The sequence below is a fragment of the Coregonus lavaretus genome (genome assembly GCF_964263955.1).
Source record: "Coregonus lavaretus genome assembly, chromosome: 13".
NCBI classification, from domain to species: Eukaryota; Metazoa; Chordata; class Actinopteri; order Salmoniformes; family Salmonidae; genus Coregonus; species Coregonus lavaretus.
Window position 1 is genome coordinate 4,198,927 of NC_140000.1, and position 111,550 is coordinate 4,310,476.

The following is a 111,550-nucleotide window of genomic DNA, read 5'->3' on the forward strand; positions in this document are numbered from 1 at the left end:
ACCGATTGAGCATCTTTTCGCTTGGTTGGACAGGCCTCCGGCCATCGTGAAAATCTATCTACAACCACCAACATGTATCTTTTCCCATCAACTGGTTTTATCATATCAACAAAGTCGATAACCAACTCACGCATAGGACCTCTCGGTGTAGGAATGTAACCAGGAAGAACAGTCACACCCCTGCAAACATTATTTTTCAGACAGATTGTGCACCTGCCTATGACATAGCCAACCTGTTCAAGCAAATATGGTGCCCAAAAACCATACTCCTTTGTGATCTTTCTCCTAACCTCCCCCCTTGCAACATGAGCTAACTCATGTGCTTCCTGAATCATCAGACCTAATAGGTCTAGAGGCGCTACTATCAACCCCTCATGGTTTCTCCAAAGACCAGTAGCATCTTTGACAGCCCCTCGGTCTAGCCATAGTTGTTTGTCGATCATAGAAGCAGCTTCCTGCATAAAAATCACATCCTTAAGCGTAATTTTTTCTTCCAAATCCACTCCATGAGTGACCAGAAAAACTTTTCCCAATTTGTCCGCTCCTGTGACGGCTTTTGCAGCTTCATCAGCAGCTTTGTTCCCTTGTGTGACTTTTGACACATCTGTTTTATGAGCTGCACACTTAGCTATCGCTATCTCTTTAGGCTGCATCATAGCATGCAACAGTTTCATTATTTGCGCATGATGTTGTATCGGAGAACCATCCGTTTTCTTAAACCCTCGACCTTTCCATACTGCCCCAAACAAATGACATACACTATGTGCATATGCTGAATCAGTGTATATCGTCACTCGCTTTCCTTCTGCTAACAAACATGCTTCTGTTAGCCCCACAAGTTCAGTAAGTTGTGCAGACGCAGGCTGTGGTATTACTTCAGCTTTTTCAACAACAAATCCAGTTCCTTGGGCTTTAACTACTGCATAGCCAGCACACAATTTATCTCCCACACGATAACAAGACCCATCAGTCCAATACTCCAGGTCTGCCTCACGTAATGGAAAGGCTTTCAAATCTGATCTAAGCCTCGAGTATTTCTCTGCTTCTTGGACACAATCATGTGACTCACCATCCTCTGAAGTTGGCAAATTCTCGGCTGGATTCACCGTATCACACCTCACTAGGGTGACATATTCCTGCTCTAAGAGCCTATGATAGTCTCTGAGCCTAGGCATAGTCAATGTATATTTCCCATAGTTCAGAAGATTTCTGAGACTTTGATGGGTAAGAATTGTTACTGGGTAACCCATCGTAACAGATGATGCTTTGTCATACATTGAATATACTCCCACCATTGCTCTGTAGCACAGTGGTAGCCCTAGTTCTACTTCTGAATAGGCAGTAGAGTAGTAGGAAATAGGCTGAGGATTCATCCCTGTGCCTGTCGGCTGACAAAGAAGTGCACATGCATATCTACCTCCAGTAGAAGTAGACACATATAGCAAAAAGTTCTTAGAGTAGTCTGGTAGTGTAAGTGCAGGTGCCTCCTGCAACCTCTGTTTGATCGTTTCAAATGCCACATGGCCTTCCTGTGTCCAGGAAAGATTGCTATGGAGTTGACCACTTCCAGTATCCTTAACCATAGCTCTCAAAGGTCCCATCAAACTAGTATAGCTCTCCACCCAAGTTGAGGAATAACCAGCAATACCAAGAAATGTCATCATCTCTCTGACAGTTCTAGGCTTCGGAGCCTTACGAATAGTTTCCAATTGACTGTCCGAAATGTTTCTATGTCCATGCGTTATTTTCTGACCCAAATAAACAACCTTCTCCTGGCAATATTGCAACTTTTTCTGTGAAACCTTATGCCCCTTTTCTGCCAATACCTGTAGCAATTTAATTGAGTCTCTATGACATGTTTCCTTATTCTGTGAGCAAATAATTATATAATCTACGTACTGAATGACAGTGCTTTGCAATATCTGATCTATCCCTACCAAATCATCCTTCAGTACTTTATTGAAAATATGAGGACTATGCTTGTACCCCTGTGGCAAACGACTGTACTCATAGAATTGTCCCTTATATGTGAACCCAAATAAACCCTGACTTTCTACACTAAGTGGAACACAAAAAAATGCACCACATAAGTCTAACACCGTAAAATGTGTCGCATCAGGAGGAATTTGGGCTAACAAGGTATGCGGGTCTGGCACTTCTGCTGGAAAGTCAGTCACTACCTCATTCACTGCTCTCAAATCATGAACCACACGATAAGTTTCATCTGGTTTTTTCACAGGCAACAAAGGCGTGTTACTCTGAGGGTTTTTTGTTGTCCTTAAAACACCTGCTTTCGAAAGTCCTTCAATTTGTGGTTCAATCGCTTGGATTGCTTCATCTTTCAATGGATACTGATTCTTCCAAGGAGGTCTGGCTCCTGGTCGAAGTTCAACTTTCACCGGTTGGGCTGATTTCACAAGTCCAACATCGGTACTGTGTTGAGACCACAAACATTCTGGAACTTGTTGCAACATCTCCTCTTTCATAGGGTCTGAATTCATCTTCACACTGCAAATAGATTCATGTGTCATCCATACAGCTTGTGGCTCTCCTTGTCCTTCAGCCGAAATCATTATTTTGAGAAATCGCTGATCTGCCAAATTCTCTTTCATCGGTACGAAAACAGCTTTCTCTGCTTCTGTCATCATTTCTCCTATTTGCTTCTGCTCATAGCCTTCAGAAACCAACAAGGTCACATGTGGCACACTCTTCTCAATCTCAAATTCTTTATCCAGATAATCGTCTGTGTTTATCTTCATAGCTGCTCCTTGTGGTCCTAAAATTATGCAACATGAGCTGAGTTGAACTTTCTTTGGTTGATGACTCAACCATTCCCCTGAGTTTGATTGGGCAGCATTCTTGAAATACTTGAGCGTACAATGAACTGTATATTCCGGAAGCCTCGCATCTGGCATATTTGCCACAATAAATTTCTCCCATATCTTAGCCTGCTTCAAAAAATCTTCACTGAGATTTCCAATCCAGAATACTGAAGACGAATCCATCTCTGTCATCATCGACAATTGGTAAACCTTTTCCTTTGGCACTTCTACCGGACAGCCGTCTGGTGTACATTTTATTGTATAGTTCAACTTACACAATGCATCTCTTCCCAACAATGCAATAGGTGTATGTTCTGATACCAGTATGGGTGTTGTAATTTTCTGATTTTTATAGCAGAGCTCAATTGGTTCCGTAAGAGGAATCAGCTGTTTTCCTCCCTCAAATCCGATTGTTCTAATTAGTTGATTGGACATAGGGAGATGTGTAGCATCTTCAGGCCGAACGCAGGTAAAAGCAGCTCCGCTATCCGCCATCACTTCCAATAGTCGGTTGTTTATTTTCACCTCAATTGTTGGATCTTTTTCCGGTCCTGATGCTACCAGCTGACACCCCCCTTTCGGATCTTCTGGGCACCCCTAGAATCCTTGCTCCGGGCCCCTATAGGGGTTCACCGGTCCTCCAGATGATCTTGACTGGCCCCTGTATCTTCCTCTGAAATTCCCTCTGATGTTCCCTCCTGGCCCATTGCACTCACGGGCAAAGTGACCAACCTGTCCACAATTATAACACACTTCTGAAGATTGCTGGAAGTATGGCTTAAATCTTCCTCCTCTTCCTCTTTCTAAGCCTTCTCGTCCTCTTCCTCTCCAATTCTGTGTCTGTCCAGAGACTGGCTGTGGATATGAACAACTGGTACCGCTATTGGTGGCTGGTACAATTGCGGTTGGAACTGGTCCGGTTGAAGCTGTGGCAGTGATTGTTGATTTGGTGCACACTGATTCTGCATAACCAAAGCTTGTTTCTTCTCCTTCTTATTCTCCACCAGTTGTATTTGATTGAGTTTTCTGAGAGTTTCTTGGTCCTGTTCTTTCTGGTTGTGTTCCTTTTTCCTGTACAGATCCACTTGATGGGCTATATGATCTGTATAGACGCCTTTTGTCATGCTTCCAAGTCCAACCACCTCTGCCAGTTTGCTCCTTACTGGTGAGGGCAGTCCCATCTGCAGTTTAGCTCTCAAAATTGACTGCTCAATTTGACTCACATCTGGATCATTTCCGGTAATATTTCTCCACACTTGATGAACTCTTGACACATAGGCTCTCAGATTTTCTTGTTGTCCTAGTGGGTCAATCAGAATGTTGTCAGGATGCACATTTGTTGGAAACGTATCTTTCAGTGCTCTCCACAGCCGATTTCTACTTGCAGCCAACAATTCAGGGTCATTCACTGCAGTCCCCACATATCGATTAAGTCCAGCTCTCTGAAAAATGTATTCCATTTCTGGAATCCCAAGGAGATTAGCCAAAAGTCTCTTAATGTCTCCTATGGCAGACTGTGTTCCCACCGTAATTTCTTCCAATTTTGAAATCCAAGGATATGCTCCATCTTGAAGAGTAGGCAGCTTCTCAAGTATATCTGACATATCGGTATTCTGCAAAGGCTTATATACTAGGTTCTGTCCTCGAATTATCACTGGCATCATCTTCTTACTTGTGCCCTCTTTCCTTGGCCTCAATGTATACTTCTTCTCCAATTCTTGGGATCCTTTTCTCAGCAGTTTTTTCTTCTGTATCTTCAGCTTCTTGAGTTGTTCTTCCAGTTCTCTTACTTCTTCTAAATTATTCACCTTATCCAGGCATGATACACATCGGTCTATATCTCTTTCTATTTCATCTGTGCTAGTCATTGTAGGATAAAATCCTCTTGAATATGAAGCACCTTTAATCGCCAAATCTTTATCACTGTCTTCATCTTCACTTTCATCAGAACTCGAATATCTTGTATTCTTCTTCTTCAAACATCCATCACCCCTTCTTTCCGCTCTGGCCAACCTCCGTCTGATCACAGGGTCATATCCACCCATGATCTCTTCTGAATCACTCTGATCATCATCATCATCATCTTCAAGTTCCATCCTCCTGAACCTCACTCCACCCTTAGTTTCCAGACATCTCGTTTTCTTCTTACTTTTGGAGTTTGGATTCCTCTTTATGGTCGTTTCTGCTTGTCCTCTCTCTATTATTCGTTCATCTTCATCTCTGATGCAATAATCACCCTCCTGAATGATCACTGGAAGCTGAGGATAGACGTCCTTAAACTCTACTTCTTTCTCATAAGGTGGGGGTCTTTTAGCTGAATCCGTGTGTGAGAAAGGTGTATTGACTTCTGCCATTAGTTTTTCTGTCACCTTCACCTCTTTTACCATTTTCTCTATACCTCTGTTTCTTTTATCGTTGGTATCTTTCATCAGTTTTTGTCCTTCATTTTCAAACAGCTTAAGAACACCCAGCTCTCTTTGTCTCTTTTCTTTACGTTGTTCCTTTTTTTTCCCCTTCTTTTGATCTGCCTTATAAATTGACACAAGGACTTTTATTATGTTGATGACGTCAGGGTTAAGAGTCCCTTCCACTGGCCATGGTTGTTCAATGTCAGGCCAACGTTTATTCCATTTTCCAGATAACCTTGCAATACCATTAACTAGAGGATTACTATTTTGTACTACATCAACAGGAGTAATTACTTTCATAGTTTTGATGTCCCTTTTCCCCATTGTAACAACTATTTTATATTCCTTTATTGTGAATTATTTTATTATTTTAGACTATGTAGCTTATTGTTCCCTCCCCTTTTTTATATTATTATTTTATTTTATCATTTTTTAAATCTATTTTTTTATTTCTATTAATCAAACATTTAATTAATTAATTAATCAATCAATCAATATATATATAATGTATTTATTTTTATTTTTTATCTATTTATTTTACCAATTTATTGATTAGTGGCAATCTTACCACATCTGATCAGGAAAAGGAAAGGAAAGTAGTCAACTTCAGAGCAACCCAAAAAAGAAAGACCTGTAATCCAGCAACACTACAGCACTCACAAACCAATTGCTTAATAAGCATCCAATTACCTTAATTTTACAGAACAATGTCAGTGCTCGATTTCCAACACAACTCTAATCAAACCAACTCATGCACAAAAAACTCAAATTACATCAATTGATCAGTCTGTTGCCAAGTCCCTGTCAAATTGTCACAACATGAAATATGCTAGGCACACAAAATATCCTGTATGGGAAGGTAAGTTTTGTAAACAGAACAGTACTGGCCTTAATTTGACTGGATCCGTTGCAGCCCACACTGTCGCATGATGTACTTGTCAGCACCTCCTCTCTCTCTCTCTGTCTCCTCCTTCTCGTCTCTCATATGACAAAAGAACAAAGGAACAGACAAGAATTTAGTATTTTATGCACTCACTGGGTTATTTCAACCATGCAATACTCCTCTGTTCACATTCGCGCTAAGAAATAAGCAAACAGCTTAACTCAGGAATATTATAGATAGCTCAATAACATTTTATTTTATTTATTTTTAATCCGTCAACATATCTCTAATTTATCAATTCAATAGGTCTCAATCAAATAGTTTAATCGTTAAGCAACAGCCGATTTAACAAACAGAATACTTTATTAGTGTGTAAGTCTCCCCCTTCTTCTCTGTCTGCTCTGAGTCTGCGTCTCCCAGCAGCTCAGTACAGGCAGGGGAGTGGCATATTTGCTCTACGTAACTCTAAACTCATAACATCCCACGCATGCGTAGTTCATTCACCAGTGCGGTCTCAGAGTGAGAAGAGCTCCCAAGCAGCTCTCTCCAAGCTAAACAACAGAAAGTAGACAGACCAGCTGTCCCTCCGTTATTTCTCCCAACAGACAAACAGTAACACTTAACAGAACTCACAAACCAACACAAAACATAGAACACAAATCCTACTTTGAAGTTTCTTAACTTCACTTATCCTAATCTGCAGATGTATAGTTATTTTCTTATCCATTACAAAACATCTCTATACACTCTTAAAAACTCCTCCCTGTAGGCTCATGATTTTCTAATAGTTAGTAAACGTTCTCTTTTTATAGAGACTCATAAGATTTTTAACCTTAACGTCCTTCCAGGGGGCTCATATATAGTTAACAATTATTAACGTTTTCACCAACGGAGACTCATAAGATTTTTTAACCTTAACTTACATATTTCCTTACAAAAAACTAAAACCCCTGTTCTCAACCAAAACATATATATGTATATATCTCTAACATAAATCTTATCCTAACATGAGTCGACACACAGTTTAAACACAACAGAGACGTCTTTATTTTATTATTTCCCCCCCCCCCCCACACACACACACACACACACAGTTTAAGAGGCTTATATCCGTTCCTACGGACCTCTAAAGCAGCATGCTACCACCATCGCACCATTTTTTAATTGTTCCTACATGTATGCTACCTCGAGTTTGCAGATATTCAAATGAGAGGTTACATCGAACATATACCTCGTCAACTATAAGTTGAGCGGTAACTTGCAACCGAATGTATCTACCACAATCTCCAGTCCCCGGAACATACCTAAAAACAACCTAGTGAGTTTTCAGGATTTTCGGGCCATCCTAATGATCGCCTCGTTTGAGGGCTTGCCATAGATCCGCAACGTCCTAATTTGTATACATTTTCCTTGGCCTTATTCCTTCATTCTATTATTTTTCAATTTTCCTCAAGCAAAATATCCCTGTGTCCAGTATTATTAATACCTATAGACACTCCCCCCTGTTTGCGTTGCTTCCAACGCAAACACATTTAGAAATTTAGAACGGACTCTTATCCCACAGCAAATAACAGCAAAATGCACACATAAGTCTTTCAAACGGTACATCTCCCCAGCGCACACACCCACATAAGCAAACGAACCGACCAGCGCACAAAATTGTGAGAAATCTCACCTTATGTGCCAGCGTCTTGAGCGGGAGTCACTTCGTAGCTCATGAATGGAACGCTGGAGTGACGCAACACGTCCCAAAGTTCCTCGTCGCCATTCTGTAGTAACTAAATAATTATGCTAATTATGCTGTGAGAACAAGGAATCCACTGACACTGTACTTTGATTATAAAGGTTTATTATATCAAAAGATTTCAGCGTCAATTTACAGACTTCTGCAGGCATCTGGAGAACAACCGACCCAATCTAATATGTTGTTACTACCCGTCCTTTGTTTCAACCATGGTATTTATATCCTATGCCCTATGTAACATAATATGGGTGTTTTCCCATAAACCAATCCCAGGAGGCCACCTAACAGACTTCCTCTAACACACCATTTGCAACATCAACAAAGTCATAAACTGTTTAGACACTACAATAGGATATTCTTTACAGTCATGGAATTTATATACAATTGAGGTCGAAAGTTTACATACACATAGGTTGGAGTCATTAAAATTCGTTTTTCAACCACTCCACAAATGTCTTGTTAACAAACTATAGTTTCGGCAAGTCGGGTAGGACATCTACTTTGTGCATGACACAAGTAATTTTTCCAACAATTGTTTACAGACAGATTATTTCACTGTATCACAATTCCAGTGGGTCAGAAGTTTACATACACTACATTGACTGTGCCTTTAAACAGCTTGGAAAATTCCAGAAAATTATGTCATGGCTTTATAAGCTTCTGATAGGCTAATTGACATCATTTGAGTCAATTGGAGGTGTACCTGTGGATGTATTTCAAGGCCTACCTTCAAACGCAGTGCCTCTTTGCTTGACATCAAAAGAAATCAGCCAAGTCATCAGACATTTTTTGTAGACCTCAACAAGTCTGGTTCATCCTTGGGAGCAATTTCCAAAGCCTGAAGGTACCATATTCGTCTGTACAAACAATAGTATGCAAGTATAAACACCATGGGACCACGCAGCTGTCATACCGCTCAGGAAGGAGACGCGTTCTGTCTCCTAGAAATGAACGTACTTTGGTGTGAAAAGTGCAAATCAATCCCAGAACAACAGCAAAGGACCTTGTGAAGATGCTGGAGGAAACAGGTACAAAAGTATCTATATCCACAGTAAAACGAGTCCTATATCGACATAACCTGAAAGGCCGCTCAGCAAGGAAGAATCCACTGCTCCAAAACCACCATAAAAAAGCCACTGCACATGGGGACAAAGATCGTACTTTTTGGAGAAATGTCCTCTGGTCTGATGAAACAAAAATAGAACATTTTGGCCATAATGACCATGTTTGGAGGAAAAAGGAGGTGCCTTGCAAGCCGAAGAACACCATCCTAACCGTGAAGCACGGGGGTGGCAGCATCATGCTGTGGGGGTGCTTTGCTGCAGGAGGGACTGGTGCACTTCACAAAATAGATGGCATCATGAGGAAGGAAAATTATGTGGATATATTGAAGCAACATCTTAAGACATCAGTCAGGAAGTTAAAGCTTGGGTCTTCCAAATGGACAATGACCCCAAGCATACTTCCAAATTTGTGGCAAAATGTCTTAAGAACAACAAAGTCAAGGTATTGGAGTGGCCATCACAAAGCCCTGACCTAAATCCTATAGAAAATGTGTGGGCAGAACTGAAAAAGCCTGTGCGAGCAAGGAGGCCTACAAACCTGACTCAGTTACACCAGCTCTGTCAGGAGGAATGGGCCAAAATTCACCCAACTTATTGAAACGTTCGACCCAAGTTAAACAATTTCAAGGCAATGCTACCAAATACTAATTGAGTGTATGTAAACTTCTGACCCACTGGGAATGTGATGAAATAAATAAAAGCTGAAATAAATCATGCTCTCTACTATTATTCTGACATTTCACATTCTTAAAATGAAGTGGTGATCCTAACTGACCTAAAACAGGGAATATTTTACTAGGATTAAATGTAAGGAATTGTGAAAAACTGAGTTTGAATGTATTTGGCTAAGGTGTATGTAAACTTCCGACTTCAACTGTAACATCCATTCGGTGGGAAATGCCATAATTTTCTGCATGGTTTATCTCAGTTCATTAATTTATCACAAAGCACTTATACACTTTCTTGATATATTTTTTAGCAAAATAAACTTCATACAGTCTTGTGTTTGAAGTAGGCTAGGCTATAAAATAGAGGATTTAAAATAGAACTAAATGGAAAGGGAACAGCAGAAAAATGCCAGGGCATGATTACTGCTATTTACAGAAGTTGGGAAAGAAAGAAAAGATGAGTGACATTTCCTGAACAGTAACACATGACATACTGTCAAAAGGACATTGAGACAATAAAGAAAATCACAAGACGGAGAGATGTGTCTGTACCTAAAACTGTGTCTCTGCATGCTTTTACAGGCAATACTTGGACTCCAGTCCTCTGGTAAATATGATTCCTTTAACATGACTGATTTTTTAAAACATATTTTGCATCAAATATTTATTGATTCCCTATTGATTTTGTTATGAGAAGTGTTGTAACACTTGCTTTTACTCTATTCAAAAGACCATAGGCCTACAAGAATGTTTGCTTCAATTAGAGACAGTGTGCATTTACCATGTGGCACATCCTACATCAATTCCTGCTCCTCTGTTACCTGGAGTATGGAGGAAAATGGGTTTCCTATCCAATTAGTACTATCAGGCAAGGTGGACGTGAAGGGTCCAAAGCCAGGAAGAGCCAGTCGACTGAAAGTGGGACATGACTGCTCTCTACAAATTCAACCTCTTGAAATAGATGATGGAAGAGTTTACACCTGTGAAGATGGGGCCACCAGTTCAAGGGTTTCTCTTCACCTTCTCAACAGTATGTTACCATTTATGATCAACCTAAATTGTCAGTTTTTATACACACTATTTCTGAGTGAGTGTTGTCACCATAGTTTTTATTTTTATTTTTTTAGTTACTCTGGCAACAGACACCAATATAGCACCAGAGATGGATATCAAGCTCCAATGTCACCTGAATATATTCTCAGGCCTTGTCCCACAATGCAACCATAGTGAAATACAGCTGAATTGGCTGAATGAAGCCAATACAGTGCTACAGGGAGAGAGATTTCAAACCGAACGTTCATCTGCTTGCCTCTCTAAACTGATCATCCGAGGTGTCAAGAAGACAGACCATCACAGGAAGTGGCGGTGTCAACTGATTGAAGGAAAGGTTGTGAAGACGTCCCTCAGCTATACCATAGAAATTGCAGGTACTTTTGTAACTATGTATTATTACAGCATATTTGCGTTAACACAGTAGTATATTGCAATCAAATTCCTCTCTCTCTCTCTCTCTCTCTCTCTCTCTCTCTCTCTCTCTCTCTCTCTCTCTCTCTCTCTCTCTCTCTCTCTCTCTCTCTCTCTCTCTCCCTCTCTCTCTCTCTCTCTCTTCTCTCTCTCTCTCTCTCTCTCTCTCTCTCTCTCTCTCTCTCTCTCTCTCTCTCTCTCTCTCTCAGGAGGTATAGAGGAAGTGTTTGTTGCAGTGGGTGAGTCAGTATCACTTCCCTGTGTCACCCACTCTTCTCTCGAGGTGGGCAGCAGATTCCAGTGGACTCTGGGTCAAAGATCACTGTCCAGTCTGTCTCAGTCAGGTGATGTCTCAGCTGGAACTCAGGGTCACCTCCCTGCATCTCTCATCAGCCAAGACGGGTCTTTGGTCATCAGCAATGTGAAAACACTGCATTCTGGGCTCTACAACTGCTCGCAACAGAACAGAATCCTACTACACACTCTGGATGGTGAGTGTCAATGGGTTGTATCACTGAGACATAAATAAGTGTCTTACACTATGAATAAACTTAGTAAATGAGGGTAACGGCACAATGTACACCACTGCTTTGTCCTCAGTATCTGCAGAGTATGCTACCCCAGGCGGAAACAATCTCACCCTGACCTGCTCACTCACCTGTGTGGAAGATGGTAGAGACTTCCATTTGACCTGGACTCACAGTGGCCAGGATGGGTTGCAGAGTGGTCCTATAGGACACAACAACACCCTCATGTCCAAACTCTTCCTTCCTGACCGCCAGGGCACAGAGAAGATAGCCTGCACCGTGCTCAGAGAGGGGGTTGAAATGGCTGTGAAGGAGTGGACCATCCAGAGAGGTAAGACTTTTGAAAGTAGTTTGGTACAATGCATAGCCATGATCTGTGTTGAGGCTGTATTCTTTCATTACTGTGATGTTGTGATAAGATATTGAGTTGTAATACAGTCTCTGTGACTTGGTACGTCTTTGCAAATAGGTCATGTACTACCTGGGGTGATATGGTCAGTCCCCCTTTTGCTGCTGTTGCTCTGTGCTGTTGGAATAAGGGGCGTGTATTGGAAGAGGCAGGGCAAGGGAAGTGCCGCCGGTAAGTATGTGTTCATGTGTGTTAGATTGTGTGTGTTACAAAAAAACTGCAATTTTGATGTTGCATCCTTGATAAAAGCCTACAGTAATGACCAGCAGTAAAAAGGAAAGACATACCATCCTAATTACATTTATGTGAAATAAAGCTGACATTTGTCCCCCTTTGCCTACAGAAGGAGAAGTACAGCAGACACCTGTTGGAATGGTAAGCATTCAATAAACACAACTATGTAATTCACTAACAAGTGAAGCCCAGTTGAGTACACCCATAACTTGACATCTAATTTGTCTAAATGTCTTGTCTTTTAACCCTTTTATCATGTTGGTGAACTAAATTCAACTGGTTTTACACATTCCATATTTTTTTATTCGCAGACTCATATCTATGAAGATATTCAAGATTTACCTCAAGCAATACAACTTTCAGGAGTAACGAACGACAGTTTTTATGATCTTCTGCAAGCTGTGAACTGAGTGTATTGTCATGTCCTCTATTTTTAGGCCATTAGTTGAGTTTTAAATCAAATTTTTGTACTTTTTACTATGTTTTTGTTTACATTGTTTTGTGGTTTGGATTTCCCTTGATATTTTGTCACATTAAGTTTCACCAGTACATCAAGCCTATGCAGGTTTTTTTGGGGGGGGGTTCCTTCTATTACACTGCTCAAAAAAATAAAGGGAACACTTAAACAACACAATGCAACTCCAAGTCAATCACACTACTGTGAAATCAAACTGTCCACTTAGGAAGCAACACTGATTGACAATACATTTCACATACTGTTGTGCAAATGGAATAGACAACAGGTGGAAATTATAGGCAATTAGCAAGACACCCCCAATAAAGATGTGGTTCTGCAGGTGGTGACCACAGACCACTTCTCAGTTCCTATGCTTCCTGGCTGATGTTTTGGTCACTTTTGAATGCTGGCGGTGCTTTCACTCTAGTGGTAGCATGAGACGGAGTCTACAACCCACACAAGTGGCTCAGGTAGTGCAGCTCATCCAGGATGGCACATCAATGCGAGCTGTGGCAAGAAGGTTTGCTGTGTCTGTCAGCGTAGTGTCCAGAGCATGGAGGCGCTAACAGGAGACGGGCCAGTACATCAGGAGACGTGGAGGAGGCCGTAGGAGGGCAACAACCCAGCAGCAGGACCGCTACCTCCGCCTTTGTGCAAGGAGGAGCAGGCGGAGCACTGCCAGAGCCCTGCAAAATGACCTCCAGCAGGCCACAAATGTGCATGTGTCTGCTCAAATGGTCAGAAACAGACTCCATGAGGGTGGTATGAGGGCCCGACATCCACAGGTGGGGGTTGTGCTTACAGCCCAACACCGTGCAGGACGTTTGGCATTTGCAGAGAACACCAAGATTGGCAAATTCGCCACTGGCACCCTGTGCTCTTCACAGATGAAAGCAGGTTCACACTGAGCACATGTGACAGATGTGACAGAGTCTGGAGACGCCGTGGAGAACGTTCTGCTGCCTGCAACATCCTCCAGCATGACCGGTTTGGCGGTAGGTCAGTCATGGTGTGGGGTGGCATTTCTTTGGGGGGCCGCACAGCCCTCCATGTGCTCGCCAGAGGTAGCCTGACTGCCATTAGGTTCCGAGATGAGATCCTCAGACCCCTTGTGAGACCATATGCTGGTGCGGTTGGCCCTGGGTTCCTCCTAATGCAAGACAATGCTAGACCTCATGTGGCTGGAGTGTGTCAGCAGTTCCTGCAAGAGGAAGGCATTGATGCTATGGACTGGCCCGCCCGTTCCCCAGACCTGAATCCAATTGAGCACATCTGGGACATCATGTCTCGCTCCATCCATCAACACCCCGTTGCACCACAGACTGTCCAGGAGTTGGCGGATGCTTTAGTCCAGGTCTGGGAGGAGATCCCTCAGGAGACCATCCGCCACCTCATCAGGAGCATGCCCAGGCGTTGTAGGGAGGTCATACAGGCATGTGGAGGCCACACACACTACTGAGCCTCATTTTGACTTGTTTTAAGGACATTACATCAAAAGTTGGATCAGCCTGTAGTGTGGTTTTCCACTTTAATTTTGAGGGTGACTCCAAATCCAGACCTCCATGGGTTGATACATTTTATTTCCATTGATAATTTTTGTGTGATTTTGTTGTCAGCACATTCAACTATGTAAAGAAAAAAGTATTTAATAAGATTATTTCATTCATTCAGATCTAGGATGTGTTGTTTAAGTGTTCCCTTAATTTTTTTGAGCAGTGTATATTTCTAAATATAATAAATGTAAACTGAAATATGAAGTGTTTTTATTGTGCAAATAAATTCATAAAAAGAAAATAACCTCTGTAGAATATCACCAGTTACCACATTAATCATTTCAACATACTGATATTTTATTTTTTATAATAAAAACGACTTAAGTTGTTTACAGGAACACATTCAGTATGCCTCCTCAGTGTGGGGGTTGATGACTAAGTCACCCCACCTCCTGTACTACAAATCACTCTGCTGACTTTCACATCCCACATGGGTCCTTTCACATCCCACTTTCACATCCCACAGACTCTCCGCACTGCTAAAGCTAACTCTCTCTCCTCTGCTCTTGTCCTTCTAGACCTGTCTGCTGCCTTTGATACTGTGAACTATCAGATCCTCCTCTCCACCCTCTCCGAGCTGGGCATCTCCGGCGCGGCTCACTCCTGGATTGCGTCCTACCTGACCGGTCGCTCCTACCAAGTGGCGTGGCGAGAAGCTGTCTCCGCACCACGTGCTCTCACCACTGGTGTCCCCCAGGGCTCAGTTCTAGGCCCTCTCCTTTTCTCCCTATACACCAAGTCACTTGGCTCTGTCATATCCTCACATGGCCTTTCCTATCATTGCTACGCTGACGATACACAACTAATCTTCTCCTTTCCCCCTTCTGATAACCAGGTGGCGAATCGCATCTCTGGCAGACATATCAGTATGGATGACGGATCACCACCTCAAGCTGAACCCTGGCAAGACGGAGCTGCTCTTCCTCCCGGGGAAGGACTGCCCGTTCCATGATCTCGCCATCACGGTTGACAACTCCGCTGTGTCCTCCTCCCAGAGTGCGAAGAGCCTAGGCGTGACCCTGGACAACACCCTGTCGTTCTCCGCCAACATCAAGGCGGTGACCCGCTCCTGCAGGTTCATGCTCTACAACATTCGGAGAGTACGACCCTGCCTTACACAGGAAGCGGCACAGGTCCTAATCCAGGCACTTGTCATCTCCCGTCTGGACTACTGCAACTCGCTGTTGGCTGGCCTCCCTGCCTGTGCCATTAAACCCCTACAACTCATCCAGAATGCCGCAGCCCGTCTGGTGTTCAACCTTCCCAAGTTCTCTCACGTCACCCCCCTCCTCCGCACACTCCACTGGCTTCCAGTTGAAGCTCGCATCCGCTACAAGACCATGGTGCTTGCCTATGGAGCAGTGAGGGGAACGGCACCTCTGTACCTTCAGGCTCTGATCAGTCCCTACACCCAAACGAGGGCATTGCATTCATCCACCTCTGGCCTGCTGGCTCCCCTTCCTCTGCGGAAGCATAGCTCCCGCTCAGCCCAGTCAAAACTGTTCGCTGCTCTGGCACCCCAATGGTGGAACAAGCTCCCTCACGACGCCAGGACAGCGGAGTCACTCACCACCTTCCGGAGACATTTGAAACCCCACCTCTTTAAGGAATACCTGGGATAGGATAAAGTGTTCCTTCTAACCCCCCCCCCCCCCCCCAAATTGTAAAGTGGTTATCCCACTGGCTATAGGGTGAACGCACCAATTTGCGAGTCGCTCTGGCTAAGAGCGTCTGCTAAATGACGTTAATGTGCCCTTGAGCAAGGCACTTAACCCTAATTGCTCCTGTAAGTCGCTCTGGATAAGAGCGTCTGCTAAATGACTAAAATGTAATGTAAATGTAAATGTAAATGTCCTTCCTCTGTTATGCATTAAGAAACCTGGTAACTTCTCTTCAGCACTGTACAACTGGGTAGATGTATGGGACTGTGACAAGAGACAAACTAGATGAGAATGAATAATATAATATGCCATTTAGCAGAACAGATGTGTATTTATTTAATACAGGATGGCAGTGTGTGAGCATTAGCAATACAAGTAAAACGGCAGAACAGCATGTCTCTGTCTGGAACAGCTCCCAACCACACATCCTGTGGTGTACAAAAGCATCAACACAAGTTGTACCACCATGGAGGTCACAAATGAAGGAATATGTCCAATCAAATCAAGCTAAATGCAAGAATACAAACATCCTGTGGTGTACAAAAGCATCAACACAAGTTGTGCCACCATGGAGGTCACAAATGAAGGAATATGTCCAATCAAATCAAGCTAAATGCAAGAATACAAACATCCTGTGGTGTACAAAAGCATCAACACAAGTTGTGCCACCATGGAGGTCACAAATGAAGGAATATGTCCAATCAAATCAAGCTAAATGCAAGAATACAAACATCCTGTGGTGTACAAAAGCATCAACACAAGTTGTGCCACCATGGAGGTCACAAATAAAGGAGTATGTTCAATCAAATCAAGCTAAATACAATAATACAATTGGTCACCTCATCCATTTGACAATTTCACAACTAAGATTGATATTGTGTAATACTATGTAGGCTATACCAGGGGTTGAAAGATAAGAAGCGTGAATACCATAAAAAAAAGCATTTATAGGTGTTTTGAGTATGGTTAAGTAAGACATGGTGTGTTGAAAGATGATGATTATTTTCACTGGCATTGAACTGAAAGAAAGACAAATAAATAAATACATTTGAATGAAATGTTAATTGATTACAGAACTGAAGTTATTAGAAACAACAATTTAACCTGGACTCACAGACACAGTGACCAGAGGCTAGATTCAAACCAGATCGTGGAAGATCCGTGTTTTAGCGCGCTTGATGTTTAAAGGTAATTTCCGATTAAGCGGACATATCCAGTTTACCGTGAGTGCCATCTCCGCTAACCAGGTAACATTACCTTTAAATGTCAATCGCGCTATAACGTGGATCTACTGCGGTCCGGAATGAATCTAGGCCCAGGTTAAAAACTAAAATATATATACAGTACCAGTCAAAAGTTTGGACACACCTACTCATTCAAGGGTTTTTCTTTATTTTTACTATTTTCTACATTGTAGAATAATAGTGAAGACATCAAAACTATAAAATAACACATATGGAATCATGTAGTAACCAAAAAAGTGTTAAACAAATCAAAATATATTTTGTATTTGAGATCCTTTGCCTTGATGACAGCTTTGCACACTCTTGGCATTCTCTCAACCAGCTTCACCTGGAATGCTTTTCCAACAGTCTTGAAGGAGTTCCCACATATGCTGAGCACTTGTTGGCTGCTTTTCCTTCACTCTGCGGTGAAGGACCAATGGTGTAAAGTACTTAAGTAAAAATACTTTAAAGTACTACTTAAGTAGTTTTTTGGGGAATCTGTACTTTACTATTTAGATTTTTGCCAACTTTTACTTCACTACATTCCTAAAGAAAATATTGTACTTTTTACTGCATACACTTTCCTTGACACCCAAAAGTACTCACTACATTTTGACAGGAAAATGGTCCAGTTCACACACTTATCAAGAGAACATCCCTGGTCATCCCTACTGCCTCTGATCTGGCCGACTCACTAAACACAAATACTTCATTTGTAAATTGTTGTAGTGTGCCCCTGGCTATCCGTCAAAAAATATATAATTTATAATTCAAAACATGTAGCCTTTACCAGGTCAATTGCTTAATATAAGGAATTTGAAATGGTTTAAACTTTTACTTTTACTACTTAAGTACATTTGAGCAATTCCATTTACTTTTGATACTTAAATATATTTAAAAACAAATACTTTTAGACCTTTACTCAAGTAGTATTTTACTGGGTGACTTTCACTTTTACTTGAGTCATTTTCTATTAAGGTATCTTTACTTTTACTCAAGTATGACAATTGAGTAATTTTTCCACTACAGAGGTGGACGAGGAGCACTCTGAGCATACTCAGGATGGGACATAATCAACGGGCTTACCTGAGTCTTGTACATCTTCATAAGTATGCCAGTGATCTTCATCTGAGAAAGAGAGAGAGGCAGATCCACAATACAATAATACTGTGTATTGGAATGTGTATTTCAAAACATGTAGCCTTACTTTACCAGGTCAATATTAACCAGAGTAGTGTCCACACATACCTGAGTGTCTGCCTTACTTTACCAGGTCAATATTAACCAGAGTAGTGTCCATACATACCGGAGTGTCTGCGGCGTCTGAGGTAAATGATCACTCCCAGTGTAAGAGCCATTATGAAGATCACACACATGGATGAAGCCACTATAGTTCGAACTGCAGCTGTCACAACTCTTTCTGGACTCTGACTGGCTGTAACTGCTGAGCAGAGCATCAGTATCATATGATGACAGTCATTCATGGTCTCATTTGATTGAACTGAGAGTAAAGCCCCTGCCGTGTGTCTCTAGTCCTCTGAACTCAGTGGTGATAAATATGTCCACAAATATTTTCAGTATAATTATTATTTTAAATAAATAAAATACACAAATAAGATAAAAACATTGTACACATACCACGGTTTGCTGGTTCAGTTGTGGTGGAAATCTCCTCTTCCTGTTCTGTTTCAATGGTAGAACATGATAATTATAGAACATCAAATTGCTAATGCAATGGTTGACAAATATAGATACAGTGCATTCGGAAAGTATTCAGACCAATTGTCTTTTTCAACATTTTGTTATGTAACAGCCTTATTCTAAAATTGATTAAAATTGTTTTTTTCCTCATCAATCTACACACAATATCCCATAATGACAAAGCAAAAACAGGTTAGAAATACTTGCAAATGTATTAAACATACAAAACTGAACTATCACATTTACAGTATTCAGACCATTTACTCAGTACTTTGTTGAAGCACCCTTGGCAGCGATTATAGCCTCGAGTCTTCTTGGGTATGACGCTACAAGCTTGACACACCTGTATTTGGGGAGTTTCTCCCATTCTTCTCTGCAGATCCTCTCAAGCTCTGTCAGGTTGGATGGGGAGCGTCGCTGCACAGCTATTTTCAGGTCTCTACAGAGAAGTTCGATTGGGTTCAAGTCCGGGCTCTGGCTGGGCCACTCAAGGACATTCAGAGACTTGTCCCGAAGCCATTCCTGCGTTGTCTTGGCTGTGTGCCCTGGGTCATTGTCCTGTTGGAAGGTGAACCTTCGCCCCAGTCTGAAGTCCTGAGCGCTCTGGAGCAGGTTTTCATCAAGATTAACTCTCTATACTTTGCTCCGTTCATCTTTCCCTCGATCCTGCCTAGTCTCCCAGTCCCTGCCACTGAAAAACATCCCCACAGCGTGATGCTGCCTCCACCATGCTTCACCGTAGGGATGGTGGCAGGTTTCCTCCAGACGTGACGCTTGGCATTCAGGCAAAAGAGTTCCATCTTGGTTTCATCAGACCAGAGAATCTTGTTTCTCATGGTCTGAGAGTCTTTAGGTGCCTATTGGCAAACTCCAAGCGGGCTGTCATGTGCCTTTTACTGAGGACTGGCTTCCGTCTGGCCACTCTTCCATAAAGGCCTGATTGGTGGAGTGCTGCAGAGATGGTTGTCCTTCTGGAAGGTTCTCCCATCTCCACAGAGGAATTCTGGAGCTCTGTCAGAGTGACCATCGGGTTCTTGGTCACCTCCCTGACCAAGGCCATTCTCCCCCGATTGCTCAGTTTGGCCGGACGGCCAGCTCTAGGAAGAGTCTTGGTGGTTCCAAACTTCTTCCATTTAAGAATGATGGAGGCCACTGTGTTCTCGGGGACCTTCAATGCTGCAGACAAAATATATTTTATATTTGAGACTCTTCAAAGTAGCCACCCTTTGCCTTGACGACAGCTTTCACACTCTTGGCATTCTCTCAACCAGCTTCATGGGGTAGTCACCTGGAATGCATTTGAATTAACAGGTGTGCCTTGTTGAAAGTTAATTTGTGGAATTTATTTCCTTCTTAATGCGTTTGAGCCAATCAGTTGTGTTGTGACAAGGTAGGGGTGGTATACAGAAGATAGCCGTATTTGGTAAAAGATCAAGTCCATATTATGGCAAGAACAGCTCAAATAAGCAAAGAGAAACGACAGTCCATCATTACTTTAAGACATGAAGGTCAGTCAATCAGGAAAATGTCAAAACCTTTAAAGTTTCTTTAAGTGCAGTCTCAAAAACCATCAAGCGCTGTGATGAAACTGGCTCTCATGATGACCGCCACAGGAAAGGAAGACCCAGAGTTACCTCTGCTGCATAGGATAAGTTCATTAGAGTTACCAGCCTCAGAAGTTGCAGCCCAAATAAATGCTTCACAGAGTTCAAATAACAGACACATCTCAACATCAACTGTTCAGAGGAGACTGCTTGAATCAGGCCTTCATGGTCAAATTGCTGCAAAGAAACCACTACTAAAGGACACCAATAATAAGAAGAGACTTGCTTGAGCGAAGAAACACGAGCAATGGACATTAGACTGGTGGAAATCTGCCCTTTGGTCTGATGAGTCCAAATTGGAGATTTTTGGTTCCAACTGCCGTGTCTTTGTGAGACGCAGAGTAGGTGATCGGATGATTTCCGCATGTGTATTTCCCACCGTGAAGCATGGAGGAGGATGTGTGATGGTTTGAGGGTGCTTTGCTGGTGACACTGTCAGTGATTTATTTAGAATTCAAGGCACACTTAACCAGCGTGGCTACCACAGCATTCTGCAGCGATACGCCATCCCATCTGGTTTGTGCTTAGTGGGACTATCATTTGTTTTTCAACAGGACAATGACCCAACACACCTCCAGGCTGTGTAAGGGCTATTTTACCAAGAAGGAGAGTGATGGAGTGCTGCATCAGATGACCTGGCCTCCACAATACCCTGACCTCAACCCATTTGAGATGGTTTGGGATGAGTCGGACCACAGAGTGAAGGAAAAGCAGCCAACAAGTGCTCAGCATATGTGGGAACTCCTTCAAGACTGTTGGAAAAGCATTCCAGGTGAAGCTGGTTGAGAGAATGCCAATTTGTTTAACAATTTTTATGTTACTACATGATTCCATATGTGTTATTTGATAGTTCTGATGTCTTCACTATTATTCTACAATGTAGAAAATATTAAAAATAAAGGAAAACCCTTGAATGAGTAGGTGTGTCCAAACTTCAGACTGGTACTATATGTAAATAAGGTATTTCTGTTTTATATTTTTTATAAATTTGCAAAAATTTCTAAAAACCTGTTTTCGCTTTGTCATTATGGGGTATTGTGTGTAGATTGATGAGGGGAAAAAACAATTTGATCATTTTTAGAATAAGGCTGTAACGTAACAAAATGTGGAAAAAGTCAAGGGGTCTGAATACCTTCCGAATGCACTGTATATTCTGAATAAGAATGTACTAGCAAATACTCACCTTTAACCTGTAGCTTGACCTCAAAGCAGCGTTCATTTTGTCCCATATGCAACTTACATCTGTACCATTGGCTGTCACTGTACTCCACCAGGGAGAGAGCCAAAGATGCATCTCCTGAACTGAGATTTCCTCCAAAGCTCACCCTATTTCCTAGGGATGTTTGGTGGGTGATATATGTAGGGTATTGAAGTATTTGGGTCTCAGTGTCTCCCTTGATCTCTCCCCAGGACACCGATGATATTTGGGGCATTCCTGTTGTCATGTTCAACATGCAAGGCAGGGTAGCTATTCTGTTGGGTGCTGCCATAACTGAATGTAGGATTTTGCATTCTTTGGAAAAGAGAAGAGAGGCTTACTCAAACAAGTTTGACTCTTTTTCTATTTGACACTTACATAGAGAGAAAGGGAATATATAATTTTACCTTTCACTTTTAGAGTGATGTTTTTCACCATGACACAACTCCATCCCTGCCAGACCTTGCAGCTGTAAAGCCCTTCGTCAGATTTCCTGACATCTCTTAGAGACAGGGACAGGTTTCCAGCCACCACAACATCCACTCCCGACTCGAAGGCCACACGTTCTGACTTATGGGCCACAGATGGATCATCAGGCCACACCAAGATGTCCTCAGGTTTAGGTGAAAGTTTTGTCCATTTTACTCTGGTTGCTAAATCTAGGCGGGTTGATGTGAAACAGGGGAGGACAGCTACCTCTTTCTGAGTAGCTGTGATGAACTGTGTCGTCTCTACATGAGAACAAGACTCAGCTCCTGGGAAATTAGGAGAAAAAAATAGATCAAATTAGCATTATTAAATTTTTGAAATTTTTAGAGCAGTATGCTCTAAAAATCACTATCAGACAATTAAATAAAGTGTAATTTCAGCAAGAACAACTACTCACCAGCAAACTGTGTTATGATTTTCAACAGAAGTATTGATAACCCGTGTGACTGAAACAGTGCCATTATCCATGTGAGTGTGAAGTCTCTTAGTCTCTCATCTCAGACCCCGATCTCAGTTCTCCATGGCCTAGTTTCTATATTCTTCATGAATACACATTTGCTGGGAAACATTTATTGACTTCCCACATAAAAAGCATGTTGTTTTGAAGATTATATGCTTAACAGTGCCATCTAGTGTCAAGGCCAGAGAACAAGTTATTTGCTTAAGATTAATTCACTTTAATTTCCACATTTATCCAATTAGTTATACAATACTTAGCATAACAGTACTGTAACATAACATTTCATTAGAATCATTCCTTCCTTGTGCCTGAGCCATAAGTTACAAATGTATACATGAAAATTGATTAAACATTTTGCTCAAAGTAGATGAAAGCACTTTAATAAAACATTTTTTTTTATATGTAGACAATGATGTAGTGTGCAGTGTTTATGTGGTAGCCTAGTCTAGTGTATTTTAAATGCAAACCCCCTAGTTCCTTTTCCCCTCCATACACTCTCTCACTGCTGTGAGTGGATGTGAGAGGGGAACTTAGCAAATGACCACACTCTAACTTTAACTCCCCAAACTTCCTCTTCTGTCACAATGTACAGATACATACTTGACACTTTCAGTCTTCATAACACAACGCTCAGCAACCCCTGGTCCATTTCACTACTCTCTTCTCCACCAAATAACAGCAGATTGACATGGACAAACATTTGCAAGGTAAGTCTGTCTCTCTGTTATCTCTGTCTGTCTGTCTGTCCTTCTGTCAGTCTGTCCGTCCGTCCGTCTTTCTGTCTGTCGATATGCACTCCACAGATTTTATAAACAATTTATTGAAGAAATAATGTGTTCTAGTTAAATCAATCAATTAAATCGAATCTGTTAGCTTTTGATAAATCCTGTGAATGTGTGTGTGTGTGTGTGTGGGGGGGGGGATCCAGTAGATCACCAATAAGGAAGTGAGTAATAACATTTCTGAGTTTATCTCATATCATTTCAGGAGGGAAAGCATTTGGATTCCTCAAGTCTCTACAGGATGAGAAACTGAACTCCATCAATGAGGTCTGTTCTTTATCTGTTATTATGGCAATATTATCTAGCTATAGTATTATTAGCAACTATCAGATCTCAACATCTGTCTTGTGATATTCTATTCTGAAGGTTTTTCTCACAGATCCTAAATATGCAGAGGAGGAGGACCTCAGCTCAAAACTGGAAATGTTTAAAAGTGAGATTTTCAAGTATTTTAATTTCACATTGATCAGACAGTTATCAGTTACCTTGATGAATGAATCAACAATGAAATAATATGTTTCATGTGTTCTGTATTGTTTTACAGACAAATACATGGAATTTGATCTCAATGACCAAGGAGACATCGGTAAAAACAATTGTTTTACAACAATCCTGATGAATAACAAGATTAGGCTAATCAAGAGGACAACATTGAGCCATCCATGTGAACCATCTTTGTCATGGCCTCTCTCTCTCTCTCTATCTATCTCTGTGTCACAGACATGATGGGGCTAAAGCGCATGTTAGAGAAGCTGGGGGTGGCCAAGACTCACTTGGAGCTGAAAAAGATGATGGCAGATGTTGTTGGCGGCACTGCACGAGACACGTTCTGTTACACAGACTTTCTCAATATGATGCTAGGGAAGAGGAATTCCATACTCCGACTGTAAGTTAGAAGAAAAATGAAACGACATTAATGACGGCATTACATTAGACCTTCTGAATACGATTCTGAACTTTTGTAATCCACCGTATTTCCTTTAAGGCTATATGTCTCGTTGCTACAGTGGGGGAAAAAAGTATTTAGTCAGCCACCAATTGTGCAAGTTCTCCCACTTAAAAAGATGAGAGAGGCCTGTAATTTTCATCATAGGTACACGTCAACTATGACAGACAAAATGAGGAAAAAAATTCCAGAAAATCACATTGAAGGATTTTTAATGAATTTATTTGCTAATTATGGTGGGAAATAAGTATTTGGTCAATAACAAAAGTTTCTCAATACTTTGTTATATACCCTTTGTTGGCAATGACACAGGTCAAACGTTTTCTGTAAGTCTTCACAAGGTTTTCACACACTGTTGCTGGTATTTTGGCCCATTCCTCCATGCAGATCTCCTCTAGAGCAGTGATGTTTTGGGGCTGTCGCTGGGCAACACGGACTTTCAACTCCCTCCAAAGATTTTCTATGGGGTTGAGATCTGGAGACTGGCTAGGCCACTCCAGGACCTTGAAATGCTTCTTACGAAGCCACTCCTTCGTTGCCCAGGCGGTGTGTTTGGGATCATTGTCATGCTGAAAGACCCAGCCACGTTTCATCTTCAATGCCTTTGCTGATGGAAGGAGGTTTTCACTCAAAATCTCACGATACATGGCCCCATTCATTCTTTCCTTTACACGGATCAGTCGTCCTGGTCCCTTTGCAGAAAAACAGCTCCAAAGCATGATGTTTCCACCCCCATGCTTCACAGTAGGTATGGTGTTCTTTGGATGCAACTCAGCATTCTCCGTCCTCCAAACACGACGAGTTGAGTTTTTACCAAAAAGTTCTATTTTGGTTTCATCTGACCATATGACATTCTCCCAATCCTCTTCTGGATCATCCAAATGCACTCTAGCAAACTTCAGACGGGCCTGGACATGTACTGGCTTAAGCAGGGGGACACGTCTGGCACTGCAGGATTTGAGTCCCTGGCGGCGTAGTGTGTTACTGATGGTAGGCTTTGTTACTTTGGTCCCAGCTCTCTGCAGGTCATTCACTTGGTCCCCCCGTGTGGTTCTGGGATTTTTGCTCACCGTTCTTGTGATCATTTTGACCCCACGGGGTGAGATCTTGCGTGGAGCCCCAGATCGAGGGAGATTATCAGTGGTCTTGTATGTCTTCCATTTCCTAATAATTGCTCCCACAGTTGATTTCTTCAAACCAAGCTGCTTACCTATTGCAGATTCAGTCTTCCCAGCCTGGTGCAGGTCTACAATTTTGTTTCTGGTGTCCTTTGACAGCTCTTTGGTCTTGGCCATAGTGGAGTTTGGAGTGTGACTGTTTGAGGTTGTGGACAGGTGTCTTTTATACTGATAACAAGTTCAAACAGGTGCCATTAATACAGGTAACGAGTGGAGGACAGAGGAGCCTCTTAAAGAAGAAGTTACAGGTCTGTGAGAGCCAGAAATCTTGCTTGTTTGTAGGTGACCAAATACTTATTTTCCACCATAATTTGCAAATAAATTCATAAAAAATCCTACAATGTGATTTTCTGGAAAAAAAATTCTCAATTTGTCTGTCATAGTTGACGTGTACCTATGATGAAAATTACAGGCCTCTCATCTTTTTAAGTGGGAGAACATGCACAATTGGTGGCTGACTAAATACTTTTTTTCCCCACTGTACATGACGTGTGTAATAATATGTGTTTGTTTATTTTTCTCTGCCGAAGGATCTTGATGTTTGAGGAGAAGGGGAAAGACCAGGAGGCCAAAGAGAGTGGACCACCGCAACGCAAGACTTTTTCAGATCTGCCCTGAATGCAATTGCCTTATGGGATCCAATAAAAACTGAATGTAAAATGAAGTGGTTTATACAAGTTTCATTGTAAAGAATAAAGAAAGGTTTGATTGATCCATAGGCTAGTCCATTTGTTGGTGGAAAATGTGTGTGCAGCTGCAGCACCTCATATCAAGCTCTTGATTGAATATGCTTAACAGTCTATCAATTGTCAGCATTTCTGATAAAATGACTGAATCAAATAACAGCTTTGGGTGTTTAAGTTTAATGCACCATTTTATGCATTATTATTATTATTTATGTTGAGTTACCGTGGTGATTTGTATTAGCTGTAAAGACCATGAATCTCCATCCTCCATCCTCAAAATGCCAACAGTGGCCAGTCACAGGCAGTGCTTAATTTGTAAATCGGGAGGTGCCGGAACAAAAAGTGAGCGCGATAGCAGGGTGACCTGAGGTACCAAAAAAATCACCTTTATAATAAAGCATTGCATGCATATCATCGCATTTGCGTAGTGGTCTAGACTAAAGCAGTAGAGTAGAGGCGCTTGCAGAATTTCTTTTGTAGCCTAGGGTCCGGGAAAAAAATTGGGTCATTTATAAACGCATTTCATGCAATTCTATGTCATTTTACATGACTGGAGACTTTAGCAGAATATTTTTTAATACCGCATAAATGATTGAAATGTCAAGCTACTTCGACACTGACAAACGGAGAATGTGAAATTATTAAAAACGAGGAGACACACATTGTACAATATGAGGAGGAAATTATAGTCCTAAAAAACTTAGCATTTTCAATGACTCACCAAATGATGTGCAGCTCACTCACCCGCGATGGCCGATGCGCACGTGCAAAATCCTATTTCTCTCGTTTTAGTTTGTAAAAAACAATGCTGTTCGCTCAATAGGCCTATTTGGAAGTTGGTAAAATATTTTCGTAGCCTACAGACAGATAAGTATTTTTGTTTCAGCAGGAGCCACTTGCTTTCCAACCTGTGCTATCCCACGATTGTATTTGAAATATTGCAAAAGGCTTGTTTTGGCTGAATCCTGTTCACTGATAGGCAATTCCTTGTGATTGGGCTACACACAATCCACAGCTAGGCTATATATAAAAAAAGAAAAGCTATTGATCCTCTGTGGCTAAATTATAGGCCTACTCCTGGTGTAATATTCTGAATTATTAAATTGATTTCTGAACAGACGGCAGTAATTCTATAATTTTGGCAAATTTATTTCAATTTATCAGGGGTGCTCCAGGACCATTCCCGTGGCTATATAAGGAAATAAATGATGAAGTACAACTCTGGAGAGATGGTAGTGGCTTTGCTGGCATGCAACCCCAAAAAAATTGGGGGGAGTTTGCCCCACCAACATTTACATGCTAACATCCTACTGGTCACAGGGCTTTTTCGATACTGCAGCTGTCAGGTTACTGCCGACTGACTGATCTACAAATCACCTTGCAACATAAATAACAACTCATTATTATTTGTAGATCAGTCAGTTAGTCACAATTTACCAATGATACGTCACGGTTTTTATGCTCTTGAACACGGCCACAAATTTGATGTTTTGAGACTCGATTTGGTAGAAAATAAAATAACTTGACATGGAATCGGAGCCTCAAGACTCAACTTTGACATGAGACTAATGAAAGACTTGATTTAAAATTATCTGTTTTTGACACTCATTTTGTCAGCACATCTGCGTGGACAGAGATCGGTATATAATGACGAGATGCTCATGTCTCCTCCCTAACAATGGGAGTCGTTGTCCCAAAGGCGGGAAGGCAGGCGACAAGTGTAGGTCCAAAAGAAGCCTATAGAAACGCATTGGGCTTATTTTAGACAGATTTTGGCGAGAGAGAAACCTCTCGCTTCTTCTCTTCCTCTCTGGGGTGGATTCATCTCCTCGAAGAAGGCCATTCAAAAAGTTGATGTGGAAGTCTTCATACTTTCCCAGCGCATTGGCTTCTGGAGCGGACTCGAACTTATACTCGGCCGTTTGACTGGAACAGCAAACTGTTAATCAACACAGGTCGGAGAAGCCGGAAATTACACCGGATGTAGTATTCTTGTTTACAACAGTTAGCTAAGGTGCTAGCTAGTTAGCAAAGTAGCTACCGGTAGATATATCTAGCTAACACAGAAGAGGGTGAGTAAACGTGTGCTGACACAAAACATTTGGTTTTACCCAGGACTAAATTAATTGTTTAGTTTCAAATCAGTATGGATTTCAGGCGTGTGGGAAAGTAGCGTTAGCTAGCTAACGTTATTAAACAAACGACGTAGCTAGCTAGCAAACACGGGGTTAACTAGCTAGCGTTATCTATGTAGCTAACGATAGCTAGCTAGATTTCTTTATGCATCATTTGACTAATAAAGACTAAGGTTAACAGCAGGATGATTAGATTAGCTAGCTAGCATCTCTGGGGCAGAAATAAAGCCTGCAGTGTACACATACTTCAGGTCCCTGGACAAGAATGGGATACACCACTAACTAACTTTATTATACTATAATATGCCATTTAGCAGACGCTTTTATCCAAAGCGACTTACAGTCATACGTGCATACATTTTTGTGTATGGGTGGTCCCGGGGATCGAACCCACTACCTTGGCGTTACAAGCGCCGTGCTCTACCAGCTGAGCTACAGAGGAAATGCATGTAATTTTTGCATGCCTTTGCACCATCACCCCCCACTTGTTCAGAGGATGAGCAGCTCGGAGGAGGTGTCCTGGATCTCCTGGTTCTGTGGCCTGAGGGGAAATGAGTTCTTTTGTGAGGTGAGTAGCTAGCTAGTTATGTCAGAACATCACAGAACGAGAAGGACAGACGGGGGAAAGACAATTGCTGTGACTTGTTTGTTTGAAATACAGAATGAACTGTTACAGCTACCAGCCAAATATACCCTAAACACAGATGGAGCATTCCATGTAAAAGAGGACCCAACATTAGTCATTAAAGTCATGGGGTGGTTTTGTTTTGGTCCCATAGTGTGTAACTGTGACAAACGTATTATCTCGTGGTGGTAGCTTCAGATATTCCAAAACAGTGTATGCATAAGCTACATTGCTTAATTCTACCTTTAACTCTTCTGCTTGCCTTAATTGCCAATCCTGAAGTAATCCCTTTAACCTGTTATGCAATTGACCAACAATAGCCTATTCATATAAAGAGTAGTAGACTGTGTTTGGCAGCTGAAAGCTACTAACCATGTTGATCCATTCCACTGTATCAGGTTGATGAGGACTACATTCAGGACAAGTTTAACCTGACAGGGCTCAATGAACAGGTGCCTCACTACCGCCAGGCCCTTGACATGATCCTGGACCTGGAACCAGGTGAGCTCATCACTACACTGTCTGACATGACTTCACATTGACACTTCCTATAGGCAAATTTATCAGATCTGTTTGTATTTATAAGTGCCTTTCAAAAGACCCAAGGACACAGTGTACATTTTAAAACCACCAGAACAAGCTTGACACATTTGAGATTTCCTATTGGCTAAATGTATCAGTTCCATTTGTAACTGTGTAAGTCGCTCTGGATAAGAGCGTCTGCTAAATGACTAAAATGTAAATGTAAATGTAACTGCTTTTCCAAAAGTACCAAGTACACTGTTTTACTGTGCATCGTAAAATCAACATAATAGGCATGGAACGTTATGCAGGAAACAGACCAGGAAATGTTCACCAAGCTGTGACCACATACTAGCATACTTTGACTCAGTGCATCTATAGGCTGACGTCTACCTGAAAGCCTCACTTCTTATGTGTGTATAAAGAAAGGAAAGGCCTGCACACGCTATAATGCTCCTCCCAGTGTTGTATTCATGCACCATGTCACTATAGACTTCTGTGTACCTTGTGTGTTGATCTGAAAGCCTCACTGCCATGTCTATCTCATTCAGATGAAGAGCTGGAGGACAACCCCAACCAGAGTGACCTGATAGAGCAGGCAGCAGAGATGCTCTACGGGCTGATCCATGCACGCTACATCCTCACCAACAGAGGCATCGCTCAGATGGTAGTAAACCCTAGATCTGTATATATTGCTCTGGAGTCTGGATAATCTCTACATCAGGGGTCTCCAACAGGTCGAATCGTGAGGTACCAGTAGCTACCAGCCCACCTATGAGTAGCACACCAATCAATTCTGAAAGTACATGCTTTTTTTCCTGTGTTCCATCGCAAACTGTCATAAACATAAAGCTCCCAGCCACATTTACATTATCCCACCCCTGTTTAGCCACTATTGGCTTAAAAAGCCAAACGCAACACATTATCTGCCAATTAATTTCCAGCAATATTGCCCCTGTCTGTTTAGGGCGCTCATTTGTCTGAGTCCGTATGTAGCCAGTTAGCGATGCTAATGATAACCGGCGTCTTTTGGGTAGACTGAAAAATATTCTCAATAAATGCAAACTGCAAAATAGGCTTACTGACAGAACTATACAGTGGGGAAAAAAAGTATTTAGTCAGCCACCAATTGTGCAAGTTCTCCCACTTAAAAAGATGATAGAGGCCTGTAATTTTCATCATAGGTACACGTCAACTATGACAGACAAAATGAGGAAAAAAAAATCCAGAAAATCACATTGTAGGATTTTTAATGAATTTATTTGCAAATTATGGTGGAAAATAAGTATTTGGTCACCTACAAACAAGCAAGATTTCTGGCTCTCACAGACCTGTAACTTCTTCTTTAAGAGGCTCCTCTGTCCTCCACTCGTTACCTGTATTAATGGCACCTGTTTGAACTTGTTATCAGTATAAAAGACACCTGTCCACAACCTCAAACAGTCACACTCCAAACTCCACTATGGCCAAGACCAAAGAGCTGTCAAAGGACACCAGAAACAAAATTGTAGACCTGCACCAGGCTGGGAAGACTGAATCTGCAAAAGGTAAGCAGCTTGGTTTGAAGAGATCAACTGTGGGAGCAATTATTAGGAAATGGAAGACATACAAGACCACTGATAATCTCCCTCGATCTGGGGCTCCACGCAAGATCTCACCCCGTGGGGTCAAAATGATCACAAGAACGGTGAGCAAAAATCCCAGAACCACACGGGGGGACCTAGTGAATGACCTGCAGAGAGCTGGGACCAAAGTAACAAAGCCTACCATCAGTAACACACTACGCCGCCAGGGACTCAAATCCTGCAGTGCCAGACGTGTCCCCCTGCTTAAGCCAGTACATGTCCAGGCCCGTCTGAAATTTGCTAGAGTGCATTTGGATGATCCAGAAGAGGATTGGGAGAATGTCATATGGTCAGATGAAACCAAAATAGAACTTTTTGGTAAACTCAAATTGTCGTGTTTGGAGGACAAAGAATGCTGAGTTGCATCCAAAGAACACCATACCTACTGTGAAGCATGGGGGTGGAAACATCATGCTTTGGGGCTGTTTTCCTGCAAAGGGACCAGGACGACTGATCCGTGTAAAGGAAAGAATGAATGGGGCCATGTATCGTGAGATTTTGAGTGAAAACCTCCTTCCATCAGCAAGGGCATTGAAGATGAAACGTGGCTGGGTCTTTCAGCATGACAATGATCCCAAACACACCGCCCGGGCAACGAAGGAGTGGCTTCGTAAGAAGCATTTCAAGGTCCTGGAGTGGCCTAGCCAGTCTCCAGATCTCAACCCCATAGAAAATCTTTGGAGGGAGTTGAAAGTCCGTGTTGCCCAGCGACAGCCCCAAAACATCACTGCTCTAGAGGAGATCTGCATGGAGGAATGGGCCAAAATACCAGCAACAGTGTGTGAAGACTTACAGAAAACGTTTGACCTGTGCCATTGCCAACAAAGGGTATATAACAAAGTATTGAGAAACTTTTGTTATTGACCAAATACTTATTTTCCACCATAATTTGCAAATAAATTCATAAAAAATCCTACAATGTGATTTTCTGGATTTATTTTCCTCATTTTGTCTGTCATAGTTGACGTGTACCTATGATGAAAATTAAATTTTAAGTGGGAGAACTTGCACAATTGGTGGCTGACTAAATACTTTTTTCCCCCACTATCATCATTATTTGTATCAATGGGGTGCCGATTGTTTTGCAAACTCTGTCATGACATGTGCTGCAGCAGTAGGTAACAGCAGCAACATAGCTAGACTGACACATTCCTCTCTTGCTAGATGGGCCCTGTGTAGCTCAGTTGGTAGAGCATGGCGCTAACTGTAAGTCGCTCTGGATAAGAGCGTCTGCTAAATGACTCAAATCTCAAATGTAATGTGCAATTAAAGGGAATTACACGCAAATTAAAATGTTATTATTTTTTCCCCCTCAGACCTACATTTTTTTATTCTTGTGTGATTTAAGCATTGACATGGACTCAGAACATCAATTTTCCATTTTCTCTATGAATAATTGTAATATTGAGAAAATAAATAAAAAAAGGTCTTAAAAAATCCCGAACCAGGAAGAATGTAACGGTGAAAAGAGAATTCAGGAAAATGTGAAATATATTTTTATGGGGCCCCTTTAGTTGTATATTAACCATTATTTTACCAGGTATATTGATAAAATAGCTTTCAAATATATATATATTTTTTAAGTAGCTCTCATGCTAGAAAAGGTTGGAGACCCCTGTTCTCAATTCTACCTGTCAGTCTATGTAGTTAGTTTGGCTTTCTTGGACTAGATGTGTGTGACCATGTTTCACACTGAAAAATGTTTTGGTTTGCAGCTGGATAAGTACCAACAGGGGGACTTTGGCTATTGCCCAAGGGTGTACTGTGAGAATCAACCAATGCTTCCTATTGGTGAGTTTGACTTTAATAATGTGTTCATACTCCAGTTCACTCACAGAACATACCGCCTCTCTTTTCATGGAATTGAACCATTTCTCACCAGTCACCTTTGAATTACACTACCAGTCAAACGTTTGGACACACCTACTCATTCAAGGGTTTTTCTTTATTTTTACAATTTTTTACATTGTAGAATAATAGTGAAGACATGAAATAACACACATGGAATCATGTAGTAACCAAAAAAGTGTTTAACAAATCAAAATATATTTTATATTTGAAATTCTTCAAATAGCCACCCTTTGCCTTGATGACAGCTTTGCACACTATTTCATAGTTTTGATGTCTTTGCTATGATTCTACAATGTAGAAAATAGTAAAAATAAAGAAAAACCCTTGAATGAGTAGGTGTGTCCAAACTTTTTACAGGTACTGTATATCACAGTGTTTTGTCAGCACAGGTCTGAGGGAATCTTCAATAAGATTACTCTTGCTAGCACAGTAAATATATTTGATCAATATTTTAAATTGCCAGCTGACACCAGGATAGATTTCTCTGCCCTCAGCTGTGTTGCATAGACGTTGATCCTCTCCTCTCCCATAGGTCTGTCAGACATCCCAGGTGAGGCGATGGTGAAGCTGTATTGTCCAAAGTGCATGGATGTGTACACCCCCAAGTCCTCCCGGCACCACCACACAGACGGGGCCTACTTCGGGACGGGCTTCCCCCACATGCTCTTTATGGTGCACCCAGAGTACCGGCCAAAAAGACCTGCCAACCAGTTTGTGCCAAGGTTTATTTGGATAATTATCTTTGCAAATTCATCAAGATGCTTTGTTTGCCCCATTTTAAATACATATGATTTGATAGTGTTATTACATAACTCATGTTCAGCTGGGAACTGTACCAACAACTATTTGCTTGATTGAACTGATTTGAAGATTGATATGAGACATGTTAGCATAATGGCAGCCTTCTACTATCCACACAGTTATTGTGTTCTAATATTTAGTTTTTTTTTCTCAGGCTGTATGGCTTCAAGATCCACCCCATGGCCTATCAACTCCAACTCCAGGCTGCCTCCAGCTTCAAGAGTCCTGTGAAGGCTATTCGCTAGAACTTAGACACCCGGGCCGGGAAAGAGACATTTTATGTAGATTTTTACTCGGTTGGAATGAAAGCAGTGGATGATGTAGATCAATAAAGGCTTGTTAAAAACACATTGTGACAGATACAACACATACATGTATATCAGGGATGGGCAACTCCAGTCATCGGGGGCCGAAGTGGTGTCACACATCCCTGATGTAGATAGATTTATGTCGACGTCCGGACACCAGACCAATCTGTCTGTTACACAGGATGCTGTTTTGTGATTGGCTCCCTCTGTACTTTAGCCTATCATAACCCTACTGATTACAATCTTGCAACGCTTCCCCTCTCCTTGAAAGGACCCAATCTTTCAAACCTTTTTTCATCCAAGCTTTGATTATTTGAATCAGCTGTGTAGTGCTAGGGCAAAAACCAAAATGTGCATCCAGGGGGGGCCCCAGGACGAATTTGAGAAACCCTGCTCTAAGGCAGCCCAATTCTGATCTTTTGCCCAATTATTTTCAAAAGAGCTGATCTGATTGGTCAAAATATCAGAATTGGGCTCCCTGTGTAAACGCAGCCTAATACCCATTTTCACACTATCGTGCCGACCTGAACCGTATTGGGCTGGCTCGGATACATTCCCTTCATGGTTTCCTTTCCCATTACCTAGGATGGACAAGTAACCTGACCAACCCAGTACAACTTGGCAGTGTGAAAAGGGTGATATACAACAATCTTCAAGTCTTAATGATTATTCAAGTCCAGATGATTGGCTGAGAATCCAAATAACGACCAGTTTGATATGTATTATAGATTCATTAGAGAGTGAATGCTGCACAAATCGAATTTAAGATATTAGATGGAGTTTATTAGATGCACAAGATACATTCTTCTCAGGGTGAAGGCCAACATAGGTTTGCTTTGTGCTTACATAAAATACCAGTGCTGGAACTCTCACTGTTCCAAAGTGAATATGGCCGGGCCACTAAGCCATCATTAGTTGTAAACATGTCCATGACAGATGATGAAAGAGCAGAGTTGTCTCTTGTCTGGACACTAAATGACACGCATGGTTTCTGTTGCATTGGTCTGTTACAATATTAAGTGGTATTGAACACACAGGTGGATGTCTATTTCATGTTGATAACCTCCAGCTACACCGAGTTTACATTATGGTACTACATTTTACATTTAGATTATACTGTTTTTTTCTTTCAATCTAGAATTCCAGTGGTAATGCTATTATTGATTTACTGAATTCTGTATGCAAGCATCTGGAATTAAGAACTTTAAATAAAATCTTATTTCTTACAATTCTATTAGTCACCTTTTATTTAAAAATGTTCTTATTGTGACCTGGAAATCATCATGCTCAGAGACACTACACACCACTTGATAATTCATTCAGATTTTATTGAAGTTTATAAAAAAAAAATTAAGACAGGGATATAATGTGTCACAGAAAAGCAACATGTTTAAAAATCTAAAAACGAAGGGTTTCGCTGTGCTGAGATTCTAGTTTATGCCCTCTGAAGGGGGTCCTTCTAGCTAATAGTTTGTTCCACCTTCACAAACTTCTTCAGAGGGGAAGAAAGGTCTGCTACCAATTGTCGTTCTCTAAAAGGGTTCTCATACATCTTTATTTGATCTACAAAAGGACAGGGTACAGCAAGTGAGAGGAATCTACTCTAAACAAGTGGTAAAAAAGCTTTACAAACTTGGATGATTATGAATGTGATTGTTTGAACAACATATTGTGACTAATGTGTCTAAAAGCCTGCAAACAGGCTCGTGTTTTAAAAAACATCCCAGTACAAAGAATCACGTTAAACAAACAGTCCCTACTTTACAAAGAAATGATGGTAGAACATGTACAAAAAGACAAAATGTGCCCCCTATATGAAAGCAAAGCCACATACACTGGGACAGCTGCCTTTTGATAGTGATAAATCTTCTACATGTACTACAGTGTTTAAGAGCTGAGTATCATTTGGCCCCATCTGCAGTGCTAGAATGTACATTAAGACTGAACATTCTTCACACAATCATACAGAGGGCTTTCGTCTTGCTGTATTGATAAAGACATAACAAAACCTGAGAAACAGACCAAAGCATTGTTTAGATGTTTCATCAAATCAACAACAGCTTTGAAAATCAATAACGTTTCTATCGAAAATCATTTTAAGGGGACAAAACACGGCAGGACTTTCCATTAAACTCACATCAGACCGCATGGGATAGTTCTAGATACTCATTGGTGGGTTAAAAGAGGAAGCAAAAACACAAGGCAGAATACGTCCTGGGAAACATGGGAACTCCCAAATTCAAGGTGTAGAAAAGAAGACAGTGTTGATATGAGAAGCTACCACTGAGTAGGATATGAACTTCAATAACTTAAAAACCTCATTTTGTACAAATACTATAAAAGCTGTAATGCTATAAAATAGAGTAAACATTTCAAAATAGATAGTTGTCATCACGTCAAAGTTTATAACAAGAGGGTCATCGTGGCATGACCTAGTAGTATTACACGTTAACTTGGCTGGTTAAGAAAGATATATTTTACCTGAGCAGAGAACAAATCCAAACAGCAGTCCAAACAGGCATGGTTGTTTGAGTTGCAATATCTTTGTTCAATACTTTTAAGTGAGGTATGTAATTTCAATTTGAATATTCAATTAAAAAAATATTCCTCAATTATAAACGTAAACAAACTCAAAGGAGTTCTCCCTTTCAAAAAAATCACTATAGTTTCTGTCCAGCATCTAAAATCTGATTGAAGAAGTCTGATAATGTTATTACTTAAAAAGCTCAGTTGAAAAGATTTATATAAAAATGAGCATGTTAAAGGGAGACTCAGTGAAATGACTTTGCCACGAGCAGCACCGCAGATATTGAGATGAGCGAGATGCACGACTTTGCTCTCACACAGTATCTGCGCATGTGCATGGGTTCGCTTCACACTGTTCACAGCGTGGTAGCCAGGGCACCAAAACAGTGGAGAAGTTGAGCCTCGCGCTTCAATGCTCTTAGTTGTTTTGCGGAAATTTACCCACTATGCTGTTTACTTTCTGCATCTACGTCATATCTCTGAATCTACCTTTAAACTGAATTATACAGTAGTTGTCAAAGCAATAAAAACAACAGAAAAATATGTTGTAAATAAACATTTAAAAGCAAATTACCTAAATGATCTTAGAACTAAAAAGGTATGTTTATCTTTCCTACTACAATAAAAAAGGAGTAATTTGGCGAAATATGAGATTTGAGTGGAATAGACCAAAATGAAGCCACCATGCAGTCAGAACAGCACTGTGGAAAGAGAGGACACGATAGGCTGTCTCCCTGGCCTGTTCATATCCCACTAGGCAGGGAGACACAGGATGCATCCCAAATGGCACCATATTCCCTTTATAGTGCACTATTTTTGACCAGGGCTCTGGTCAAAAGTAGTGCACTATATACAGAATAAGGGGTGCCATTTGGGATGTAACCACAGTGGTTCTAGAGGGGACCAGTCTGGACACAATGTCAGTATGGGTTGAGGAGGTGGGAGTGGCTCTGGGATAATGAGGTTAGTCATTTGGTCCCCTGTACTAGAAGTCTCTGGTGTCTTGAGCATCAGATCCAGAGGGCTGCTCTCTGACTGTGTGTTGGGCTGAATCACATTGCTGTTGCTCCGCCGTCGCTTCCCTACAGGAGACAAAGCTTCAGTTAACCTCCACCTAGATTGTTGTACACCTTATGACAAAGGTGTGTCACAGAGAACCATTGTGCTTGATCAGGCCTTGGCATGTGTAGAAGGAGCCTTCATACTACACTGTACTGTACTGTACCTGGTCAGCCTCTGAGTCGGCAGTGATGACGATCCTCTTCTCCACTCTGGTCTCTGACGCTCCTCCTTTCACCACCTGGGAGAAGAGAAATAGTCAGAGGCCATGACACAGATGAGGGGTGTGTGTGTGTGTGTGTGTGTGTGTGTGTGCGCATGTGCATGCGTGTGTGGTCTATGGTGTGCCCTTACCTTGGAGATGTGAGTGGTGGTGGTAGTGATGGAGGTGCCACTGGTTTCCCTGCTGGTCTCTGAGGTAATGGTCTGAATGCTGCTCAGTGCTGTGGCCTCTTTCTCCCCGTCTGACCCGTCAACTGACACCTGAGAAAGGAAACAAACAGGAAATGAATGGCTCCATGGCAACAACTCAGTCATGGGTAGTGTTAAAGACGGTGCACTGTACTGAACGTTTCAGAAAGAAATGCCATGAATAGATCCCTGAACACTGCCCTGATTATACCCTGTGGTAGTTGAAGTTCAACCACAGCTCAGAGTTCCCCAGCTGTACCATCATCTTTATTATCATGGGGTCGCTACCTCTGCAGACTCGTAGGTGATAGTCTTTGTCTGGGTCTGAATGATAGGGACATCCTTAGTGGAGACGTCGGTAGGAAGGGAGTTGGACACGTCTGTGATGGTGACCGTCTGGGTCTGCACCAGAGGGGGCTGGGGAGGAAGAACACACTCCGGTCAGTTTTACTGAACGTTGCACATGGACATGTCATGAAAGGAGCAGACATGGTTTCTTTCCTCTATACATGTCAAACAGGCATATAGCCTTTATATCATATCATTATATCTGAACCTTACATGATGTTATGTGTCCAGTGTTTATAGAAATCATTGGTTGTGCCCAATTGAACATGGCACAGCTGTAATTTTCCAATGTTTCATCAACCACTCCCCATTAAAAACACTTAAACCACACCACTCTCTTTTCATTCACAACTGATTGGGTCCCTCATTCCTACTCCCCATTCCAGTTTCACCAAGATTTCCACCACCAGGAGGCCAGAGAGAGAAAGACAATTCATATTGTGTGTGTGTCAGAGAGGAATAGAGACTTGATCATTGTCTCTTCCCATCAGCCCCCAACACCAGAGAAAACACTCCCTTACCCCATCACTGTGCACCACCTCTGCAACCGGCTCTAGCAGAACTCAACCATCCTGACCAACACCAGTATGACTACAGTATAGATTTCAGTGTTTAGAGTTTGGATTTGTCTGGATAGTTGTAGCCATGCTGCAGAAGGGTGAGTGTACACTGTACCCAGACAGAGCAGAGGACAGGCAGAGGAGTCTATCAACAGGAGCTGGTCAAGGCAGAGGAAGGGCTACCTGGAAACAGCGTATGACATGGGGAACACCGCTCACGAAATAGGAGGTGTGGAAGGCTCCAGTTATCCTCCCAGACTGCTCCCCCCTCGACCCTGGGTCTGACGGCTCCTCCTCCTCCTCCTCCTCCTCCTCCTCCTCCAGCACTGTACGCTGGAGTTGATAGGAGTGGGGCAGCTGTGCCCTCTCCACCTCAACGATGGGTACGTGGCTGGTGGTGATCCCAGAGCTAACACGCTCCTCCTCATCCCCCTGATCACATGGCCCCACCACCCCAGGTGCATCATGGAATTTGGAGTCAACCCCATAAGGCCCAGTTTCTGTGCTCCTAGCAGGGCTGGGCCCCCCCGATGGCCTTACAGTGCTGCTGGACTCCTGCTGTAGCGCTGCCTTAGTGTCGAACTCTTCCCTTATAGGAGGAGTAATGCACACACTCTAAAAGAAAGACAAGGCACACATATATCCACTGTGTGAACAACAGTAGGGAATGAAACAATGTTTCTCAGGATCAAACATGTTTAGCAAGAATTTATTGAATTTTTTTGGGTCAAAATTGATTGTCAAAAGGGTATGCAGCAGGACAAAATCTCTTGCAGTTGACAAGAGTGTTTTACCAAACACCAGTGAACGAAACATAGGTCATGTATACCATAACATTTGAACAAGCTGCCCCAAAGTCACCTCGTCAGTATTAGATAGATGTGCATACAAAAAAACAACATAGTGAATTGTGATGAGGTATACTCAAATATACCATTTAGATGTCCACCAGTGCTGGCTAAATGTGTTTCTATAAAAGACTTCATACATCAAATACCACAACACGCTACTAACTCATCTTACTATGACATATGACAACATTGACATCTGTCTGGGTGTGTAGAAAACCAGGTTCTATTAGTGGTACCTGCACATATCAAAACTGTTCCTACTGTAAAAAGCCACCGTCAACTGTCATTGTCAGACGCACCTCGTCTAGTCCAGATAATCAGATATAGAAAAACAGAAGTGGGTTCATCGTCAAGTCTTTCAACTTTTTAGGAAGGAACAACAGTCAGTAGGAACAGTTGTCAGGAAGAGTTGGGGGGGAAACTGAGCAAGACACACAGGAAGTAAGTTGTGATTCCAGAGTCACGCGACAGGAAGCAGCTTCTGAAGTAGAAGAAGAGGAGGATGATGATGTAGCAGCAGAGGTTCCCTCTGGGCTGACTCGGGACGCCCCCAGGATGCCACCTCAGCTGCGCTTAGAGTAGAAGTCTTGCAGGGGGCCACGGGGAAGGCGGATGGCGAACTGAGGGGAGAAGGGTGAGGGTGGAGAGGGGCAGGGGGTAGGGGGGGGAGAGAGAGATGAGAGAGGTAGGGGATGTTGAAATGTCTGTGATGTAGGGTAATGGACAGGAAGGCTATGCAAAGCTGTGTCATGGTAAACTAGGAAGAATTGAGAACGCATTTGTCTGAGTCGGACTAGGTGGTTATGGGTAACCTGTGGGCCTTCAGACTCTTCAGTTGTGGGCTTGGGGACAGGAGTATCACGGAAGAACAAAGCAAAATGAGAAAAAAAGGAAGTGTGGGAAAGCGGAGTTAGGGAAAGAGGGGCAGTATTTGGGAGAAGGAGTCAGGATGGAGGATATCAAGCAGAAAACAGCACTGAGGGGAAGAAGAGCAGAGGATGAGCACACAGGTCAAGTCTTCTACTCCAGGGTCATGATCTTCAAGTTGAAAACGTGCAAGGAGGAGGTGAGAGTGGTCGTCACAGGGTCATGCAGTTTCTCTGTCCAATCTGGTCTGGGCGTCATGCACTGAGGGGAGCGTCAGACCGACGGACAGCCAATGAGGAGGTAAAGACAGAGCTGGGCTCAGAAACCTGACCAATAGGCTCAGCCAGTGCATACCACATGCCCAAACCATAAGTGACTTCCTCACAACAAACAGCTGAACATTCAAACGGACTGGGCCACAAGGTGAACAGACAGACTGATCTGTTCCAATCAGTCTTGACAAGGTGTTCTCTTCAGTTGGCCCATGCAAACAGAAGACTTTCCATTTTAGTAGGGTAGTAATGACAGAGAAAGCCTTTCATAGACTAGATGGGTCCGGTTGAAAGGGAAAAGGCCTTGCTCATACAGAAACATTTTTGTCAAGACATGCAATAAGTGTTTGCATCGCAACAACACAAACCAAGACAAACAAAAGGGACAACCATGGGATGGTGTTGTGGTACTCCACCCCAACACATCCAACTTAGAGAACACAACAGAGAGCCGTACAGAGGGAAACGTGTGGTGAGGTACTTCAATTCAGTCAATTCAGGAATATATTCACACATTTCCAAATCCTCACTGATGACGATCAGCAGTTTTCTATCCATTTCAATTTCTCCTCATCTCCCAAATTGACTTGCATTGAAACGGAACTGACCCCAACATTGACTGCTAACATCCATTCCTTCTCTGTGGAATGGGAGAGCTGGGAAGCTGACGTGAACTATAGGGAACTGAGAGGAGGGGTGTGTGGTACGACAGTGTCTGGTCTGAGACGGTACTCACCCCGTCGGCACCGGGCAGGGGCTGTCCGTTGATGCCCAGGCTGCGGAAGGGGGAGTGAGTGGACAGGCGCTTGTCCCATTCGGTGGGCCCCTGGGACTCTGGGACAGACGCCATGAAGTTCCTCTTCAGCTCACTGATACTGCTATGGTGCCTGATCAGATCCTCCTGGGGCTTATCAAAGTCCTGGAGGGGGGAGGGAGAGGTGGAGGGAGGAGAGGGGGAGAGAGAAGGGGGGGGGGGGGGGGGGGAGAGAGAGAGGTAGAGCGAGAGAGAGAGAGAGAGAGTGGAAAATGACAACAAACGTTTGGTTTGGAAGACAGGTGTGGAGAAGAGGAGTGACAGAGTAGATGTGTAGAAGGTGGGGAGAGAAAACAGGTGTGTCAGAAACAAGGGCACTTTAATGTCACTCATATGAACATGTTTAGACAATAAACAATGTCAACCAAGCAGCAGGTTACTTTGCTGTTCTATTTGACTCAAAGCTACAGCGTCAAAGCAGGCCAGAGCTCAGTTCATCAGATCGATTCAAAATATAATTGATTCTCTGAGCTCTCATTGAGAGCTTCTTATTAAATCCTTGGTAAATCAACCTGTTCAATTCGAGTGAGCAGCACTACAGAGAATCTGATCAGGTTACAAATCATAGAGATCAAGAGCGACAGCAGCATGGCAACCTGTTTCGGTGGCTGGCTGATTCTTACGGCGATGAGAGCGGTGGAGCGTACTCTTACAAGTCATTTATTCGGAACTGCATAAATATATGACTGGGAGACATCATAAACTGGATTCAGACAGGGCCACAAATAGCGGACACAGGCTTTGAGCTGGTGAGTGGGAAGATATGTGATGGTGGAGCGGTGGAGAGGGAAGGTTGGTGGTCGTCTGCCCTATATCAAGTATGGAGATGAAGCACTTTTCTACTGTATACCGAGGATAGAGACAAAGCTGAAACAACATGACAGGGATGTATTGGTAATGCTTCTACTAACACTCAAATGGCCTAGCTAGAAGACGGAACAACATCTCAGCTGCATAACGTGGCCGATCAGTAACAGTATCTACAAATACCACAAATGAAACACTCCTGGCTCCCTTTCATGGAACGTGTATGAACGTGTATGGTGTGATGTCTGGGGAGAAGAGACCACAATCCCAATCATATACTTTGCGAGAAGAAATCAGGAGATAGCTCATACTCAACAACATTCCCCTGAAACAAGTATCTAGTTGTGTTAAGAATTAATATCGCGACACACAAAGCAAATGAGAGATTACTCAGTCAAAATCATCTAATAGCAAAACCAAAGATGCCTATGTAAAACAAAGTATGTGAATCAGTAATGCCAAATGCAAAGCATGCTGTTGTATTATAGCAGCCAGTAGCCAAAGAGCAGGAAAACACAGCGTATAGAGACAGATCTCCAGAAGACGGGTATACAAACCTCCAACATTAAAAGGCTATGTCTGATATAAATTGAGTCACCCTCAGTTCTCTTAGCTCTTTTCTGTGAAAGATGAAAGAACAAAAAAAAAGAGAAAGGTGTGGGTTTCACAGGTTCCACGTGGACATGCATTGTTGCTGGGGGGGGGGGGGGTTCTAAAGGAGTGGGGGTGGTGAGGGTGAGGGGTCTGCATGCAGAGTGGCCTGGAGCCTCTGGGGGCCACAAGGGCCCTGGAATCCCAAGTGTGCAAAGCAGGGGACCCAAGCCAGGGCTATTAGAGTGGGTGTCTTGAAGGGTTGGGGGGGTAAAGGTGAAGGGTCAGGCAGTAATATAGTACTCGAAAGAAACACTAGTTATCATGAAAACCTAGTCTAATGTCATGCATGTACATGCAGCAGCCAATGAGGAATCTTCTTTCAACATTCATTCTTCAAAGACCCTAACTTTTCTTCCTGTCTGTACAAACCAAAAGCATATGTAATGTATCTCATATACGTAATCTCAGTCTCTGCACATGACCAATACTATTGTCATATCCAATGTCTGACTTGAACATGAGGTCAACTCATATGACCTTGTAGTTTGTGAGCAGTATTCAAATGAAACCAGGCTAATAAAATGAGGAGAGGGTGAAGTTAGTCTTATGGATGGGAGACTTGGCAGTAGTGTAAGTAAGAATGGGAGTGGAGCCACTACAATACTAATATAATGCACAAGCAGGAGTCGGGACAAGGCCAAAGGTCTGACCTTCCTTATTCGCACCGGCTCCTCAGTGTCCGTCTGCTCAGACTGGTTACCCCAGGAAGGGAGGAGGAGAGAAGGCATAATGACGTTAGAATCCTCCACTAGGAGCATCCTCTCTGTCCATAGTTTAGCCATCTGAGGAACTAGTGATCTGAGGTGTGTCTATATCAGTGTATGTTACACTATCATTACTGTGACCAATGGAGGACAAAAATGATGCACAGCTATTCTATTTTCTAAGTATAGACAAATCATCATATTATACTTCTCTTATAAATAATACTATGAGACTGAATTTAGCAATATCACTGCTGAGACCAGTCTATCTGTAACTGCTATGACCAGTGTATCTGTGTGTGAGGGGAGAATGATGATGATCCCTGTAGGGCAGGGGATTGTGGGGGTTGTAGTTCTTAGTTGCAGTACCTTGACCTCGGCTGAGCCCTCGTCCACCGCCTCCACAGTGACCTCCAGCTTCCTGTCCTCCTGGTGGGCTGGCAGCCTGATGGGGGTGGAGGTCTGGGGCTGCTGGAGGTCCAGGGGGGCCATGGGGATCCCCGCCTCCATCAGGGCTGCCTGGGAAAAGACTGGGGCGCTGACCGGACGGGCGGCCTTGTGGGTGCCCACCACTGGAGGGAGAGAGACAGGATAGAGGGAGTGTTAGTATTTAGATATTGGGTTGTATAGAGGGCAGGAGTGAGACGATCTGCGTGCACTGAGACCATCAAACCCAGTGTAGCGAGAGGTAAACACACTGACAGAGCGCAGAAGAACATTGTGAACACAAACACACACAACAAACTCATACTCAACTCCACACACACTGAGGCCAGCGCACACACAGCCTTCGGGCCCATACTGTACCTTCATGGGCCAGCTCATTCTATTCTAGAATGAGACTAGCAAGGGGAAAAGCTTGGATGAGTTGTAAGAAGCAACTGTCCACAATATAGAATGGGCAGCAAAGCATGGACAGTACTTCTCAACCATAACCAACGACGTAAATGGCAGAAGTTGTCCTGACTCATTGTGTTAATAACCAACGATGCAAATGGCAGAAGTTGTCCTGACTCATTGAGTTAATAACCAACGATGCAAATGGAAGAAGTTGTCCTGACTCATTGAGTTAATAACCAACGATGCAAATGGAAGAAGTTGTCCTGACTCATTGTGTTAATAACCAACGATGCAAATGGAAGAAGTTGTCCTGACTCATTGAGTTAATAACCAATGATGCAAATGGCAGAAGTTGTCCTAACTCATTGAGTTAATAACCAACCATGCAAATGGCAGAAGTTGTCCTGACTCATTGAGTAAATAAGCTCATGCCTCACTGTGGTATAGTATTCCTAAAGCCGTTAAAGGGAAAACTAAATATGTATTTCTTCAAAAAGCAAAGCATAACCAAAGACCCATTGGTTCGTCAGTGTCTTTTTTAGGGGAAAATCCCATGACAATGCACAACCACGTTGTAAAAGCGTTGGACGAATGTTAGTCAGCAAACATTTCTGGTAAATTGAAGTTGGAGAGCGGGTGTGAGATCAACATATTGTTTTAGGGCAGCACGCAGAAACTGAAGATGCAAAAACTAAAGACGCAAAGTACCTGTACCCGATTCTTTATCCAGCAACACAAACCAATCATCATCCTCATCTCTCTGGGGTTGTGCTGGTCTCTCCTCCAGAATCCTCCTCTCAAACAGTGATCTCTTCTCCTCAGCAACCACCACTCTGGGTTTGGGCTGAGCGGCTGGACCTTTGACCACAGACGTTATGTCTGGATAGACCTGGAGACGCTCTCGAAGAGCAACTGATACAAACACACAAACAGGGCTCTTATCGAAGACACAGCTTACATGCAACGTTAAAGTATCGGTACAAGACCATTTTGCTTAAGCAATTCTCAACAAAAGAAATCCAAATAGAATTGCAGGACAAAATTAACTGATGTTTTTTGGTAGTTTCAGTCTTTTGGTAGTCTCAGTCTTTTGGTAGTTTCAGTCTTTTGGTAGTCTCAGTCTTTTGGTAGTCTCAATCCTTTAAAAAAAAAACGAATTTCTTTGGGGGTAGATCAGCTTTAATATTGCAGATAGATTGTAACTTCCATCAATGTAATTGTCTGCATCACTTCCAATCCCCATATGTTTTTTGTTCCCGTATATATATATACATACACACACATACAGTATATATACAGTATATATACATACACATACATATACATACAGTTGAAGTCGAAAGTTTACATACACTTAGGTTGGAGTCATTAAAACTTGTTTTTCAACCACTTAACAAACTATAGTTTCGGCAAGTCGGTTAGGACATCTACAGTGAGGGAAAAAAGTATTTGATCCCCTGCTGATTTTGTACGTTTGCCCACTGACAAAGACATGATCAGTCTATAATTTCAATGGTAGGTTTATTTGAACAGTGAGAGACAGAATAACAACAAATAAATCCAGAAAAACGCATGTCAAAAATGTTATACATTGATTTGCATTTTAATGAGGGAAATAAGTATTTGACCCCTCTGCAAAACATGACTTAGTACTTGGTGGCAAAACCCTTGTTGGCTATCACAGAGGTCAGACGTTTCTTGTAGTTAGCCACCAGGTTTGCACACATCTCAGGAGGGATTTTGTCCCACTCCTCTTTGCAGATCTTCTCCAAGTCATTAAGGTTTCGAGACTGACGTTTGGCAACTCGAACCTTCAGCTCCCTCCACATATTTTCTATGGGATTAAGGTCTGGAGACTGGCTAGGCCACTCCAGGACCTTAATGTGCTTCTTCTTGAGCCACTCCTTTGTTGCCTTGGCCGTGTGTTTTGGGTCATTGTCATGCTGGAATACCCATCCACGACCCATTTTCAATGCCCTGGCTGAGGGAAGGAGGTTCTCACCCAAGATTTGACGGTACACGGCCACGTCCATCGTCCCTTTGATGCGGTGAAGTTGTCCTGTCCCCTTAGCAGAAAAACACCCCCAAAGCATAATGTTTCCACTTCCATGTTTGACGGTGGGGATGGTGTTCTTGGGGTCATAGGCAGCATTCCTCCTCCTCCAAACACGGCGAGTTGAGTTGATGCCAAAGAGCTCGATTTTGGTCTCATCTGACCACAACACTTTCACCCAGTTCTCCTCTGAATCATTCAGATGTTCATTGGCAAACTTCAGACAGCCCTGTATATGTGCTTTCTTGAGCAGGGAGACCTTGCGGGCGCTGCAGGATTTCAGTCCTTCACGGTGAAGTGTGTTACCAATTGTTTTCTTGGTGACTATGGTCCCAGCTGCCTTGAGATCATTGACAAGATCCTCCCGTGTAGTTCTGGGCTGATTCCTCACCATTCTCATGATCATTGCAACTCCACGAGGTGAGATCTTGCATGGAGCCCCAGGCCGAGGGAGATTGACAGTTCTTTTGTGTTTCTTCCATTTGCGAATAATCGTACCAACTGTTGTCACCTTCTCACCAAGCTGCTTGGCGATGGTCTTGTAGTCCATTCCAGCCTTGTGTAGGTCTACAATCTTGTCCCTGACATCCTTGGAGAGCTCTTTGGTCTTGGCCATGGTGGAGAGTTTGGAATCTGATTGATTAATTGGTTCTGTGGACAGGTGTCTTTTTATACAGGTAACAAACTGAGATTAGGAGCACTCCCTTTAAGAGTGTGCTCCTAATCTCAGCTCGTTACCTGTATAAAAGACACCTGGGAGCCAGAAATCTTTCTGATTGATAGGGGGTCAAATACTTATTTCCCTCATTAAAATGCAAATCAATTTATAACATTTTTGACATGCGTTTTTCTGGATTTTTTTGTTGTTATTCTGTCTCTCACTGTTCAAATAAACCTACCATTAAAATTATAGACTGATAATTTCTTTGTCAGTGGGCAAACATACAAAATCAACAGGGGATCAAATACTTTTTTCCCTCACTGTACTTTGTGCATGACACAAGTAATTTTTCCAACAATTGTTTACAGACAGATTATTTCACGTATAATTCACTGTATCACAATTCCAGTGGGTCAGAAGTTTACATACACTAAGTTGACTGTGCCTTTAAACAGCTTGGAAAATTCCAGAAAATGATGTCATGGCTTTAGAAGCTTCTAATAGGCTAATTGACATCATTTGAGTCAATTGGATGTGTACCTGTGGATGTATTTCAAGGCCTACCTTAAAACTCAGTGCCTCTTTGCTTGACATCATGGGAAAATGATAGAATAATTATTAATGACTAATTATTACACCCTGAAACTGTGTGAAATGTGTTAAAATGTGTGAGTGTAGGACCAGTAAAGACTATGACATTGAGCTACTATTTAGCAATGTGAGTAAGAGTTAGACCAGACAACAAAGGACAAGGAGAACTGTCTACAGACAACTGAGAAACCAAGATAAAGAGGCCTCACAATTTAGGGAGGAGAGAAACCGTTAGGCTTTTTAAGGAGTAAGAAATATGGTGCATGATATTGTGAGGACGGTGATAACTAAGGAATGCATGTGTGTGTGTGTGTGTGTGTGTATGTATGTGTGTGTGTGTATGCATGTGTGTGTGTGTGTATGTGTGTGTGTGTGAACTGATGGTCAGGAGAGCAGTTGTAAAGTGGAAAACTACAGCCCGCCTAAAGAGGGGAGGGATTTTTGTATGACGTGTGAGTATAAAAGATGGACTCTGAAATTGTGAAGGCAGAATTCTCAATGAATAAATCTCTGACTATGCAGACCGGGACTCTGTCCGTTTCTTAAATCCAAAAGACTTACAACCTTTTGGGAGACGCACAGAGAAATAATTCACATAACAGCTTGGTCCTTCTGAGCTGGAATCCAATACCTGCCTCTGTCATTCCAGGTAACTCTGAAAACCGTCGACGGGCGAATGATACATTCGTAAATAGAAAGTCCTGCCCTTTGACATTAAGGGTTAAGACAGGCCAGAGGACACCTGATTAATGACAGAGACGGTGACGGAATCCAAACCTACATTGAATCTCGGCTGCAAGGATAAGGTCAGTAGTCTTTATTCATTAATTGGGGCAGTCTGGGATTGCTCAGGGTGGGTCCGTAACGATTCACGGTAATAGGCCATTACCAAAAGAAACTACCCTGTATTCAGAGAACCTGTAGTAGATTATAGAACAGTAATGTTCAACAAATAATCCGGGATAAAGAAATACAGGGAGGGGTGTACACCAGAAGGAATTAAAATAGCAAGTGTGAGAAATAGAATATTAGTAAAAGTCTGTACAAAGCCAATTTAGGGTTTCCATTAAGGAACGTCAATCACTACATTGGATATGAATACTATGGAGATAAATTTAGTGGAAACCCTAAATTGGCTTTGTACAATATTATATTAATTATGTCTCACCCATGACGTATGTCTACGTTTGGGTGAGCAAGTTAATATATAATTATTATTCCAATTATTATTTTATTAAGTCTCTAGCCTCTCATTCAACACAAATCCCCATCATCAAATATACTCCAACACTACATTTTGGAGTTAGGCAGTATTTACGTCATAAAAGGGAGCTACCAAATTAAGTGGGGCCTGGCTATTTTTGGTTGTTGTTTTTCAATTAGGTTTTTCAAATAAAAAACAACACACCTAGTATGATGTTTATAAAGCCTTGTTATTTTGATTTTAGGGGGTTTTCAACAGGTCAAAGGTGATAAGTCTTAAAGGAGCACACACAGTGAATTTTATGGAGTTTTTCAGTTTTGACTGAGTTTTGGGTATACATGATTTCTTATGAGAATAAATGTCATGAGGACTTAATGAACACTTGGGATAAGTAACATTTATGAAATATTTAGGATGATGGTAATGTTTAGTATACTATGGGATGGAACAGTTTGTTTGAATGATTTCAATGGCCTCTGAACTCTGTTTTGACTTTCTGGTGTTAATTGATCATCCACACTGGTAAATTCTAAAGGCATGAGAGGAGGACTTTAAGATAGTTTATTTTACCAAGTTGAGGGTAATTTATAGTACTGTGAAAAGTGTGAAGAAATTTATAATTTGGTAATAATATATATGATTCGAACCATAAAATAACAGAAGAGAGAGAGAGAGCTTTCCCTGAATGAGGGATACCTGTTGCTAGTATATTGTACTAATCTTGGATTACTTTTACGGGATAGAAGTAAGTTGAGGTATTATCAACTGTTGTCAGCAGGGTTAAAACACTTCTCTGTTCCTAGTCAGCTGTCAAAAGAGGACGTTTCGATAGATAGAGATCTACTTATAGAGAGCTACAGTAGGGCCCCAATTAAGGAAGTTCACAGATGAGTGAAGCAAGGCGCAGTAAATAAGGAAGGAATATGGGTCAAAGACAGCTTACCAATTCTCCCGAAATTACTGTTTAGATATGCTGCAATATTGACACACGGGCAGAGCCATGTGTCAAAGGGAGGGATGGATGGTAGAGCAGATTAGACAACACTTAGTTGCATATGGGATTACTAATTATTTAAAAATAAAAATAAATTAAAAAATACGTTTGTTCAAGATGTGTTATCTGTGCTCAAAATAATCACCAGGGCAGACAAAGGGCACCTCAGGGTGAGTATCCTCCGGCTAAGTACCCCTTCCAGCAATTAGAAATTGATTTTATAGAGTTATCACGGAGTAAAGGGAAGAAATTTAGAGTAACCCCAGATAAAGATGGGTTATCCCCCTTTGAGAAAGTGTTTGGAATACCTTACAGAATGCCACAGTTGGCAGGACCAGAACAGGCAGACATAGAACTAGAGAATACACTAGCAGAACACATGTGAAAATTGTTCGTTAACCTTATGTCTAAGAATTTGTGTCCTACAGGAGAATTAAAGGAGAAGGTGATTCATAGTATATAACCTGGAGACTGGGTGTGGATCCAATCGTTGAGGAAAAAGGATTGAAAGCAGTCACGCTGGGAGGGACCATACCAAGTCCTATTCGTAACTGCCTTCGCTATAAGAATAGCTGAGAGAGCCACTTGGGTCCACATTACCCACTGCAAAAAGGTAGGCCCACATACCAACACCGTTGAACACACGGAGATAAAGAGATGAACTGAACCACTAGGGTTCGGGGGTAAACTCTGTTAACGAAGAAACCCTGCCCTGACCTTTCATCACTGTGGGGGGTTTATAGAGGTGTGGGTATGGGGAAGTACCAGGCAGGTGGGTCAGGGACAGGATTGGGATGGCGGTTTTGGGGATTTTGGGGGACTCTGAGCTGCATCATCATGTTAATAATATTATGGATTAATCCAGGTCAACCTAAACAGGGAAATGATGCACTGATTCGATCTCGTAGAAATACTGAAACCAAGAAAGACTATTGGGGGAATTATTATTTTAATAGTTAAAGTCAGTTTAGGACAAGATGGGGGATTCAAGATACCATTCAACTTCTCCCATGAAGAGATAGGAGGTTTTGGGGGCTTTGGTAAGAAGGGGGCGTGTACAAGAAAGTTAGGTCCTAGAAGGTATGGTAAATACATTTGCACTGGGGAACGTTCATGTCCTTGGGCAAGGGTGTTTAAACATACCTGGGGAACATACTATGAGAATAGAATGGACGCAGTACACCGATGGGGAATTAAACAAACCCATGATAAATGTAAAACGGAACTGGTGATATTGGTAAAGTCAATTATGCAAGATGACATAGCAAGGAACTATTGGGTCTGTGTTGATGATATCGGGGCAAATACATGTGTGAGGCTCATTTTTCAGGAGAGAAATGAATCTTCCACCCCCGAGACAGAACAGCAGGTAGATCTAATGTTATCACCAGAGGTACCAAAAACTAGTCTAATACCCATTGGAAGGCCCTCAGAAGGAATCCTAAATAGCACTAAACCACCAAGGGTAGAATATTTCCTCTTGCAGGAAATGAACCAAGGAGAAGTAGAAGGAATTTCAAATGAGAACTTCTGGGTAAGGTGGATGAACTACACAGCTAGGGTGTTGGGTCAAACTAATTGTTATGCCTGTTCAACAGGTAGGCCAACCCTTCTAACTGCACCTATGCCTCAGACCATGTTCTCTTGTGTGATAGATTTGAGATCAAACCAAACCTCACCTAATTGTTCTGATATTCAAATAACCACTCTTAAAAAGGATAATACTAAGGCACCCCAATTCACCATGAACCCCAGAGATTATCAATGTTATAGACACCAAAGTAATGCCAATCACAGATCAAATTGGAGAAGGGTTTACAACAACGTTTTTCTGGTGGGTTACAATTGATAAAAACATCTACAAAGGTTTGTTAATTAGATAAGGGATGCAGTGAAGAGAATCTCAGGCCAACTATCTGCCACCTCACTCATGACCTGCAGAATAGTTTGGTTCTCGAAATGCTTTTAGCAGAGAAGGGCGGATTTGCAAGATGGTGGGAGGTCATTGTTGTATGTTTATCCCCAACAATACAGCCCCAGATGGTACAGTAACTAGAGCACTGGCAGGTCTCACTGCATTAAGTAAAGAATGGGCTGAGAACTGGGGGGTGAATACATCAATGACTGGTTGGTTTGATAACATGTTTGGTAAATGGAAAACTATTGTTGTAACTATTCTGGGTGCAGCTATAGCTTCTATGGGTATACTTGTTCTTTGTGGATGTTGTCTTATTCCCTGTGTCCGAGGGTTGGTGAGCAAGGCGTTGGAGAATTGCAGTATCACAGCAGATGGTGAGATATGGCCCAATCCCGGACTCCGACCAACCGAATGAAGAATATGACCCACCAGGCTTGGTGGAAGATGACGACTATTCAGATAGTTGAGATTGGATGAAACTTTTCTTAGTTCTAATGTGTGAAGGTTGCGGTGAAAATCTAACGAAGAACTGTGACTGGATGTTTACCTAGAACTACAAGTTTAAAAGTTATTGTAATGATATTTTGTGTATTAAAGTATTGTTTTAAGTATGATGTACTAGTTAACCGATGTTGCAGGATGTGATGAAGCAAATGTTCTTCACTATAGGCTTAGACTGTTGTTTCCAGATAGTGAAAATGGGTCGTGGATGGGTATTCCAGCATGACAATGACCCAAAACATACAGCCAAGGCAACAAAGGAGTGGCTCAAGAAGAAGCACATTAAGGTCCTGGAGTGTCCTAGCCAATCTCCAGACCTTAATCCCATAGAAAATCTGTGGAGGGAGCTGAAGGTTCGAGTTGCCAAACATCAGCCTCGAAACCTTAATGACTTGGAGAAGATCTGCAAAGAGGAGTGGAAAAAAGTCCCTCCTGAGATGTGTGCAAACCTGGTGGCCAACTACAAGAAACGTCTGACCTCTGTGATTGCCAACAAGGGTTTTGCCACCAAGTACTAAGTCATGTTTTGCAGAGGGGTCAAATACTTATTTCCCTCATTAAAATGCAAATCAATATATAACATTTTTGACATGCGTTTTTCTGGATTTTACATTTGTTGTTGTTATTCTGTCTCTCACTGTTCAAATAAACCTACCATTAAAATTATAGACTGATCATGTCTTTGTCAGTGGGCAAACGTACAAAATCAGCAGGATTTTACATTTTGTTGTTGTTATTCTGTCTCTCACTGTTCAAATAAACCTACCATTAAAATTATAGACTGATCATGTCTTTGTCAGTGGGCAAACGTACAAAATCAGCAGGGGATCAAATACTTTTTTCCCCTCACTGTAAACTTCCGACTTCAACTGTACATATCCTTTAAAAAAATATATTTCCCTTTATTACTTTCCAACCCCACCACCCCTTCCCTAACAACGCTTAGGCCTCTACTTCCAGCTTATACATACTATATACATTTTATGGACACAGTCAATTTTACAATAATTCTATTTTGTTTGTTTTTCCTCCTGAACTTCCTCTACCCTCAACCTCTCCGATCATTTTCATGATGTCCATCTGGTTTGCTTCTATATGCCATATCTTTCTAACTGTGCTCTTTCACAAAAGCTCTCAAACTATAACCTATATACTTATTATGGACACAGTATGCTTTACATTAGTTATCTTGTTGTTATTAGTTATTGTTAGTTGTTATTAGTCCCATCCTTCAGCACCATTCAACACCTCCCATCTATCTCTTAACACCATCCATATTTGATTTCTATTTGCCATATATATTTCAACTGTACTGTGATGTTTCACAAAAGTTCTGAACCCTTCTATTCTCATTGTTTCTACAGATTGTAAATTGAAAATAAACCTTTTTGCTAAAAGTATTATTATATTATTGATCGATTGACTATGACTTTTCAGATCACCCAGTAGTGCTATCTGCAGGGTTAGCTCCAGGTAAATATTGAAATCCTTCAGCCATTCCTGGACCTGTGACAAAAAACAAGCTACAAATGGACAGTACCAAAACAAATGATCTAATGATTCTGTCTCTTTGCAGCAAAATCTGCAGAGCTGGAAAGATTGTATCCCCCATATAAATAACATTCTATTGGTAGGAAGATTTTTGTATAATAATTGAAATTGAACAATTCTAAGTTTTGAATCTGGCGTCGTTTTGCGTATCAGTTCATAAACACTATGCCATGGAATCAGTAAGTCAAAAATCTCTTCCCAACTATTTTGCAATCTATCTCAGTCTTTTGGTAGTTTCAGTCTTTTGGTAGTTTCAGTCTTTTAGTAGTCTCAGTCTTTAGATAGTCTCAGTCTGCAGCTAAAATGAGCATGAACAGCAGGGGGGATAGGGGATTGAAGAGATGGGGGGGTACCTGATTCTTTAGGGGCAGCATCCAGCAGGACAAACCAATCATCGTCCACCTCTCTCTGTGTCTGTGTCTGAGGCAGTCTCTGCTGCAGGGTCCTCTCCTCTCTCCACCTCTCCTCCACTATCGTCACCCTTTTCTGGGTTCTCGGCTCTGTGCTCGTCACCATCACGTCAACCACAGGGGCAGGTCTAGTTACCACAGCAACTGATACAGACAGACACAGAGCACCCAGGAGACTTGACTATGATACTCGTACCATTCACAAATTATAACGCAGAATCTGATTGTGCCAAAGCTGCACATATCTGATTAGAGACCCTTTACCACACATAATTATAAAAAAGTATAAGGGAATATGTCACATCAAACTTGATGGGGAATGTGAAGCAAAACAGAGCTTAGGATGATGCGGTCAGGGTCAGGGGGTACCTGTTGGCATCTTCACAGGCTCTTGACGAGAGGCTTCAAGGAGCATGAACCAATCATCACCCTCCCCTCTCTCTTGGGGAGGCAGTGTTTGCACCAGTGCAACCTCCTGTTTACGTCTGTCCTCCACCACTCTATGGGGTTTCCTAGTTTCGTCCACCACAATCACTGTTCTCCGGGGTACCTGCTCTATAACCTCTCTGTCTATGGGGAAGGCTGAAATAAAACAAGAATAACAGGCTTGTCAATGTCAAGTAATACACAATCTGGGTTCAGCGTTTTACCAAAGAAAAAGCCAAAAGGGGCAGATGGTGGTCAAGCAGCAATACCCGTGGGTGTGGTCAGTATCTCGGAGGGAGCGGGGTCCCAAAGCACAAACCAATCATCATCCACTTCTCTAGGTGTTACCACAGGCCCCTCCTCCATCTTAACAGTCTCTTCCACCATCCTCACGGTCTTCTGTGGTTTCTGTTCCACTGTCTCCTCCACCACGGTAACAGCTGTGGTGCTCACATCAGGGTAAATCACCACCACTGGTGCAGCTGATAGAGACATGAGTAACCCTCAGAAACACAACAAAACAGTCCACAAGGTAGCAAGCCTTTTACTAGAACATGTAAATATGATAGTGTATTCCTTGCCAAAAGCTTTTGTGGATAGTCAACAGGCTCACACAGCAATTGAGAGCCTTTGGAAGCAAGGGATGGGTTGGTATTTGGAGTGGCCAACAGCAAGCTTAGAATGGTCAAAGTACCTGCTACTTTAGGGGCAACATCCAGCAGCAAAAACCAATCATCATCCAGCTCTATCTGCGGTTGTGTTGCTTTACCCTCCAGGGCAACTCCTTCAGGAAATGATCTGACTGCTTCCACCACAGACACTCTTGGTTCAGGCTCAATGGTCGGCTCTTTGGTTGGCACAACCTCTGGGTCTACCCTATCGCTAACAGCCAGAGAAACTGAAGCAAAAAGGTACACAGAGAGCTTGATATTATTACCACTATTACTATTAGATGGTCCCGTTGATAACTGACCAGGATATACTGAAAATCATATTCCTAATTCACACAAGAGCAAAAGTGTCGGTTTGGTTAGTCTGCTTGTTGGCAGTACTGTATGTCTAAGGTACCTGGTGGAACCCCAGCAGGTTCTTCACGGACGGCATCCAACAGAATAGACCAGTCATCTCCCTCCTCTCTCTCTGCTGCTGGTGGTGGTCTCTGCTCTGAGATGATCATCTCTGACTGGAGTGTCTCCTCTTGCTGTCCCCACCTCTCTCCAACAATAGTCACTGTCTTCTTGATTCTCTTTTCTACGGTTGTCACTTCTACCACGGAGGTGGTCTGGCTTAAATCTGGATATACCGGAGTACGCTCACGAAGAGCAACTGATACAGACAGGGGAAAGTCCTTTAGTTTAGGGACTTTAGCATGTTCTCCAAAGTTACAAAAGCCATAGTTTATTCTCAGTCAAAGCTGGGAAATGTACACAGCTGCAAATGTACAAAGACTGTGGCGATGAAGAAGGAACGGTACCTGGTGGTACAATGATCGGCTCCTCATGGACATCATCAAACAGTGTAAACCAATCATCATCTCTCTCTGGTTGTCGCTGCCACTCCTCTACTTCCTGTTTATGTTGTGGCCTCGTCTCCTCCACCAGAACCACCACTGGCTTCTGCTCTTCAGCCTTTACCTCAACCACAGGGCTGGCCACATCTGGAGAAACCAGTGTTGGCTCTGCTGGAGCGACTGATACAAACACACACACAGTACATACCCTTCAGATTCAGCTAGATGTGTGGGCTAACAAAAAGCCATGTCATCAAAGACCATATTCCCGGACAAACATTCCAAAGTTCCATATGGGAAAAGCGTAACGGTTACTCTGCAAGTTTGGCGAGGTGGGTTAGGTATATTTTGATGGGATCAGGGGCTGACGAGCAAAGCCTTGAATTGTATTGGGTACCTGGTGGTATATAGGATGTTTCTCTGGGAATGACATCCAGTAGCACACACCAGTCATCGTCTATCTCTCTTGATGGCTGTGGTGGAAGTATAAATTCTTCTTGACGTCTCTCCTCTTGCTTCTCTTCCACTACAGTCATCCTTCTCTCCTCTCTCTGCTCTACTGTCGTCACTTCAACCACAGAGACGCTGGAGACGCTTTTTTCAGTATATACCGGAATACACTCTTCCACAGAAGCTGATACAAACACACATTCCTCAGATACAGAAGATAATTGAAAGTACTACACAAAGCAATGTAGCTGAAGCCATTCTCTTGGTGGATAGTCAAATGTCTTGTTAGTTATTCTTATCTTAAAGTATTTTGCAGCTTATGAAGCACAGGGTCGGGGGAGATGTTGTTAATATTGTGGTGGGACTGGGAAGCAGTGCATGAAATTACGGAAATACCTGACGGAATCACAGATGGTTCTCTGGGAACAACATCCAGCAGAACAAACCAGTCATCTTCCACCTCTCTCTGTGACTGTGATGGTTTCTGCTCCAGATGTCTCTCCTCTTGCTGTAACTCCATCTCCTCCACTACAGTCACCGTGGTCTCCTCTCTCTGCTCTACTGTCATCACTTTAACCATGGAAGAGATGGTTTCCTCTACGTACACCTGAACTTGCACTTCCAAAGAAGCTAATACATAAAATACATAAAGAACCTTGAGAGAATTGAAGTGCAAAGCCTAGTTGGATGACTATTCAGTCACTGAAGCACAGTTGTTTCAAGCCCTAAAATACTCATCATTGAGGCACAAGTTTTTCATACCTGAAACTGGTGTGGTTGGTATCCCTGAAGGAACACGATCAGCCAGGTCCAAGAGCATAAACCAATCATCTTCCTGTATTTGCCACGGTCTCTGTCCTTCCACCAATCCCCTTTCAGGCTGTTGCTGTGTGGCCTCCACCTCAATGCATTCCCTCTCTGGTGCTCTATGCTCGACCGTGTCTACTAACACCACAGAGAATCTTGTGGAGGCCACAGGCACCGGAGCTGAGTCGACTGGCATGACTGACAAAGTAGAGACAGCTGTTCTCTCAGCCACACAAATCCATACTGCACCAAATGTTTCTCTTTCTATTTAAATGGCAATTGTTGTAAAACACACAAGCTGGTTAGTTTTGCGGAGGGAATGTTAGAGATGGAATTGTCGGCCATTGTGTGGGTGGTGGTAAAGCAAGCGTTTCCATGACGGTTTCCATGGTGATGGGGAGAAGCAAAGCCAAATTGGTTGATGGGACGTACCTGGAGGCTTATAAAGGGTCTGGTGTGGGAGGCTGTCCAGCAGAACAACCCAATCATCCTTGTCTTCTGGCTGGGATGGCTGCATATTCACTTCCACTACCTCCTCGTCTTCTTCTTGGGGCTTCTCAGTTTGTCTGATTCTCTGTTGAACCCTCTCCACCACCTCTCTGAATTTCACCAACACTTCCCCCTCTGTATAGAAACCATCTCCCAGCTTTTCCTCTGACAAAATGTCCTCTGATGACTTTTCCTCCAGTGTCTTTTGTGTTCTCGTCATTTCTTCCACTATCCTCACCATTTTCTTGCTTTTCTCAACTCTCCTTTCCTCAAGCCCCTCTGGCAACCCTTTCTCCAAAACCTGTCGCATCCTCTCCTCTAAACCTTCCACCTCTTTCAGTTCTTGGAGCCTCTCCTTTCGTGTGTCCTTCTGCTGCAAATGATCTTCCTCCCCAAATAGTGCATAGAATTTCACCATAAGTTGCCCCTCTTTATAAAAATGACCACCAATCTGGTCCTCTGATGTCTTCTCGTGTGCTCTCAGCTCATCTTGAAGACGATCATCCTGTGTCTTTCCTTCTGTTATTCTCACTGTTTTCTTGGTTTTCTTCACAGTCTGCTCTCCTCTCATTTCTTCAACTCCCTTTGGCAACCTTTCCTCCAACATCTGCCGCATCCTATCCTCTAGACCTCCTTCCACCTTTTTCAATCCCTCGTCTGAAACCTTCACCTGTTCCACTCTCTCCTCCTGTTTCTCCTCCCTGACCTTCTCCTGTTCTTGGAGCCACTCCTCGTATGCGATCTTCTGCTGAATCGTAACTATCGGTAACCCTAACTTCTCCGCCGCGAATAGTTCATTGAATTTCACCATAAGTTGTCCCTCTTTATAAAAATGCCCCCCTATCTGGTCCTCTGACAACTTCTCAGACGCTTTCTGCTCTAGTTCATTTGGAAGACTGTCATCCTGTGTCACTATAGTCACCTTCTTCTTCCTCTTCCTCCTCTCTCCTCTCCTTTCATCAAGCCCCTCTGGCAACCCTTCCTTCAAAGCTTGTCGTTTCCTCTCCTCTAAACCTCCTTTACCCTCTTTCAATCCCTCGTCTGAAACCTCCACCTGTTCCACTGTCTCCTCCGCCATCTCTCCTTCTTGTTGCCTCATCTCTTTCACTATAGTCACACTATTCTGGGTCCTCCGCCCTACTCTCCGAACCACAGAGGAGGTGCTCATGACATTTGACCACCCTTCCTCCGATTCCTCTGCCTGTTCCATACTCTCCTCTTTTAGTCCCTCATCTTCCCCTGACTCATCTGGCAGCAACCCTTTGAGAAACACCTCCTTTATCTGCTCCTCCAACTCATCTACTTCCTCCACATTCTCTTCTGCTGCCTCTACCTCCCCCTCCTCCTGTTCTACCCCTCCCTCCTCCTCCTCCTGTTGCTGCCTGGCCTCCACCTCCTCCTGTATCCTCTCCTCCAGCTCTTCCACCTCCTGCAGCCGTTCTTCCAGAACCTTCACCTCCCTCAGTCTCTCCTCCAACACCTCCACCTCCCTCAGCTTCTCCACCAGGAACACTCCTCCCTGGAGCCTCTTGATCACCTCCTCCCTCCTCTCCTGCCTAGTCTCCTTCTTCTCCAGGGAGACTGGGGGAGAGACTGAGGAGGGGCAGATTGGGGTTATCAGTATGGGAAGAACAGGAGTGTAGCCTATTCAGTGAGGTGAAACGTTCAGAATGTTGCAGACAGAAATGACGATTCCCTGTTCTACCAGACAGACAATCGTGTCTGTTCTGCAAAACTCTATATTTCTGTGCTAATGTACAACAGGTAGTGAATGTATGTAGTATGAGAACTCACATGGAGGTGTGTCTGCAAATTCAAAGCTGTGGTCCAGTTGCATGAACCAGTCATCCCTTTGTTCCTGCCTTGGTTGTAGCAGCCTCTGTAGAATGTCGGCCTTGGCTACCTTTACCACCTTGGCAGAGCGGTATTTGACTGAGGACATCACAGAAACATTTAGAACTGAGCGGATCCCTTACACATAGGAAGATAACGTAGCATGTGAGCACACTGCAAACAGAGCATCATCGGCAAATCATACTTACCACAGTGTCACAGCTCTACACCAATGAGGGCCAAGCACCAGTGATAGGATAGCAACATTAAATATAAGCCAATACATGACAGAGAAACATCTTGAAAGATGTAATCATGGCCGGTGGCAAGCTTAGCAGATTCACCTTCCATCACATTCAACTTCTAAAGCACACCTCAACGGAGGATTCATTGTCAAAGCGAGGATGCACAGTGACATCAGCTATACCACAGCTACACCAGGTACAGAATGAGGTTAACAACAGATACCTGGCGGTTTCATCATGGGGTAGGGGACATAGGGAAGGGAAGGTCGTCTGCCCAGCAGGACAAACCAATCCTCCTCTTTAACTTCCTCCTGTCTCCCCTGCTGCTGTTCCTCAGACACCCATCCCTGCCATTTCTGACTGACCGTCTGGCCTGTCTCAGTCTCCTGCCATGTCTGTGTGACTGTCTGGACGGACTTGTCATCATCCCAGCTCTGAGTGGAAGTCTCCACAGAGAAAGTCTCCCCCCCTCTGTCTGTTGATAGAACATGAGGTGATGGTGTTACTGTATGAGTTAATTGTGAGGTTAAAATGGAGGAGAGAGTAAGGAAAAGCTCCCCTCCACAGGTCAGTAGCTGAAGGTCAACATTTCAGGGGCTTTCAGAGCAACGCTCACTGATTTAGTAAGCACATGGAATTCAATGTATCTGGCAGGCAGATAGCAAATTAAGTTAGTATGAGACTACCACGCAATTCTGAGATCTGCAGAGCTAGCCGTTTAGTTCCAAGAACAGGAACGGCAGTCTCCTGGACACAATGATGTCCATCATCAAGCACGGACCAAAGAACTGAAGGCTGTCTTTAACAAGCAACACAACAAAGACCAAAGAACTGAAGGATCTCTTTAGCAAGCAACACAACATGAACCAAAGAACTGAAGGATCTCTTTAACAAGCAACACAAGGGGGCCAAAGAACTGAAGGCTCTCTTTAACAAGCAACACAACGGGGCCAAAGAACTGAAGGCTCTCTTTAACAAGCAACACAACGGGGCCAAAGAACTGAAGGCTCTCTTTAACAAGCAACACAACACGGGCAAAAGACTCAAGATCTCTGAAGCTGCTGTTAGTCAGTCATAAGCTGTTAGAGGTGAATGGAGCATCAATGTAACTGTAGCTGTGATTGATTGACAGGTCATTCTGAGCTGCCCTTGGTGAGTCACCAACGTTGACCCAAGCTGGCCTGAGATCAGCGTAAGGGTTGGAGCAAATGAGATGACGAGAGGACTGACAGAAGCGCAGGGTTAGATCAAGCTCTTTCAAAACTAAAGCATGTAGTTCTCTAGCAAGGCCAAACTGAGGTTGCTCATTGTAAGCTGAGTCAAAACTCCAATGATGATCCACACGGTTCCTGATAGGCTACCTGGTGAAAAGAAGGGCTGGGGTTGGTCAGACCCCAGAGTGAGGAACCTATCGTCATCCTCGGTCTTGTTTGGGCTAGCAGAGAGCTGCGAGCCTTGGAGATCATCATCTCCAGCTACAAGAGTGAGACAAGTTAGTGAGGGACTGATCCTGAAGTTGTGTGCACTGGCACGAACACACATTCCCACACACACAAAAACGACATACTGTAATAAACGCATACGCACCACACACAAACGCGCGCGTACCTTCGTCGATTGTGCGGGACAGCCTCTTGCTGGCGGACCGTGTGAAGCGTGGGGCGGGCCGGTCGATCATGGAACTGGCCTGGCGGGTCTGGGCCTGGGTACGGCCGCTGTACCTGAACTTTGACCCCAGTGCCAGGAACCTGGAGCGGGACGACGGGGGCTCCACGGAAGACACCCTGGGGGAGAAGAATCACACAGTCACTCACAGTTTCTAGACACGCTACTATGTGCTTGTTATAATGATTTGGTTTCATAGGTCATGATAATAGCTTGCCCAGTGATGTGATAAATCAATAAATCACATCACTGGGCCAGCCAAACTCCAGCTTTAATAAAAGCTTAGTAATGTCTGTCCAATGTCACACTGCCAGGTGATTTAGACCAATCACATGTTACCTTAACCATCTTAATCCAGAGCTTCTCCTGTATGACTGACTTGTCCCGTACAGTGCTGTGAAAAAGTTATTGCCCCCTTTCTAATATTCTCTACTTTTGCATATTTTTGATACTGAATGTTATCAGATCTTCAACCAAAACCTAATATTAGATCAAGGGAACCTGAGTGAACAAATAACACAACAATTACATGCTTATTTCATTTATTTCATAAACAAAATTATGCAACACCCAATGTCCCTTTGTGAAAAAGTAATTGCCCCCTTATACTCAATAACTGGTTGTGCCACCTTTAGCTGCAATGATGCCAACCAAACGCTTCCTGTAGTTGTTGTTCAGTCTCTCATGTCGCTGTGGAGGAATTCTGTCCCACTCTTCCATGCGGAACTGCTTTAACTCAGCGACATTTGTCGTCCAGGTCCTGAGGCAGCAAAGCATCCCCAAACCATCACACTACAACCACAAATGTCACTGAGTTAAAGCAGTTCTGCATGCAAGAGTGGACAAAATTCCTCCACAGCGATGTGAGAGACTGATCAACAACTACAAGAAGCATTTGGTTGCAGTCATTGCAGCTAAAGGTGGCACAACCAGTTATTGAGCGTAAGGGGGCAATTACTTTTTCACACAGGGGAATTGGGTGTTGCATATTTTGTTAATGAAATAAATAAAATAAGTATACTTCTTTTCCTTTTTCAGCTTCCCTTGATCTAATATTAGGTTTTGGTTGAAGGACTGATAACATTCAGTATCAAAAATATAGAAAATCAGAAAGGGGGCAAATACTTTGTCACGGCACTGTAGCTGGAGGTAGACTACCATCATGGCTAATAGAGTTACTCTCAGAAAGGTTATGCTGCAGGGGACAATTAGCCAATTAGAAGGCATGAGGGATTGGTAACCTGAGAATGCCCCCCTGTTGCCGGGCAGTAGTGGGGGCAGATCACAGAATTAAATAGAACTATTTTATTGTACCTCTATGGGGCAGATGATCCAGGAAGTAGAGTAGGTAGAAGTTGCCAGCCCGTAACCACTGATATGGGATCAGATATTGTTTTAACGTCCTAATGGTTAAGGTCAGGATTGGGTTTGTAGGATAATCTGATCCTAGATCTGTGGTTAAGGGTAACTTGTTAGTTGGAAGCAGGGTGTAGTGGTGTAGTGGAGGGTTAACGCACGTTGGCTCAGCTGAACATTTTAGAGGCCCCCATGTTGGCGGTGTAGAGAAACTTTTGTATTTGTGAGCCAATTTCCTTCAAATTCTACAAATTTCTCCATGGCACTAAGAGACAAAGCTAACTTCCTGCAATTCTACACATTTTGCCATGGAGCTAAAAAGGTTGCAGTTTTAAAGCAAATTTCCTGCGATACTACATATTCTGCAATGGAACAGAGAGAATATTTTGCCATTTAAAAGCAAATTTCCTGCAATCCTATGCATTTTGCAATGGCTAATGCTGTGTTCTTTTGCTCAAACATAACAAAATCTCTACTGTTAAATGAATTGTTTTTGGATTTTTCAATTCTCCCTGACTGTCTAGTTTTTGTTTAGCTGATTGTTAGTTCTTAAAGATAATATTATTAGCCCATTACAGTCTAAGCCCAGTCTAAGCCGGGGGAATGGGGGGGTCTACTAAGCTATATGGAATTGTTTTAAAGAAGGTCATACCAAGGATCATTTTTGCTATTTGATTTTGAATTTTAAGACCCCTTGAAGTATATATATTTTTTATTAATTAATTATTTGATGAAAATGTGTATTTGGCCTTTCTGCTATTATCCCATACAAACGCATTGAATAACAGATTCACTACATGGAACAACAGATAGTCCCCCCAAAAAAAAAAAAAATGAAAAGGAAGTTTGTTCTGAAAGATCAGGATTTGTATTTTTATTTTTATTTTTTTATATACACATGTATTTAACCCCTTATTTTTGGCCCTAAACAGTCTCAATATATAGTTCCATTCATTTTTTCAACTGAAAGTATAGGGAAATTATTTTATTCACCGCGAACGGCGATCACGGTTTACCCACCACCTATTTGTTCACCACAGCATCACTGAGGGTGAGTGGCTTTCTCACCTGAAGAAGGTATGGTGTTCCACTGAGGCCTTCCACAGCCTCTTGGAGGCCTTGTAGTTGGGCAGCTTGAAGCCAATTGTGCTCTCGTACTGTTCTTGCTCAGAGGGACGGATCTTGATGAAGAAGCTGCTTCGTTTGTAGGAGATCTTGAGGACTTTGGGCCAGGGGAAACGATTGATCCTCAGCTTGTCCTTGTATACCATGAGACCACCAGAACACACCCCTAGCGTGATGTCCACACCCTCAAGATCCTGTGAGCATGCAGAAAAAGTACATTCAGTAAAGATTATCAATATTTTCTATATATCCTCATCATAGACGCTATAGGCATCTTTCCATCATTGTGACTCCTGCACTTGCAGCAGCATGCCACTAGGAGGCAGCCTCTGCTACACTTTGAGCAGCACAGATTAATCTCTTGTTTGATTATGACAGCTTGACAGCAATTTTGAAATAAAAAATCTATTCCCAAATCATGCACTTTGATTTGATAGTTTACTACTTTTTCTGACCGCTCTTAAAAAATATATATTAAAAAGTTCCTTCTATAGATAGAACTGTTCCAGTCCTAGATTGACAGTTTATTACAGAACATTGTAAAGTGTACCTTGGCTTGGTGCAGATCCACTCCATACATAGACAGCTTCTTGGCATTCTCCAGAAACAACATATCTGCCTGGGCTGGACTCATGGACCTGGAGACAAACAGAGAGATGGGTACATGTAAACAGGTCCCGTGTAGCTCAGTTGGTAGAGCATGGTGCTTGCAACACCAGGGTTGTGTGTTCGATTCCCACAGGGGACCAGTACAAAAAAATTTATGCACTCACTACTGTAAGTCGCTCTGGATAAAAGCTTCTCCTAAATGACTCAAATGTAAACATGTAAGGGTGCAAGTTAGCAACTACGTGAGAACAAGTGGAAGTTATCACACCATAGCAGTTTATCAGCTACATGATAACATGTTTATGGTGTGTATATGGTCTGGTCCTTCCTGGTCTTTTCTACATTACTCCAGTATATAGTCTGGTCCTTCCTGGTCTTTTCTACATTACTCCAGTATATAGTCTGGTCCTTCCTGGTCTTTTCTACATTACTCCAGTATATAGTCTGGTCCTTCCTGGTCTTTTCTACATTACTCCAGTATATAGTCTGGTCCTTCCTGGTCTTTTCTACATTACTCCAGTATATGGTCTGGTCCTTCCTGGTCTTTTCTACATTACTCCAGTATATAGTCTGGCCCTCCCTGGTCTTTTCTACATTACTCCAGCATATAGTCTGGTCCTTCCTGGTCTTTTCTACATTACTCCAGTATATAGTCTGGTCCTTCCTGGTCTTTTCTACATTACTCCAGTATATAGTCTGGTCCTTCCTGGTCTTTTCTACATTACTCCAGTATATAGTCTGGTCCTTCCTGGTCTTTTCTACATTACTCCAGTATATAGTCTGGTCCTTCCTGGTCTTTTCTACATTACTCCAGTATATAGTCTGGTCCTCCCTGGTCTTTTCCACATTACTCCAGTATATAGTCTGGTCCTCCCTGGTCTTTTCCACATTACTCCAGCATATAGTCTGGTCCTCCCTGGTCTTTTCTACATTACTCCAGCATATAGTCTGGTCCTTCCTGGTCTTTTCTACATTACTCCAGTATATAGTCTGGTCCTTCCTGGTCTTTTCTACAGTACTCCAGTATATAGTCCGGTCCTCCCTGGTCTTTTCCACATTACTCCAGTATATAGTCTGGTCCTCCCTGGTCTTTTCCACATTACTCCAGTATATAGTCATGTCAAAAATGTTATACATTGATTTGCATTTTAATGAGGGAAATAAGTATTTGACCCCTCTGCAAAACATGACTTAGTACTTGGTGGCAAAACACTTGTTGGCAATCACAGAGGTCAGACGTTTCTTGTAGTTGGCCACCAGGTTTGCACACATCTCAGGAGGGATTTTGTTCCACTCCTCTTTGCAGATCTTCTCCAAGTCATTAAGGTTTCGAGGCTGACGTTTGGCAACTCGAACCTTCAGCTCCCTCCACAGATTTTCTATGGGATTAAGGTCTGGAGACTGGCTAGGCCACTCCAGGACCTTAATGTGCTTCTTCTTGAGCCACTCCTTTGTTGCCTTGGCCGTGTGTTTTGGGTCATGCTGGAATACCCATCCACGACCCATTTTCAATGCCCTGGCTGAGGGAAGGAGGTTCTCACCCAAGATTTGACGGTACATGGCCCCGTCCATCGTCCCTTTGATGCGGTGAAGTTGTCCTGTCCCCTTAGCAGAAAAACACCCCCAGAGCATAATGTTTCCACCTCCATGTTTGACGGTGGGGATGGTGTTCTTGGGGTCATAGGCAGCATTCCTCCTCCTCCAAACACGGCGAGTTGAGTTGATGCCAAAGAGCTCGATTTTGGTCTCATCTGACCACAACACTTTCACCCAGTTCTCCTCTGAATCATTCAGATGTTCATTAGCAAACTTCAGACGGGCCTGTATATGTGCTTTCTTGAGCAGGGGGACCTTGCAGGCGCTGCAGGATTTCAGTCCTTCACGGCGTAGTGTGTTACCAATTGTTTTCTTGGTGACTATGGTCCCAGCTGCCTTGAGATCATTGACAAGATCCTCCCGTGTAGTTTTGGGCTGATTCCTCACCGTTCTCATGATCATTGCAACTCCATGAGGTGAGATCTTGCATGGAGCCCCAGGCCGAGGGAGATTGACAGTTATTTTGTGTTTCTTCCATTTGCGAATAATCGCACCAACTGTTGTCACCTTCTCACCAAGCTGCTTGGCGATGATCTTGTAGCCCATTCCAGCCTTGTGTAGGTCTACAATCTTGTCCCTGACATCATTGGAGAGCTCTTTGGTCTTGGCCATGGTGGAGAGTTTGGAATCTGATTGATTGATTGCTTCTGTGGACAGGTGTCTTTTATACAGGTAACAAACTGAGATTAGGAGCACTCCCTTTAAGAGTGTGCTCCTAATCTCAGCTCGTTACCTGTATAAAAGACACCTGGGAGCCAGAAATCTTTCTGATTGAGAGGGGGTCAAATACTTATTTCCCTCATTAAAATGCAAATCAATTTATAACATTTTTTAAATGCGTTTTTCTGGATTATTTTGTTGTTATTCTGTCTCTCACTGTTCAAATAAACCTACCATTAAAATTATAGACTGACCATTTCTTTGTCAGTGGGCAAACGTACAAAATCAGCAGGGGATCAAATACTTTTCCCTCTCACTGTATAGTCTGGTCCTCCCTGGTCTTTTCTACATTACTCCAGTATATAGTCTGGTCCTCCCTGGTCTTTTCTACATTACTCCAGCATATAGTCTGGTCCTCCCTGGTCTGTTCTACATTACTCCAGTATATAGTCTGGTCCTCCCTGTTATTTTCTACATTACTCCAGCATATAGTCTGGTCCTCCCTGGTATTTTCTACATTACTCCAGTATATAGTCTGGTCCTCCCTGGTCTTTTCTACATTACTCCAGTATATAGTCTGGTCCTCCCTGGTCTTTTCTACATTACTCCAGCATATAGTCTGGTCCTCCCTGGTCTTTTCTACATTACTCCAGTATATAGTCTGGTCCTCCCTGGTCTTTTCTACATTACTCCAGCATATAGTCTGGTCCTTCCTGGTCTTTTCTACATTACTCCTGCATATAGTCTGGTCCTCCCTGGTCTTTTCTACAGTACTCCAGTATATAGTCTGGTCCTCCCTTGTCTTTTCTACAGTACTCCAGTATATAGTCTGGTCCTCCCTGGTCTTTTCTACATTACTCCACTATATAGTCTGGCCCTCCCCTGGTTCTTACCTATATGTGCGGTGCAACTCCATGACCTTGTCCTCCAGCTCCTTGCCCTGTCCCGGGGCCAGCCTCAGCTCCTTGGTGTAATTAGAGCTGTGGACCTCTGGGTCATACTCCCCCAGCTCAGACTGGGCGGTGTAGGAGCCTAGCATGGCCAGAGTCACAAAGGAGCATGGCAGCAGGCCACTCAGGATGTCCTTACGCAGCTGTAGACACAGGTAGTACCTGGGAGAGGGAGGGAGAGAGAGAGAGGGGGGCGTGTGGAGGGAGAGAGAGAGAGAGAAGGAGGGAGAGAGAGCGAGAGAGAGAGGAGGGGTGGAGAGAGAGGGAGAGAGAGAGGGGGTGGAGGGACAGAGAGAGAGAGATAGAGAGAGAGAGAGAGGGTGGTGAAGGGGGAGAGAGAAAGGGTGGGGTTAAGGGAAAGAAAGAGAGAGAGAGAGAGAGAGAGAGAGAGAGAGAGAGAGAGAGAGAGAGAGAGAGAGAGAGCGAGAGAAATAAAGAGAGAGAGGGGGGGGGGCGAGGGTGAAGAGGGAGAGAGAGAGAGAGAGAGAGAGAGAGAGAGAGAGGGGGGAGGGTGAAGGGAGAGAGAGGAGGGAGGGAGTTAACCACTGACACCCTGAAATTGATTTAACGGCAGATATAGTAGATGTGTATGTAGACTAACCTGGTGAGGTCTTCTGTGAGCTGAGCTGGATCAGGAGGGTAGAACTTCACGTTGAAAGTGAACTCGTATGTATAATCTGGAGACGAAAATACAGAGTGAGTACTGTTGGCAATTTGAGTTAGAAAAGTTTATTTACATCATCATATAGGATGACATCACCCACCTGCCACCTGTTTCCGGATCTCTTTGGAGGCATCCAGCCATGTCTGTAAATGACAGTGGGAGAACAGACTCAATGAACGTCATCGTACTGTAACAAAGTAATTTTACCCTATGTGGTGAAACTGCACCTTCCATCCTATAGGCTACTGTTTCTCTAATGGGTAAGAACATGCAGTCAAACTACACTCAAAACGACCCACTCACTGAACATATCTTTCTCTCCCAAAGGAAATCTCCAAAGATGAGATGCAATCTACCCTCATTTCACTTGGAAGGTTAAGATGAGTGTTCACCACTTCACCATAGATTAGCAGCCCATTCTTAAACCAGTACTGTACCCTGGAGGTGGGGGTATCCCAGACGGCCAGGCCACAGTAGTCTCTCTCCAGCAGGTTGAGGTGGTCACACACCTTCACAAACAGATCCGAGCCCTTCGCATGTTTCTATACGACACAGGGAGACAGAGAGGGGACCAATCACAAATAAGCATTCAGTAAGGAAGAAATATTACTGGTTGTACTCGCAACCAATCACAAATAAGCATTCAGTAAGGATTAAATATAACTGGCTGTACTGACAACTATGCATTAAAAAATATTAAGTTAAAAACAGAGTTGATGGGCAATTATATGAAGAGTAGAAAATAATAGAACAAGGCTGAAAAGACAACGTTGTATTTGAGAAGTGTCTTACATCGAGCTCACACTCAAACAGAGTGCCGTCCAGGAGGGTGACTTTACACTGCATGATCCGAGGGCGCTTGGAGGGTTTGGCCTCCTCTGCTGCCACCTTCTTCTCCTCTTCTCCGTTAGTGTTCTCCCCCTCCCCTCCGTTCGCCTCTCCCACCTCCTCCATCTGCTCGGCCAGCTCTTCCTCTGTTTCTTCTTTCATCTCTACCTCCTCTACGACCGCCTCCTTCTCTACCTCAGTGTCCGCCTTCTGCTCCTCCTGTGCTGGCTAGGGGGTCACAGAAAGGTCATATGACAGACATGTTGTCAGGATGTTTCATTTCTAATTAAAGACAGTTACATTTATGTAATAGACAGAGTGACTCAGAATATAAAGCAGTCATTATCCTCAGGAAATAAGGACAAGTGGCTTCCAGTGTAGGTGTTAGAGGGAAGAGCTTGGCACTGAACATGTTTGTTATAACACGTGGAACAAGCACGGCAGTCCTTCTTCCACTTGTGTTATAACAAACAACTTTCATCCCGCTCTTCTCTCTTCCAACTACACTGGAACTCCGATGTCCTTGATTATAGTGCTGAGCGATTCGTGTTTTTTGAGGTTGGTTCGGTTTCGGTTTGATTTAAAAAAGAATAATCTCAGTTTTTGATTTCGGTTTCTATTTATTTGTTTTAGGTAATAAATGCACTATGCATTATGTGGGTTGAATGCTGCAACACAGAATAAAACAATTAATAAAAGTCCCATGATGGTAGTGACTGCCCATTACTTCTTATCACTTATTAACCATAATTTTTTCACATTACTTTAATAAAATATTTCAGTTGTTGTGTATATTACATTTGTTTTATTTGATGACTTTATTATTTCATTCCAAGTCATCTCATCTCTAAAGAGCTGCTGCCTATGCTGTCTGACTAAATCAATATTTTAGTAGTTCTTCAAAGTAAATAAGGCAAACTTTTTGGACTGTTGAATACCAACTACATGCATGCATGCGGCAACCTCTGTTTTGAAACCCTTGGACGCAGTCTACCATTCCGCAATACGTTTTATCACAGGGGACAATTTTAGGACTCATCATTATAGTCTGTATAAAAAAGTGGGCTGGACCTCTCTGTCTGTAAGAAGAGAGCTGCATTCTCTTTCATTTATTTATAAAGCAATCTTACAGAAACTCCCTCCATATGTAACTCGTTAATTAAGTTAAGAATCACAAGTTACCAAACCCGTTCTCAGGAATGGATAACACTAGAGATCCCTTCAGTCTCCACAGATTTGGGAAAATCTGCGTTTTGTTTATAGTGTGCTGAATTATATTGTATTATGCACATATGTGTATGTTGTTTTATTAGTCTGTTTTTATTGTAATGTATACAGGGCTCTCTTGTAAAATAGATTTTTAATCTCAATGTGACTCCCTGTTTAAATAAATGCTAAATCAAAATAAATAAACAACCAATCACTTAGATCATGTATTTTCAGTTAGAGATACACTACCGTTCAAAGGTTTGGGGTCACTTAGAAATGTCATTTTTTGTCAATTTAAATAACATCAAATTGATCAGAAATACAGTGTAGACATTGTTAATGTTGTAAATGGCTATTGTAGCTGGAAACGGCAGATTTTTTATGGAATATCTACATAGGAGTACAGAGGCCCATTATCAGCAACCATCAGTCCTGTGTTCCAATGGCACGTTCTGTTTGCTAATCCAAGTTGATCATTTTCAAAGGCTAATTGATCATTAGAAAACCCTTTTGCAATTATGTTAGCACAGCTGAAAACTGTTGTGCTGATTAAAGAAGCAATACAACAGGCCTTCTTGAGACCAGTTGAGTATCTGGAGCATCAGCAATTGTGGGTTCGATTACACGTTCAAAATGGCCAGAAACAAATAACTTTCTTCTGAAACTCGTCAGTCTATTCTTGTTCTGAGAAATGAAGGCTATTCCATGTGAGAAATTGCCAAGAAACTGAAGATCTCGTACAACGCTGTGTACTACTCCCTTCACAGAACAGCGCAAACTGGCTCTAACCAGACTAGAAAGAGGAGTGGGAGGCCCCGGTGCACAACTGAGCAAGAGGACAAATACATTAGAGTGTCTAGTTTGAGAAACAGACGCCTCACAGGTCCACAACTGGCAGCTTCATTAAATATTACCCGCAAAACACCAGTCTCAATGTCAACAGTGAAGAGGCGACTCTGTGATGCTGACCTAGGCAGAGTTTCAAAGAAACAGCCATATCTCAGACTGGCCAATACAAAAAAAAGATTAAGATGGGCAAAAGAACACAGACACTGGACTTTTTCTTTGCAACTCTGCCTAGGTCAACATCCCGGAGTCGCCTCTTCACTGTTGACATTGAGACTGGTGTTTTGCGGGTAATATTTAATAAAGCTGCTAGTTGAGGACCTGTGAGGCGTCTGTTTCTCAAACGAGACACTCTAATGTATTTGTCTTCTTGCTCAGTTGTGCACCGGGGCCTCCCACTCCTCTTTCTAGTCTGGTTAGAGCCAGTTTGCGCTGTTCTGTGAAGGGAGTAGTACACAGCGTGGTACGAGATCTTCAGTTTCTTGGCAATTTCTCGCATGGAATAGTCTTAATTTCTCAGAACAAGAATAGACTGACAAGTTTCAGAAGAAAGTTATTTGTTTCTGGCCATTTTGAGCCTGTAATCGAACCCACAATTGCTGATGCTCCAGATACTCAACTAGTCTCAAGAAGGCCAGTTTTATTGCTTCTTTAATCAGCACAACAGTTTTCAGCTGTGCTAATATAATTGCAAAAGGGTTTTCTAATGATCAATTAGCCTTTGAAAATGATAAACTTGGATTAGCAAACACAACATGCCACTGGAACACAGGACTGTAAGTCGCTCTGGATAAGAGCGTCTGCTAAATGACTAAAATGTAAAATGTAATGGTTGCTGATAATGGGCCTCTGTACGCCTATGTAGATATTCCATTAAAAATCATCAGTTTCCAGCTACAATAGCCATTTACAACATTAACAATGTCTACACTGTATTTCTGATAAATTTGATGTTATCTTAATGGACAAAAAAATTGCTTTTCTTTCGAAAACAAGGACATTTCTAAGTGACCCCAAACTTTTGAACGGTAGTGTACCTCGCAAAGCAACTGCTTTCTATCCCCATCACTTGTTCTCTCTCCTCTCTGCTCCACACAGACCGAGACCGGACAAGTAAGTGGGTGCGCAATGGATTATGTTCATTGTAGTCAATTACCACATTTTCTGCAGTAAAATATGTAGAATATTGGCCTGTTGGAAACTTCAACTCCCTACTACATCGCATAGTTCGGGCTTGATCTGATTTATCTCTACACAAACTGAGCATCAAGCTAAAAAAAATCGATATGAAATGGAATTCAAATAATTGAACCAACATCGGTCAATTAGTTGTTTAAAAACTGAAAAATAACAGAAATGTCAGTTAATCGCTCAGCACTACTAGATTAGCAGTACTAGATTACTATGTAACAGCAATGTTACTTAAGTTATTACAGTATTACTTGAAACAGTACTTTTCCTAACACAGGCTAGATCTAGGGGGCTCTAGACCAGCACAGACCAGCCTAGTCAGTTCTGCTGAGTTAACAGCCCACCCTACTCAAGCTACAAATGAGTTGATGTTTTGTCCTGTACCTCTCTCTCTCTTCTGCTACGCTGAGTGTCTTCAGTGTAGCTATTCTCTGAATGCTATGTTGTTGATCAGACTCTGGGTAACATGTTCCTTCAGTTTCTGTGCTTGATGTTCACTTCATTTATTTTTTACTCCCGTCTCTCACCTGAGACTCATTGGCCTACATCTTCAGTCTGCTGCAAAGCAGCCCCTCAATGTGCAAAATAATAACAGCATTGTAAAAGAAAATGGGAAGGCAACTCATTGACACTTTTAATAATATACTGAACAAAAATATAAAACGCAACATGCAACAATTTCAGTTACAGTTCATTAAAGGAAATCAATTGAAATAAATTCATTAGGCCATAATCTATGGATTTCACATGACTGGGTAGGGACGCAGACATGGGTGGGCCTGGGAGGGCATAGGCCCATCCACTGGGGAGCCAGGCCATCCACTTGGGAGCCAGGCCCACCCACTGGGAGCCAGGCCGAGCCAATCAGAATTAGTTTTTCCCCACAAAAGAGATTTATTACAGACAGAAATACTCCTCAGTTTCATCAGCTGTCCGAGTGGCTGGTCTCAGACGATCCCAACAGTGAAGAAGCCAGATGGGGAGGTCCTGGGCTGGCGTGGTTACACGTAGCTGCGGTTGTGAGGCCGGTTGGACGTACTGCCAAATTTTCTAAAATGACTTTGGAGGCGGCTTATGGTAGAGAAATGAACATTCAATTCTTTGGCAACAGCTTTGGTGGACATTCTTGCAGTCAGCATGCCAACTGCTCGCTCCCTCAAAATTTGAGACATCTGTGGCATTGTGTTGTGTGACAAAACTGCACATTTTAGAGTGGCCTTTTAATGTCCCCAGCACAAGGTGCACCTTTGTAATGATCATGCTCTTTAATCAACTTCTTGATTATACCACACCTGTCAGGTGGATGAATTATCTTGGCAAAGGAGAAATGCTCACTATCAGGGATGTAAACAAATTTGTGCATAACATTTGAGAAAAATACGCTTTTTGTGCATATGGAACATTTCTGGGATCTTTTATTTCAGCTCATGAAACATTGGATCAACACTTTACATGTTGCGTTTATATTTTGTTCAGTATAGATATAATTCTGTATTTTCTTTTTTTTTGCGCACTGCAAAAGCTGTTCTCCCACAATCTAAATCAGAACAAAAAAACTGCAGGATAGCGTTCCCCAAGGAACAGAGTTGTGCACCCATGCCCTAGGTGAGAAGTTCACTGTCTGTCTCCCTCACTCACCTGTGTCTCTGCGCTGCTGATGGAGTGATGGTCCTGGGCCTCTACAGGCTCCTCCTGCATCTCCTGTTCAGCCTCCCCCTCTGCCTCCGCTCTGAGCTCTGGCTCTGGGGCAGCGATGGGGGCTTTCACCTGCACCTCTGTTGTGGACGGCTCCACTGCTTTCTTTTTGCCCTTCCGTTTCTTCTTCCCCTTCCCCTCCTCTTTCTTCTTTACCTCTTTATTCTCCTCCTCCTTCTTCCCCTTCTCCTTCTCTTTCTTCTTCCCCCTTTGTTTTTTTTTCGTTGTCTTTTCCCCCCCTTTCTTCTTCTCTTCCTCCTCTTTCTTCTTCTTCTCTGCTTTCTTTGCTGCCTCTTCCTCCTCCTCGTCTTTCTTTGCTGCCGCTTCCACCTCCTCCTTTTTCTTTGCTGCCGCTTCCTCCTCCTCTGCTTTCTTTGCTGCCTCTTCCTCCTCCTCTGCTTTCTTTGCTGCCTCTTCCTCCTCCTCTGCTTTCTTTGCTGCCTCTTCCTCCTCCTCTGCTTTCTTTGCTGCCTCTTCCTCCTCCTCTGCTTTCTTTGCTGCCTCTCCCTCCTCTTGTTTCTTCTGCTCTGCCTCTTTCTTCGTTACCGCTTCCTCTTCTTTCTTCTTCTCTGCTTTCTTTGCTGCCTCTTCCTCCTCTTTCTTCTTCGCTTTCTTTGCTGCCTCTTCCTCCTCTTTCTTCTTCGCTTTCTTTGCTCCCTCTTCCTCCTCTTTCTTCTTCGCTTTCTTTGCTGCCTCTTCCTCCTCTTTCTTCTTCGCTTTCTTTGCTGCCTCTTCCTCCTCTTTCTTCTTCGCTTTCTTTGCTGCCTCTTCCTCCTCTTTCTTCTTCGCTTTCTTTGCTGCCTCTTCCTCCTGTTTCTTCTTCTTCTCTGCTTTCTTTGCTGCCTCTTCCTCCTCTCTCTTCTTCTTCTCTGCTTTCTTTGCTGCCTCTTCCTCCTCTTTCTTCTTCTTCTCTGCTTTCTTTGCTGCCTCTTCCTCCTCTTTCTTCTTCTTCACTGCCTCTTTCTTTGCTGCCTCTTCCTCCTCTTTCTTCTTCTTCACTGACTCTTTCTTTGCTGCCTCTTCCTCCTCTCTCTTCTTCTTCTCTGCTTTCTTTGCTGCCTCTTCCTCCTCTCTCTTCTTCTTCTCTGCTTTCTTTGCTGCCTCTTCCTCCTCTTTCTTCTTCTTCTCTGCTTTCTTTGCTGCCTCTTCCTCCTCTCTCTTCTTCTTCACTGCCTCTTTCTTTGCTGCCTCTTCCTCCTCTTGCTTCTCAACCTTTTCCTCCTCTTTTTTCAGCACTTCTTTCTTCTCCCCCCTTTCCTCTGCTTTTTTCTTCTCCTCCCCCTTGGCCTGCTCTAACCTTTCCTCCTTTGCTCCAGCCTCTGCCTTCTCTTTCTCCTTAGTCTCCTTCTCTGCCTTCTCGACCTCAGCCCACTCTACGTCTGTGCACTGCGAGCGCCGCTTGAGGAAGGAGGAGAATAGGCGTGAGAGGCCCCGGCCGGCTGAGGTGCGCTGGCGGGGCTTCACTAGCTGCTCCTCCTCAGCTGTGGTGGTGGTGGGGGAGGTAGGGCTCTCTGTGGGGCCAGGCTCTGAGGCCTGCTCCTGGGCCTTCTGGCTGGGCTTCTCCCGCTCTGGCTCCGCTGCTGCTGCTGCTTCTGGCTCTGGGCTCTGCTTGTTCTCCGGTTTTACATCTGCCTCTGCTACGCTGGGCTTCGGCTTGCCCTCTGTGTCCGCCTCGCCCACCGCGCTAGCCTCTGTCGTCATGGTACACTGCAAGGAGAACATGACATGGAGGGGTCAGGGACAGGAAAAAGAAAGGTCATGTGTGTTGTCGTGTTGGATAATGCACAGCAATATACACACATGCAAGACATGATTACGGACAGTCAACAGTGATGCAGCGGTGCCATTCTATAGCATGAGCTACTACTATGCTTTCTCAGACTGGAGTACTTGATCAAATATTCCACCCACAGACTACATGCTCTCTAAAACACACACTCTCTCTTTTTCATATGGAGTTCTGAGTGTATCCCACTCCACTGCACAATGGCACCTCTTGTTGAATGAGTGTGTGTGTGTGTGTGTCTGGTAGGACCTCTTGAGAGACAGGCAGCTCACCACAGTGTGTGTCTACCAGAGGCTCATTAACAACACACACAATGGAGTGTTTCTGCTCTGTAGCAGCCTGGAGGTCCATTAATACAGCGCCAGTCAGTATCATCCTCAGCACTAAACCCAACACGGCTCTTTCATCCAACCGCTGTGGCCCTGCCGGCTTCACACGCTGGGCCAAGATGTCCCAATGGAACATTGCATGACAATGCATCACTACTAAATTGGTTTAGAAATTCACAGGACATACCGGGCTTCTGAGAAGTAAATGGACAGTTATTGTGTTCACTTCACTTCACTTCACTACGTGAGCTTGGCTGCAGTTGTGAGGCTGTCCTTGAAAGACTGGCAGCAGCATCAGCGTACTTGTGTTAGATCATAGCAGTTCATTGTGCATATGTCTAATAGCCCTCCATACAGTGTTAAGAGAGATTGCATCTACTTAGCCCACTGTTAGCATCTAGGCTAGTCTGATGCTGGTAGTTGTTGTCATTGTCCAACATGTAGGCTAATAGTTCATCATATGTCTAGGTCTACCATACAGTGGGGGGGCGGGGTGGGGAGACGCTTAGCTAGACATGGTGGCAGATCTTCCAGCTGCACACACACGGCTGTCCTTACCCCAGGGGGTGCGTGACACACACAGAGCTATAGGGACAGCAGGGGTATGGAGGAGAGGAGGGGAGGAGGGGAGGGGGCACCACAGAGACCAAATCCTCTTTAGTCCTCCCATTGTTTGAGTCCAGTGACCAATAACTGTGGTGCACTCTAACTAATCCAGCTCTTCCCTTCCCTTCCCCCAACCCCCCATAGGCCTGTTCCCTAGGTCAACACACACACAGCGTGGTATACGCCTCAGTGCTCAGGATCTCCTCTGGGTCTTTTAATGTAGCGTCATCTCAATGGTGATAGTCAGGAAACAGACATGGTGTTAATGGACCAGATGAGACGGCTTGTGTCTGCTGCTGCCTCCCGCCTGCCTCCTGCATTGTCTTCACTAGGTAACATCTAGATTCTATGCTAAAGGCCAGCTGAGCAGCTCTGGTCCAGCTGCTAACCTGGTGGTTGTGACTGTTAAAAGACACCCTGAGAAGTAACAGGGACTCTCACAACCACACTGTGTCTGTGTCCCAAATGGCACCCTATTCCCTATGTAGTGCACTACTTTGGACCAGGGCCCTGGTCAAAAGTAGAGCAATATATAGGAAATAGGGTGGCATTTGGGAGGCATCCTATGTTTAGGCGAGATACAAGGATAGTGGATTGAAATTGTCAAACACAGTCAAAGCTGGTTAGAGTCAGACTCAGCATGGCAGTTCAGCCACACTTCATCAAATTGTTGCTATTTTTACACACTCAAGGTTCCCTCCCTGTTGGCCTATAATTTATTCTTATACTGTAGGTCCCCGACCCAAAAGAAATTGGTCGACCGAGAGTCATCTGTTCTTTCGACCAATCGATTGGTAGACATTTTAAAACTTGTATTTTTCCATATATAGACAAATCCTAAGTGTTTTAATCAAATCAACTATATGCATTGAGTTTGTCTGATGCTTTAAGCGAACTGTTTGATGAAATAATTAAGACACACAAATGACTAGAGGGAGTCCCAACGCAATTGATTTGATTGTGCCGGGCCGGCTCAGACTTGCTGCGCTGTGTACATTTATTTTTACAGTGAGTGACTGTGTGACTAGCACCCATTGTCTTGCTCTCCTCCCTGCTGCAGCGACCATCACAGAATCGCGCTGTCCATGTTGCGGAAGTTCTGTTACAGAAATCCCTCATTTGTTTAGGAAAAACATTCCCTATTCCCTCAACCCTTGCTCTCTTTATTTGACACGTATGCATCGCATGCACGTGATCAATAGGCCTGACCTATTGCATTTCATAATCACATCAATAAATTGGTTATAACAAACTCTGAACGCCGTAACACGTGGCAGCAAAATGGATGCAGACGACGTGACAAATAAACTCGAAACGGGGGAATGTTTACTGGTTGCTCAGGAGGTAAAGGGGAAGTCGGATGTGTGGAATACATTTGACTGGTTGTGTAAAATACTGGAGATCAAGAAAAAGAAGGTTAGGAGCAAGCGCTGCGTGCATATTATGTGTGCCAAACAGGTGCTGTATAGATTACAATATAATTTTTCTGACCGGTTGGAACAATGTAAACAACACTAAATGCATTATAAGCATACCAGAGAGTCTGTTGTAAGTCTTTATTTTTGTAAAGCCTTTATTACAGCAAAGACAAAAAAAAGTTGCATGCATTCATGAAGGAAATTGCAGAAATGCAACGATTTAGTTAGTTATTGTTTACGCTAATTATTAAAGGGTTGCTTTGTCATTTTATTTTTTAAACTAAAATGCTTGATTGCATTTCAAATCATGAATGACTCGTGTGCTGTGTGACGGCATGAACGAATGAATGATTGATTGATACAGTAGCCTATATAAGATATTGAAATATAGGCCTAAGTTACGGTATTAAGACTAAACAGGATGTGCTCTTAGGCCAACAGCTGGATGTTGGTTTTACCAGGCTGCTATACTAAGCCTACTAATGATAATGATATTACTTATTATTATAAGTATTGTTTATCCGACATGTTGTGGTTGCGTGAGGCTTGTTGCTCAAGGAATCAGTAGGCTATTAAACAAACACTCAAACAGGCAACAGAAGCAGGATCTGTCTTATTTCTGTAAATATATATGGATGACTTATAAAGCCAGGCACATTTAACAGTTAGGCTATAGATTATAGACCTAATTAAGTTGGGGTTTCCGCTCTCCTCACTTTTCTTAGACAATTAAGGCAAGGGCTGTTTTCTCATCTCCTAACTCCGCTGCTGCCTCCGCCGCATTGTTCTCAACACAAATATGCTGGTTAACTTAGCTATTATGCACTTAGCAAAATGGTCTAGGAAAAGGCGGCAATTCAACAGCGCACTGGTGTTTCAGAACTGGGGACAGCGACAGAGAAAGCGCATCTGTAATAAGATAATATTATTTTTATTAGTGTTGCACCATTGTCCTTAACCATATACAATTTCAGTAGCATGTCTTAGAGTGATGGACTGTGCCTTCCCCACGGCCTCCACAATGGATTAGTCCACTCAGACAGGCGTGAATCAGACAGGTGTCTTTAACAACCTGAATTATAGATTTGTTTTGCTACTGCTGGACTAGAGAAATCTCGGGCGACCAACAGTATATCCATCAAACAATCGACAAGTCGACTAAATGAGGTCAGCCCTACTATAGTTCTATAATTTAAATTTAGCCTATAGAATCCAATAGGTCAAATGTGTGTCCTGAATGGCACCTTATTCCCTATATAGGGCATTACCTTTGACCAGAACCCTATGGGAATAGGGTGCCATTTGGGACGCATACCAACTGTCCCATCCATCAACCATGATTACTACTGTATAACTCAACCATGATTACTACTGTATTAATTGTCAAACACCGTCAGTCAACACTGTTTAGACTGTGAAATCCCTTTTCCATAGTGCATAGAGGCCCTATAATGTCTTACATTTCTATCATTTTCTACCTCCAGTAGGCCAGCTGTCATCACCACCATCATTACTACTGTATAAATCAACCATCATTACTACTGTATAAATCAACCATCATTAGGCTAACTAGCTGCCAGAGATAAAGATCGCCCTGCAGATATGGGTGAGCAATGTGTTCAGCTGTTGGGTCAGGTGCACGTCAGATGCTCCGACCATCTCAGAGGCTGCGTTCCAAATGGCACCCTATTCCTTTATAGTCCCCTACGGGACTGTGGGCCCTGGTCACAAGTAGTGCAGTTTGTAGGGAATAGGGTGCCATTTGGGATGCACTTATGACTAAAGAAAGGGAGGGGGGGGGGGGCGGTTGTATAAGATGCTATAGGACAGGAAAGGGAAGGGGGGTGGATAAGATGCTATAGGACAGGAAAGGGGGGTGGATAAGATGCTATAGGACAGGATAGGGGGGTGGATAAGATGCTATAGGACAGGAAAGGAAAGGGGGGGGTGGATAAGATGCTATAGGACAGGACAGGAAAGGGGGGGTGGATAAGATGCTATAGGACAGGACAGGAAAGGGGGGGTGGATAAGATGCTATAGGACAGGAAAGGGGGGTGGATAAGATGCTATAAGACAGGAAAGGGGGGTGGATAAGATGCTATAGGACAGGAAAGGGGGGTGGATAAGATGCTATAGGACAGGAAAGGGGGGTGGATAAGATGCTATAGGACAGCTGTGCTATGCTAGCTGTGTTATGTTACGTTGTAGCCATGTTGTTACTACCAGAGCCATATATACACAGTGTACAAAACATTATGAACACCTGCTATTTCCATGACATAGACTGACCAGGGGAATCCAGGTGAATGCTATGATCCCTTATTGATGTCACTTGTTAGATCCACTTCAAATCAGTGTAGATGAAGGGGAGGAGACAGGTTAAAGAAAGATTTTTAAGCCTTGAGACAATTAAGACATGGATTGGGTGTGTGTGCCATTCAGAGGGTGAATTGGCAAGACAAAAAATTTAAGTGCCTTTGAACGGGGTATGGTAGTAGGTGTTAGGCGCACCGGTTTGTGTAAAGAACTGCAACGCTGCTGGGTTTTTCACGCTCAACAGTTTCCCGTGTGTATCAAGAATGGTCCACCACCCAAAGGACATCCAGCCAACTTGACACAACTGTGGGAAGCATTGGAGTCAACATGGGTGTGTGCAACTATCTGTGTGGGTGTGTGTGTGTGTGGAGCAGAGCTTGTGGAGAAGGGGTATAATGCTGCAGGTTCTCAGGACGATGTAGACTCATTAGGATATCTCATGTCACCGACTGCAGTGCGCACACACACACACACTTTCACTCTCACTCAGACCTACACACACACACACACACAACACTAAGCAGTGTAATCGATCTGTGGTATCAGGCTGAGGACATTTCTTCATTCATTCATAGTTGGTGTGAATCTGAGTAGCAGCCATCACCATCCAAACCACATCCCCCAGCACCAACACTGGCCCTTAAGCACATTGGATCATATTTGCCCTATAGGGGAACTGAGAAACAGAAACATGCTTTGTAGGTGCTGAGAGTGAGCTTAGTGAGTGGGATTTAGCCTGGAGTTTAGTGTTAATCAGGCTCCAAGTGAGATTATCTCTCTTCCTCTCCTCTCCTATCTCCCATCTCCCTCCTTCTTTCTCTCGCTCGCTCTAGTTCTCGCTCTCTCTCAGAGGAGATCTGGCAGGACGTGGTGATCTGCTGTGCTGAATCATGGTTTGTGTTAAGCCCCTCCCACCTATTAACCCCTCCCACCTGGCCCAAAGTCAAAATTAAAGGAAATGAATGGCAAAGATATCAGTAAACACACACACACACACATACACGCTTGCACAGCGATATACAGGCAGGCTCACACATGCCCACGCACAAACACATTTACAAACAAACATGCATCCTCTCAGATACACAGATACTCACAGATACACAGATACTCACAGATACACATAGATACTCAGAGATACTCACCGATTCATGGCTACAGTCATTCACATAGACACACACACCCAAATGGAATATGCAAATTGTTTCAAAAGAACATTCACAATGCTCTCAGCAACGTTGATATACAAACCCCTAACACTAACCCATTGATTAAAAAAAAAAAGCAGTGCAAAGGGCTTTACACTGGCTAGTTCTTAAACTGAATTAAACTCTAAGCTATAATGGGTATTGCCCACGTAGGTATTTTAGTCATCTAGTGTGTAAGCTTATCTTCAGCTCTCCGTTTCAACCTAATCAATACCCCACAGATGGTTCTGATGCTGTAACCTGAACCACTTGGGGACCAGGCTGAATGGAGTCATCCCATTGATCGACTGTGGTTGGGCTGAAGGAGCAGGCCAAGCCTACAATTAGGTTCAATCCAGTTTAAATCGGACTTCTGCCAAAGCCAATTGATTGAAGGTGATATCTGTACATTAGTGGTACATTACTGCAGAAGTGTTCATATCTGTGTGTCTTGTGGTACTGGAGATAATCCATATTTGTAAATGAATAGTATCGATGACATGTCTGTCAATAGGGCGGCAGGTAGACATTTACATTTTAAATTTTAGTCATTTAGCAGACGCTCTTATCCCGAGCGACTTACAGGAGCAATTAGGGTTAAGCGCCTTGCTCAAGGGCACATCGACAGATTTTTCACCTAGTCGGCTCGGGGATTAGAACCAGTGACCTTTCGGTTACTGGCACAACGCTCTTAACCACTAAGCTACCTGCTGCCCATAGCAGGCGGTTAAAGTGTTGAGCCAGTATGCAAAAGGTCGCTGGTTTGAATACCTGAGCGGACAAGGTGAAAAATCTGTCGATGTGCCCTTGAGCAAGGCACTTAACCCTAATTTGCTCCAGAGGCGCCGTACTACTATGGCTGACCCTGTAAAACAACACATTTCACTGCACCTTTCCGGGTGTATGTGACAATACAACATTTTATTTATTTATTTTTACATACTGTAATTGTCAATGGATAATATCGATGACATGTTTGTCAATGATCGTGCCTGTAACTACAGTATCTAGACATGCTGTGGATATACAATATACAAGTCCACAGTCCACTCACATTTGGAATAAAGACATAACATTTTAAACTCTGGATCTTATCAGAGAATTTAAAAAACTCACTCTTAAAAAAAGAGCAATTGACTTCTTGTCTTGTACTGTATGCAGAGTATTGGCCCTTGGCACTAGGCTTTGGCATTATACTGTATACACCAGATACCGGGGTATTTGAAAATAGCCATGGGATGGTTTTACAATACCGTCAAAACTATTTATTTGAAGTTTTAATATTTGCAGCTACTTTTTAAGTAAATACCTGCAGTCCACTTGTGCAATACGTTAGGAGACAAACAAAGATTGCGTTCTTCATTTCACTTGTCACATTATTTTACATTATGAAGGTTAACGTAGTTCCCCAGAACAGTTGAGCCAGTCACGTGTTTGTTTGTAAATAGTACAATGGGGGAAAGCGGGAGCAGGTGAGTCCAGCTGTGTATTGACAGGGGTCGTGTTTTATATTGAAAGTTAAGTGTTATTTTGCTTCACTAGAGTGATCAGGGATGTGCAACTATAGTTTCCCTTCACAGAAAATACATTAGTGCAACACATTCGGCAGAAAATAGCATCATTTTCATCAGATGACAACAGAAGTGCAATGCTATTTGGCTGGCAGCCACACAAGTAAATGAGCTTACAATGAAAAAGCAAGGTCTTTTTTTGCAAAAACAATGCATGGCCATCATATTTCTAATGTTTGTCATAGAATGTAGCCAGCTACATTTCCTAATGTTTTACTTAAAGTTCATCTTGCATTTTACCAGAGAAAAGTAGGCTGGCTACACCGAAAAAAGTACCTGAGAAACGTAGCTAGACATCAGTCAGAGCGCTGTCTGCTTATAGCATGCCCGTTGGTGAATTCTCATCCGAGTGGAGAAGTGCAACTGAAGCACAACATTAGTCTGATGCCGAGTAGAAATTACAATTAGAAGCATTTTAGATATGCGTTTACAAAACTGAAAGTTATTTCTTATGCGTTTTATCTATTTTTCCTGTGTGAAAACGAAGAATTCTGCGTTAACGCGACCCGTAAATTTAACTTGCTAATTATCTAAGTAAGTGGCTGAATTAATAATGTCACGGGGCATCATATTGTGTTCGTTTCCAAGCCGTTTGGATGAGTTCTGTACAGCTGCCACTGCTATCTTTTGATTTCCTTGCGTTTTTCTCCTTTTCCGTTCTTGGCCAAGTCTGCTCCTCTCCCCTCTTCTCTGAGCAGAGCAGGCAGGCCCGTTGCCCTAGTGACTCCAGACTCCACACAGACAGAGCGTGTAGCCTACACATGCTGCTCCAGAGCCAGTACTGTTCTTCCTACAGACAAGCATGCATCAAAACTGTGTTCATTTGCACAATGTTTCTCGTTCACATTATCGTGGTCCTCTGTAGCTCAGCTGGTAGAGCACGGCGCTTGTAACGCCAAGGTAGTGGGTTCGATCCCCGGGACCACCCATACACAAAAATGTATGCACGCATGACTGTAAGTCGCTTTGGATAAAAGCGTCTGCTAAATGGCATATTATTATTATTATTATTATCTTGTAAATGTCCAAACTCACCAAAAATGACATTCGGTAGCGCCTACCTATATATGTATAACTTTATGAGCTGGATTGCCTGCCTTTGCAATTTATTTATTTTCGTTTGCGCTCGTTAGCATATTTCGCTAGCAGCCTCCATGGAAATTCTCTATTACTTGTGCTAATTTTGTTAGCATTCTGGTAATGGACGCCCAATTGGCTTTTTCTGGCACCCCCTTGTGTACTAAGCCGGTAATACCCTAAATCCTGGGATGAGAGAAGGACGGTATGACGATATGAAAATCTGGATACCGCCCAACCCTACTTGGCAAACAACAACACTAAACTAATGCAACATCACTCTTTCTCCTTCACCAGTCCACGCTCACTAATACACACACTCTCTCTCTCTCTCTCTCTCTCTCTCTCTCTCTCTTTTTCAGGTCTCTCTCAGTGCTCTCTTGCCCCTCCCACATTATGTTTTCATCCCTTCATAACAGATCATCTTGCTATATATATCCCAGCAGTATCAATGGAGGAGGGGCTTACTGGATGAGTCCCCCTTAAGTGTGTTACAGGCAGCAGCAGCAGCAGACACACTACTGTACTCAGGCTAGCCTCCTGGCTCCTGCAGAGATGGATTTATACGTAACACGCAAAAGAGTGAATCATGTCAAACCAAAAGCAGCTCAAATAACTGACATCATGAAGGATAACAGAGCAGAGCGGAGGTCTTCTTAGTAATAGTTGTGTTCTTAAAGACGATTGCTGGCAGAGCACACATAGAAGAACAAGATGGATGGTGGTCCATTGGCTACTGTGTTAAAACAAAAGACACTAAGGATATGGGACATTTTCCTAGACACAGAATAAGCCTACTAGTCTTTTCTTGTAATTTTAGCAACAAGGCCAGGCACACTCTTTTACAACTACAGGGAAAATGGAGGAAAGTTTCAAAGTCTTTAGTCTGAGATTTTTGTACAAAGTTATGTCAAGTGCAATGGTAAGGTGGCATGATTATCAGCATGGCAAGGACTGCTTGTGGGTTTATATATGTATTCCTGCCCATGTTTTTGTGTTGAATATCTGCACACACAAAAGCCATTTAACTTCTCATCAAGAGATTGATAGTAGGCTAGTGATGGCCAATGGGATGAATTACTATTGAACACAGTTAACATACAGTCGTAGATCACTCCATCTTGCTAAAGAAAACTAAATGAAAAAAGGACCCAGAAGTGTTTGTAATATTGTAATAATCGAATAAATTAATAATGTCCTCATTGTCCTGATTTTAATCAAAAACACTGCACTACAAATAGCCATCTAAAATGTTGGGAAATTGTATTCAATTATTGTAAGAAAAATGCTGAATTAGGTCGAATTATTTATTTCACATTCATTGGGCCACAAACAAATGCCACACGATTCGGATAAAATATCCTCGAGCAGTGAAGCGTTCAGGCAAATTAAATACCCTGGCGTGCCCATTCTAATCATCATGGTCATTCATTCACTTCATGCACTTGTTTTTCACTGAAGAGATTGGAATTTGGAGGTAGTCCAAACACAGATCTCCTTCAACTTTTCCAAATCATTGATTTATTAAAAGTTTGATTTTTACCACTGTGCGCGTCAGCTACACCGCGATACATATAGCATAGGCATTTAAATCATCTTAGTATGAAAATGGCGCCGAATGTAGAAAACAAATAAACACCAACTCTAAATCCTATCAGCCGCCAGAAATACATTCAAACGTGCGCTTACCTAAAATAGAAATACCATCAATGAAGAACTATAACTAGTTCAATCCAACGCAACCGTATATTCCGTACATCCAGTGAAATTACAATGTTGCAGAAGCCGGACGCATGCTTTGTTGTGTTGTAGATGCTTATCCGCGCTAGTAAAGGGGTGGAGTCACCATACTGAAGTATAGGATTTTGTTAACCCTATGCACCAATTGAACACGGCTAAATTCTAAATTAACCAATGGGAAGTGGGGGAGATGTTGAACCTGTGATAAGAACCCTATGGTCCATTTCGATAAACGATGTTTGAATTGTCCGCTTCATAATTAATCACCAAATTCTGTGAAATGATCCCGAGAGCTTGGTCCAACACCTATTACAGGGTGAAGCGCTGAAACAATAAGCCTACACAGCTATTCTATTTCTCGGGTTTTTCTTATCTATTTTATTACTGCATTGTTGGGAAAGAGCTCGCAATTAAGCATTTACTGTTTTACACCTGCTGTATCCTGTGCACGTAACAACTAAACTTTAGAACTATAGACGATTGAAATATAGCCTTAGAGCCTAAACATAAAAAAAATATTTTTCATAGTATCGCCCAAAAAACAAAAAAAACAAAAATGCAAATTCGAGAGCTGGTCTCCATCACTCATACAGTTATTTACCATTCATGTACAACTATTAATTGTAACACCATATAATGAATAGCCTACAGGCCTATAGCAGTAATTCATCAGCAGTTTCCTCCCTGTCCTCCCAGTCACTCACTTCTCAATTAAATCAAATCAAATCAATTAATCACCTAACACCTCATTTAAATTTTTGTCAATCAATTACACTACCAAATTCATCCACAGCAGCACATGTATCCATCATCCACCCACCAGGCAGGGCTGGCCAATGAATGAGCCGTCCTAGCTTAATGCTGTGTCATTAAGCACAGGAAGGAGGCAGATAGAGAAGCATCAGGAGAACTGGTCTACACTACACAACCCTCCATCCAAGCCCTTTTCAGGCAGCGCCCCAGCACTTCGCTTTCGTAGGGCAGAGTGTGAGGGAGTCGCCCCCTAGAACTGCCTCTGCTGTAGGCTACCATGCTGTGTGAGATAGAGACATGTAGGATGTGCCTCCAACCAATCCTCAGAAGGGGCTCCCCATTTGAAAGTGTAATGGGCCAGCACTGCTCATTTTATATAGTGCCCCCTGCTACACACACACAGGCTCTCTTTATTGGGGATGACATGGTCCCCACCCATCTGCCTGACCCCATTAGTGCCATACGGCTCATGGAGAGGCCGGGGGTTGGGGAGGCAGGGGGAGGCCGGGGCTGGGGGGGCAAGGGGAGTGGGAGGGGGTAGTGGGGTTCATTATTCTCCAAACAACCCAGAGAGGGAAAGAGTACAGGGTACAGGGTTAGGGTACAGGGTTGTACAGGGTTAGTGTACAGGGTTAGTCACTGTCACCTTTGTCTCTCCAGACCAACTTCATGTGGCATGAGATCACAGACGAGTGTCAAACTGGGCCATGGCATCTGGAAATACTACAGGTCTGTTCCTGTTTTTACAGTATTGAGATTTACCAAATACGAGGCAAATCTTTAGAAATATTGATGTATCTATCATTATAACATCGTTACTGACCTCAAGAGTAGAGCTCGAAAAACAAGGGGGAATGTTGAAATTGCATTGGCAATCCTCTGATTTATATACGGTTACAGTATACAAGAATATTGTTCTTTTTGACTCTGATGTCGTACTATCTGTAACATTATAATCCAAAATAACTACTGTACATGGTCACAACATGACAGAAGACCCACGTAGACAAGGGCAGAAGGAATGTAGACAGACAGATAGGTGTGTTTTACTACACACACCCCTCCCTCCGCCCTCCAGTTGCCTAGAAACCCCTCCCCTCCTCTCTCCCTAATGCAGGGAGCAGGTGCTGGGCTGGACCCCAGAGAGATGAGGAGAGGGGGAGAGGGGAGGCACCACTCACAGATGCACCCTCCCCAGAGACTCTGACAGACTGTATCCACACAGACAGACACAGACAGACACAGACAGCCAAGACACAAAACCTCTCACTCTAAGAAAGTCAGCAACACACTCTCGCACACGCACACACTTTAGTTGGACACATGGAGTGTGTTTATTTCTCTCTCTCTCTCTCTCTCTCTCTCTCTCTCTCTCTCTCTCTCTCTCTCTCTCTCTCTCTCTCTCTCTCTCTCTCTCTCTCTCTCTCTCTCTCTCTCTCTCTCTCTCTCTCTCTCCCCTCTTCTCCCGTTCCTTCCTTCCTTCCTTCCTTCCTTCCTTCCTTCCTTCCTTCCTTCCTTCCTTCCTTCCTTCCTTCCTTCCTTCCTTCCTTCCTTCCTTCCTTCCTTCCTTCCTTCCTTCCTTCCTTCCTCTGTTCTGTTAGCTACTGCATCATGGGTAGAGACATCTAACACCTTGTTCTGCATCACACAATATATCTATAATATGTACAACAATATTTGCAGCTGTGAACATCTGGTATTAATAAAATAATGCCAGTCGGCAAATATAGTACTGTCTGTAGCATGGTTTAGGGGACCTAGTTTGTGGTTGGAGATCTAAGCTCTAGAAAGCACTAAGGGCATGGATGGATGGTAGGCTAACCACACATTAATATTCATAGTGCACCATTATGGTATCAAGTATTTATGAAGCAGTAATTTTCCATGTTTCTGCAGTATTCTCCCAGTAGATAGCATTCTGTAGGAGCAGTAGCCGTGTTGCCCATCCCCGCTCATGCCCAGTTTGGATGCTCCAGGGAGACGTGCTAGTCTAGTTGCACAACATCAGGGTCATCATGTTCAGTAGGAACCAATGAGAGAAAACGTTTTGAAGGGGAAAATTTCTTTTTTGTTATTGAACAAGCTCAGGTAGTATCTGCTCTGTTTCAGTAAGTTCTCCCGTTTCACACCCACTGAACGCACCCGAGGTTTCCTTACAGAGCTAAACATTTAATACTGACGAGTGAGATGACTGTGAAAATAGCTACGCCAATGAGAACGCCTGCCCTGTCTGCATCACTGAGATCAGAGGGTTTCTAAAACCTTGGTGATGATGCACGCTCTCAGATTCAGCAGTCAAAGACACGGGCCTGTGTCAAGGCATTGCTCCATCTATTATGAAACAGCTTGTTCCACTTTATAGGCATTGTGCACCACAGCCTTTCTTTTTTAAAGTATCTGTTCATGTTCTTACAGTATCCAGTGTTCAGTCTCCCGAGTGGCGCAGTGGTCTAAGGCACTACATCGCAGTGCCACTAGAGATCCTGGTTTGAATCCAGACATTATAACAGTTATTTCTTTAATTAATACATATAGTATAGTTCTTCTGTGTTGCACAGTGGTCTAAGGTAGCTGTGCCACTAGTTCGAATCCAGGCTCTGTCGTAGCCGGCCGCGACGGGGAGACCCATGGGGCGGCGCACAATTGGCCCAGCGTCGTCCAGGGTAGGGGAGGGAATGGCCGGCAGGGATGTAGCTCAGTTGGTAGAGCATGGCGTTCAATTCCCACGGGGGGCCAGTATGATTATTATAATTTTTTTTATAATGTATGCACTCACTAACTGTAAGTCGCTCTGGATAAGAGCGTCTGCTAAATGACTAAAATGTAAATGTAAAATGTCTGTGGCAGTAGAATCACCCCTGAGTTTGTGCTTCCACCTGTTGGCTGAAGAGACAACTACAGTTCTTGGCTCAGCCTCCGCATAAAGAAAGCTTCCCCATATAAAGTATTCCTGACAGGATTGTCTTTGAAAGTGGTGTTGGCCTTCTTCAGCAGAAATGCTCCGTTGCAGGGTTATGTACTGGTCAGTCATGTGTGATAGTTATTACTACTCTACAACACACAGTTATTTAGATGAAATTCAAGCTAGATAAAGGCCAAAATGCTAGCACATTGCGTTCCAACAGCACCACTTGAGAGTCATAGGGGAAACCCATAGAGGGGAACACTTTTTCCATTACGCCACGATGCCGCAATGCATGTTGGGACGGCAAGTGTTTGGGAGAGATAAAGACGCCAGAAGGGTCTCAGCCAGACGTGATGCCACCACTCCCTACTACAGCCTGGGTGAGCAGCACCAAAGCGCAGGCAGGCCAGAAGACATACTCACACATCACATCAGCTGACTCATTTCCTAACCCCCCAAAAAACTAGTTTAGATGGTTTTGGTCATATGGATAGTAGTTCTAGTACAGATGTAGGATCTTAATTTGATCAGCCTGTTGCAGTAGAACAGGACATTTCAAACTTGTAGTGTATTTGAGGTTTAAAAACGCTTCTGAAGTTTGTAATTTCCACTTTGAAATTTCAGACTTAATTTTCTCTTACGAAAAATGTATCAACCTCTAAAATGTCTTGTTGCTGCAGGACTCTAGTTGTAGCAAACTGGCTCAAATTAAGATCTACATCTGTAGCTCTATGCTTGGTGTGATTAGATGTGATTTTGGAGTAGAATTATCATTATGAGACATTGAGAATGCAAATATTAGAGCTCAAATATTCAAACAAGGGGATACTGTATTCTGACTCCCATAGACCAAAATACAGGCCCTTCAGTCATGTTCCTGTCTGCCTACAAGTAAAACATTTAGCACATGATGTCAAAGAATCACATGAAACAGCCTACTTCAATTATTCTAAAGAGCAGCTTTTAGCAGCACTGAAATAGAATTGGATACTCACCAAACATCAGCAGGGAAACACAGGAGACATCCCAGACAGGATGAGGTGCAGGGGATTCAATCCAGACGAGAGAGAGAAAGGAATCACATCAGTGAAATAGATCAGGAAGGGTTGAAATATATAGATTATGACTCCCTATTCCCTGTACACTAATTCTGACCAGAGCTATGGGCCCTGGTCCAAAGTAGTGACTATATAGGGCATAAGGTACCATTTGGGATGTATTCGGCTGTATTTCACTCCTTCCCCACGAATTCTATGAAATACATATAATGTTACAAAACTGACCATATTGCTTTGCATAGTTTGTATTGGTCATCTTTCTCTGTGAAACTACAGTGCCTTCAGAAAGTGCTCACACCCCTTGATTTTTTTCACATTTTGTTGTGTTACAAAGCGGGATTAAAATGTATATAATTGTCATTTTTTTGTCAATGATCTAGACAAAATCCTCTGTAATGTCAAAGTGGAAGAAAAATTCGGACATTTGTAAAAACAAATCATGAAAAAGAAAACACTAATATATCTTGATTGATAAGTATTCAACCCCCTGAGTCAATACATGTTAGAGTCACCTTTGCCAGCAATTACAGCTGTGAGTCTTTCTGGGTAAGTCTCTAAGAGCTTTCCACACTGGAATTGTGCAACATTTGCCCATTATTCTTTTCAAAATTCTTCAAGCTCTGTCAAATTGGTTGTTGATCATTGCTAGACAACCATTTCCAGGTCTTGCCATAGATTTTCACGCAGATTTAAGTCAAAACTGTAACTCGGAACATTCACTGTCTTCTTGGTAAGCCACTCCAGTGTAAATTTGGCCTTGGATTATTGTCCTGCTGAAAGGTGAATTCATCTCCCAGTGTCTGGTGGAAAACAGACAACCAGGTTTTCCTCTAGGATTTTTCCTGTGCTTAGCTACATTTCGTTTATTTTTTATCCTGAAAAACTACCCAGTCCTTAACGATTACAAGCATACCCATAACATGATGCAGCCACAACTATGCTTGAAAATATGGAGAGTGGTACTCAGTAATGTGATGTATTGGATTTGCCCCAAACATAACACTTTGTATTCAGGAGAGAAAAGTTAATTCCTTTGCCACATTTTTTTTGCAGTATTACCTTAGTGCCTTGTTGCAAACAGGATGCACATTTTGGAATATTTATATTCTGTACATGCTTCTTTCTTATCACTCTGTAAATTAGGTTAGTATTGTGGAGTAACTACAATGTTGTAGATCCATCCTCAGTTTTCTCCTATCATAGCCATTAAACTGTTTTAAAGTCACCATTGGCCACATGGTGAAATCCCTGAGCGGTTTCCTTCCTCTCCGGCAACTGAGTTAGGAAGGACGCCTGTATCTTTGTAGTGACTGGGTGTATTGCTACACCATCCAAAGTGTAATTAATAACTTCACCATGCCCAAAGGGATATTTAATGTCTGTTTTTTTTTATTCATCTACCAATAGGTGACCTTCTTTGCGAGGCGTTGGAAAACCTCCCTGGTCTTTGTGGTTGAATCTGTGTTTGAAATTCACTGCTCGACTGAGGGACCTTACAGATAATTGTATGTGTGGGGTACAGAGAGATAGTCATTCAAAAATAATGTTAAACACTATTATTGCACAATTATTGAGTCAATGCTAAGCTAATTTTTACTCATGAACTTATTTAGGCTTACCATAACAAAGTGGTTGAATAGTTATTGACTCAAGCCATTTCAGGTTTTCATTTTTAATTAAATTGTAAAAATTTCGAGAAATAAAGTCTGGCTTAGTGAGCCAGAGGTAATCAGGAGACACTGACGGATGGGTACTGGACTCTGGGTACAGTAAAAAATACAGACACATCAAAGAGGCCCATACTATCATTAAAAAAAAATCAAATAGCCTAATATAATTCTGCAAAAATATTAAATAACAAAAATAACAGTTATTATTTTATTAAACTGAGGTATTCCAAATATAAGCAAGTGGACTGTCTTGACAAGGCCATGAGCAAAGGCTGGCTTTCTGTGGTAGGCTATAGGCAGGCTCAGAAACACCTGTTCAACATCGATGCTGAAATAGGCTTGTAAAGCAAAATTCGGATCTCAAAGAGGCAAGTCTTATTTGGAATAGCTATTATTGAAATAATACATAGTTGAATATAAACATAAAGTCTAGGCCTATATTTGGATCAATTGCACCGCTGGTTGTGAAGCAAAACGAGTTATTTTGACTAAACGGCTGAGTAGTCAGACACCATTCCAATTGTAGCCCACCGATGACACGTTTGAACACCGATTATTACACCAATTTTTAACATTGTTGATGTCTCTATAGGGGGTTATAGGCTAGATGTCAAACAAGATTAGTCCAAACGAATAAAAATCCCAGAACAGCAGTCCACCATTCGTGGGATGGGAATAGCATTCGTTTGCATTCGATCATTTATACGTTTAATACCCATATATTTGTCATTTTCATTACTTTCAGTTAGAAAATAAACTGCAATATCACTGTCGTTTGACATAGTCTAATCCCCCCTATTCCCAGAAACACGGCGCAATTTGAATTTCAAACGAACTGAACTGACTGCTGCGCAAAAAAAGAAACTGACGTTTGCATTCTATATTAGATTATATTAGATTATATTAGACTTTCGATGTATCCCTAACAAAGCACTATTCGTTTTTTATTACCTGAGAGGTGAGATGTTTCTTCCTGTTTTCTTCCTGGTATTATTCCGCCAACATAATTCAAGTGTTTCCCGACGCCTTCAGAAGTTACAGCATATTGATCCGAGTATTCTAGTGACGCGTCTTTCAATGACGAAGTACGTCTCTGCTGCACGCCTTCAGAAGTTACAGCATATTGATCCGAGTATTCTAGTGACGCGTCTTTCAATGACGAAGTACGTCTCTGCTGCGCGCAGGCAGTGTGGGGTGGGTGGGGATACCCCTCCGGACTAGGTCAGGTGCTCACTCCAATAGAAACCACATTTTGAGTGATAGTAGATGATATGCGCTCTAAATTGAGGAGAAATAAAAGAGATGGTACCCTAATGTTGCTGGATGGCAGCATTGGAGCAGGTAGCTCTTCTTGTCAATGCTGGGCTAATATTTGCCTGACCTCCGTGCCATCAGGTGTATGCAGTGAAGTGCATAACATGTTTGGAATGTGTGGTCAAAGAACGCTTTGTTCAGCTGGGCCTTGTGCCAGCGTTACTTCTCTCTCTGTTGTGGGATCTGCACTTTTAATCCCACTGGGTACAAGGGATATAACACACTTGCACGAATCTGCATGTCAAGGGGGAGACAATACTTTTTTACTTGAAACGGAATTAACCTGGATGCTGTTACCCTCGTATCTTTTAACCTTCGTAATAAGGCTAGTTTATTAATCTAAAATAAAACGTTTAACTTTTTTAATTCACAATAAATATGATGATAAATGTATGACAGTCAGACTTGTCAGACGCACTCCTCAAAGATGGCTGCATTTGAAAGCCCTGTCTCTGTGGGTAAAGCAGTGAGCACTAAGCACAGTTCATTCACCCCTGACTGAGCATGAAGCAGCTTTAGGGACATTTAATTTAAACAGCTGTGCTGTCTGAGCATCTGTCCCAATTTTACTACTAAGACCCAGTGGCCATTCCTGGCGCATTCTCTTGGTACAAAAATAACACAATGACATAGCCTATCTGCGTGGATTGGGCACCATAGTATATGGTATTTAATCTGACCTGAGTGACCCCTTAAATGCTATATTTTCCCCGTCTGACCACATAAACGCAATCTTTTCCCCATCTGACAACATAAATGCTTTCTTTCCCCTCCATCTGCTTTTGTCCTAAACTTTCTCGCTTTCTCTATGAATTATCTGAGTAAGATTCTTATTTTCCACAACTCGTTGAGAATGCCATAAATGAGAAATATACTACTAGTAATATGCATAGCATATACATGTATGCACATATATTATCAACTGTTGATAACTCTTATACATTTCATAAAATAAGATTAACATTTTCTAATATGAGTTTTCAGAGGTGTCCAGTATAGGCTACATTAGTTGTTTTTTCTTATACTAACAGGAAAGATGTCATACAGTGAGTGACCTTTTTCAAAAGCCCTCATTAGAGAAGATAAACCTCTCTCACTTGTTTTTCAGCACAGTGAGAGAGTGTGTGTGTCATGACGGTTGCTCTTATCTGCATGTGTGTGCGTGTGTGTGTTTGTGTGTGTGTGTGCGTGTGTGTGTTTGTGTGTGTGTGTGTGCTCCAAGAGGGCTGGTCAGTTTAGAAGCTAATCTACCCAACACAAGGGCGATTCTCCCCTGCTCAACATGATAATGGTGAAAGGGGCGGTTCCTCCCATTGACTCCAGCGTGAGTAATATTATAATGTTGGGAATGTAAAATTGTGAATGCTGATTCTACAGCCTGTCTATTGAGCCGCACAGTCATAATACCCATAAAACCTAGAGGTCAAAATGGTTCCAATCGTTTTTCCACCATTCATTTTTCCCATAGGGGATTTTAGAAACACTTAAAATAAGGGCTGTGTTTCGTGTAGGCTTACCCTGGCGTGACGTTTTTGTAACCATGTAAATCTCTCTCGGACAAGTTGACTTTTATCAGTATATTCAGCTCTATTTACTCTCAGATTCTAAAATGCTAATTAGCATCAACGTAGACATCATGCAAGACTACAAATATCTGCAAGGTCCTGCAAGTCATCTCTAGCTGACACTTTTGCTAACAGGTATTGTGTCAACTTCAAACTTGCACAAGACAGTTCACCGAATTGAAAGAGATTTAGACCATTTATTAATTACTACATTTAGCTAACATTAGTTAATCCAGAGATTTTTATATTTTGTCTCAATTCGGCAGTCTCGTCCAGATCATCATGGCATTTGTAGGTCTTTATGATAGCCACATTAGCAGTTAATTAGCATTTAATTTTGGGGGGGTAAATACAGGCGAATATATTGATAAAAGTCACCTTGTCCTAGAGAGATTTACACTGTTATCAAAACGTCACACCAGGGTAAGCCTACACAAAACACAGGCCTTATTTTAAGTGTTTCTAAAATCTCCTATGGGAACCATTTCCCTGTTTGACCTCTAGGTATTATGGGTATTATGACTCATACTGTGGTACTCTATAGAGAGCGATAGTAATGGCGTCTTTTTGTAGGCAATACCTCCACAATGGCTCGTTGGCTAAAGCCTATGGGGAAATTAATGGGGGATTTTTGGAGGGTTTTTGGATAACGTCTGTGGTAAACTCAAGTTTATCACCAACGAACTATCATAGTCCAAACACACCAAGACAGTCGTGAAGAGGGCACAACAAAGCCTATTCCCCCTCAGGAGACTGAAAAGATTTGGCATGGGTCCTCAGATCCTCAAAAAGTTATACAGCTGCACCATCGAGAGCATCCTAACTGGTTGCATCACCGCCTGGTATGGCAACTGCTCGGCCTCCGACCGCAAGGCACTACAGAGGGTAGTGCGTACGGCCCAGTACATCAGTGGGACCAAGCTTCCTGCCATTAAGGACCTCTATACCAGGCAGTGTCAGAGGAAGGCCCTCAAAATTGTCAAAGACTCCAGCCACCCTAGTCATAGACTGTTCTCTCTGCTACCGCACGGCAAGCGGTACCAGAGCGCCAAGTCTAGTTCCAAAAGGCTTCTCAACAGCTTCTACCCCTAAGCCATAAGACTCCTGAACAGCTAATCATTGCTACCCTGACTATTTGCACTGCCCCCCCACCCCCACCCCCCTCTTTTACGCTGCTGTTACTCTGTTTATTATTTATGCATAATCACTTTGACTCTACCCACATGTACATATTACCTCAATTACCTCGACTAGCCGGTGCCCCAGCACATTGACTCTGCACCGGTACCCCCCTGTATATAGCCTCCCTACTGTTATTTTATTTTACTGCTGTTCTTTAGTTATTTGCTTTCATTTTTTTTTACTTAACACTTAAAAAATATATATCTTAAAAAAATACAAGGGCTTGTAAGTAAGCATTTCACTGTAATGTCTACACCTGTTGTATTCGGCGCATGTGGCAAATAAAATTTGATTTGATTTTTATACGTTTTGTTCTATGAGATAATCTCAGTTAACATAACTTTTTGTGAATTTTGAAGCGTTTATGTAATCAAAACAGGCACATAAATGCTTCATAATTCATAAAGGTCACGTTAACTGACTGATATTTCATAAAACAAAACGTATAAGATCTCCTGAGCTTGTGTTAGCCTCAGACCTTATTTTCAGCATTTATCCCAAAACCCCATTCTTTCCCCATTAATTTCCCCCCATAGGAATGGCTGAACGAACCAGAGGTAACTCATTTCCGGTTTTTAGGACTACAAGCTGGCGAGCTCTCTTAGTGCCTCTATTGTGCACTTGTGTGTAGGCAATACCTGCAAGTAAATATGTGTGTGTGTGTGCATGTATTTTATGAAAGGCAATAATGTAGGCTATAATGTTATTATAGCCTACATATAATGTTATTATATGTCAATAATGTAGCCTACATGTAGGCTAATAACATTACACATGCACAGTAAGCAAAATTACGTTGAAAATACGTATTTTCCTGACGTTGAGAATACATATTTTCCGGACATTGAAATCAGATTCATTTTCAGTTCTTAATCAAAGTTGAAAATATGTATTTTCCAGACGTTGAAAATTCGTATTTCCGGACATTGAAAAAACATATTTTCCGAACATTGAAAATACATATCTTCCGGACGTTGAAATCAGGTCCATTTTAGGTTCTGAATGAAAGTTGAAAATACATATTTTCCGGACGTTGAGAATACATATTTTCCGGACATTGAAATCAGATTCATTTTCAGTTCTTAATCAAAGTTGAAAATATGTATTTTCCAGACGCTGAAAATACGTATTTCCGGACATTGAAAAAACATATTTTCCGAACACTGAAAATACATATCTTCCGGGCGTTGAAATCAGGTCCATTTTCGGTTCTGAATGAAAGTTTAAAATACGTAATTTACAGTCGTTGTAAATACGTATTTTTTGGTAATTGATTCTATGGCCAAATTTCAACTGTACATACATTCTCAATGAAGTAAACATAATTTCACAATAATACATTTTAAATCCATTTAATATAGGAAAGAGGAGCCAAGTGAAGATTGCAACATAGAATATGTATTATTGCTCCCATCTGTCACATGCACATACAGTGGGGAGAACAAGTATTTGATACACTGCCGATTTTGCAGGTTTTCCTACTTACAAAGCATGTAGAGGTCTGTAATTTTTATCATAGGTACACTTCAACTGTGAGAGACGGAATCTAAAACAAAAATCCAGAAAATCACATTGTATGATTTTTAAGTAATTCAGTTGCATTTTATTGCATGACATAAGTATTTGATACATCAGAAAAGCAGAACTTAATATTTGGTACAGAAACCTTTGTTTGCAATTACAGAGATCATACGTTTCCTGTAGGTCTTGACCAGGCTTGCACACACTGCAGCAGGGATTTTGGCCCACTCCTCAATACAGACCTTCTCCAGATCCTTCAGGTTTCGGGGCTGTCGCTGGGCAATACGGACTTTCAGCTCCCTCCAAAGATTTTCTATTGGGTTCAGGTCTGGAGACTGGCTAGGCCACTCCAGGACCTTGAGATGCTTCTTACGGAGCCACTCCTTAGTTGCCCTGGCTGTGTGTTTCGGGTCGTTGTCATGCTGGAAGACCTAGCCACGACCCATCTTCAATGCTCTTACTGAGGGAAGGAGGTTGTTGGCCAAGATCTTGCGATACATGGCCCCATCCATCCTCCCCTCAATACGGTGCAGTCGTCCTGTCCCCTTTGCAGAAAAGCATCCCCAAAGAATGATGTTTCCACCTCCATGCTTCACGGTTGGGATGGTGTTCTTGGGGTTGTACTCATCCTTCTTCTTCCTCCAAACACGGCGAGTGGAGTTTAGACCAAAAACCTATATTTTTGTCTCATCAGACCACATGACCTTCTCCCATTCCTCCTCTGGATCATCCAGATGGTCATTGGCAAACTTCAGATGGGCCTGGACATACGCTGGCTTGAGCAGGGGGACCTTGCATGCGCTGCAGGATTTTAATCCATGTCGGCGTAGTGTGTTACTAATGGTTTTCTTTGAGACTGTGGTCCCAGCTCTCTTCAGGTCATTGACCAGGTCCTGCCGTGTAGTTCTGGGCTGATCCCTCACCTTCCTCATGATCATTGATGCCCCACGAGGTGAGATCTTGCATGGAGCCCCAGACCGAGGTTGATTGACCGTCATCTTGAACTTCTTCCATTTTCTAATAATTGCGCCAACAGTTGTTGCCTTCTCACCAAGCTGCTTGCCGATTGTCCTGTAGCCCATCCCAGCCTTGTGCAGGTCTACAATTTTATCCCTGATGTCCTTACACAGCTCTCTGGTCTTGGCCATTGTGGAGAGGTTGGAGACTGTTTGATTTAGTGTTTGGACAGGTGTCTTTTATACAGGTAACGAGTTCAAACAGGTGCAGTTAATACAGGTAATGAGTGGAGAACAGGAGGGCTTCTTAAAGAAAAACTAACAGGTCTGTGAGAGCCGGAATTCTTACTGGTTGGTAGGTGATCAAATACTTATGTCATGCAATAAAATGCAAATGAATTACTTAAAAATCATACAATGTGATTTTCTGGATTTTTGTTTTAGATTCCGTCTCTCACAGTTGAAGTGTACCTATGATAAAAATTACAGACCTCTACATGCTTTGTAAGTAGGAAAACCTGCAAAATCGGCAGTGTATCAAATACTTGTTCTCTCCACTGTATGTTAGCTTTTCAAAAGCTTTAAAACTGACAGCAATGATGTTCAAAGTAGTCCAACCTGCAGGATAAACCAACAGACCATTTCAACCACAATAACATTCTCAGTAATATTCTCAGTAATATTTTTTGCCTTGCTATGACTGTGAAATGTTGTTGTTTATCTACCTTAGCTGAATGCACTGACTGCACGTCGCTCTGAATAAGAGCGTCTGCTGAATGACCAAAATGTAAACGTAAAAACAAACACTTGCAAAGCATGCTGGGGATTATACTAATGAGCTTCGGCCACCAAACATGTACATTTACATTTACATTTTCGTCATTTAGCAGACGCTCTTATCCAGAGCGACTTACAAATTGTAAGTAAGGGGGGGTAAGGGGGGGTAGAAGGATTACTTTATCCTATCCCAGGTATTCCTTAAAGAGGTGGGGTTTCAAGTGTCTCTGGAAGGTGGTGAGTGACTCCGCTGTCCTGGCGTCGTGAGAGAGCTTGTTCCACCATTGGGGTGCCAGAGCAGCGAACAGTTTTGACTGGGCTGAGCGGGAACTGTGCTTCCGCAGAGGTAGGGGGGCCAGCAGGCCAGAGGTGGATGAACGCAATGCCCTCGTTTGGGTATAGGGACTGATCAGAGCCTGAAGGTACGGAGGTGCCGTTCCCCTCACAGCTCCATAGGCAAAACCATGGTCTTGAAGCAGATGCGAGCTTCAACTGGAAGCCAGTGGAGTGTGTGGAGGAGCGGGGTGACGTGAGAGAACTTGGGAAGGTTGAACACCAGACGGGCTGCAGCGTTCTGGATGAGTAGTAGGGGTTTAATGGCACAGGCAGGGAGCCCAGCCAACAGCGAGTTGCAGTAATCCAGACGGGAGATGACAAGTGCCTGGATTAGGACTTGTGCCACTTCCTGTGTAAGGCAGGGTCGTACTCTGCGAATGTTGTAGAGCATGAACCTACAGGATCGGGTCACCGCCTTGATGTTAGCGGAGAACGACAGGGTGTTGTCCAGGGTCACGCCAAGGCTCTTTGCACTCTGGGAGGAGGACACAATGGAGTTGTCAACCATGATGGCGAGATCATGGAACGGGCAGTCCTTCCCCGGGAAGAAGAGCAGCTCCGTCTTGCCGAGGTTCAGCTTGAGGTGGTGATCCGTCATCCACACTGATATGTCTGCCAGACATGCAGAGATGCGATTCGCCACCTGGTTATCAGAAGGGGGAAAGGAGAAGATTAATTGTGTGTCGTCAGCGTAGCAATGATAGGAGAGGCTATGTGAGGATATGACAGAGCCAAGTGACTTGGTGTATAGCGAGAATAGGAGAGGGCCTAGAACTGAGCCCTGGGGGACACCAGTGGTGAGAGCATGTGGTGCGGAGACAGATTCTCGCCACGCCACCTGGTAGGAGCAACCTGTCAGGTAGGACGCAATCCAAGAGTGAGCCGCGCTGGAGATGCCCAACTCGGAGAGGGTGGAGAGGAGGATCTGATGGTTCACAGTATCAAAGGCAGCAGATAGGTCTAGAAGGCAGAGGAGAGAGAGTTAGCTTTAGCAGTGTGGAGAACCTCCGTGACACAGATAAGAGCAGTCTCAGTTGAATGACCAGTCTTGAAACCTGACTGGTTTGGATCAAGAAGGTCATTCTGAGAGAGATAGCAAGAGAGTTGGCTAAAGATGGCACGCTCAAGAGTTTTGGAGAGAAAAGAAAGAAGGGATACTGGTCTGTAGTTGTTGACATCGGAGGGATCGAGTGTAGGTTTTTTGAGAAAGGGTGCAACTCTCGCTCTCTTGAAGACGGAAGGGACATAGCCAGCGGTCAAGGATGAGTTGATGAGCGAGGTGAGGTAAGGGAGAAGGTCTCCGGAAATGGTCTGGAGAAGAGAGGAGGGGATAGGGTCAAGCGGGCAGGTTGTTGGGCAGCCGGCTGTCACAAGTCGCAAGATTTCATCTGGAGAGAGAGGGGAGAAAGAAGTCAAAGCATAGGGTAGGGCAGTGTGAGCAGGACCAGCGGTGTCATTTGACTTAACAAACGAGGTTCGGATGTCATCAACCTTCTTTTCAAAATGGTTGACGAAGTCATCCACAGAGAGGGGGGGGGGGAGGAGGATTCAGCAGGGAGGAGAAGGTGGCAAAGAGCTTCCTAGGGTTAGAGGCAGCTGCTTGGAATTTGGAGTGGTAGAAAGTGGCTTTAGCAGCAGAAACAGAGGAAGAAAATGTAGAGAGGAGGGAGTGAAAAGATGCCAGGTCCGCAGGGAGTCTAGTTTTCCTCCATTTCCGCTCAGCTGCCCGGAGCCCTGTTCTGTGAGCTCGCAATGAGTCGTCAAGCCACGGAGCAGGAGGGGAGGACCGAGCCGGCCGGGAGGATAGGGGACATAGAGAGTCAAAGGATGCAGAAAGGGAGGAGAGGAGGGTTGAGGAGGCAGAATCAGGAGATTGGAGGAAGAAGGATTGAGCAGAGGGAAGAGATGATAGGATGGAAGAGGAGAGAGTAGCGGGAGAGAGAGAGCGAAGGTTGCGACGGCGCATTACCATCTGAGTAGGGGCAGAGTGAGTAGTGTTGGAGGAGAGCGAGAGAGAAAGGGATACAAAGTAGTGGTCGGAGACTTGGAGGGGAGTTGCAGTGAGATTAGTAGAAGAACAGAATCTAGTAAAGATGAGGTCAAGCGTATTGCCTGCCTTGTGAGTAGGGGGGGACGGTGAGAGGGTGAGGTCAAAAGAGGAGAGGAGTGGAAAGAAGGAGGCAGAGAGAAATGAGTCAAAGGTAGACGTAGGGAGGTTAAAGTCACCCAGAACTGTGAGGGGTGAGCCATCCTCAGGAAAGGAACTTAGCAAGGCGTCAAGCTCATTGATGAACTCTCCAAGGGAACCTGGAGGGCGATAAATGATAAGGATGTTAAGCTTGAATGGGCTAGTGATTGTGACAGCATGGAATTCAAATTAGGAGATAGACAGATGGGTCAGGGGAGAAAGAGAGAACGTCCACTTGGGAGAGATGAGGATTCCTGCGAGAACACATGGTCAGACGAGGAGAGAGCAGTAGGAGTAGCAGTGTTTTCTGTACAAATTTGGTTGCTCCAGACCAGACCAAATCTGAACGAATCATAGACGTCTATGCTATGTTTCACAAGTTTGAACAGCACAGCACAGTTCAGTTCAGTAGAGCACAGCAGAATACATTACAGTACGGTACAGGACAGTAGCGTTTTATTCAGTGGAGGACAGTAGAGTTGAATTCAGTGGAGGACAGTAGAGTTGAATTCAGTAGAGTACAGTAGAGTTGAATTCAGTAGAGTACAGTAGAGTTGAATTCAGTATAGTACAGTAGTTTTATTCAGTAGAGTACAGTAGAGTTGAATTCAGTAGAGTACAGTAGAGTTGTATTCAGTAGAGTACAGTAGAATTTTATTCAGTAGAATACAGTAGAGTTCAATTCAGTAAAGTACAGTAGAGTTTAATTCAGTAGAGTACATTAGAGTAAAGTAGGATACAATTCAGTACATTATACTGTACTATACTCTATTGTACTGAACTATACTGTACTTTTCTTTAATGTAATGTAGTAGGCTACTGTACTGTTCTCTACTGTACTGTGATGTCCAAACAAACATAGACATCTATGTTAGGGCCAAATCAAGACTGGTATGGACCAGACCAAATCTGAACCAATTATACCCTTACAAAAAAAAGATTGCAGTTTTGAAACTGCAGTAAAAGTGCAGTAACTGCAGTCAACTGTGGTATTTTGGATGCAGTAATTGCAGTATAACTGCAGTGTACTGCAGCATACTACAGTTATACTGCACTCTAACTGCAGTTATACAACAGTGTACTGCTGTTATACTGCACTCTGACTGCAATCTTTTTCGTTAAGGGTAGACGTCTATGTGGCTGCTTTTCATAAACACATCCCCAGTGTTGGTGAAACCATAAGGAGAGGAAGTACAAACCAACGACGCTAGACAGAGAGGAATATGCTTAAGCAAAAGGCAGTTTATTAAACACAGAGATAGCTGGTACTGCTCAAGCTACATGCATGGGCCCAATGCATGGACCCAATCAATTGCCTCTTATGGAGACAGTTGAGAAGGATAAAAAACAGAGTTTACAGCATTACTTTATACAATGTAACACAAAGGAAGGGGTCCTTCTTCTAGTCCCTTGATTGGTTCCCGAGGCGTAGGAGGCGGGTCTGCTCTGTCCAGAGTAGAAGCCCCTTTGGTGCACGGCAGAGTCCTCTGCCCTTGGCACCCGACCAGTAGAAAGAAGTGCAGTTTGTGTGTGTGCGTAACTCGTGAGGCATGAGGATGAGTGTGCGTATGCATGGAGATGTGTGTGTGAATGTGTGTATGTTCTCAAAGGAAAGACTCGTGGGGAGCAACCAGATTGTGGCCTGTGGCGTGGGTGTTGTCCTTGAGAAGATATTGGCTCTGTCCATTGTTCTTGCATAGGAACAGCATTGATTGAAAACAAGCTCCTAACATTAAAATGGGTCATGCACAAGATTTTAGTCAGACCAAGCTATAACATTTTAATATTTACTACGACAAATCCCCCTCTTCACGTCTCCCCAGAGACGTGACCAAGTAACAGTAAAGAAGGAAAACTTGAGACGTGACACAAGCTAACAGTGTAATTGGCAAAATAGGGAAAACTTTATCAGAAGATAAAGTTTTACATTCCCCCTCTTCACGTCTCACAAGAGACGTGACACAAGCTAATAGTGCAATTGGCAAAATAGGGAAAACTTTATCAGAAGATATCAACAGCAATTCTATTCTGAAAAGCCATTAATGAAGTTGCAGCTAGTTGTCCATGAACAGCCTCAAAACCTTGTTGAGTCCAGTTTTCTAATTTCTGGACATTAATGTATGTAGTTAATTCTATCGACGTTTTTATTAATGGTACAACAGTCAGCACCCAAAATGTACCCATGTTCAAGGACAGTTTCACAGACAACAAAGAGAGAGTGTTCTTATCAGCCTGTTATGTGAAACAATCCATATCAGTACAGTGCTCCTCCTTAATGCATTCCTTCCAAGCTATTCATCACATACAGATCCAATTAAAAATAAAAGCCAACAATTTTATGGTGTCACTCTAAACAGAGTATAATCACCCTTAATAATAACAGGATATGGAAATTAAATCACAACATTTAATGTTAATAAAAAATTAAAATAATAATTTTAACCCTCTATTCCTCCCCTACACCTAACATGTACTGAGTTGGCTACCAGCCACCCAGGAATCCTTTACCTTCACATCAGGAAGAATAAACAATCACAGTGGTTATTAAAAACATAAGGTAATAAATGAGCAAGAACTGAAAATAAATGCGTGTATGTATTTTACTAGGCAAAACATGGATCATCCAGCTTGGTCTCAGAGTCAGTAGCAGAGTCACCTGCATCATCCTGGGCCGGTAACAACAGCATCATACCTGACGCCTGCACCACTCCTACCACTGACCTCCTGAGACAGGGGACGATGCAAGCAGCACAACACATTAACAGCAAAAACACAATTACTAGGGTCAGAAATCCAGTAACCACCATAGAAGAGTACTCACCAAACCAGTCACTCAGCCAGGAAATAAGGCAACATCCACAAAGAACAAGTATACCCACAGAGGCCATAACTTCACCCAGAATAGTCACAACAATAGTTTTCCATTTACCAAATATGTTATCAAACTAACCGTCTATGGAGCTATCAATACCAGAGTTCTCAACCAGTTCGTTCTCCAGCGTGGTGATGGTCACTCACGGGCCCGTCTGGTGCTATATTGTTGGAGATGAAAGTACAGCACATATATCCAAACAGAACACAAACCCCGCCCCGCTCAGCCAAAAGCATATCTAAAGCTGTTCTATTCTGCCATGTCATTAAGCTAGTTGCCGCTGTCTGCTCAGCTAATCCCTTTATTGCATCACGAGTGTGGTTTATAAATATTTTGCTGGTTATATTAAGTATAATTTATCCAATCTACATTTTTATTAATTGTTGACCACCAGAAAATACTTGATTCAAACCCAGCTGCGATCTGATTGTGGATCCCATCAATATATATCCTTTCATCAAAGGATCCCGGGAGGAGGTCCTACTTTCTATGTGACAACTCACCAGTCTCTGACACGTTTGATTGTTTGCGTATGTAGGTGAGTTCACAATCAGTTATCACCACACATCCATCAGATGTCAGCACGGGCCTGGTTTTTTGGCTCCTAAAATCCTCTGGCTGCAACAAAGAGGAGAGATTAGACTAGAAAAACAATTTAGAATCCCCTGTGACTTCAAACTGAGGCAACCCAGGTCGGGATGACTTTGTTATCGGGGGAAACAGATAGTGCAAGTTACCATAAGACTCTTTCACCACATTCCCAGGGTGGCTTGCATGGAGGATAAATCTGACAGAGAGTCAAAGCCTGTCAAAGGGAACTGAGCAGTTGTTAACCTTGGTTTGGCTGTCCCACAGGCAAAACAGTCCTCTTTAGACATAGTTTTTGCCGTATACTGAATCCATTCCAACCACAGGTTAAGATTTCTATACCCCGTTTCCACCTGTACTACTTCCTCCAGGTCTATAGTTTTGCACTATCTTTACCACAGCCCCGGTCTCACTACCTCCCTCAGAGAGGTTTACTCTAGAATTTCCCCTTTCCCTACGTCTAGCTGTCTCCTATGCCTTTTCAACTTGTGTTAGGTTAACTACCACTTCTGGCTGAAACAGGAGGGTCCGTGTGTGTTAGGAATATGGCCCCCACAATCAGACAGCTACCTACCGTCGGGAGACCTGTGAATCCCCACATTTGCCCTGAGAACATGTCAGATGCCAGAGGCCAACCCATTGCTTTACCTTCTATCGAACTCACACAGGGATGATCAGACAGGGTAAGGGAATCTTCGTTAAGGAGCCAACCCCCGAGCCCTAGTGGTAATCGGATCTTTCTCCTAACTCTGTGTTTGTTCGTCAGGTGTAGCTGGTTTTGCCTTTTTACAGTGTGTGACATGCACCCAGATGGATCTCTCAGCTATTCTGCTGGCAAAGGCAGTACTTGGTAGGGCCCTTCCCGCCAGGCCTGATTCAGTCTCCTGGTTAGATAGAGTGGGTCACCTTCTCCTTTAGTTCACCTGTGGGGCACAAAACCTCTGACATACAGGTGTGGTTAATAAACTATCATACAAGTTTTTTTTTTTTTTTAAAGTATTTTGTCCTCTCCTTCATATATATTTAATATTTAATCCAACCATCCCCCTTTTTGACACATGATTTGGCCATGTGTCAATATTACCTCCTACCTATTTTACCCTCAACTTAGTAAAATAAACTATCTTAAAGTCCTCCTCTCATGCCTTTAGAATTTACTAGTGTGGATGATTAAAATAACACCAGAATGTTAAAACAGAGTTCAGAGGCCATTGAAATCATTTAACGAACTGTTTAATCCCATAGTATACTAAACATTACCATTATTCTAAATATTTCATAAATGTTAGTTATCCCAAGTGTTCATTAAGTCCTCATGACATTCATTCTCATAAGAAATCATATATACCCCAAACTCAGCCAAAACCTAAAAAACTCCATAAAATTCACTGTGTGCTTCTCTAAGACCTATCACCCTTGACCTGCTCCAAAATTGAAACAACAAGGCTTTATAAACATCATACTAGGTGTGTTGTTTTCTATTTGAAAACCCCAATTAAAAAACAACAACCAAACAGCCAGGTCATGAGGACTCCTGATTTCTCTCTTCCCCTTCTGCCTACAGTTTCGTAACTGGTGCCCTTTCCTTGCAGTAACTACACGGTTCCTCACATTCTCTAGCAAAATGTCCCGTTTTGTCACAATTGTAACACTTCCACTCACTCCTGTCTCCACTATTACTATTTCCTTCTTGTCTGTCTTTGCTACCGTAACCTCTCTTCTCTCCTAGGTATTGACTAATAGTCTCACTGTCTCTAATTCAACACAAAACCCCATCATCCAATTAATTTTCATACCCATTACTGCCAATGCCAAATTAGGTTTCTCTGTTCCTGTTGAAGTGCTAAGTCAATAGTAGCCAATTCAAACACCTCACAATTTGGATCAAAGGGTTCCTTAGTCTTCCCCGCACTAGAGTCTACTATTTCTCCCTCAAGGACTAGTCACGCCTTATCTTCCTCTTTCTCACGCTCAAAGCTGGGGGATGGACTTCTCTATCCTCTCTCCTGTCTGATGGATTGCATGTCTCTCTGAGGCTATTACACAATTCAGTTATTTTCCCAACATACTCTCCGTAATCGGCCCATGGCAAAAGTGTCCTATGGGCATCCCCTGAAACCCACTGCCCTCTAACGGCCGCCCAAACCTTACTATTCCTGTCATGGGGTGGGTCATTCTTTCTACCGCTCTGGCCACGTCCTCTGTGTTCATGGCCTGTCTGCTAAATGGCATATTATTATTATTACTGTATACATCTAAGGTTGCTGGGGCCCCTTTCATTCCCCGCCAATAGATTAGGTAAGGCTATCAGTGGGTACTGGCCCCCTCCTACTCTCTCTCTCTCTCACTGCTTATTTCTCCTTTACACACCTTATGTATCTGTTTAAGCATGGATTCGAGTTTATCTGCGTCCAGACGTCCCTCAAAACCATACCTCTCCCTCCACCTGGTTATATAATGGAGATTTCTTCTATCTCTGGATTCCATTTTAATTACATCAAGCATTTCTCGTCCCCAGTAAATTCTGGGACCTCTTGTGAGGATTTGCCCCCCGGTTGGTACTGTTAAAAATCCCTTAGCCACCTCTTCTATATTACAAGTCAATTTAACAAGTAATTCAAAATAGCTTCACACAACAACACCTCATAAGGAGTGCCCAGCAGGAGTCCAATTCCTATCAGAAAACATACATACAAACATTCAGACACTCCCAATCTCTCCCAGGGGGAAAAAGTTCTTCTTCACCCTGAGTGAGATTGTTGTTCCCATAAGGGTTTCTTCATTGTGTTGTCAGGATTGGTTCTCGCTGCTCAAATCAGCTCTTACTTCAGACAATAGTCTGGAAGGAGTGGGGGCTGGAGTGCAATGTGTTAGATGGTGCCAGGGTGCGCCTGATTTACCTCTGACCTGGACTGAGTGTGAAGTAACCTCCTTCACTTCGTACGGTCCAGTCCACCTGGGTTCCAGCCACTTTCTTTTGTGGACTTTCACCCTCACCCAGTCTCCCACTTTTACCTTCAGTGGTGGCGTGTTTCCCGACAGCTCCCCCTCTTGGGCCTTCCGCACCTGAGAAGAGAGTGCTGCAGAAAATTCCGTCAATTTCTACACATAATCAGTCATTTCTATCTGTTGTACATCAAAGGCGGGCATATGACCTCCCTCCCTTGGTGGACCTGGCATTACTCTCCCTGTCATTCGTTGTTCTAAGTATTCATTGAATTTGGGTATGGTTATGTTTGGTCCTGCCATCTTGCTTTCTCTATCTTTATACACTTAACCCGTCCCTGGTGTTTTATTTCCAAGGATGTATTATCGGTATCAATTACAGACTTATCTCATGTACGACACCCTCGTATATAAAGAGGCTGATTGTTTTTATATTATGTGTAATGCAATCATTATCATAAAAGTCAGAATTCCAGTCACATATACCAATGCAGTAATTTCTACACACAGCACACACCACGCTTTAGTTATCTCACGCTTGTTCTAGAATCATTGCACAACCTCAATATCAGTCTCCCCAGTCCCTGGTTCCTGAAACCCTAGGTCAAATTCACTCAATTCCACAGATTGGTGTTCGGTCTCATAAGTCTCACTATAACTTCCCATCATCCATTACACGTTTAAGATATAACACAGACACGTTAAAATATAAAACACAGCAAATTCCACATAGATCTATACTATGATTCCACTATGCCTTCACATAGATTTAACTTCCACATAGATCTATACTATGATTCCACTATGCCTTCACATAGATTTAACTTCCACATAGATCTACTATGATTCCACTATGCCTTCACATAGATTTAACTTCCACATAGATCTATACTATGATTCCACTATGCCTTCACATAGATTTAACTTCCACATAGATCTATACTATGATTCCACTATGCCTTCACATAGATTTAACTTCCACATAGATCTATACTATGATTCCACTATGCCTTCACATAGATTTAACTTCCACATAGATCTATACTATGATTTCCACTATGCCTTCACATAGATTAATTAATATAAATCACAGTACGAGATATCTCATGTATGCCTTAATTCATTTAGGATGGAAATTATTTAACAAGTATTCATACTCACGCTCAGTACTACTGATCATAATTTGGTATTGGTCTATAATACAATATGCAAGATTTCGTTTTAACAGGCTCTGCATACCTTTTTAGAAGAGCGCGCTCTGATCAGGTTCCTGAGCCAAGACGAATAGTTGATGTCTCCAGGATTTTCAGGTCACTCTTCCGTCTGTTTTTAGATCGATGATTTGCCTTTTCCTCTCGCACCAACTTTTAGATCAAATTAATAACCATCCTCTGCTACCATTTTTGTTGGTGAAACCATAAGGAGAGGAAGTACAAACCAACGACGCTAGACAGAGAGGAATATGCTTAAGCAAAAGGCAGTTTATTAAACACAGAGATAGCTGGTACTGCTCAAGCTACATGCATGGGCCCAATGCATGGACCCAATCAATTGCCTCTTATGGAGACAGTTGAGAAGGATAAAAAACAGAGTTTACAGCATTACTTTATACAATGTAACACAAAGGAAGGGGTCCTTCTTCTAGTCCCTTGATTGGTTCCCGAGGCGTAGGAGGCGGGTCTGCTCTGTCCAGAGTAGAAGCCCCTTTGGTGCACGGCAGAGTCCTCTGCCCTTGGCACCCGACCAGTAGAAAGAAGTGCAGTTTGTGTGTGTGCGTAACTCGTGAGGCATGAGGATGAGTGTGCGTATGCATGGAGATGTGTGTGTGAATGTGTGTATGTTCTCAAAGGAAAGACTCGTGGGGAGCAACCAGATTGTGGCCTGTGGCGTGGGTGTTGTCCTTGAGAAGATATTGGCTCTGTCCATTGTTCTTGCATAGGAACAGCATTGATTGAAAACAAGCTCCTAACATTAAAATGGGTCATGCACAAGATTTTAGTCAGACCAAGCTATAACATTTTAATATTTACTACGACACCAGCCAGAGACTTTCTATCAGTCAAAAGTCAATAAAGATATTTAATTTGAGACCTTTAATCCACACAGC

At 42.8% G+C, this 111,550-nt stretch overlaps 5 protein-coding genes across 12 annotated transcripts; 3 read left to right on the top strand and 2 right to left on the bottom strand.

The window, feature by feature from the left end:
* Nucleotides 1–10,129: 10,129 nt before the first annotated feature.
* On the top strand, nucleotides 10,130–12,633 carry LOC311139302 (uncharacterized protein; the record flags this gene model as incomplete). Its single annotated transcript, XM_084174184.1, has 8 exons — nucleotides 10,130–10,196; nucleotides 10,320–10,619; nucleotides 10,717–11,016; nucleotides 11,263–11,544; nucleotides 11,654–11,911; nucleotides 12,050–12,160; nucleotides 12,333–12,364; nucleotides 12,535–12,633. The coding sequence occupies 8 exons, from the start codon at nucleotides 10,130–10,132 to the stop codon at nucleotides 12,631–12,633; spliced, it is 1,449 nt and encodes a 482-aa protein (XP_084030310.1).
* A 3,739-nt stretch (nucleotides 12,634–16,372) lies between these two features.
* On the bottom strand, nucleotides 16,373–22,586 carry LOC311139898 (uncharacterized protein). Its single transcript, XM_084174894.1, has 7 exons — nucleotides 22,510–22,586; nucleotides 22,031–22,378; nucleotides 21,609–21,938; nucleotides 18,759–18,803; nucleotides 18,427–18,564; nucleotides 18,207–18,248; nucleotides 16,373–16,913 (listed from the first exon to the last, which is right to left on the bottom strand). Exons 1-7 carry the CDS (start codon nucleotides 22,571–22,573, stop codon nucleotides 16,900–16,902), a joined length of 981 nt encoding a protein of 326 aa, XP_084031020.1. The 5' UTR covers nucleotides 22,574–22,586; the 3' UTR covers nucleotides 16,373–16,899.
* Nucleotides 22,587–23,184: 598 nt separating this feature from the next.
* LOC311139133 (allograft inflammatory factor 1-like) lies at nucleotides 23,185–26,190 on the top strand. Its single transcript, XM_084174022.1, has 6 exons — nucleotides 23,185–23,279; nucleotides 23,560–23,621; nucleotides 23,721–23,787; nucleotides 23,899–23,940; nucleotides 24,075–24,240; nucleotides 26,009–26,190. The coding sequence occupies exons 1-6, from the start codon at nucleotides 23,261–23,263 to the stop codon at nucleotides 26,094–26,096; spliced, it is 444 nt and encodes a 147-aa protein (XP_084030148.1). The 5' UTR covers nucleotides 23,185–23,260; the 3' UTR covers nucleotides 26,097–26,190.
* A 1,770-nt stretch (nucleotides 26,191–27,960) lies between these two features.
* Nucleotides 27,961–35,260, top strand: LOC311140775 (casein kinase II subunit beta-like). Of its 3 annotated transcripts, none has more exons than XM_084175998.1 (7): nucleotides 27,961–28,119; nucleotides 28,793–28,867; nucleotides 29,323–29,425; nucleotides 29,998–30,113; nucleotides 32,787–32,862; nucleotides 33,455–33,644; nucleotides 33,878–35,260. In XM_084175998.1, the coding sequence occupies exons 2-7, from the start codon at nucleotides 28,796–28,798 to the stop codon at nucleotides 33,966–33,968; spliced, it is 648 nt and encodes a 215-aa protein (XP_084032124.1). In that variant the 5' UTR covers nucleotides 27,961–28,119; nucleotides 28,793–28,795; the 3' UTR covers nucleotides 33,969–35,260. The 3 variants fall into 3 exon arrangements, with proteins under 3 accessions (XP_084032124.1, XP_084032123.1, XP_084032122.1); XM_084175997.1 differs by having other exon boundaries at nucleotides 27,962–28,236; XM_084175996.1 differs by lacking the exon at nucleotides 27,961–28,119 and having other exon boundaries at nucleotides 28,130–28,867.
* Nucleotides 35,261–35,317: 57 nt separating this feature from the next.
* Nucleotides 35,318–94,419, bottom strand: LOC311140773 (uncharacterized protein). 6 transcript variants are annotated; one of them, XM_084175989.1, is made up of 33 exons: nucleotides 94,150–94,419; nucleotides 74,725–76,472; nucleotides 69,805–70,068; nucleotides 69,450–69,554; nucleotides 69,113–69,155; nucleotides 68,950–69,025; nucleotides 68,292–68,510; nucleotides 65,084–65,171; nucleotides 64,477–64,727; nucleotides 61,996–62,171; nucleotides 61,749–61,862; nucleotides 60,611–60,862; nucleotides 60,104–60,241; nucleotides 58,253–59,902; nucleotides 57,776–58,018; nucleotides 57,410–57,643; nucleotides 56,961–57,197; nucleotides 56,528–56,743; nucleotides 56,122–56,379; nucleotides 55,748–55,951; nucleotides 55,323–55,535; nucleotides 54,997–55,209; nucleotides 54,571–54,771; nucleotides 45,453–45,656; nucleotides 44,274–44,476; nucleotides 43,851–43,892; nucleotides 43,104–43,166; nucleotides 41,662–41,844; nucleotides 39,119–39,550; nucleotides 38,316–38,444; nucleotides 37,971–38,099; nucleotides 37,783–37,857; nucleotides 35,318–37,639 (listed from the first exon to the last, which is right to left on the bottom strand). In XM_084175989.1, exons 2-33 carry the CDS (start codon nucleotides 74,782–74,784, stop codon nucleotides 37,610–37,612), a joined length of 6,945 nt encoding a protein of 2,314 aa, XP_084032115.1. In that variant the 5' UTR covers nucleotides 74,785–76,472; nucleotides 94,150–94,419; the 3' UTR covers nucleotides 35,318–37,609. The 6 variants fall into 6 exon arrangements, with proteins under 6 accessions (XP_084032115.1, XP_084032117.1, XP_084032116.1 ...); XM_084175991.1 differs by lacking the exon at nucleotides 61,749–61,862; XM_084175990.1 differs by lacking the exon at nucleotides 43,851–43,892.
* Nucleotides 94,420–111,550: the final 17,131 nt, after the last annotated feature.

Coding starts and splice junctions, on each gene's coding strand:
- LOC311139898 (XM_084174894.1), bottom strand. CDS start 22,573: ATGGCACTGTTTCAGTCACACGGGTTATCAATACTTCTGTTGAAAATC. Junction 21,939..22,030: donor CATCACTCTAAAAGTGAAAG/GTAAAATTATAT, acceptor TCTTTTCCAAAG/AATGCAAAATCCTACATTCA. Junction 18,249..18,426: donor CAGACGCCGCAGACACTCCG/GTATGTATGGAC, acceptor TCTCTTTCTCAG/ATGAAGATCACTGGCATACT.
- LOC311139133 (XM_084174022.1), top strand. Junction 23,622..23,720: donor AACTGAACTCCATCAATGAG/GTCTGTTCTTTA, acceptor TCTATTCTGAAG/GTTTTTCTCACAGATCCTAA. Junction 23,788..23,898: donor AAAACTGGAAATGTTTAAAA/GTGAGATTTTCA, acceptor ATTGTTTTACAG/ACAAATACATGGAATTTGAT.
- LOC311140775 (XM_084175996.1), top strand. CDS start 28,667: ATGGGTGGTCCCGGGGATCGAACCCACTACCTTGGCGTTACAAGCGCC. Junction 28,868..29,322: donor GAAATGAGTTCTTTTGTGAG/GTGAGTAGCTAG, acceptor CCACTGTATCAG/GTTGATGAGGACTACATTCA. Junction 32,863..33,454: donor TCAACCAATGCTTCCTATTG/GTGAGTTTGACT, acceptor CCTCTCCCATAG/GTCTGTCAGACATCCCAGGT.
- LOC311140773 (XM_084175989.1), bottom strand. CDS start 74,784: ATGCAGGAGGAGCCTGTAGAGGCCCAGGACCATCACTCCATCAGCAGC. Junction 60,242..60,610: donor CCCCATGATGAAACCGCCAG/GTATCTGTTGTT, acceptor TGATGTCCTCAG/TCAAATACCGCTCTGCCAAG. Junction 57,644..57,775: donor ACCAACCACACCAGTTTCAG/GTATGAAAAACT, acceptor TTTATGTATTAG/CTTCTTTGGAAGTGCAAGTT.